At 38.2% G+C, this 144179-nt stretch overlaps 1 protein-coding gene across 1 annotated transcript; it reads left to right on the forward strand.

The window, feature by feature from the left end:
- The first annotated feature begins 18499 nt into the window (after window positions 1–18499).
- Window positions 18500–99872, forward strand: LOC149153383 (PHD finger family protein). Its single transcript, XM_089442503.1, has 12 exons — window positions 18500–18817; window positions 18986–19346; window positions 20200–20440; window positions 20628–20677; window positions 22420–22512; window positions 22630–22718; window positions 46386–46464; window positions 46907–46989; window positions 90590–90668; window positions 90762–91587; window positions 98248–98953; window positions 99485–99872. The coding sequence occupies exons 1-12, from the start codon at window positions 18786–18788 to the stop codon at window positions 99624–99626; spliced, it is 2781 nt and encodes a 926-aa protein (XP_089298629.1). The 5' UTR covers window positions 18500–18785; the 3' UTR covers window positions 99627–99872.
- The last annotated feature ends 44307 nt before the right edge of the window (window positions 99873–144179 follow it).

Consider the following 144179-nt stretch of genomic DNA (forward strand, 5'->3'; position numbering starts at 1 on the left):
GTACGCAGGTTTACCATTGCGGATCCGCGGACCCCGACTTTTTCTCCATTGGGAAAAGGCTCGGGGTCCGCAGCGTCCGTGTAGACAAAGTGCGTACCCACGCACTGTGTCTAACTCGGAGGGTGCGTACCCCGCCGCAAGGGTTTTGAACCCAAAATTTCTCAAAAATGGACCAATCAAAATGTTTTCTAGCAATTTAATTAATCTTTATACTTGATGCAGAGAGTATATCATGCTAGATTGGCGTGAACAAGAGCATGAGGACGTGGATACCGTCGCATGGAATCATCAGCCTTCACTTGATGCTTTGAGGGCGTGCGGATTGTAAAAATTCTGGACCATTCCTGGCATGAGGGCTCAGGTGGATTTCTTACAGTGGCTGGTTGACAGATGGAGCATACAGGACCAATGTTTTTTCATTGGCGGGCATGGCTCGAAATCGAGCCGGAGGACATTTATTTCTTGACTGGTTTGCCTAAGAGATGCGAAGACTTGACTCTATATGGGACTATGCCAGGTGGCCAGTCTGTCGATAGCCTCCGGCTAGAGTACTGCAACAGCCAGGCTAAAGACAAAGGGATAGACATAAAGACCATATCCCGTCCTGAGCTCATGGTGATTGCGTTTACTGTCACCAGACTTTGCGGAGCTACCGCATTACATGTTGCCACCGGATCCTAGATGTGTATGGTAGTTGATTGCTTTCGAGGCACCATCTTCAACTGGTGCAATGCTGTGCTGGCCAATGTGAAAGGCCAACTGACCAGGGCCAAGAGTGGACGACTAAAGACCTTTGGTTATGGGGCTTTGGTCGTGATTTTTGGCATGGAGAGGGATCCTATGCTGATCCCACAGCATCTTACTGTTGGAGCTGGCTTCCTCGAGAGCCCAAACCGATGCGATGGGTCGCAGTCATGGCCCGTCACCCGGACGAGAGGACAGAAGTTGCTCGGTTCAAACCTGAGTATTTCCAATGGTTGGAAAACCAGGTCTTTTCCATTCAGGATTTCCCTTACGCTGGGATAGATTTCCGTGGTGACCCAGACATGGCCCTTCCACCAGGAGAGCAGTGGGACGAGTCAGGTAAAATCCTTTTCAACTTTTCCCATTAATTTTTTTTTTCTTCGTCTCAAAACTGATAGTAAAAATTTCAAATGCAGATGTGGGTCCACAGCGACCAGCCGCTCTCCGGCCTTTCGAGAGGAGGCAACCAGTTGCACCCGCGCCAGCCCCACAGGACGAATCAGCAGAGGTTTTGGCCGAGTTGGAGGGTCATCTTGAGCGCTTGACAGGGGATATTCCTGAGACCACTATAGACGACATTCCTCGTCGACTTCAACGCTATGTGATTGGAGTCCCGGGACCTTTTAGGAGGTTCCTTTGCAAGGTGGCCCGGGCAGTGGTTTCTTATAGAGATCATCACCAGTGATAGGATGATCGCCTTTTGTGGGCACATATGATATTTTTGTTTTTTGTACTTATCATTTTTGCCGATCATAAGGTGTTTTTCAACCTATGATCGAAGACGATGTATTTTTTGACACACTCCTATATATATATATATCACTATTACCGGCTTATCTTGTAAATCATGTTATGGAATGGTTTTAAATTTACATGTATGATTATTGCAAATGTCTATTTAACATTCGAGAAGCAATTGCATCTGCTAATGTATTTAAAGACCTTGGAATATGCTGATATTCAATATAATCAAACTCACGTTCCAAGAGACACACTCTCAAAAATAATCTTAATAACACTGGATTTCTAATGGCATACACTCTATTAAGTTGTAACACAACGAGTTCAGAATCTAACCTCACTATCAAACTCTGAATCCCAAATGAAATAGATTCAGACAATAACTCAATCACTACAATGTTGTTTGTTGTTTGATCGAGGCTTACCCCATGCATAGAAACTAACTCGTCAGAGGGCGAATAGATAACCCAAGCTGCGGAAGAGATGTTCTGTGTATTACGACAAGCACCATCAGCAAATCCAATGTATGTTTGGAGAGGCATCGACATCTGCAATATCAAGAGTAAAACCAAGATAAGCAGGAATAATGACGAAAAAAACACTCTCTAAGCTAAGCACACTTTGTAAACTAAAACACACCAGTTAGAAAGAAAAACTATCCTAACTAAAAATCTCCATACCCATTCTTTTAAGCATAGTACCTCTTCAAGTAAAGGCCATTTCTGGGTTTACCCAAAGAGTCCCCATCAAAGTCTACCAATTCATAGGCCCCTTTTGCTAGCTTTCGCTTAACAATATAGGGACCATGCCACATAGGAACGAATTTCCCAGCGCCTAATTTATCATTAGTTTGATCATACAATAACATTAGGTCTCCTTCCGAAAAATTTCGAGGGGTCACATTCTGATCATACTGAGCTTTCATACGTTTTGCGTGAGTCTCGGTCGCCAATGCAGCATCACGTCGATTCTCATCTAATTGAGCTAAGTATAACAAACGCTTTTCCTCTTCGGAAGTAGCTGGGAGTAACTCGATGGCCATTTGCAGTGACGGGATTTTGCACTCAATGGGTAACACAACTTCCAAACCATAGACTAGTTGAAAAGGAGTGAACCCTGTTGATGTTTTTACTGAAGTTCGGTACGCCCAAAGCGCTGAAAATAGCATGTTGTGCCAATTCGACCGATGAATCCCAATGATTCGTCGGATCATGATAACTAAAACTTTGTTGATGGATTCAACCAGACCATTCGCTTGTGGATAATAAGGGGTTGAACTATCGTGCCGTAAACCAAGCTGGCCTGTAAGTTCGGTCATCATAACGTTTCGAAAATGATGCCCATGATCAGTGATTATTGCTTGTGGGACACCAAACCTAGAAATTATATGATTGAACACGAAAATTGCAGTTGTCTTGCCGTCTGCCTCGAATGTAGGCATCGCCTCGGCCCACTTAGTAAAATAATCTACCGCAAGGATGATATACGCATGCCCCCCGACCGAGTGAGGGTTACATGTAATAAAATCGATGCCCCATTTGGCAAAAGGACCAACGGCAATTATAGGGTGGAGAGGAGCAGGTGGAGCGCGTATCTTACTGTTGGCCGCTCTAATTGTTTTCACAATTCGAGCTCCACATGAATTGTCAACCCGAGAAGGTCTTTTTATTTCAAAGATAATAACGCACTGGATATGCTCAATTTCAAAAGCGGAATCGATGTTGTAGTAAAAGAAAGATGCACACTTGTTAAATTCATCAATCTACTAGTTCACACTCTACTTAATCAAAGCTGAAGTCAATTAAATTATAGCAGAAACGATTTCTCTGTTACAGCAAAGGAAACTCAATCTACAAGGAAAGAAATCATTCAACCATAGCAGGAACAAGACCCTATTCCTTGGTGAGGAACTTCAGCACCTGCTGCCTGGCACTTAACCACACTGTAAGAAAAGTAACTTCAAGAGATCAAGACCCTATTCCCAGGAACAGGAACCTTTAGCACTTGTCCTCTTGTTTCTAATCACACTACAGGCAAAGGAAAGCAATCAATGGGAGCAAGACCCTATTCCTTTATGCAGGAATCTTCAGCACATGCTCCCAACATCATTCATTCATGCATTCAATACGTGTAGCGCTAAAGAAACAGAGTATTGCAAAGCTGTGTAACTAGTGTCCAACAACAGAATCAAGGGAAGTGCAAACACATAAAGAAATAAGCAAACTACAGGAACCAAAAGGGTGAATCTTGTGAGGAAGGCGGGCCCTTTCCTTCTCACAAGATTCCCCAGGAGAAAGAATTAAATTGAAACGCTCAAAAGAAGATTTTATTCATCTGTCAAAGTAACTGATACATTACAGAAGGAGACTAGCTCCAGTTCTCACACAATACTCTCCTGTAACTTACAATTCAACCCCCCTCTAATGATGATGTCTCCTCTTTTTAAAGAGGAGACATCTTTTACAATTTACATGAGAGCGAATCTTCATTATCTCGATTCTGTTTTCTTTTCCAAAACAGGACTATTCTGTTCTTTCAAAAAGAGATGCTGTTACAACCGAGACAATAAAAGTGCTATCTTCAGGATGATCCAGGTAACCGTATCTTCGTGCTGCTGCTACTATTCCACAAAAAGTTCTTCCAGAATCGCAAATTACGCATAACGGGATTTGCGTGCTTGACGGCTGTTTCAGCAACGGAGTCAGCTGTCTCAGCAACGGAGTCAGCTGTTTCAGCAAGGCATATAACTTATCTGCGATCTTTGACTTGTGTTAGCAACAATGCACTTCAATTAATGATAAAATATAAGAGTATTGCGGAATTAAATGTAAGACAGATTAAACATATAATAAAGAAGAGGTTTCTATATACCTTGGGATAAAGTAGATGAAAAAGACAATGAAGTTCATGGTTTAAGAGTAGAGTGGTGTCAAAATATATAGCAAAAATGATACATAGTGGAGTCCTAACACTTACGATCAAAAATCTGGCAGTTGTGGCATTTTCGGACCGCCGTAATACAATCTTTAAACAAGGACGGCCAGAAATAGCCAGCGCGCAATATCTCTTGGGCTGTGGCATACCCAGACATATGACCGCCACATGCTCCAGAGTGACAGTCATTTAGAACCCTTTCAGCTTCTTCGTGAGTTAAGCAACGTCGAAAAATAGAGTCCGCCCCTCGGCGATAAAGAGTATCTCCAATAATTTTGAATTGTTGGGACTGGAAGCGAATTTTCCGACGTTCCGACTTTGAAATTTCTGGCCGAAAGGATTGGGTCTAGAGATAGACGATGATATCCCCATAACACGGATCTAAAGTGCTGATTAGAAACAAAGATTCGTCCGCAATGGGCTCTTCTGCCACAGTTTCTGTGTCAGCACGCGGGAAGTCACACATTAACTCTGCAAAAACTAAAGATTTCTTAGACTTAGATTTCTCAAACTCCAAGTCGAACTCCTGCAGGATAACGATCCATTTAGAGTACTTGCCCCCTAGCAATTGTTTGGTCAAAATGTAAATCATAGGGTTGCAATCCGAAATTACCGTAGTTTTACATAGTAAAATGTAGTGACGAAAACATTGGACAGCTTGAACGGCTGCCAATGCCAATTTCTCCACATGTGAGTATTTTAGTTGGATTTAATGTTCGACTAAGGTAATATATCACATGTTCCGTTCCGAATTCATCTTCCTGAACTAAGACCATTCCAATAGTGGAATGGAAGGCGGCGAGATACAGAAGTAATCCTGGTTGTAGTTGGGAGGATGCAACAACAGTGCATGGGTCAACGCGTGTTTGAGTGCATCGAAAGATTTCTGAGCTATCTCATCCCAAGAGAATTGAGTGTTATGTTTCAACAACCGTGTAAAACCCTTTGTAACCTCGGCGTAGTTAGGAATGAATCATCGTAAAAAGTTTGCATTCCCCTGCAAACTTTGGAGTTGGCGAAGACTCGAAGGAGGAGGCAAATTGATGATAGCTTTGACCTTTGAGGGATCAACGCGAATGCCGGCTTTCGAAACTACAAATCCCAGCAATCGACCCGTTTCTATACAGAAGACACATTTGTGTGGGTTCAACCGAATACGATAATGCCTACACCTCATAAAGATTGCTCGTAAATGGACGAGGTGATCAGCTCGATGTAATGAATGAGCAGGCAAGTCATCGAGATAGGGTTGCACAATGTGCTTGATGTCATGAAACGCATAAGACATCGCCCTCTGAAAAGTTGCTCCGGCATTCTTAAGCTCAAAAGGTAATTTGCAATAAGCAAATGTCCCCCATGGACAAATGAAAGTCGTTTTTGGTTGATCGGCAGGTAGAATGTTGATTTGATTGTATCCGGAAAAACTGTCCATAAAGGAAAATATTTCGCTGCCGGCACAATCATCAATGATTTGATCGATATAGGGAGTTGGGTAATTGTCCTTTGGACAGGCTCGATTGATGTCCCTATGATCGATGCATATTCTTATTGTCCCCTATTTTTTGTTAACCAGAACAATATTCGATACCCTATCCGTTAACGGGATCGGATAAATGAAACCTGCTTTCAACAGTTTTTCAACTTCTGCTTTAATTGCAGCAGTTTTTTGTGGGTGAATCTGACGCAAACGTTGCCGGACGGGTTTAGCGTCCGGGTAAGTCTTGATCTCATGAACAACAATCGCGGGATCAATTCCTGGCATTTCCTCATAGGACCAGGCAAACACGTCGCGGAATTCTTGAAATAGGGCCTTATAATTGAATTTCGTCATCTGTACACGAGGCACCTATATGAATGTTCTCAACAATTCCGGGCTTAACCGAAATGTCAATGGGAATAGTTCGAGAGATGTTTCCCAAATTTAACTCTGAATCAGGATGTTTCATTAGATTCTGAGGTTCCTTGACATATTCAGTCGTAAAGATTGATGAGAAATCATTTTCAAAACGATCATCCCCAGGTAAAAACGAAGATCTGTGATGGAGATCTTCCGATGGTAAATCATCTACACATAGGATTTCACAAATTTGCTCATCAGAGTGAACAAGTTCAGAAAACGTAGGTAAATTCGAGGTTGATGTGAAAAGTGATTCCTCACGGACCACATTCATTAAGTCATTTTTGGTTGAACACGGGTCAGCAAAAGACTGCACAGCTTCATAGGCAATTTCATAGGGACTCAAAGGCATGGAATTACCAAATGAGTCTATTTCAGATTCAGAAGGAACGATCCAATGATCGTCATATAGAATAGTATCTGATGTAATCATATGAATGGTTGCAAATGAAGATGATGCGTTGATTGGAGGAAAAGGAAAAGTTCCCAGTAAACCGGCATCTTTAACTAATCCTACTCCAACATCCTTATATGGGATAGTCGTTTTACCGACATGCTGAATACTCTCCGAAGAGGCTGGGTCGGATGAAAAGTAAGCCAGTTGGTCTATTGTTACGATCTTTCCATTATGTGGAAACTTTATGACTCTAAAGACCGATGAAACGACCGCTGTCATAGCGTAAGACCAACTTCGACCCAAGAGAAGGTTGTAGTCTAGAGGGGCATCAACCACCTCCACATCTAGACTAACGGTTTTTCCTTCAACCCCTATAGGCAAATCCTGTAGAATGCCAAAAGGATGAAACCCACGGCCATCAAAGGCCTTAAGAATTGTCGGGGATTGATTTAGTGAAGGAGAACCAAGCGATCTCCAACACTGTATCGACATAATACACGTTGAGGCTCCCTCATCAATTACAGTCCGATGAATAGGCCTGTTTTTGACTATCACTGGAATCTGGAAAGCCATTTGATGAGGTAACCGTGGTGTACTATTTTCTAGATCGAAAATTATTAGGTTCGGGTCCTGAACATCAACAGCTCCTATAGCCGACAAAAGTAATTTACGTTGTGCTGGGCATGATTGCAGCACTTCCAAAGCCGACATTGCCGAGGGTGAAACAGCTAAATCCTCAACAATGTTATAATTCTGGGCCGCTCTCGCATGTGGATTGAAAGCTGACTTTCGAAGTATACCCTTGGCGGGCGGTTTGATTACTAAGTCTGGATTAGGTTTCTCGATCTGTAGTGGATCGGAACCGGGAGCTGAGGTTGATGGATTAGAATGAGAAGATTCGGCTTCTTTACCATCAACAGAACTTTTACTACCATAATCTTGCGATCGAGTCGCAATCATCAATATGGGTTCTTCATTGGCACTCGAGGAAGAACCTATCATCTTACTGTCTTGACTTGGAAATGGATCCTTCAAGACAACAGGAGTTTGGGAACCTTTGACAATCTTCGCAACCTCTGCTCGATGAGGGCAGTCTCTTGTAAAATGTTCTTTGTCACAAATGAGACATGGATAACGAGGTTTGCGCTTTTCGTCATTGGATTCCGCCTTTTCAGGTTTCTCCTTTGAACTTTTGTCCGTTTTATTCTTCTTCTTTCCTTTCTTCTTCCCACCGGATTTTGATTTGGCTGTAGATGACTCTACAACGTGAATATCGGCGGAAACCTCTGCAGAAGAATCTCCTGTCGGGGAATCAGGCAAGGTTATGATAGGAGAAGAATTCTTGGAAGACTTCTTCTTACTTTTAGTGTTAACCGTACCAATCATACGTCAGCGGCATGAGATCCTGAAGGAGCTGCAGTGATTTGATTTGACTTGGGAAGATCACGGATCTTTTCGTGTAACGTACCTGACTGAGTATAGACCAAGTCAAGGTACTGTGCTTGAGCAATCACTTGCTCCTCAATAACAACTCTGGCTTTAGCAACATCTTCAGTGATCCTTGGCAACAAAGATTTTACAAACTACTCAGCCAAGATTTGATCCGGAATAAATACCTTCACTAAACGTCGTCGACGTCTCCACTCATGAATATGATCTGAAATATACGTGGATGTCGATTGTTTTAGCGAAGTTAACAATTTCGTGCCATTGTCATATCGGACTGGCAACTGGAAATGAGTTAAAAACGAGGTAGCTAACTGACTAAAATTATAAAAAGTGCCTCGCGGTAACTCAATGTACCACTTGGCCGCGAGACCAATTAGAGTGCGTTGGAAAAGTCTAAGACGGATCGAATCATCTGTGATGGAGTTAGACGCACACCAGAGGTGGTAAGTCATCACATGGTTCGACAGGTCCTCTCCAGATTTACCTTCGAACTTGGGAATGTCACTGGGCAACTTATTCGGCATTGGCGGCCAAAACGGAAGATAATTAATCGGATCGTTCGTTAGGCGCGACAAGTCTGGTAAGTACAAAGTTGCGATAAACGGTAACTGCCGATTAGGATCCCTAAAACTCTGGGTCATGAGACCAGCCCTAGGAGGAGGATATCCGGGATAACTAGGAATAGGAATCGCGTTCGGGATATTGTATCCTCCCGGAAAACCAGGATTAACCGGACCATACTGGGGTTGTTGAGGTTGTTGATAAGTGTACCCAGGGTACGGTTGATACTGATAGACTGGCTGTTGGACAGCAAGACCGAATTGGTACTGTCCCTGGTACGGTTGATAGGTGAATTATGGTTGACTTGTGACAACCGTACTTAAACCAAGTTGTCCTACATGCATCTGAACCATAGTTTGAATCGTGGATCCAGACGGTGGTAAAGATGTCTGAGGAGTAGATACAGGAACAGTAGAAACCGGAGCTGTCGATACTCCAGAAGTAGGTGGGGTAGATTGAACAGATGTTGCGGCAGTTGTAGCAGTCGTTTGAGATGGAGTACGAGGCGCAGTAGGCCCAGACTGAGAAACTACCGAGGGTACAGAAGTTTGAATGTTAGACTGGACTGGTTGCTGGGGTGAACCAGAAACTAAGGGTTGTCCAGTTTGAGATGACAACTGTACACTTGGCTGCAACACCTGTTGAGTTTGCAATGGATCCCACACTATGTTCATTCCGGGGTACTGACCCATAATAGGTTGAGAATATTGAGGACCATAACCAGGTTGAGGGTAGGATTGATAATTGAAAGGTACATTTCCCGTTCCTTGAACATAAGATTGACCTTGAGGTGGTTGGAAACCTTGGTTCGAGTACTGACCTTGGGGTAGATACCCCTGAGGCACGTACTAATACTAGGGTTGACCTTGAGGTATAAATTGATACTGGGGTTGACCTTGGGGTACATATTGAGTCTGGGGTTGACCTTGAGGAACGTATTGTACCGTAGGTACGTACTGTCCTTGAGGTTGCCCCCCAGATGCAAATTGTGTACCTTGAGGTTGCCCCCCAGGCGTTAATTGAGGCTGCCCCCCAGGCGGTAACTGGCCACCTTGAGGTTGAGAATTGGGAATAGAACCTGACATCATAAGAATGTCTTCTACGCTCAACAGCTTTGCACCAATGCTTCCAGTGAATAACCCTTGTTCAATGGGTTAAGGAGATGCTCCCGAAAAAGTACCAGAAAGTGACTGATACCCAGAGGGAACAGAAGGACCGCCGTACAAAAAAGATTCAGGCGATTGAGTAAACATGGACGACTGACCTGACATATTTACGGGAGTATAAAAACCTCTAGGATGATAAGGAGCACGAGGTGGTGAAAAACTTAACGCTGGATTTTCCAAATAATTAGTCAAAGAAAGATACCAAGTAGTACTTCTAGGTGGACTGTAAAAAATTGATTCACGCTCCCTTAGATCAATAACAGGTTGATTTTCAGGGATAGGGATGCCTACTTCTTCTTCTGGAGCAAGTTCTTCAATAGCTATCAAACCAGAAGGAAGATTTTCGGTGATTACTCTTTCTACCCTAGGTGAATTAGGACCACTAGAAGTTGGAGAGACAAACCCCGATGTTGGAGTAACAGGTTCAGATATCTCAGGTTCTTCACCTATATCACTAGTAGATGAAAAGCTACCAGCAAGTTCGGAAACTGAAATAGATTAAGGATTATAGCCTGTTACTAGAGTTTGGTAATTAGGATGTACAACCAATGAAGACTCTCCTTCCTCAGGTGACCCAACTTTAATACCACTAGGAGTTACAAGGACTTTCAAGCCTTCAAGCTGGCTTGGGACTTCTTCAGGAGGTTGGCCCTGAAGTCTACGGGACTTCCTCAGTGAATCAGCCACGGTTACAACCTCATGAGACTGGCCCCGAAGTCTACGGGACTGTCTTGGTAATTCAGCCACAGTTAAAAACTTTTAACTACTTCACACGCAAACAAAGTAAAATCTCAATGAAAACCACCTAAAGCCTCTAAAGAACCAAACAAATTTGAATCACATGCCTAAAGAATCTAGAGATCAAACACACACAAACAGTAACTTTCCGGACCGAAAACACTAGTTGGTGATGAAATCCAACGTCGCAGAATTCAGTACAGAAATGGCGGTTGGAACAGTTACCCCCGTAACCTGCTTAATGAATAGACTAGACCAAGTTCCTCCACTTAACCGTCTCGAGTGAAGTGAACCCCCCCAGAAAATCCAAGTGAGTCTAACCGACGTCTGCTCCAGGTACAGTGGGATCTTCCCACCACTGTCACCTTAGGAAGAATCCTAAAGAATATGGTCACTAAGGCTACCAACTGAGACAAATACACCTGGGGGAACAGTCTACGATCTGATACGCACACAAGGGCAGAGTAGCAAGCTCAATCCCCTTGAAGGCTCCTTGACATAATCCAAGGTTTACCAACAAGTGACCCCAGGCTCCTCGACAATGGTTAATCCGAGGTTTACCATTTTTAATACGTGAATATCTGGCGTCGTTCCCAATGAGGAAGGATTGATTCCCACATTGGTTCGGACACGATCTCATGCTTCTCCTTTAAGAGGAGCTTTCCCAGAGCATAAATGCAACAATTGGATTTCTTCCTATCACAAGATACAACTACTTGTTTGTTTTTACTGTCTTGGAGAGTTAATTACTCTCCTACTCCAAGACACTAGCCTAAGCTAAGTTGGTGTATCAGAGCCCTAGAAATAAAATGTTACTAGGTGAATTTTACTTTAAGCGTTAATTTTAGTGGTTGTTGTTTAAGTCAAGAGGTGGCGGGGATGAAACTCGTGGTGTAAAGACTCGACTTGAAATCACTAAAAAGATGCACCTAAGATGATTTAAACAATCTTTTCCCTTCGATGAACTTCTAAACTAAGAAAGAGTTTGAGAATGCGAATATTTTGTAAACACAAATCTTTCTCAATTAAACAAATTAAAAGAAGAGCTTTTCCTTTCCAAAGCACTCAAAAACGAGACAACTAGCTATTTCACACAAATTTCCCTTTTCTTTTCAAAGCACTCAATCACTACAAAAAAAAAAGAAGCTTTTCCAAAAGAGATTTTTTTTTAATTTATTAATTTATTTATTTTGTAAATAAAACACTCAAAACTAATGAAAATGACTAACTTTGAGAGCTACAAACTATATAAAAAGCTACTTGAAGTCAAAGCCTACTGAAAGTCTTTTTGAGGATGTTTTACTTAGCTAAATGTGAGCTAAGGACTAATTTATGCAGAATCACAATTAGTCAAAAAACAACCAATCTTTCGTTTTCTTTTTAAAAAAAATGAAAATTCCAAACTTTCAACTACAAGCTTTTCGAAATTTTGAAATGAGAAAACTCAAAGCGGATTCCTCAACAAGGGGAGATTTCATAAATGGTCAGACTCATAAGAAGACTGGTAGACACCAAGGTAATCTGAGGTCCCTACGGCTTCTAAGCTCAGAGCCACTACACAACCAAAAACGAAAAACAAACCCAACAAGCAAAATTCCTAGGAATTCCACCTAAAACCCTAATGCTAATGAAATTAAACCAAGGAAATTTTTTGAAAGGGAACAAGCAAGTCTGGGCAATGGCTAAAACCTATAAACAAATTCTAAACTGATAAAAAAGAGAAAAATATAAAAATTTTCAAATTTTTGACAGGGTACGCAGGCAACCTGTTTACACAGGTGCGTCCCCGCTCTGTGCACAAAGCAAAAGTGCGTACAGGTACGCACTGTGCCTAACTCAGAGGGTGCGTACCTCTCCCAAAACTATGAAAAATGAAAACTAACTCAAAATTAACTAAATTCACCCAATCCCACAATCATCAAGTCAAAAACAGAAACAGAAAATACAGTTTCTCAAGTCAAAGTATAGACAAAGAAAACAATCAAGTCCCCAGCGGAGTCGCCATTTTGTCGCACGGAATGGGTCGATCTTGCGGACAAGATAGACCTTCCTAGAATCTAAAGAAGACCTAACGACAAGCAAACCAACCAGACACTATCTTTCTCTAAATATGCTTCAATAAACAATAGCAAACAAGTGTTTTTAGGGCCTACCTTTGGTCCAACGCAAGCTTGTGGATGCCCTCACTCCTTTGATCCAAATGAGCTCCTTTTCGCGAATCTGCAAACACAAATAAGGCAAATAAATTAAATAGCACCTGAAAAACCAATTGCATAAAACATATTTAACATGAAAGTCAGGGAGTCCATGAAACAAATAACATAAGATACTTGTTGAGAAAAATGAGTTTGATTGTATTAATTCAAAAGAAGAAGAACCTTACAACCTTTGCCTTGACGATGTACAAGCTCCTCCTAGGGTCCAACAAGATGTCTTCTCTACTTTGACAAGTTTCACTCACTCTCCAATAGAACCAAGAGGTATGTGATCTCTCCTCTCAAGCTCAACCAAAGAGTCTTAATTTCACCAGCATTTACCCTCAAAATGTTCAGCTTCTAACCTCTCTAGTCCTCACCCCAATGCCTGTATTTATAGTGCAATGGAGGGAAGTTACTAGGTCCTCCTTCAAAGGGATAAAGCCCTCCTTCAAAGGGATAGCTCCTTTAGTCAAGGGATTAGCTCCTTCTCTTTTGGGATGCATGAACCACCTCAGAGCGAACAATCCACGTCAAAATTCCTTCTAGAAAACTCTAGAATTAACCCAAAGTGAGTTTTTTAAGATAAAACTTGCGCCTTTTGACTTTCACAGGGGTCCGCACCTACACCGTTAGGAACAAAGCAGGTAGGTACGCAGCTTTTGTACACAGAAGGTGCGGGACCGCAGGTGACCATGAGAGAAAGTGTGGAACCAGAGTTACATTGATTTTTAATGTCTTTCTCCCACTTCTAAAGCTTGCTTTGAAGAGCTGAGGTCTTAGACTTGCTTAGGAGGATAGTACAAGTGATGATAGACCCATACTGACTGCAAATAATCATGGTGACGATATTTTTGTGTAACACCATGTAAACTATCCGGACAGCTCCACCTGAAGGGATCACTTCCTGCCAGCTCACTAGCAAAGCCTAACCCCAAGAGCATCGAGGAGAATTAACCCCGGAACCTCCCATTAGCAAGGTGCTTTAATGACGAGAACTTGACCAATTAAGGTAACCCTTGGGGCTTAATCTATGTTGGTAGTTACAGAAGAATGATGAATGATTTCATTTTTGATCCCACAAAAAAATACAAATTTTTATCTTATTTTTTTAAAATCACATGACTTGTATTATTATAAGAGATTAGATGTTCATCTTGATAATGGTGATGACGACTGTGTAATGATTAATTAAAATCAATATTGATTTATCATATTTTAATAAAGAGAAGTTAATTATCCTATTAAATTATTTTGTATTTAATATTAAATAGTTTGCAAATGTGTTCATTGGGTTTATCTGGAGTTGTTGGGAGGAATGATTGTTGAGCTCATATTGAGTATACTGTTATAATGACTTCGAGCCTTGTTGTTGAATGGTTCTTAACTCCAAATAATATCTTAACTTTGCTTATGAGTGAGAGGGTGGGATGCTTGGTTATATGGAAAAAAAAAAAACTTGCAAACAACACAATGGAGTTCATTATAATTTTCATGGTTAACACATTATAATTATCAATAATATTTTTTTTGTAAGTCGGTACAAAATTTCCATTAATACAAATATTTTACATTGAGTACATGGTAATAAAAAAGGACTAATCTGGGAGTGACAAAAACTCTAACCAAATATATATGTAAGTAGCATCAAAGCTTCAGAAAACCATAAAAACTACCTTGGCCATCCTTTAGCAACGTTTTGCAAAACATTAAAGAGGCATTGCAACGATGTGTCCAAACAATAAGTGATAAGCTTGTGAGTACTAAAACAAAAGAACAAAAGAAAGGCCCTTCAGTGCATTAAGACGAGAGCCCAATGAAGGCCAACCATGAGTTTTCCGAGTTGATGCCATTATTCACCGAAGCCGCTAGTATGCGGAGGACGCTGAGGAGAGATGCCAAAACCAAAAACTTTGCAGCCAAGACAATACCTTTAGTTGGAGATGATCACCGGAGAAAGAGGAGCTCCATTAGTTGGTGGAACATTTTGAGGAGGTGAAGCTATGTTGACCGGTTGAACATCGATCACTACAAGAATGTCAGTGAGGTTCTCAGAGTGAGAATCAGAATCTGATGCAACATACTTTTCCACTCTTTGCAGGTGTATAAGTATGTCATTCAGGCAATAACGACTAGTCCTTGGGAGGCGTTTTAGATCCTCTTGACATGTAAACACTTTATAGTTATCCACTTGTTTATCTTTGAGCACCAGGCATAATAAGGTGTCCAATTGCTGATAACTTGCAACAAAGTGTAAGAAATGTAATCTTCTTCTTCTAAATTTCCTAGGGTCAGGAATCCATTTGAAATCGTGATTACCCACCTTTGAATCATAGAAGTAGGCCTTGTCACCAAGCTCATGAGATTCAAGGTGTCGAATCTCCTTTATAATCTTTGAAGGAATTGAGTCAAACAAGGTTTCCATTGAGTTCCATCCAGATAGACGTCTGGGATGAGAACTAGAACTACTACTAACGCCCCCCCCTATGACTTGCCATTCTCTGTCAAGGTGGCATAGTCATTCGAGGGTACGCAAGACTCACACTGGGTTGAATGACCCTAAGACTAGACTGAAGATTTAAAGATAGACTCATAAAGGAAATAGTAAGGGGTCTCCCAAACAGAACTATGTCATCTCCAAAACCCACAAAGCCTCATGCTGGACAATACCCAAACAAACTGAACCCTTGCAATACTCAAACCCAAATGGGATTAAATCTTCCACCATGTGTCAATATTTTATGACTTATTTTGTAGTGAACCTTGATAGATGTCAATTACTTGTGACATGAAAGCAATGTGGGAACTAACAATGAATTTTATAGTGTATAATCTTAAGAACTTTTGGAACCAGTATGTGTTAAACCCATAAATACATTTTAAGACAAGAAGAGTCAGTACACCATCGAAGAACTGAGTATCCTTACCTACAGATCCATTTTTGTAACTATATTGAATTGAAAGAGAGTTGTGGCGACCATTTGACAAAAAATGAGAGCCCACATGATACCAAGGCATAGAATTATCTATTGCGGGCCAGACTTCACTATCAGACATTAAAATTAAACAATGTGACCCAAAATAAACACAGTAAGCCACACAATTCCCCATCGTAACACCAAAAAGCCATGGGTTATAATGCTATTAAAACCAGATCGAAAAGTTCGATGGGGTACCAAACCCCATATACCAAAACTGGGTAGTTGAAAGAGATACCTAGAAATTCCAAGCCTTGGAATGTTGATGAAGGAAGCACGACCACCAATTCGAAGACAGACCCTGAGGCTAGGCTATGGAGGAAAAGGATAAAAAAAATTGGCTTCGAAAGCCTTTGAAACAGAAGGACCATAAAACCCCAATTGCCTCCTTTAAGTAAGGATATCTCAGTGTATCGAGAGATGGTTTTGTCAACACCCAACACATAGTGTTGAACATGACATGATAAACTAAAACACAAGGACCATAAAAACTTGTAACATCTCCATAGAGTACAACGTATGCTTGCTAACCTGTTAAAGATCTGACCCATTTATAACGACCAAAGGGAGAGGAACACCATGAGATGAAGATACTGTTACTCTGATAATGAAGGGAAAAGAGAAGCCACATGTTGATTGTGGCATGCTTGTTAAGGAAGAGATTCCTTCTGTGCTGTAGCGAGCCATAAATGAGCTTAGAGCGTGCATCCTGCTCTCCCATGGTTGAGTGCAATAGAGCCATTATGGCTACCCCACCTAAACTTGTATGAACCACACTAGAGGCGATGGGCAAAACAAACAAGTTGTGATATCCCTTTCCCATTACCCTTGCATATTGATGAGGGAAATCCGCCAAAGATTGATGTCATAGTCTCATAATACCACGTTTCCATGTATGGGGTGCATGTGAACACTTGTCCATACTAACACACATTCAAAGACAAATTAATTATATCCCTGTTCCCACCCCCATCGGGGATATAAATATCAATAATATTACAAATTATTTGAAAATAAGATCTAATCTCTATGTCAGTTGTGAGCTCCAAGAGAAAATTTTATTATTATAGTGAGATAGAGATTTAAATAAGAAGAATAATGCAACAAGACACTTTGTGATGATAGCGAGACACCTCATGATAATAACAATGACAACGAATGATGATATGCTAATGTTTTTGTCATATAGATTTTACCAGAATTATCATTTAGATTTTACCAGAATTATCATTTAGATTTTTATTAAGTTTTGTTATTTTAAATGTTTACGTATTATTTCATATAATAATAATGATAATAATAATAATTTAATTTTAAGATTATAATAAAGTCAACCCACGGGGCATAGGGCAAATGGTTGCAGGTGGTTGTGTTAAGGCACTCCATGGTGTAAAGGTAACTGGTTCGAAACTCCATGGGCAAAAATCTAGCCATGCTAAGAGCTGGTGTGGCCCAGGTTGGGTGTGATCCTTGGGTGATTGTGACGGCTTAGATGCCCCTCAGTTAGGCGTGGCAGTCATCTTAGGATTCACATAACCTAATTAACAAAAAAAAGATTACAATAAAGTCAGACATCAAATTGATGTATGAGATAAAAAACCATGTAATAATTTGATTCTTAAAGCTTATGAAAGTAAAGCATACATACCCTATTTTTTGAATTTAAACTCATTGTGTCAAGAGGCACTCTCTAGTCAAGTATGGTAGAGATGTAATGTAAGGTTTCTAACTCGGTTAAATTAAATAAAAATAAAAATAAAAATAAACTAATTAAATCAATAATTATAATTATCAATAAAACGTTTTGACTCGATCAAACTATATAAAACTAAAAATAAAATAAAATAAACTAAAAACACAAATTAATAATTATAATTATAATTAATAATTAAACTAGCCCACTAAAAATAAAATAAACTAAAAAACATAAAATTATTAATCATCCTAGATTCATCTCAGTCTCTACCAAGGGCAAAGAGGGATCAAGTCTCTTGAGATAACTTGATCCCTCTTGATACTTGGTAGATCTCGAGTTAAGATGGATCTAGGATGATAAAACAACACTATATATTTATTATGATAAAACAACACTATATATTTATTATTATTATTTAATATTATTGATATATGATTTTTTTTTTTCTACTTAGTTTACAAATGGGAGATATGGGAGATTTGTGACCGCTACATCTATAGAATATTTGTATTAGACATATCCATTCGAAGAGATTACTTTTTACAAGCTCAACCACATAGTCTAATGTCGAAGATGTCAAGCAAATTGAACTTATAACCCTTAATAACAAAAATATTTTAATAATAAAAACTCGACCAATTAAACTAATTCTCAAAATTATATAATATTCTATTTATTTGATAAAAATAATTAACTAATACCCCATATTAAAAGAATTATAGATATATTTTTATATTTAAGTATTCAATTAGCCGTACCTTGTGTTTTAATGGATGTGAACTTGAAAAGAGACTTATATTTGGAATTTAACTAAACTAGTTGAATAAAATGGAATTTGAGATAAAGCAAATTCGATGGAAAATGTAGCTCTAAAAACATTAACTATGTCTAGGTGTAGCTGAATTTAATTTATATTTTGATGTCTTGTTAAGGGATCCTAAATCTAAACGCCTCTAACTCATGAAATCTATAAGTCTTCAAATCCAAAGGAACCGAAGCCCTATTTCGTCTGGCGACGGCGAACCCATGGAGATCAGGTGTTCAAATCCCGACAGTGTCACATAAAAAGTAAACGTACCGGGTGCCGGGTGTTTATCCTCATATCACCACTAGCAGCAGCAAGCGAGGCTTAAAATCTTAACTAAACATTTAATGCCCTAAAAATAAAAGAACGCAGGAGCCTGGCTCCGCTTGGGTCGGTTTTTATTTACAAAGAAGAAGAAGATTTGATTTCAGCACCACAAAAGGCATAAAAGGGCTCCTTTTAAAATCGACTTCAAAGCAAAGCCATGGCATTTCACATGGCATGCCCGATCACATGGTCTCTCTCACTCAATCTTTCATGGATTCCTCATATTACTTATATTCCCCACAATAAATTAAATTATTATTACACTATTGTTTGTTGCCTCGCTTCACTTCATTTGGCGTTTGAAAGTCCCTCGATCTGATTTGATCTGATCCATTAATTATGTTGTTTGTGGTGCAGCCAGAAAATCTGTTACTGCACCCTGGGGTTTCCGGGGCCATTGCAGAGTTATCAAGGCAAGCGGGCATTCTTGGAGGAGGTTGACCGGTTGGAGGTGCTTCTCAGTAATCCGGAGCTCCTGGCTGCCGGTGGACGGGAAACCGTGGAGGTTCTGGTGCCCAAGGTTTCCATTTCCAGGAGGGATTATACGACGAGCTCGAAGAAAAGTCATGGAGGGGTTGGTGACGCCGACGATGACCGAGACGATCGGTTGTCCACGCAGACGAAGCAGATGGCTATGCGGAGGAGAGCAGCAACCCTTGCGTCCTTGGCCGCGGACGACTATTCTCGCAAGCTGGAGCAGGGGGATTTTACTGGCGCGGTATGCAAAGACATCTTTTCTTTTTTACTTTTGATTGCTTCTTTACTGGAATTGGATGGTTATCTACTCTCCAATTTGGCAAGGGTTTGTAATTTTCTTCAATTTGTACTGGCCGGATTATTGTTCTCTAATTCCATGATGATTTTTCAATTCTTTCCATGTTTGGAGGTTGATCATTATCCAATTGGGCAGGATGTTCAATTTACTTCTTCAATTTGGTAGAGAATCGTTCATTTCATTAAAGACTTGCTGCAGTTTCTTGTTATCATTGAGAATGAGATCCTTGCAATGTAAATGACATTGTGGAAGGGAACAGCGTTGGCCAAACTCGAGGACATTCCTCAAGCAGTTTTTTGGGGGGAGCATCTGTCCTTGGTGTGTCACAGTCTTGTAATGCAATGTTTATTATTGTTCTGTCTGATGAATTAGGGACTACGTCCATATGATCATGGAGCTGACTGCATCAAGGATTGTTCTTACTTTTGCTGCTAATAGAATACGCAAAACCAAAGAAAGCAAACATTACGTATGCAGCATATACAATGCCCTCCCCTAGTTTGCATACTAATAGTGGCTGAAATACTGCTCATAATTTTACTGGAAAGTACCCGTTCTGCTAGTTAAAATACATTTCAGTAGGGCTACTGCATTTAATTTGTAAATACAAGGTAACTTCCAAAATAATCAGAATTCCCGAATTTTAAGCTGGATTTAATCAGTGGCCTGATTGTGACTCCAAAGCAGGCAGTTGGTAGACATGCCAGGAGATGGGAATTCAGGCCTCTCACAAAATTGGCGTGATACGTCTTTTTATTATCGTTGTCTCATTATACTTTTTGTTCTTCACTTGCAGTATCCTGAAGGCGACCTAATGCGACTGGGAAAACACAAGGGAACCCATATAGCTTTCGAGGAAGCTATTAAGAGGAATGCCCTTCAAGAAGAGACAGGTTCATTATTGCCGAAGACTTTATGTCGGATATGCTTATATGGAGAGGATGAGGGCACCAAAAAATATGCAAGAATGCTCTCATGTAAGAGCTGCAATAAGAAGTATCACAGGAGCTGCTTAAAACATTGGGCAGAAAACAGAGGTGAGTGATTAAACCAAACTCTTCCAATTGCAATTTCCAATATCATATCTGACATGGAATGTTTCTAGTAGCCCATTCCAAACTATAGATTCAAAGGCAACCGGTGAACATGTTAAAATTCTTTTCAACTGGATAGAATATTAAGCAGGATACAAATAAACTAACTTCTGTTGCTAAATTCTGTCAGATATATTTAATTGGGCTTCATGGATTTGTCCATCCTGTGTGAGCTGTGAGGTTAGTGGATTTTTAACTTTTGATATATGTTATCTTTGATTTCTTTCTGTTCCCATCATAGGTATTGTCATATTTAATATACATGTCTTGTTTGTAATAGAAAGTTGGAAACTGATCTCGTTGATCATCAATGGATATTTTCTCCGAATAATTTATTTTTATTGCTGTTTTTCCTTTATTTGTGGCTGCTGTTGTCAAATATAAGTGAAGGCCTATTGTCCAATATCAGTGAAGGCAATTTCTTGGTATTGATTATGAAGTTCATTGCATATAAGTTTCAGTAACTTGAAGACATCTCAATGAAAAGCTTATTGCTATCAAATGTATCTTCACTTTATCATTTCATTTTGTACCTCTTTGAAGCATTGATTATATGGAAGTATTTCATTGGTCCATGGCCGCTTTGCCCATTAATCAGTGGAGAGCCATTCCATGTTTTATGGATCTTGTAACTTCTCATCTTTACATGACATTTTAATTAAGTGCTCATTATTAATCTATCTTTAAGTCATAGAGAATTTTGTATTGAAGGGCCTTGCCCAAACTTTCCCCGAAGGGTTACATCAACATTGATTTAAATGCTTGCATTCTCTTTCTTCTAATATCTACACTTCATTTTCCTTATTTTTTCTGTCATTAAGTACTTCGTATATCATTTTTACATTGACATTATTGCAAACTTCCTCTGTTGCATTGTGTATCTGCTTTGCTACCCTGCAGTTGATATTTCATTTGAGTATCCTTTATCTTATTTAATATTATCATTCTTACTGTTAATATTTCAATGCATTCATTGTTTCTCCTTTATTTACGAACATCCAGAAGTCTCAAATATTGATCAGAGCTGCTCAATGATGACTCTGTTGTTTGGTGTGGACCTCCCTTGAAAATATTTCCTCTTCCTCCCCCACATCTCTCCTCTTATTGTCTCTCTTTCCCTTCATGTCCTAAAAAATTATCGCAAAAATATTATTCATTGAATGCCTTAATCCAATGCTATTTTGCATTTTCAAAATTCAAACAAAATGCTCTTTATCTCCTTCAAGCTGTTTTCAGTCGAGTAATTTATATGTGGCTTTTTTGCCAATAACAACAATTCTGTTAAAGCATGTTAAATTCTTTTCTATATTTCACGAAACTTCTAAGAACCTGACGTTTTGAGCCGTACCTGAAACACCAAAACTTGGCTGAAACTTGGCCAAAACTTGGTGATCATGTAGTCATCTATGAGAGTTAATATAGACTTGGTTTTTCTTCTAAATTGTCATCTATGGTTCTTATTCCCCTTTTTCTTGTAAGATAATGTGTTATTCACTTATTTATATTTTTTTTTCTTTATATATACATTTATGACATTTCAGCCGACATTCCATTTTTGGGAGGTGACGTTTCTAAATGTACCTGTTTTGGAAACTCTGAAACGTTTCGACGTTTCATGCAACTTAAATTCTCTTCCATGTTTTAAAAGAAACTTATTTTGTGTTGCATTAGCTTTCCTTTTTATTAACCATGCCTTGTGGAGTTGTGATAATCATTGTATGTAACAATTAGTGAAATAGGTGATTGCTTATTAATTGGTTAAGTTTGCTATAATTGTTCCCTTGAAAATGTGTCTTAAATAATCAGTAAAAAGTATCTCTTGTCTATATTGGGAACTTTGGAACATGGATATTTCTTTGGTGGCACGTGTTTTTTTTTTTTTTTTGCAATTCATCCAGATATTTGAGGTAATTAAACTTCAGGTATGCAAGCGATATGGAGATCCAAACAAGTTAATGTTCTGTAAAAGGTGTGATGTGGCATGCCATTCTTATTGTCAGCATCCTCCTCACAAGGCAAGCATTCCAAGAGACTTGCTTTTCATTTTTTGCTTCCTATGCATATCTCTTATGCTTGATATATTTGAGCTATACTATTCAATGAATTGAATGTTATTATTTGCTTGCCAACAGAATGTGACACCTGGACCATACTTGTGTCCAAAGCACACTTGGTGTCATAGTTGTGGATCCACAGTCCCTGGAAGTGGCTTAAGTACCAGGTAATTTAAATGATACTCATATTTCTATGCAGGCGATTAAGACTTAGCATCTAGTAAAGATTATTATTACTTTTCTTCTTATTTACTCTTTACTGATCTTCATGGCTGTACAATGATTATATCATTGACTGTATAAGCATGTTTGCAAGAGAATATTTGGAATTTGAAAATGGCTGTACAATGATTATATAATTGACTGGATAAGCATGTTTGCAAGAGAATATTTGGAATTTGAAAAATGACGCGAAGCAGTTATATTTCCATGAAAAATATGGTGTGGTGAAGAAGACATTTCCAAGTAGTTATATCACTATGATGTTTAGAATAAACTAATATATAAAAAACTAAATATTACGATAAATGATGTGAAGTAGGGCATGCAGTGTACCTATCATGAGATGACTAAGTTTCCAGTGCATCATCACCTACTGAACTTGAATGAAATAATCAATACGGTAGTGTAAAGAAGCGTTGTAATTTGTGTGTGATAGGTGCTTCATTTGACTGGTTTGGTAGCTTCTGAAGGTCAAATTGTGGAATGCCTTAGTTGAATTTATGTCAAATGTAGACGGAGAGGAATCTCAATAGGACTTTTGGACTTGTTGAAGGGCAGCACTGATTGCTTCAATGTTAAGGGTGGTTTCCTCCCTGAGTATAATTGGATATCAACTGAATTGGTTGGTCTGAATTTCTTTTAACCATAACTGAAAACTTTTGTATTAAAAATCTGCATAAGGCATGCAGTAATACCTTATCTGTACATCAAAGAGCATAATGAGCCATAGAGAAAGAGAGTTTGGGTCTGAAACAGACCATAATAGCCAAAATTGGGAATGTTCTTCTCTACACAATTCAAAACTATCTACTGGTCTATAAGTATAAATTTTCCAGTAACTTACAAAAAACAAAATCTACATTTCACTGGGTACCAGTCTATTTTTTGGATTCTGCCATTTTAAGTCCTCCTTGTCCCCTTAGCCATTCTCCTCCTTTGATGGCATGTTGAGGTCTTGGAGCTCAGAGGAACCTTGATGTAGCCAACCAATTACATTTGTTTTCATATTTCGAAAGGCCCCATGTGTTTTTGGGCATGATGATATTCCAGTTCTTTAAGGAATCAAGCATTTATTTTTATTGTTGTTAACCACCAAGTCCCCTTTTGCTAATTTGGCTCCATGATTTGCCAACAAGTCAGCCTCTGTGTTGTTATGTCTTAGAATATGAAAGGCTTCATATTGTTCAAATTTATGAAGCAAACCTCTTATTCTTGCAAGGAGAGTCTTGAATTTCAAATTATCAGGGGAGGAGTCTTTTTGTAAATAAGAGATAAGGAGAGAAGAGTCTCCTATTACAGTTAACTTGGTGGCTTTTAGTGATAGTGCTTGGAGTTAGTGTCTTAAAAACCGATCGGTTTGAACCGGAAACTGGTCAAACCAGCTGGTTCATTAGCCAACCGGCAAAAAAACCCAGTTCGATCCCTCACTTTGCCTAGAAAACACAAAAACTGGTGCTAACCGGTCGGTTTAGGACAAAATCGACTGATTTATGGTCAAACCAGCCGATTAGTTGCCAAGGCCATAGAGGACCCACGCAGCACAATTTAGGAAGCTTCTAGGGTGTTTTGGAGAGAAAATAAGTGTTGTCTCCAAGCCTTTAAAAGGAGCTCACCTCCCTCATTTGCCTCACACATCTCATTTGGAGTTTTTGTGAGTTTGATTGGGAGCTTGGAGAGTGTTGAGTTTTTGCTGGAGTAGTGGAACAACAAAGAGTTTGAGCTAAGTAGTAGTCATCATGCTTCCAAAAGCCAAGGATATTGCATGGGCTCATTGTGATATGATTGATGGCAAAATGATCCGCAAATATTGCCAAAAATCTATTGAAGGAGGGGGTATTAACAGGTTCAAGCAACACTTGGATGGGATAGGAGGTAAAGCCATTTGGTGCACCAAATGAAATAATAAGGCATATTAGGGCAAAATATCTTCAAAAGTTTGAAACTCAAGTCATTGAACCAATAGAGAAGTTTGTGACACAAGCATTTGCAAAGTTTGGGAGTCAAGACTCAACCAACTCAGTTTGATCATGATGACTCATGAGAAGTTTCAAGTGATAATGCTGATCACTATTATCATATATGTAGACTTGTAGTAGGCTAATGGCCTCATAGCTTGTAGCATTGTTTTTGGACTTTATAGGCCATTTAGAGCCTCATTGCTTATGTATTTTGTCGATGATATGTATTGCACTCGGTGCCATTTTGATATATTCACCTTTACATGGTATATAAATGAGCAAACTTTGCATATTTTGTCTTTATTGGCTTGGAATCATGGTTTTAAATCTTAAAAATATTTTTTTTTTCATTAAAAAATAATTATTTAATGTATTTTTTTAAAAATTGATTCATGTAGACTTGATCATTCCCAGTTTGAGACTCGATTTATTAGGTGGATTGGTCCGGTCACCGGTTCTGGTTTTTAAAACTATGCATGGAGTAGGCCTTGAAAAACTCTATGGGCTCCTGTTTGACTGTTTGAGGCTAAACGTAGACCCCAAGAATATGAAAATTTTCTTTTTCCTTCGGGTGATATAATATCTCCCCTCGCTCTTGCCACCCCTGGATTGGATTTTGAGGCCATGTCAAACAGTAGAACTGGATGAGTTTGTTCCTCCTTTGAAAGTCTAAGCTTTCCTGTATTTTGTTCTTTTTTGACTCTCATTTTGATTTCTTTCTATAGCCTTGAATCCATGTTTCGTCCATCTTATCCACTTCTTGGGAAGAAGACGAGAAGGGCCTATGAGAATTCAATGCTTCAATTAGAAGGGAGGAAGCTCTGATCGCAACGTTTGAAGGGGATGAGCGTTTCTAGCCAACCATATTTTCTAGCATATAAACATAGGAAGAGTCCACCAGGTCCTTTTTAAAAGTAGTTTGCCTTGCATTGTGCAAGGAACCTACACAATTCTTACCCCATGAATCAAAGAAATGGATGATATTTGATGGCCATACAATTCGTTGGGCAATATTTTTTAAGACACATTCCTATTCCTCAAAAAACTTGCAATCTAGGAATAAGTGGGCTATGGTTTCCTCTTCTTTGCACAAAGCACATATTGAAGGCCCTACTGTTCCTCTTTTTTACAGATTTTTGCTGTCAAAGTTATTCTGCGGGCTAACATCCAACATATTATTAATTTTGGGAAGTCAATCCGAGTTCCATAAGCTAGACCACGTTGCTTATTTGGGTGGAATATCATCTAGAAAGGGGAGTGCGCTATACCTAGACTTTATTGTGTCTAAGGAATGACCCTAGCCTTTATGATCATTTTCAAATAGGGAGATGGGAGCATAGCTAGACAACTCAAGTTCCAGATACTGTACTAGAGGAGACAAAGGAAGAGGGACCGTTCCCTAATGCCAACCATTTCATCTTCCACTCTCTGACCATGTTGATATATCAAATAGTGTGAATTTTGTTGTTTTGAAATTCAGTTTTTGAGAGGATTAAGCCAATTGTAAGATTTGTTGAAAATAATACCAAGGAGAGGTGTTACTAGGCATTTATCCCTTTTAGCGTAGTAGACACATTAATGACTTTTATCTTGGTGACATTTATGAGCTATATTAATGTCATGGATGGAAGAGATACTTAAAAGTGGTGTACCATGTACTTTTCTAATATTAAAGTCACTTGCACTTTATAAAGTGACTTTATGTGTAAAGTACTAAGTTCACTTTTTCTAATATTAAAGTGAGTTGAGAAAATCACTTTATGAGAAAATAGAAAAAGGCACACAACTTGAAAAGGTACTAGGAGGCTTTTAAGTAATGGGGCTAATGTGCGAGGGGGGTCAATTGGGAAAATTAATCTCAACCACACATCTTGAGATTTGGAGATCAAATCTCATGCATTGAATTCTAGGTTTAGGGATTCAATCTTTTTTAAGAGATAAAAGGAAAAGGGAGAGCTCATTCTTATTATTCACTCATGAGATTATTGAGAGAGCAAGAGGAGAGGGGAAAAGGAGATCTTCAAGGAGGGTTTATAGCTAGAGAAAAGATGAACGAATTTCTAGGAGGCAACAACCAATGAGAAGCACAATTTTCAAGGAGGCAAGTACAAAAATCGAGGGCATAGGCACGAGTTTCGAGGTTGCTGTGCACATAATTCAAGGGCTATTCCTCCTTGTTTGGGCCTGAATTTCGAGGTAGAAATCTCGGGTTTACTGCTATAGGCAACACAAATTTCGAGGTGTTTTCCAGTTACAAAAATCGAGGGACAATAGTCACCTCTAGCGCAGTAATCAATGCATCTTCAGGCATGAATTTTGAGGCATCTACATCAACGATTTCAAGGTTGAGTTTGCACAGAAAACGAGGCAGATTTGGCACTAATATCAAGGCAACATTTTTGGGTATGAAATTTTGTAAATCTGGAAATTATTTTCAGTGGGCACAAATTTCCAGAAACTGAATTAAATGCTTCCATTGAAGGAGAAAAGTATTGTGGTTAATTTTTTGTACTTAGACTAATTTTCTCAAGCAATAAAATCATCCTTTGAAGACCGGTTTTCGCTAAAAGGCTGTGGGGTTTTTCCGAGGTCACCTTGACCAAAAATAAGTGTCTGTCATGCTTGAATGCTTACATAAATTTAGCATTAATTACAGAATAGGAAATGTGTTAAATAGTAGAAGTACTCTTTGAATGTTTACAAATAATTCATTCTGAAATTTATATTAGCATGACGGAACATGTGGGTTGGGTCAAATGAACACATGCAAAATTGTAAATTGGGGTTAGGGTGCAAATCATTAATTTTCTACAAGATTCAAGGGTAGAATTCCCTAGAATGGAGGCAATGCAGATTTTACTATCATGCCCATTTCCAGGAGTCCAAGTGAGCTTCAATTTGGTTAATGGGATATCAATAGAGATCAGTCTCCAAATATTGGAACCTCCCTTGATGTGATTTGGAGTTTCCAAGAAAGTTCTTCTTTTGATGGGGAAATTTTATGCACCAAGATTTGCTTCCATGATCCAGGTGGATATTGGTGGCCACCCTCCTATCCCACTTGGACCCCCAACACTGTCTCTTTCAGTTTTTCAGTTTCCTTAATTGTAGCACAATTTACTATTTGTGGCAGTTTTTCGGGTCTTGAACTTTCGTAGCTGTTTTGAGGCCTTAAACGATGTTTTTAGGAAAAACAGAGAGATCGAAAAAGTCTCAAACAAGTTTGCTTGTTTGTTTTCGGCCTCCTCTTTGAGATCTTCGAAACGAGGTATTATGATAGCTAAACAAAAATCGTATGCCAAAGTTATGACCTCGGGAAATTAATGTACCAATTTACCCAAACAGGGCCCACAATTTTGGTGCTTCATTTCCTAAGGTTAGGTTTTTGGATGTTTAGGGTTTTCCATTGTTTCTCAATAATAAATAGGGCTTGGAGCATCATTGTAACAGAGTTTAGAGACATGTAGCCGCCGCATCTCTTCTCAGAGATAAGCTACCATCACCTGAGCTAGTTTATTTCCATTTTGGTTGTAAGTATATTTTAGTATTCTGATATTAATGAAATGAAGTATTATTTCTATTGCATCTCTGTATTTATGGTTATATCTGTAATTTGTTGCATTCTTGTTTAAGTTCGGATCAGTGGTATCAGAGCAGTTTGCTCTTTCTCGGTTTTTCTTTGCATGTCCTCGACAAGGTCAGGGTATAAGGAGTTAGGGCTCGATCTAGTTGAACCTTTGCAAGACCAACCTCACAAACCTTGACAGCCTCCCATGGCAGAAGAAAAGAAAGACGAGGGGGCAGGAGATCCTATCAAAATATTGCTTGAGGAAGCCCTCGAGCGACAGAGGAATGTGTGATGGATAACTTTGCTTAGATCCTCCGATGGCTACCCACAGACTACGCGCCACTCCTTTTAAGGTACAAGTTAACTTTGATATTCCCATATTTGAGGGCCAGATAGATGCAGATGCTGTAGATAAATGGTTGAATTTGTTGGAAGGATATTTTTCAGTTCATGACTTTTCTAATCGGGAAAAGATTACTTTTTCACTTCTCAAAGCCACCCACACGTCAAGGACTGGTGGGAAACCTACTGTGAACAAAAGGATGAGAGGGAATCCTCACTGTTTTCAGCCGCACCCACTTGGGATTCTTTCTGAGACGCCATCAAGGAACAATATTACCCTGTCGGGAGCTATGAAGATAAATACATAAAGTGGACCACGCTACAACAGGGAAGGGACCAAGATGTGCTAGAGTTCACAAATGTTTTTTATACCCTCCACACAAAGTTGGGTATCAAGGATTCTGAGTGGCATTTGGTACTTAAGTACCGCGACTGTCTACACAAGTACATCTAGGACGAGATGGAGTTTCTGGACATCTCCTTGCTCGACACAACATACCGATATGTTGTTAAGATTGAGCAAAAGTTTAAACAGAAGAAACGAGACTTTGGATCTACGAATCCGAAGCAAGGAAAAGGCGCCCCCAAACCACAGAGCAAAGGCCAAAGCCAAGGCAGAGCGACCCCAGACAACCTGTCGAAGCCGCAAGCTAAGAACAACACCACAAAGACAAAGAAGGACACGTGAAAATGGTGTGAGTTCCATAAGAGCTCCACTCACAACACAAGTGAGTGTCGGGCCAAGTAGTCACTGGTGGCCGAGCCGAAGTCTTCCGATTCAGACGCATGTTTCGACTCTGAGTTAGGACCCGACAAGGGGAATGACTTAGAGTTGGAACATGCGTCTGAATGCGTCATGGGAATGTTCCAGAGGAGGGGGAACGCCTCTTCCACTCATAGATGTGGATGAAGGGTTCTCCTCTGCAGTTCATTGTCGATAGCGGGAGCCAAAAGAACCTCATTTCAGCAGAAGTTGTGAAGCGGCTGGGCCTACTGATGACAGCACATTCGTAGCCGTACACCATCAGATGGCTTCACGAAGGACGAGATCTCCGTGTCAGCCTTCCCTACAGCATCAAGCCCTTCACAAATGAGGTACTATGTGATGTTTCTTCTCTTGAAGTTTGTGATGTATTATTAGGACAACCATAATTGTGGAAGCAACATGTTGCATATGAGTCTAGACCTCGCTCCGTGATTATTACTTTGGGCAATAAGTTGTACAGGATACCAGAGGTAGCTTCGCCTACTGTCATCTCTTTGATCATTGCAATATTGTAGTAAGATCATTTCCCAGATTAGGAAATTTGTTTTCCTTATGATTCGCCCTCAGGGCAAGAAGAAGGTTGTGGCCACAACTTCTAGACATGGTTCCTCTGCACAACAGTAGCAAATGGACAAGGTCGTGGAGGAGTTCCGGGACAATTTTCCCTCACTTACAAGGGTACCTCTGCATTGTTAGGTCAAGCACTCCATTGCTCTGACACCATGCGCACCGCTACCCAATGGACCGATCTATCGACGCTCTGTTTTGGAGAATGACGAGATCAAAAGACAGATTCAAGAGTTGTTGCAGAAAGGGCACATTAGGCCAAGCTCATCACCCTGTGGGAGCCCGATTGTATTGGTACAAAAGAAGGACGGGACCTGGAGACTCTATATTGACTATTGGGCGCTGAACAAGATCACTGTCTGGAATAGGTATCCAATCCCATAGATTGAGGACCTTTTGGACCAGCTCAAGGGGGCCAAATATGTCAGCAAGATTGACTTGAAGTTCGGTTATCACCAGGTGCTTATCGAACCCTCCGATGTGTGGGAGATTGCCTTCAAATCCAAGGAGAGCCTTTTCGAATACTGCCTTCAAATCCAAGCCTTTTTGAATGGTTGGTCATGTCTTTCGGGTTGACGAATGCCCCCGCAACCTTCATGAGATTGATTGACGACATCTTGTGACCCTTCACCAATGCATTCGTGGTGGTGTATTTAGATGACATCTTGATCTCCAGCCAGAGTTGGGAAGAGCACCTCCGAGATATTCGACAAGTCCTTCAAATCCTGCAACAACACAAGTGGTGTGCCAGTTTGGAGAAATGCACTTTTGGCATGACCCAGGTTCAATATCTGGGGTACGTCATTGATGAGAAGGGTGTGCATGTGGACCCAACCAAGATACAGGTCATTCGGGATTGGCCAGCCTCAACCACTCTGACAGAGCTCTGTTGCTTTTTGGGTCTTGCCAATTTCTACTGCAAGTTTGTGTTGGGTTTCTCTCATATCACTTGGCCTTTAAGTCAAGTCACCAAGGGTGGAGCGAAAGAAAAGTTTTTTTGGTCTGAAACCCAACAAAAAGCAATTGCCGAGTTGGAGCATCGCCTCTGTTCTACACCAGTACTCACATTACCAAACCTGCAACAACCATTTGAGATTGAGATAGACGCTTCTGATTATGCTATTGGTGCAGTTTTTACTCATCAGGGGCATCTAATGGCTTACCATAGTGAGACACTTTCAGACACTTACGACAAAGAAATCTATTCCATTGTGTAGGCCTGCTGTCAATGGAAGCATTACATTTTGGGGAAGGAAACGATCATCCACACAGACCATCGACCCCTGTAGTTCATACAGACACAAGGGAAGCTGCAGAATGATTGCCATCAGAAATGGTCCACCTACGTGCAACAGTTCCATTTGAACATTAAGTACAAGAAGGGCAACAACAATAATGTTGTAGATTGCCTTAGCCGACCACCAGTCATGGCGCTGATCACTATGCTCGACTCCTGTGGGCACGAGACTTCGGGGTGGCTGCATCTTTACCAGAGCGATCAATAGGACATACCAAAAACGCTTGGAAGGGAAGCAAGTTCCAAAATTTCACCTTCAAGAGGCACTCTTATGTCATCGGGGACACATTTGTGTTCCTTCGAGCGAGTGTGCCAAGATGATTTGGGAGGCGCACTACAGTCGGGTCGCTGGGCATTTCAGAGTAGAGAAAATAGTGGCGGTATTGCTGAAGTATTTTTATTGGCCGAAACTTCATCAGGATGTTGGGAAGCACATTAGATCCTGCACCGCCTGCGCCATTACCAAACCAACCATCAAGAAGCAAGGCCTATATACTCCTCTACTTACTCCTAGTCGACCTTGGGAACCTATCTCCATGGATTACATGTCAGGCCTTCCTTCTACTAAGCACGACAACGACTGTGTTTTTGTGGGCGTCGACAAATTTTTAAGATGGCCATCATGGCAGCCTGCAAGAAGAGTGTCACAGTAGAGGCCACTATTAAGCTCTTCTTTGAGCGAGTTTGGGTACACTTTGGGATTCCACAATCCATTATCTCAGATCGGGACAACAAATTCCTAAGTGCATTTTGGTCGAGTCTTTGGTCGATGTTGGATACCAAACATGCTAAGTCCACGATGTTCCACCCCCAAATTGATGGCCAAACAGAGGTCATCAACAAGATGATTGTACACATTCTGCGCATGTACAACTCAAAGCATCCACGCACATGGGATGAAAGCCTCCCATATGTCTAACACAACTACAACAGAGCTCTCCATAGCTCAATGGGCCATAGCCCCTTTTAGGTAGGGATGAGATTTCAGCCATTATGTCCCATTGATGTGGCCATACCATTTATAGCTACTTAGGCAGATTCGGTTCATGTCCAGTCTGAAGCCGACAGGGCTAACAACTTCATTGAGCGCATTCAACACATCTGCCAGCAGGTCCATGATATATTGGACAAAGCCAATGCTAAGTACAAGCAGCGCCATGATCAACATCGAGTGCCACACAAGTTCCAGGTGGGCGACAAAGTTTGGCTACATTTGCAAAAGGAGTGCCTCGCTGGACCCCATCGCAAGCTTCACCCGCTCCGATATGGGCCATACACCATCACCAAGGTTGTAGGGGACAATGCCTTTGAGCTCAACATTCCACTGTTCCTTGGTCTGCACCCAGTGTTCAATGTAGACCGTCTTCAACCATACTTTCCACCATTGTTGGACACATTCGACATTGTAGAACAACTCACACCAACAGAGCTAAACCCAAACTGCATGGAACATGCCACAATTGATTGGATCTATGTTACTTGGGAGCAAAAGCGGGGAGCGGGAGCGAAAACAGGAGCGACATTTTTAGAAGCTCCCGGTTTGGGAGCGAATCCCGGAGCGATTTTTTAAAATATATATATATATATATATATATATATATATATATATATTTTATATTTTTCAATTTTTGATACATATATGTCAACAAAAACATGTAGAATGATGAATTAGACATAAAAAACATAAAAAAAAACATAAATTGATCATTGAACCATATCACATCAATCATCTAGAAGTTATAATCTTCATGAACCATGTCCACAAGTTAGTAAAATATATATTACAACTACAACATGTTGAGTCTCGTGAATCATGATTCATCAAATTCAATCTTAAAGTTTCAACTTCAAGCTTTCAAATTTGAAAATTCAATATATAACATTTATCATCATTGATCATCAAAGTTGTACTTGTAAGCTAAGTTTAACCATTACAAGAAATAATATCTTAGATATTTCTAAGTCCTAACTTCTAATTGTTAACATGAAATGAAATGTTATAAAATGAAACATGAATAATGAAATGAAATGAAACAACTTTAGTCTTTCACGAAGCATCATATTCATAATTCACAATCATTACCAATGAGTTATAATTGCCAACTTCAAACTTCAAATTTTCATTGTCACAGTCATATATTGTTTGCAAAAAATATCATTATGATATGAAAGAGTCAAGAGTCAAGAGTCAAAGACTCGAGACTCAACAGTTATGAAAACTAATAGAAACTAGAAAAGACAAGTAAACTGTAAATCTACATGTGGCCCTTGCCACGAGAGTCTTCAGGAGTATAAGCAGGTCGTGGTGGTCTTCTAGGAGTCTCCTGCACAGACCGATGACCAGAACTAGAAGGCACATGCCCTCCATGTGAGGGTGTAGATGGAGGTGGCAACAACAGCAAAGGAACAAGACTCGGACCTCGAGCACTGCTATTGGATGGTGGAGGTGGAGGTGGCATGGCTGCTGCAACTACAACTGCTTCATCTTCATCCCTTATAAGTTCCTCTTCCAGTTCTTCAAGATGCACTATACCATCCTCCAAATTGTCATCCTCTAGGTGATTGTCCCAAATTCTATATGTGGGATCCTCATAAGCCCGATCACGGTAATGACTCAACAACCTCAAGTTGTAGTGCACATAAACCAAGCTTTTTGCTCGGTTTTCATTGAGTCTGTTTCTTTTCACATTGTGTATGAAGCTGTAGGTGCTCCAACACCTCTCTGCAGAAGAAGTATTCACAACCCGTGATAGAACTTTTTTTGCCAATTTTGGCAAAAGTCCATGGCCGCCATATGTTTCCCACCATGTGAGAGCATCAAATCTGTCTCTGTCTTCCATTGCATGGAAGGTACCAAACAAACCAGTGCCACTGAAGTATTTGCCTATTTCAAGGCGCACAGCTGCACATTCCTCCCTGTCAGGTATCAACTTTTCTAATGCTTGCAAATATCCACTAGTTACCTCTGCATCTAAATGGGGTTTGGTCCTAATCCCACCCCCTAGTGCAGGTTGGCCCAACCAAGATGTAGAGTAGTATTTTGGCGTAAGGATATACGCCAAGCAATGTAGTGGAAGATTAAGTCTATTCCACCGTTCACACACACAATCATGAATCAGTTTGTACAAGTTGGGATCTCTGTTATGAACAATATCTTTTATTTGCCCCAACATGGTATCCATCTGCTCATACACCTCGCCAATCACTTGTTTGTCTGTATCTGCAAACCAAATCATGTGATAAATGGGCGTGGTGAAATCCAATACTTGCCTCACACTTGTCCAAAACTGACCATCAAGAGCGGCCTCCTCCACCAGTTCAAAACCTCGCATGTCAGCTGCATTTGTAGCCCTTTCCTTTAATACCTGCCAATGTGGACTTGATACCATGCTAGCCAATGACTCTCTTACCTTCAAAAGGCGCTTGAAGGTGAGGTAGTAGCTACCAAATTTGGTCTTCGCAATCTTCAACAACTCCAATCTCGAGTGACTGCGGAAAAGGCCATGGGTATTGCTATGATTTGTAATAAATTTTATCATTTGTTTGCCTTTCTTGTACAAATCACCAATCCATTTGTATTGTGCATTTTTGTTCTTGACAACATCATGCATCAGAAGGTTCAATGTGTGAACCAAACACCCAGACCAAAATATGTTGGGGTATTTATCCTCAATAATTGCTCCCGTTGCCTTACAATTAGGAGCATTATCACAGTATCAGTGATGACTTGGATGACATTGTATGGCCCTATACGGTCAATTGTTTCAAGTAATGCTTCTGCAATGTTGATGGCGGTCCTGAACTTGTCTGAGTAATCATGTGCAGTTAGAAAGATGGCACCACTAACAGACACAACAAGAACACTTATCAATGGCTTGCCTTTTACATTTGTCCATCCATCAGATACAATGGACACCCCATGGTCAGTCCAAGGACTTGTCATTCTATTCAAAGAATGTGATATTTTTACTTTTTCATGATCAAGTCCAACGGTTCTTGCCTTGTCATACCCAGGGCTCTTGTATCCTTTAGGGGCACCATTTATGGCAGAAACCATTTTGTGCCAATAAGGTGAGCGAAGAACATTGAATGGTATCCCACATGCATAGAGAAACCTGTAAACCTTTGAATCCACATTATTCCTACACCCCTCATCAAGGAAATCTGATATGGTTCTACACCTTAAAGCTAATGACCCGGTGCCTCCATATCCACTGCCTTGGGAGGATGCTGAAGGAGTTCTTTATTTGGCTCTATTCGTTGCTGACACCGCTGGACAAGTTTTGATTCCTATTTGTTTGTCTCCATCCCATGGCCTTTTCCCGTAAAGGTGTTTTCTGGCACGGGTGTATGAACTTGTGTAATCATTGTTGCAATGGGGGCAATGAAATTTAGTGGTTCGACCCCCTCTCCCTGCTTCAGGCCTGTTAACATATTTCCACAATGGGGTTTGGTCTTGTTTAGTTTTTTGAGAGTCATGTTCACCCTCCTCCAGCTCCTCCTCACCGGGGTTTTCATCAAATCCACTTTCTCCAGCTTCTTCATCCCCCTCTTCATTTTGGCCCCTCCGTTTCCTACTCTCCAGCACCATAATAACCATAAAAGGGACCAAGAAGAGGAAAATGCCAAGAAATATAGCCAGGTCCATGATGTTTGATATTTGTAGGCTTTTGAATCTGCAAATTAATTTAATTTATTTAGATTAATTAATTTAATTTAGATTTATGATTTTTTTACTAAATATAGTTAATAAACTAAATAAAACTAACTAAATTACTACCTAACTAAATTAAACTAATTAAACTAACTAAATTACTAAGTTACTTACCTCTTTGCATGCTTTCTCCTTGCTCCTCGGCGCTTGCTCCTTGCTCCTTTGCTCTTGCTCCTGTTGCTCCCGTCGTTGGCCGAATCGCTCCCGAAGTGAAAATTTAAAGCTCGGGAGCGATCGGGAGTGATCGCTCCTTGATCGCTCTCAAGCTGTAATTTTCACTCCGGGAGCGACGCTCTCGATTTTGGCAGTGAGCGGAATTTTTTTTATCGGGAGCGCGCTCCCAAATCGCTCCCGAGCCGCTCTCGCCCAGAGCGCGGATTGGGAGCGGGAGCGGGAGCGGGGTGGGGGAGCGCTCCCCCGCAACTCTGGATTGGATCATGGACACACATATCAAGAGCACTTGCCAGCAGAAGATCCAACTATATTGGGTTGTTAAAGCTGACCAACTCATGCACCAAGGCAAGTGGCTCACCAAGGACCAAGTTCAGCAGAAGTTTCCCCATCTCATGGAGGCATTCAACGCAATGGGGACGATTGATTCTTAAGGGGGGAGGACTGATCCAGGTGGATATTAGTGGCCACCTTCCTATTCCACTTGGACCCCCAACATTGTCTCTTTCAGTTTTTCAATGTCCTTAATTGTAGCACAGTTTACTATTTTTGGTAGTTTTTTGGGTCGTGAACTTTTGGAGCTGTTTTGAGGCCCTAAACGATATTTTTAGGGAAAACAGAGAGACTGAAAAAGTCTCAAAGAGGTTTGCCTGTTTGTTTTCGGCCTCCTCTTCGAGATCTTCGAAATGAGGTATTATGATAGCCAAACGGAGATCATATGCCAAAGTTACGATCCCGGGAAATTGATGTACCAATTTACCCAAATGGGGCCCACAGTTTTGGCGCTTCATCTCCTAGGGTTAGGTTTTTGTATGTTTAGGGTTTTCCATTGTTTCTCAATAATAAATAGGCCTTGGAGCCTCATTGTAATAGAGTCAGAGGCATGTAGCCGCCACATCTCTTCTCAGAGATAAGCTACCATCGCTCGAGCTAGTTTATTTTCATTCTGTTTGTAAGCATATTTAATATTCTGATACTAATGAGATAAAGTGTTATTTTTGTTGCATCTCTGTATTTATGGTTATATCTGTAATTTGTTGCGTTCCTGTTTAAGTTTGAATCATTCCACCAATCATTTTTTCTTGAAATAAGCCGCCAAGCCAACTTGCCACCCATTGCTAAATTGATAAGGTGGATGTCTTTGATGCTTAGGGCCTCGTGGGTTTTTGGAGCATGTACCCACTTAATTAAATGAGATCTTTTGGAGTTTGATTTCCTACCTTTCCAAAGGAATTTCCTTATTTATATGAGAAGGGAATATCTAACTCCTTTAGGAGTCGGTAGAGCAGTGAATTGATAAAAAGGAAGAGCGGAAAGGATAGATTGGTTTATGATAACTCTTCCAACTACATTCAGCCATTGCGCTCCACATTGAGAAAACTTTGATTTAAATTTGTGAAGTAATGGAGCTTGGGAAGGATGAGGGAAGGGCTTTAGAGAAATGGGGATCCCCAGGTACGAGAACGAGGACTAGGACTCTAGAACCATAAATCCCATTAAGTAATTTAGGAGTCTTTGTACATTAGGACTAATATTCCATGTGTAGATAAAGCTTTTAGTTCCATTAATTTGCCCTTTCGAGGCTGCAACAAAGCTGTCTAGTACCAAGCTGAAACAATTTGCTATGGCCACTGAGGCTCCCCCCAATAGTAAAGTGTCATGAGATAATTGAGAGTGACTTAAATTTTTTACCCCTCTTGCTAATCTGATCCCTGGTAAGGTCCCCAATATCCTTTCTTTTTCTAGCTTTCTGCTCAAAGAATTCACCATAATAATATACAACGAAGGAGATAAGGGGCATACCGCCTTATCCCACATGCGGCCTTGAAGAAGCTCACTGATTTACCATTGACTAATGTGGATATCCAAGGGCCCTCGATGCAGTTTGTTATCCATCTAATAAATTTATTGTCAAAGCCAAATTTCTTTAGAACAACAAATAGGAAGGAGTATTTTATTTTGTCAAAGGCATTAGCCATGTCTATCTTGATGACCTGCTTTTACTTTAGTGAAGAGCTTCTTGCACCATAACAATGTTATCCACTATTTGTCTTTACTTACAAAACTTCCCCGATTTTCTAAATTTAGCTTAGGCAATAACATCCTAAGGTTAGATGCAATAATTTTTTTGACACAATTTTATAAGAAACATTACAAAGAGAAATAGGCTGAAACCTAGAAAAGGAAGAGGGCTTGACCTCTTTTGGCACAAGGCAAGAAAGATGGAGTTAATCTCTCCTCCCACCTTGGAGTGGGGAAACATGTAAGTAATCATCCTACATGAATTGACTATGATAATTTGCCGGTAGTGTTAGTAGAAGTGAGCTGAAAATCCATCTGGATTTGGAGCTTTATATGGGCTGAAAGATTTTGGAATTCCAGATTTCGTCTTTTGTAATTGGCTTCAGTAATAACTCATTATCATTTTGAGTAGTCTAAAAGAGGGATATTTTCCAGCATTTCTCCCTTAACCTGAGGAAGAAGGGGACTTTGTTCAAAATACAGGTTTTTGTAGTGCTGGTAACCTTCCTCCTTGATACTATTAAAGGAGGAGATTTCTCTCTTCCACTAAAATTGATTTAATGACATTTTTCCATAGCCTCATTTTTGCTTGCTTATGGAATTTTTTTGTATTTCTGTCACTTTCGTTGAGCCATAGACCCCTAGATTTAAGCCTCCACATTTCTTCCTTTGCTTTCAAAGCATAATGGTTACATTCAAATATCTTTTTTTCCTCCATTGAGATCTCTACAAAGAGAGGGCTTTGCTCCATTTTTTGATGAATTGCTTCAAGATTTGATTTGAGAGATATTGTCTCCTTTTCTCTAGCTTTATACTTTTTCTTTTGCCCAAGCTTTTAGGGCTACTTTAGCCGCTTTAATTTTCTATTCCCAGACATAGAGGGGACCTGTTGACCCAAATGCTCCAGGGCTTGGAGATAATATTAGAGAGGCATGTTACCACTCAAACCAACAGGGGACCTAAAGGGGTTCCTAAGAGGGCAACTGCTAGGTTAAGGGCAACTGTGGAGGCTTAGCCCACTGTCACCACAGCTAAGTCTCCTTGCTCTTTACGGACTTTCACCGATGGGAGGAGTCCCGGTAGTGTAGGGATTCACTTGTAAAGTATATGTCAATGGATAGGTGAGAAGTGACCTTGAAAACCCTTTCCCAAGGATGGAGTGAAGAATGGAGCTTGCTTGCTCTTTAAGCAAGGGACTTGGTCCACCAGGGATAAGGGGTGAGGATTGGAGGGTTGAGGGAGAAAGGATAGGCTTATGAACAAGTTTCTCAATCCCTATAATCCTTGGGAAACTTGGATTCCCAAATGGTCCTTGACAAATAGTTTTTATTGAGAAGTGGGACCACACGGGGCCAAGTGGACCCAAGCTAGGTTTGGGGATGGAATGTAGCAACCAATGATGTTCCTATCCTGGACAAGGTGAAGGGAAAGGACCAAACAAGAATACTTTCTTCAAAAGGTTGAATTGATCCTATTGAGGTCTAGCCTTGGGGATGCCTAGGCACAATTTGATCCTAGAGGTAGGACTTGAGATTCCTGGAGATTCCACTATTAGAATTGCTTCAAATTTGGAGGAGAGGGAGGGGAACTACCAACGCAGTAGCCTATAGGAGATCGAAATTTTTCCTTGGGTCAATTCCCGGGAAATTGCTGCCCTAGGTGACCTAATGAGGCTAGACTTGGGGAGAAAGGGGAAAATGGTTAAAGTTGAAATGATCACCCTTTTTGAAGGATAAGTGCCTAGTTCACTTGGGGATATGGAGTCAAGGATAATGATGAGTAAGAACTTGGTTTCTTGATCAAGGAGGCCCAGAAAGTCAACTTCGTCCAATGTTGAGAGAGAAAAGAAAAGTGACCTTCAAGCATTTATACTTCAAAGCAAATGATGCAAGCTTTTCGAGATAAATAAATCTCTTGGACATTTCATTCATATAACATTGGCCCATACATTAAATTAGCTAAAACATGCTCAATTCCACATTTCGATAATGAAACAACTAGCCCTAATTTTAGTAGTATGTAGCAACAGGAATAATAGCATCAAAATTTACTTACTACGTTATAGAGTATATCCAACCAACATTTCGTTTGCTCAATAAAGCTCAAAGACGAGAAATAGCCCAAATCCATACATCGAAATTCATCCATCTCCAAAAATATCCACCAAAGAAAATGAGCTAGAATTCTCTATGATTAGAGAGATCCCAAGTCAAGTGATGATACAAATGAATGTATCTAACATCAATATATAGCCTCCTAATGAGTTCGAATTAGCCTATGGGCCCCTAAAGATAAAATAATGTGCAAATAATAACTCCTAATGGTGACAAGGCCATTATACTAGCTCATAATGTAAAAACAAGCCTGATAAGGGGCCAAATAATGATGTATGCATGTCGTAGGGCCCTCTAAAGGTTCAATAACATCATGAAGTGCCATATTGAGGAATAAATTCCTCGAAATATGATGGATAAGGGGGTGGCCCCTTGTTCTCCAAGTAGTAGACTTGTGGTGCTCTCAGTGGGTCTAAGGGCACCTCAGTGACCCCATGAGTCTCCATATGGATCGAAGATGCTTGTAGATCCTCTACTATGGTCCAAGTGGTGGAATGAATGCTGCCATGACATCGTACAAGTGCTAGGGCATCTGCCAAGAGTGTGGGGCTCCTGTGGGGGCCTGCTGGGCATAATGTACCAATCATGTCACCATCGTCCCAAAAGTGGATCGCTAGTACTCTGTGAACATCCATGGAGTGCTGTCTGCTACTGTGGAGGCCCATGTCTCTCTATGCACAACCTACATGTGTCAATGTGGACCTCTGGTGGTCAGGATCCCATATAGGGAAGCCAAACCCAAATGAAAACCACCTACAATCCTGCATAAGATCCAATGCATCCCCAAGGCTTCTAGTACAATCAATCATTAGAATAATCGGGTAAAGGAGCTTACAAACCATGGATAACAAAGTGGGCACTTCATAATAGCATGTCCTTTCGTAGTGGGCTTTGGCATGTGCTAGTGCCTTGAAACTCCAAAGGGGGTTAGCCAAGTACCTTATTAGGTGGTTTCAGTCCTTAGAGGGGATAGTATGTCCAAGGTACACCCTTCTAATGGGGTGGCAAGTGACAAATAGTTGAGATGGAATAGGGAATGAGAGGGGCAACCCTGGGCCACATAATGGGGCATAGGGGTAGCTAGATAAGGGGAAGCCCACACTTGGGTATATAATGTATAGGAGGGAGCAGTCGTGGTACATGAGGTGCCCTGACCTTGATTTTTCCACCCTTCTTTATATGCCTTTTGCCTTTTATGGATTTCCTTTAATTCACTGCTCAGGGCTCAAAGGACAAGAGCATGATGTGTATAATATAGCAGTGATTACCTCTTTTGAGGTAGGGTGGTTCATTGCCCTCCAGGGGTTGGGACAATCATGGGTTCTTGAATGATAGAGGAGGCTCATCTAGGGCCTATGGAACCAGGGTGATGGCCATGGATGGGGTAGAGATCATGTGTTGGCTTTTGCCCACGTGCTAATTATTTTTGTCCCGGCCATCTTTTGCATTTTGTGGTACAATTTCTTGTTAAATGTGGCCAATTATGCTTTTCTTCTTTTTTTAGTTGCCTCAATCTCCGGGGCATCATTTTAGGCCTGATCCAAGGTGGGGGGCAAAGGGGATAAGGAGGCTGGCCCTATGTGGACGAAGAATGGGAATGTGGACCCAGGTGCGAGAAATGATGAATGGGGGTATAAAGAGTGGAAAGGGAGTAGTATGTGCGGGTAAAGGAGCGAGACCACACACTCAAAGTTAGGGTTTCCCAAATAGTACCACCCTAGAACCAAATGGTCAATAAAGGAGATCCCACGAGACTAAGATCCAAGGGTAACAACCAAAAGGGGTCAAGGGGATAGGAGCACAAACTAAGCCCACTCTTTCCGCCAAATCCCCCCACCAATCCATACCCAGAAGTATCCATGATAAGTAAACCCAATACTCAATTACCAAATGACAAGACATACCTTTAGATTTGGGAGGCCCACCTTCAAACATACGATTAGTATAGGTGGGTGAGGGACCACATGGCTGGCTCAGGTGGCAGAGAAATGGCACAACGAGCTAGTAGGAGGCATCAAGGGGCTGCTGGCTGCCGACTGCTGACTGAGGGTCATAATGGAGATAAAATTCTCATGGGGATATCACCCACAAAGTGGTGGGTAACAAGGCCTTCTGAAGGGATCCAAAGAAGATTGAACCGAAATGGAAGAGGGCCTTAATTTTTTAGTTCATGAAGTTCTAAAACAATGGGCTTATGGTTTGAGCTTCCCCAAGCCAATGCTTTGGAGGATAGAGAGAAATGTTGAACTAGAAATTCACTACTTACTAGAAACCCATCCAATGTTTGCCATCATGTTCCTTGGTCCAACCCTCTGGTTATTCCACATGAATTTGCTTTTGTTAGTTTGATATCTAGCAAGTCCAAATGCATTATTAGATCTTCCATATGCTCTCTAGATGGATCTCTAACTTGTGATCCACATCTTTTCACCCATGGATGCAAAATGGTATTAAAATCACCCCCAAAATTGAGACTGGATGATTGAGTTAGATCATCCATACTACGAAGAGAATTCCATCAAATAAATTTGTCTTGATAAGAAACTGGCATATAGGCATTAATAATAGAACACACCTTTTGTGAAGGCAAATGGAGAAGGATGAGGGCTACACTAAAGTGCCCCAAAGAGTGTAGACCCCGCCTAAAGCACCTTTTGAGCTTGTTGCTGAGGCTTTCACTACCTCTCCATACGCTCTTACCTTCAATCAAAATTTCCTCCTCTCTCATTTTAATCTTCTTCTCTAATCAGATTGTTAATTTTTGTTTTTTTTGTTTTTCATTCCCAAGTCCTCAACAGTTCTAGGAGACCACCTTCATCACTTACTTGTGGATCTTGTACATCCCCCTTGGGGAGGAACCATGCATATCTGTTTCGTTGCACTTCTAGTGATTTTAATCAATGCTTCATTGATTGATTTTTGAGTTCCCAACTCTAAATCCTTATCAGCTTGCTCAGAGTGAAGATCTTTATTTGATTTTCTTCCTGCTTATCTATGTGGCCTTTCCATAGGAATATCATGAGCAATGCGTTTCTAGGGAGCTCATCTGGTGGAGCATAGCTGGGAGGGTTGATGGAGGTCTTTGTGGAGAGAAAGGCTTCTCCTTCTTTTGATTCTTCTTCCTCCATAACTTGCATAGGGAGTGGGACATCTTCAAGTGGAGGCATACCTTCTTCCTCTTGCTCTCCTAGGGAAGATTCCTTCTCATGAAGATCTTCAAAATTTTTGCAGCATCCTCTATATTCCCCAGTTCATTTTGTACTTTAAACTGATTGTTGAGAGAGATTTTACAACCAACTTGCAGAGTCGTTGAAGAGTGATACCTTGAAGGATACTGTGGGGGAGCGATACCTTAGGGCCAATTTGATTCTCAGGAGCCTGAGGGGGAATTTGTGGCTTTGAGGGACCTCTTCTTCTCTTGGTAGTCTACCAATTATCTCCTTCTTCCATCTGGGAGGAAGCATCTGAAGATTTTGAACAATTTCTGGCAAAATGAAAATATTGATGACAAACCTTGCATTTGAAGGGAAGTTGGTCATAGTCAACTTCTTGGAGGGAGGTCTAGTTATCTAAAAAGATAGTTGTATTGCTTTTGGGAGGCCTTTTCGCAATCGACTTCAACACAAATGTGGGCACAAGCAAACGCCTTATCCTTGGGTTCTGCTCTATCTATATACTTTCCTAGGGCATTGCTAATATTTTTTAAAGTTTCATCATTCCAACAGCGGAGGGGAAAGTAGGGGAGTTTTCCCTAGACAGGAATTGCAAACCAAACATCATTTTCAAGGTTGAAATCTGGACTCCATCTGTCTAGATATAAGCCTTAAGCTCCCATAAAATAAGGACCACTTATGAGTATTAAGTCTCTATTAGATTTATCTTGAAAATAAAAGGTAAAAAAACCCCTTCCACAGAAGGAGGTTGAGACTTTTCTTTTAACTAGAGGCCTTCAATTCTTATCTAGCCAAACATTTAGTGATTTAGGGATTTAGGGGAGGGCAAAATCCCTGTGAATTGGCCCACCATACCTTGATCCACCTACCAAAGTGCCATAGTGCACGATTTTGCAATGTTTAGCACGGCTTTTGGAATTTCTTTAGTCTTCTTCACAAAAGTAGGGCACAACCTTGGGATTTTGGACTGCGCCAATATAATAGTGTTAAATGCATCGATGTCAAGGCCTAAGGGATTGCAGGAGGTCAACTAGGGTTTTGGAAGCTTAGAGCACATAGCCTGTTGTCGGATCTCTAGGTTGGTTGGACTAAATTTTAGGACAAGGCAAGGGTATTGATTTTTAAATCCTCAGTATCTTCAAAGTTTACAATACAATTGTGCAAGCTGAACTCTCTAAGTGTACTATACAATTTCACAAGCCATCTTAACAATAGCAGATTGGAATTCTTGTATTTGGGATTTGTGAATGCTTCCAGAGGAATCGTCTGAAATCCTAAATTCCAGAAACCTATTATAATTACCTGAAGGTAAGACACCTTTTGCGGTATTAATCCAGAGGTATGTGAAGTCACCTAGCCTTGAATTAATGGCCATGGTGGTTCTATCACTTATGGGCCACCCTTGTAAGGGCAAGCTGGCCACTTTTGTGAGATTTGAGTCCCTATGGGAGCTAAGACAATACCTTGCTCTTACCAACCTGGTTAACTTTTCGTGGCTGGAAGTCTGTATTCAACAGAGGTGGTTCGAAGATTTGACTGTAGATCTATATTCACAACCTTGAGCATTTCTTCCATACAATCTAAAGAAAGATTTCCTGAATATATGATTTGATTGTGCTGCATTTGAAAGGCATCATGTAGGAATTGTGGCACAACATGCATTTGGACATCTGAGAAGCAACCATTGTTATGCAGTCTATTAATTCCTCTTCATGTCACTTTGTTCCTGGACTGATTCTGTAATGAGATTCACTTAATTGCATGTGCCATAACATCTTAAAAATCTAGCAAGTGGTAGTGTCTTTTCTATGAGTTACTGGGGCAAAGCTGACGCAATTGGGTAGAGTTCAGTTGGAGGTCCTTGTTCACTACTGACTCACTGAGTAATCCTTATAGTCTATTTTTGCACCCACAATTGGCTGTAACCCAACAAGGAGAGAGAGCGTTAGAAATCAAATTAAATTCAAACCTGTTGAATTAGCGGAGTACCAAAGAAAGTTCTGCTTCAAATTCCATGATAATTGCCTGCTAGCCTGCAAGTCATTATGTGTTGCAAATGAACTTTTCAACTTGATTAGGTTGACTGCTGGTTTATGATTTTGAGGCTGAGGATGAGGAGATTGAAGATGAACTCACTGGTGCTAGTGACAGGTATCCCCTTGCCAATTTCTGCCATCATGGGATTAGTTTGACCTCAAATTATAACAATCTGATGCTGTTATTAGAAAACAGTCATAATAATCTTGATAACTGATTGATTTTGGTAGTGCTCACTGCCTTATTGATGTTGTTGTATTCTTGGATGGTGCTTATGGTAAAGATCATGTTAAAAGTTGGGACATCATGTTGTTTTAGTAATCTTGGTTGGTGAATTTGCAACAGTGAAGATTGGCAATTATGTATATGAGCCTATATCCACAAATAATTTTTGACATCCGTGTATGTTTACAATGCTTGCACATTTTGCATAACAACCAATTATAGTATCCATGATCGCTTGGACCTTCATGGTATCATATGAGGTGGATCAAAGTTCAATGAGGAAGGCCAGAGCCATTTTTTAAAGGCAACAGTCTTGACTAGTGAAGTATTATTTGGGGCTGTCTGAATTTGCCTAAGATGGTCTTTCTTACATACAGATATTTTATGGTATGCGAAAGGAGACAGAGTGAGCTGGCCATGATATGTTATAGCATGATTCCAAGCATTTTTTCATCATTTGTTTAGTTCCTTTTATAATATATGGTGTCTATATGCAAGGCTACTTCATCTTATATATCACCTATTTTGTTATAAATGCATTGTCACATGCAGTGAAAAATTGGTATAATTGTTCTAGTTTGGAGTTTTATTACTTCAAAGTTCCAACTATAGACAATCATCCGGTGACTCTAAACTTGTATCTATTCAACTTTTGCAGGTGGTTTTTGGGATATACTTCATGTGATGCTTGTGGTAGGCTTTTTATAAAAGGAAAATATTGTCCAATTTGTTTAAAGGCAAGTCATTAAATCCCTAAGTTCTCCCTTTTACTTTACATGGAATAGTCAAAGCTTTTTCAATTATGCAGCCTATCAACCAAAAATTGCCATTTGTACTTACATTGTTATCTAATTCCTCCGCATAGCATTTGCCTTTTTTCTTATATTGTTATGTAATTCATCAGCAAGCTTGTAATAGTTGGAGGGGGTAGATGAAGAAGTCTGAAGGAACATCCTCTATGCATGCATATGATCATTATTGATAATATAGTTCTATTTAAAAGTTAACCTATCTTTTTGAGCTTCATTTGATACAATGCTTCTGTAGGTCATCGTTTGCACCAGTCTATGTGGGAATAGCAGCAGTTTATATTTGGTATATTAGTTAAATGTTGCAAGAGTATAATGTACTAGCAAAGGACATGCCTGAAAATTAGATGACTCATATTTTTTTTTGCAGGTATACAGGGACTCTGAGTCAACACCTATGGTGTGCTGTGATGCTTGTGAACGTTGGGTACACTGTGTTTGTGATGGCATCAGGTTTTATTCAACTTCTTTATTTGTTATATATCTACCTTGTTTGTTTTTAGTTGCCTGCACTAATCAGCTCATGCATATTTTTGTTTCTAATCTTTCTTCAAGTTATTTTTTCTGGAGAAATATGGTCAGTCACTTGCCCATGTAGTAAGTGTTCCAAGTGCCAACACGTCTGCCTTGCCAGCCCTCTCTGGATTCCCCCTCTTTTCCCTGGTTTCCTTGATGGAGGACAGCAGTAACCGCTAGCCAAAATACCAAATGTCTCCCAAGGAACTCAATTGGATTTGATCCCAAAGCCCCTGTGAACATTTGCACATGAGCATCTACCAATATAGCTAACCCTTGGGGCTCTTTCTTTAAGCTCCGTGAATAATTGGCATGACCCTTTTACTATGTAGTATGAGCCCATTGCTTTGATAAGTAAGAGAGCTACACATTTATTAAAGGGTTAGGAATTTCGGTAGAAATTAGAATATTGACAATTGCCTTTCGCCAACAGAGAAAATAGGAGCAATTACACCTTTATTTTGAGAGCTATATTGCATGAAATGTCTAGGAACTTGGCGTTTTGTGCCGTACCAGTACCTAAAACACCAAAACTTGGGTGTTGTACTGTCATATATGAGAGTTAATATAGACATGGTTTTCCTTCTAAATTGTCATCTATGGGTCTTATTCTTTTTTTCTTGCAAGATATATATATATCCGGAAGTGGTCCACAAACCTTGAAGATCGGTGACCGCTACATCCATGGAATATTTGTACCACGCAGATCCACTCGAAGTGATCACCTCTTGCTGGCTCAACAATAGAACCTGACCTTGAGAGTGTCGAGAGAATTCAACCCATGACCTCTCAATAGCAAAGGTGCTTTAACGACAGGGACTCGACCAATTGAGCTAACCCTCAAGGTGTTATATATATATGTGATGTTTCAGCTGACATTTCCATTTCTGGGTGGTGATGTTTCTAAAAGTACTTGTTTTGGAAAACTCCAAAACGTTTCGGTGTTTCGTGCAACATGGTTTGAGAGATAAGATTAGACAATTTTATCGATGTCTAAAAAATGGCCACAAATAAGACAGGGACCGCGAAGTACACAAGTATTAATACTCTGTGGGAGTGCAAGGGTGTTAAAATTGACAACTAGGGCCAAATTCCACTTTGGACAACTCATTTGATTGAGATGATGATTGCATTGAATTCCTCTTTTCGAGAGGACCAAAATTGACCTAAAGATCATCAAATTTGGATAAGCAGAAATGTGTTTTTGAATTTATGCCCACACATGTGCAAATTGTCAAGGTTGGCCACATCATCATGTAGGCTCATGAAGCCCAAGTGATATGTCACTTTACCCTCAATGACTTGTATAAATATAAGAGACCTCAAACCTCATTTGGCATCATCTCATCACACAAAATCTTCTCTCCTTCTCTGATTGGTTTGTACAACTTATTGGGCGTATCTTTTCTCTCGCACACGTGGCAAGAAAGACGAATTTCAAGAAAAATTACAGGGCTGAATTTCAGACTTCTGTTGCAGGTTTGACCAATGTTGACCAACAATTTGACTGTGATTTTTGGGTTAAAATTTCGGTTTTGGAGAGTTGCTTGTGTTGGCACAAAAACCGAGGTATTTTGGGCACATTGATAGAGGTTGACCGCAAACTTGAAGTGCAAAATTTGACCAAGTTTGACTAGTGATTTTAGGATTGTTTTGGGTTGACTTTGACCACTTTAGAAGGCCGAGTTTGAATGCCTTTGACTGAGCTCCAAAGAGCACTGTTTGCTGTTGATTCGACCAACGTTGACTTTCTGGTTAGGGTTGTTGACTACTGCAGAAAATCTCAAATTTGGCAGGGTTGTTTTGATTGTGATTTGGCAAGTCTATTTTGACTTTTGTACTTTCTCTCTCTGCCGAGCATTTGATATAATAATAAGAAGAATTGATCAAAGGGTTTTCCCCATCTTGGGGTTTTTTCCCTGGCATTCTCCAAATCTAGCGTCCTCTTGTCTTGGCTTGTCTTCTGCATTTTATTGTTTATAATCTATCTACAATTATTGTCCATGTGATTTATGGTTAATATGATTGCTATTGGAAATTGTCATTGTGCTGCTAAAAAGACATTGAAGTAATTGTGCTAATCATAGAACATACCATTGTTAACTAAAAGTAACATGGTATTAGAGCCCAGGTGAAGACAAAGCCCAAGCAAAAGAGAGAAAAGCAATCACCAAGAGAGATTTATTGGTCAAGTATCAATGGCTTCTACATCTTACTTCAAGACCGAGGACAAGCTCAATGATAAATCTAACTATTATGCATGGAAGATGACTTAGGACCCGATTTTGGAGGAGCACGAAGTATTGGACTATGTGCAGGGAAAAGTGGTGGAGCCTCCTTCAAATGCACCTACTGCTGCTAAAACAAAGTATCGAAAAGGTGCGGTCAAAGCAAAGAAAATTTTGGTTGAGTCTATTCAAAAGCATTTGGTTGGCTATATTTTGGATTTGGGATCTTCTAAGGAGATATATGTAAGGTGGTTGGGATGTTCAAAGTGAACAATGCAAATTAAATCCTCTTTCTTAAAAACAAGCTGAAGGATATCAAAATGGATAAAGGGGAGTCTATTCAATCCTACTTCATGAGAATAACTCAAATCAAGAATGACTTGCTATCTATTGGAGAAGTTATTTCTAACAGAGAGTTCTCTCTCATTGCACTTGGAGGTCTTCCAAGGCCATGGAATTTGTTTGTCACCACCATTCTCAACAATGATAGGATATCTGGTTTTGATGAGTTATTGGCTAGAAGCACTCAAGAGGAGAAAAGGATAATGGAGAGAGGTAAGCCCTCCAATGGAAATGAACCTACTGCCTTCTCTGCTCATGCAAAGAGGAAGAATAATGCTGGTTCAAGGAGATAGGGTCAAGGATTCAAGAAGGGATTCAAAGAAGGAAAAAAGGAAGGTGCTAGAATTGCAATAGGTTTAACCACCATTCTAGAGAGTGACCTCACAAGAAGAATCCTCTAAGGGATGACGACAACAACAACTACAACAATTTCAAAGGCAATGGCAATCAAAGGAACAATAGGTTCAACAACAAAGGAAAGAGAAATGCTCCTGCAGTTCGAAATGGAAATGGTTGACCTCCTAAGAGGACAAGAAATGCCTGGTATGATGAAAGTAATGTTGTAGAAGAAAAAGATGAATTCTATCTTATTTTCGCTCTATCTACTATCTCTCCTCTGAATACGTTGGATCATTGGTTGATTGATAGTGGAGCCTCAAGGCACTTCATTGGGTACAAGGAGGCCGCCCCAAATTTGGTTGAAAAGAAGACTAATTTGAAGATCATACTTGGAGATAATGTTACCTACCCTATGAAAGGGATAGGGACTGTCACTCTTCACTCAAATCAAGGTCAAACCATTCATTTACAAGAAGTGTTGTATGCCCCTGATTTGAAGAAGAACCTGCTGTCTATTTTTGCAATGGAAGATAAAGGTTCAAGGTAGCATTCGTTGATAGAAAGGTATGTATTTGGCAAAGAAACCCTAAAGATGCATTTACTCTTGGATTTAGAGTTGATGGCCTTTTTCAAGTTGGAGGAATCCCTTTGTGAACTTTGGCGAGTGCTACTTCCCTTCAATTCGAGCAATGGCACCGGAGGTTTGTCCACTTGAATTACAAAGCTTTCTGGGGTAAGGAAGATGGTCACAGGTATGGCAGAGTTAAATATGAATCATGAAGGTGTTTGTCAAGGTTGTGTAGTTGGGAAACTTACAAAGGGACCATTCCCTTCTAGTGAAAGCAAGACAATTGATATTCTCCAATTGGTCCATTTTGACCTGTTTGGTATGTTGCTCGTAACATCGTTGGGAGGATGCCTATATTATGCAATCTTTGTGGATGTCTTCTCACGCAAAACATGGATCTATTTCTTGAAGAAGAAGGATGAAGTGTTCAAATGGTTTTGTTCTTTCAAAACATTGGTGGAAATTCGAACAGGGAAGAAGATCAAGATATTGAAGATCGACAATGGAACTGAATATGAATCAAATGAATTCAATGACTTTTGCAGAGAGGCTGACATTAAGAGGGAGACAATTGTTCCATACACTCCTGAGCAAAACGACGTTGTTGAAAGGAAGAATCGAACAATCACAGAAGCCACCCGTGTCAGGCTCCATGATCAATGTCTACCAAAGTTCTTATGGGAAGAAGCTACCAACACTGTTGTATATGTTCAAAATAGGAGCCCGCATCAAGCATTGTATTTCAAGACACCCAAGGAGGTCTTCGCTAGTAAGAAACCTGATGTTTCTCATTTTAAAATATATGGGTGTCTTGTGTATTTTCAAGTGCCTAAGGAGAAAAGGAATAAGTTGGAAGCTTTTGGGAAGAAAGGAATGTTCGTCGGCTACAGTGAAAATTCAAAGGCATATAAAATCTATGTACCTGGTCAAAGAGATGTGGAAGTAAGTTGTGATGACACATTTGATAAAGACACTGCCCTTGGGAAAGCCAAAGATCTCCCTATCCCAAGGAAGGACAATGATGATGTTGCCGAAAAACAGGATGAAGCTCCAACAAATGAGCGTATGCGCGATGGATCCTATCGATCCACTTCCTAGTGATACCTCTAACTCAAGGAAACATCCACTGTGGCTCAACGATACTCTCGAAGATGCTAAAAGACATATTACTCCAAGAGGGACATTTCGTAAAAGTAAGAAGCCGAACAAGTTTCAAGGTTATTTGGTTGTTATGAGTACTATTGTTGAAGCTAAACCATGCACGTTCGAGGAAGCCGTAAAACACCAAGTTTGGAAAGATGTGATGGATGAGGAGTATGAGTCGATCATGAAGAATGATGTCTGGGACGTGGTGCCTAGACACAAGGACAAGTCTGTGGTCACTTCTAAATGTCTTTACAAAATTAAACATGGAGCTGATGGGAGTGCTGAAAAATATAAGGCTAGGTTTGTTGCTCGAGGCTTCTCTCAAAAGGAAGGAGTGGACTATGACGAGATATTTGTACCGGTTGCTTGATATACCAATATCCAATCCATTATTGCGTTAGCTGCCAATCAAGGATGGAGCCTATATCAAATGGACGTCAAGACTGCTTTCTTGCATGGCTTGCTTAAGGAGGAAGTCTAATTGGAACAACCTCAAGGGTTCGAAGTACAAGATCGAATGACACATGTATGCAGGTTGAAGAAATCCCTTTATGGGTTGAAGCAAGCCCTTAGGGCTTGGTATGAGAGGATTGACAATTATCTTATGAAGTTGGGATTTATGAGGAGCTATGCTGATCGAAACCTATACTTCAAGGTTGAAAAGGACATGCCTCTCATTTTGGTCCTTTATGTTGATGATCTCTTTCTGACTAGTGCAGACCCTGTCATTTATCAATGCAAGAGGGAGTTGACTTCTGAGTTCGAGATAAAGGACCTAGGACTGATGCATTACTTCCTAGGCTTGGTGGTCTGGCAAAAGCCAGGGGAGATTTTCCTTTCTCAAGGAAAATACATTACGAAGCTTCTAGAGAGATGTGGGATGGTGGATTGCAAATTTGTCTACTCCAATGGAACTCAACTTCAAGAAACTATGTGGAAGTGTTGCTGGGCCCGAATTGGCGAACCCTTCCAAGTATCGACAACTTGTGGGGGCCCTGATGTTTTTGGTAAACTCCCGTCCGGACATATGCTTCGCTGTGAATACTTTGAGTCAATTTATGGTTGAGCCTCATCACATACATTGGATTGCTGCTAAGAATCTCTTGAGATATCTCTGAGGCATAATCAACTATGGGCTGAGATACACTGCCGGGAATTTGAGGCTTCATGGATATTCTGATGTTGACTGGGCAGGCAGTGTGGTGGATAGAAAGAGCACGTCAGGATGTTGCTTCTCATTGGGATCTGCTTCGATTTCTTGGATGAGCAGGAAGCAAAAATCTGTTGCTCTAAGCATCGCCGAGCCCAAATACATTATGAGTATGGCTTGTTGTGAAGCTATATGGTTGAGGAAGCTCTTCAGTGAGCTATTTGATCACGTGCTAGATACCACTGTGATCTATTGCGACAACCACAGTGGGGTTCGCCTTTCAGAGAGTCCTGAGTTCCATGACCGCTCCAAGCACATTGATATTAGGTACCACTTTATGCGGGATATGGTACAACGGGGAGCAATAAGGCTCCAACACATCGGGATTGATAAACAGATTGCTGACATTCTCATGAAGCCCTTGGGGAAGGTCAAATTCTTAGCCTTCCAAGAGAGAGTTGGAGTCGTGGAAGGACCCTCCCATGAGGGTCTTGCTTGAGTTGGACATTGAGCTCTGGGAGCTCCTAGGGGCTTGGGGTACTTGGATCTATGACCATAAGGTGAGTGGTTCACCTTCCCCTATAGGTGCGCTGTGTATAGAGTGAGTGGTTCACCTTCCCCTGTGATACCCCATGATGGTTGACATGTGTGTAGGGTGAGTGGTTCACCTTTCCCTACGATTGATGATATATGTATAGGATGAGTGGTTCACCTTCTCATGCAGATGCCCCAGCATACATCCTACCCATCTAGTCCAGGACTCATGGGAAGTACCTCTCATCTAACCAATGAGTTTGGAAAAGTGGATAGGGACCATAACACTACAAATGGACACATCGTGTACTGCCGTACTCCCTATGTCTACGATGCATGTTGTTCAACAACTTGATCTGGGATTAAGTCTGATTGGGGTTCTACCCCTGGATTGACTTTTGTCAGTGGAGAGTGGCAAGGTCTTGTGACTCACTCTCGATCAATTCTTCTTCATTATCTATATCAATATTTAGTAGGGTTGAGACGAGATGTATAGATGCTACATGATGACATGATAGCATGATGATGGATGGATTGGTAGGTGGAATTCTCCTTGGTTGAGAGGGAGTGTTAAAATTGGCAACTAGGGCCAAATTCCACTTTGGACAACTCATTTGATGGAGATGATTATTGCATTGAATTCCTCTTTTAGAGAGGACCAAAATTGACCTAAAGATCATCAAATTTGGATAAGCAGAAATGTGTTTTTGAATTTATGCCCACAGATGTGCGAATTGTCAAGGTCAGCGACATCATCATGTAGGATCATGAAGAACAAGAGACATGTAACTTCACCATCAACGACTTGTATAAATATAAGAGACCTCAAACCTCATTTGGCATCATCTCATCACACACAATCTTCTCTCTCCTTTGATTGGTTCATACAACTTATTGGGCATATTTTTTCTCTCACACGTGTGGCAAGAAGGACGAATTTCAGGGAAAGTTACAGGGCCGAATTTTAAACTTTTGTTGTAGGTTTGACCAACGTTGACTAGGCACTTTGACCGTGATTTTTAGGTCAAAATTTCGGTTTTGGAGAGCTTCTTTTGCTGGCACAAAAATCGAGGTATTCTGGGCACATTGACTGATGTTGACTGTAGAGTTGACCATAGACTTGAAGTGCAAAATTTGACCAAGTTTGACTGCTAATATCAGGATTGTTTTGGGTTGACTTTGACCACTTTAGAAGGCCGAGTTTGACTGCGTTTGACCGAACTCCAAAGAGGATTGTTTGCTGCTAATTTGACCAACATTGACTTTCTGGTTAGGGCTGTTGACTATTGCAGAAAATCTCAGATTTGACAAGGCTGTTTTGATTGTGATTTGCTAAGTCAATTTTGACTTTTGTACTCTCTCTCTATGCTGAACATTTGATATAATAATAAGAAAAATTGATTAAAGGGTTTTCCCCATCTTGACGTTTTTTCCCTTGCATTCGCCAAATCTGGTGTCATCTTGTCTTGGCTTGTCTTCTGCATTTTATTGTTCATGTTCTATCTACAATCACTGTCAATATGATTTATGGTTAATGTGATTGCTATTGGAAAACTAAATTGGAAATTGTGATTGGGCTACTAAAAAGACATTGAAGTAATTGTGCTTAAGCATAGAACATGCCATTGTTAACTAAAATTAACAAAGGGTCACTCCTGTAAAAGTCTAAAGCATATCTAACTTGAAATTCAAACTTTATAAACTAGGAAAGAAAGTACTGTTGGAAAACAAAACTGGATAGTGTTGGAAAATGTAGCTAGTTTTGGTCTTCATAATTGTCATTGTACTCATGTCATTATCTATATCTTATGTTACAAGCAAAAGAAGAAAGAAAAAAATTATTTTTAAGCATGGGTTTCATGCTTCGTTTGAATGGTCTTCTAGGGCAAGCATGCATTTCATGCTTCTAGGGGTTTTCAAGTCAAGAAAATATTTATCTTGAGTCAAGAGAGTCATTATCATTTGTATAAGACCTATTTGGGTAAGTTGTAACATGTAAAAGAATTTGTTTTCGAGTCTAGAAACTAAAAAATGACCTCCAAGACCAAGTCGACCCTACCAATGAAAAGTCGGCCTAAGAAAGGACTATTCGACCTCATGAGAATCATATATAGAAGGAGCTTCAACCTCATTAGCATATATATCAACAAGTTCGGTTTGCACAAAAAGGAGAAGAAAGGAGCGAAAGGTCAACAAGGAGAGAGAAAGTCAAAGGAAGAAGAAAAAATTGATTTGCTTGGATTCTCTCACACGTGCAAAGCTAGGATTTCTGAAATTGCCGTAGGAGGCCGAGAGTTGTAGGTCTAAACTGCAGGATTGTGATAGAGGACTAAAACTTTGATTTGACTAGAAATTGTGAAGTTTGACTTTCGTTGACTTTAAAAACTTTGACTATCTTAAGGAAGGATTTCTTGGAGGGCTGGCTTGGTGCTTGGAGGAGGTCTTGACTTTGGTATTTGGGTATTGGATTTCTCATTTGAATTGATTCTATAAGAAGAGAAGGAGTTCTTTCTAGATTTTCCCCTTGGAGGGGTTTTGCCCAAGCTCGGAGCCTATATTTTGTGCCCATTGTCTTTTATGATCTTCATGGCTTATGCTCTTGATAATTGTTTGCAGAAAATAATCTATAATAAAGAATAACAAGAGGATAACATAAGTTCACAAGCAATTATTAAGGATAAGGAGAATTGTTTTAATAGTTGCCATACTCGATTCTCCAACATGGTATAAGGGTTGAGGTGAAGAGAAGGCAGTTTGAAGATCATCTTGCTGACATAAGAGAAGGCTTCTTATCAAAAGGAATCATTTGCCAAGTACACAAGGCAGGGCATAAGGAAGAAGACCTCATCATCTTAAGAAGGATCAAGCTCTCATTGAGGAAAGGAAGGCTACTACATCAAGCTTTCATTGAAGGTCTCATCATTTGAAGAAGGGACATCTATCTTTCTCTCTCTTGAAGGCTCTTTGCTATTGAGGGAAATCCTTGAAGTCTCTTGAAGGTTCTTGAAGATAACAAAATAATTGAAGGGATCATCAAGAAGGACACTTGTTTAACAAGTAAGTATCATATTATTCTCCATGTCTCAACCTACAAATCAAATGACTTCATTTTGCAAGGAAAGAAATAAGCTCGTTGGATCAACAAACTTCCTAGCATGGAAGAAAATAATTGATTTGGTGCTTACAGAAAATGAAGTCATGGAATATGTTCTTGGGGAAATCACTCAGCTAGACAAAGGGAATACTCAAGAATTAGTAAGATATAAGAAGGGAGAAGTGAGGGCACAAAGGATTCTTATTGAATCCATAAAGGTTCATCTCATTCCCTTTGTTGTTGATTTGACTACATCTAAAGCAATATATGATAAATTGGTGAAGTTATACTCTATAAGTACATTAGGTCAGAAAATATCCTTGAGGAATCAACTATATAGAACAAGGATGTCAAAGGATGAAGATATGTTGTCATATTTAATGAGGATCTCACAGTTGAGGGACCAGTTGCAAAGGCTTGGGGAAGTCATTTCCGATTTAGAGATGACTACTTGTGTACTAAATGCTTTGCCCCCTGAATGGAGCAGTTTTGTAACTAGTATCTACTCAAGAAAAGATATCACTCCCTTTGATGAACTATTGGCTCAATGTATCTTGGAAGAAACAAGGATAAAGGCAAAGAATGACACTGAATCAAATGAATAGTCTCAAGCATTTGTTGTAAAATACAAGAAGAAGAAAGGGAAGTTTGGAAATTCCAAAGGAAAACGAGATATGTCTAAGATACAATGCTATGGGTACAATGCACATGGACATTTTAAGAAGGATTGTCCAAACAATCCTCAAAACAAGAGAAACAACAAAAGGAAAGAGAGAAGTTGAGCTCACACAACTGAAGAAAAGGAAGAACTTGAGAAGAAGCCTAAAGGTGAAGATCTGAAGGATCTAGACTATTGAAGGAAGCTCCATCTGTATCAGGTTCATTTGCAGTTTGTCTTTCTTTTATTAGAAAGTAGAAGTTAGAGTAAGCATGCATAATTGCATTCTCTAGAAGAAGTCTTGGTTTTTGTGAAGCATGACATCATAGAAGGAATCATATAGAAGATTTAGAAACTACATGATCAAATTACTTTGGAAGAAGTCATCTAACTAGTAAGAATGAAAAGATTTGGACCATCTTGCACATCATAGTTCATCCAAACATTTTCTAATATAATGTTAGAAGTAGTCATCTTGAAAGGATCACCAGGATCCTCCAATGAGAACCATCATTTTGGGAAGGCTCTATAATATTTGAAAGAAGCATTATGACTAGTAAGGATGAATGCATGTGGATGGTCGAGTTGCAATGTGAAAGGCATAAACGCAGTCTTTCCCCTTTTAAAGGAAGCTTATCTTCGGTAAGGATAGAAGTAAAGCTCATTCGAAGGAAGGATGGCTAGATGGTTAAGGTATGCATAACTCTTCTCTAGAAGGTAGAATTCATGTCTACAAGAATCTTACAAAAAGAGTTGGTCATATGAATGTTCTTGGTAACATGAGCACGAAAAGTCTTCCATGTGGTTACTCGAAACTTGGAAGAAGAAGCTTGGTATACTTTGGAATGGTTAAGGATCGAGACTCTTTCACAAGTTTGCATGACTTTAACATGATGATATTAGTCAACGTAAAGTATGGTCTCCTGAAGAAAGAAAGAGAGTTAATAATGACAATTCTAAGGAAGAAGACACTGTAGCTTGATGATTAGTTTGTTCCATGGGAACTTTCATCAAAAGTGAAAGCATGGAGAAGGAATTTTGAACTATATGAAGATAGACCATGCAGAAGGATGTTAATTTTAAAGGAAACAAGTAAAAGCAAAATCTGATATTTTGGTAAGAGGCCATCATGATCAGGTATTTATGATATTGATGTTTTGATATTGGTTATTTGATTGGTATATAATTTTGCTACCTAGTAGAATGTTGCAGAGATGCATAATGGAAGTTAAGGCAAATGTATCTACAACTGTTTGTGTTAAACTCAATTCATCAAATACATGGATTGAGTGGATGGCTTTGATAATCCTTCGAAGATTACGTGGTCAAGATGTCTACATCATCTTGGGATTGAAAGGTAGCAGTACAAAGAGATAACTTGATGTTTCGATGACATTGAAGATCACTTTCATGATTATAGGAAGCTATGATTAGCTCTACTTTGATTGGTGCAATATGATGCCTTTGTTGATGATGACTAGAGGAAAGTAATGTGAAAGGTTTATGGCCCCAACCCTGTCATAGATTTGGCTCTATTACATTCAGAAAGACAATATGATGAGATGCAAAAGGTAGGAGGAGCTATGTAGGTACTTGAAGATCTCCATGAAGAACTGCTATCTAATGAATTGATGAAGACACACTAAAGAACTTGACTTCCAAATTGAAAGGAAGTAAGAAATCTCCTCTATGATTAAGAGGGAGTAGGAAGTCTCCTTAAATGTTGAAGGAGCAATGATCTATTCCCGACAAGAGGGAGCGAGGATCTCTTCTCTGGATGAGAGGGAGTGATGTTAGACATCATATTCTCCATGTGTCATACACTAGACCAAGACTAACAACCGTAAGTCTTAATGAAGGCACTAGGAAGGAGAATGGAGGATTGGATAAACATCTGAGATTGATACTCTTTGATGATAAAAAATCCAAGATAGGAAGTTGACCAACACTCTTTGAGGATTGGACAGGTATCTAAGACAAGAGTGGTCGAAGAGGACTGATATTCTTTGAGGATGGGTATTCCAAGATAAGAACAGTCCTAAAAGGACATACCTAGTGAACATCCAAATGGGGTATGTGCCTTAAGAGGTAGTGTGGTGTCTCACATAAAGCCTCCCAACATTATGCTTTGAAATAAAATGAGCTTGTTAGTTAAAGGCCTTACTATGTTGACAATGCTGGTTATGATGTTGATGCTTAAAGATGACTTATCAATCTGACTCTTCTTATGAGAACTCTTCAGTTTGAGAATATCCTTGTATCGATTGTACAATTATGAATACCTCCCTAGTTAAGAGGGAGTGTTGGAAAATGTAACTAGTTTTGGTCTTCATAATTATCATTGTACTCATGTCATTATGTATATCTTATGTTACAAGCAAAAGAAGAAAGAAAAATATTATTTTCAAGCATGGGTTTCATGCTCCATTTGAATGGTCTTCTAGGTTAAGCATGCATTTCATGCTTTTAGGGTTTGTCAAGTCAAAAAAATATTTATCTTGAGTCAAGAGAGTCATTATCATTTGTATAAGACCCATTTGGGCAAGTTGTAACATGTAAAAGTATTTATTTGAGTCTAGAAAGTAAAAATGACCTCCAAGACCAAGTCAGCCCAACCAGTGAAAAGTCGGCATAAGAAAGGGCTATTCGACCTCATGAGCAACATATATATAGAAGGAGCTTCGACCTCATTAGCGCATATATCAACAAGTTTGGATTGCACAAATAGGAGATGAAAGAAGAGCAAAGGTTAATGAGGAGAGAATGTCAAAGGAAGAAGAAAAATCTGATTTTTGTGCTTGGATTCTCTCACACATGCGAAGCTAGGGTTTTTGAAATTGTTGCAGGAGGTCAAGAGTTGCAAGTTTGAGCTGCAGGACTGTGATAGAGGAGCGAAACTTTGATTTGACTAGAAATTGTGAAGTTTGACTTTCGTTGACTTTGAAGACTTTGTCTTGCTTAAGAAAGGATTTCTTGGAGGGCTTTTTGGTGCTTGGAGGAGGTCTTGACTTTGGTATTTGGGTCTTGGATTTCTCATTTGAATTGATTCTATAAGGGAAGAAGTTCTTTTTGGGTTTTCCCCTTGGAGGGGTTTTGCCCGAGCTTGGAGCACCTTCCCAATTGGGAGAGACTTTGGGATGGCTACATCCAAGAGGACACTTGGGAGTAGTCAAAGATCAACAAGCATGAAAATGAAGAGGAGAACTTGGCCTTGGTTAGTATGGCCAAGAATGGCAAAGGAAATGGTTCTAAAGGTAACAATGAGGGGGAAACCTCTTAGCCAAGGAAAGAAGGAATTGAGTAAGATTAGGTGCTTCCATTGCCACAAGAGTGGGCACTATGCATCATAATGTGTCTAGGGGAAGAAGGGGAAGGGGATGTCACAATAGGTAGTAGCTTAGAGGTTCAACTTGAAGAGTTTGTAGTGAAGTTCAAGGAGGACTTATCATTTGTTTCCTATCTATCTACTAACACCATTAGAAGGAGGACTGGTACTTGGATAATGGTGCATCACACCATATGATTGAGGCATGAGAGCTAATTAGTTGTCTGACAGTGATTGACTCAAATTTCTCTGTGGAGTTTGGTAATGATGCCAAGTATGCAGTGAAGGGGGTTGGAACTTTTAAGTTTCAAGTTCAACTAGAGTTAGGAGGGATGTTGGAAACCAGGGTTGTGCAGTTAATATCAAGATTGAAGAAAAACTTGCTCTTAGTAGTAGCCATGGAGGAGAGTGGATTTAAGGTCATACTCATAAATGGGAAGGTCTTCATTTGTCCAGAGGTGTCTAGCCCAAACACAACAATGGCAATTGAGGTTAGAGAGAGCAACTTATGCAGGGTGATGAATAAACTTGTTCAGATAATGATGGATGCTTAAGAGATTTTGGAGGCTACTAGGAGCACATAGGGAGAGCAAGCCTCTTAAGAAGGACATTGCGCCAAGGCTAGCGGGACAACCAGTTCTAGGTGGCTCTTCAAGGAGTACCTCCCTCGCTAAGAGGTAGTGTTGATGTTTGTAGCTCGAGCAGGTACTTCTGCACAAGCCTAAGTGTCTGGGCGTGCGGAAGTTGCCTAATACACCCTTAGACGTGAGCAATTACTTTAGTAATTAAAGTAATTTCTTTTTATATGACAAAGTGAGTTAATCTAATGAAATGGAAAGGTTTTTGCATTAGTGAATTCAATGTAATCTTGACCATCGATCTTAAGTGATGTTGAGATCTAATCTCAATTGTTAATCACTTTGGAGATTAGAGTTAGGGATTTGATCATAACTCATGCTTATAAAAAAAGGTCTAGGCCAAGGGAGAAGACACATGAGTGAGTGAGCACAGGATTGGAGAGGAGATTTTAGTAATTGAGTCGAGAAGGACTTCCATTCAAGTGTGTCGGGTTCGAGGAAAGTGCAAGGAGTAGCAAGGGAGATCCAAATCAGCCAAGGAGGGTTTGATCAATTGGATTAGATTCAAGTTCTTATTGTATATGTAATTTCCTCAATGGGCCATTTTCCTAGGAATGGAGGTCGAGTAGGTTCTGATATTATTTTTAATGAACTATTGATTGGGAAGAATTTGTCTATCTAATGTATGATTGAGATTGGTTGTGCTTCCATTGAATAGTTTTTTTTATATGTTAAAAACCTAGTGCTTTTATTAAATTTCTATCAACCAAGCTTATGCTTTGAGGTAAATTTTAGAGAATGTAATCTAGATCTAAATTGGAAATGAGATCCAAAATATGACAAATGCTTCAATGAAATTTAACAATTAGAATGAGATGCTTCAAAAGTGAAATATCTTAAATTTTTTCAATAACAAATATCCTTCCACTTATATGATCAAATTGGCAATTAACACTTCGAGGACCAAATTATGATATCAATATGAGATTAATTTTATGCCAATGATCAATGAAGCAAGTCGAAATCTCCCAATGAAGCAAAGCGAATTAGATCAATTACAAATAGAAGCAACTTCAATAGAAATGCCAATTAGATCTTAATAGCTCATGATATTATTCAATGAAAGTAAAAGCAAGTTAAATTAAGACAAGAGGATAAGGTTACTTGCAAAAATAAGACTAGATCTAGATCTAGAGTTACTAATGCAATTAGAGCAAGAAAACTAATCTAAGAAATGCAAAATGAAACAAGTTAGAGACTATATCTAAAAAAAGGACTAAGCTATCAGAAGAAAAGAAACAATCTAGAGACTAACTATCCAAGAGGTTCTCCTACCAAATGAGGAGATAGGGATATCAAGGGGAAGAAATGCTAAGCTCCCTCAAGAATTTTTATTTATTTATTTATTTCTTTTCTTTTATTTTTATTTTTTTATTATATTACAAAATTGAAGACCCTCTTTGAAAGAAGAGAAACCTTGGATCTTAAAGGAGGGTTTACAAAGATGAGCTTTGATGAGCTAATACCCCTTCCTCAAAGAGTTAAATTTTTTTATGAAAATTATTTACAATTTTTTGTGATTAAATTATAATGAAAACCCTCCAAGTGAATTCTATTTCTCTTCAAAAAAATTGAAATTTGTTCAAGCTGCCAAACGTCCAAGGGAAACTCGCACAAGAAGGAAGAGGCCCTCTTTAGGCTTGCAGCCAAGGATAAAATGGCTAAAATTTATACAAGATCTATACAAGAGAAATATATATATATACACACACACACATACACACACACACCAGAGGGTTAGAAAATAAATACACAATTTATAGATCTACTAGCCCAAAGAGTGTGAGTACAACTCCACTCTTGGGTAGCAAAATATAAGCTCTAAAATAGCTGAATTATTTAGTGAAAGCTCATTAGATAAGAGAGATAGATATTGAAATATAGAATGCTTTCAAGGAATGGTAGGGAAACTCCCTTCAAAATAAATCGTTTGATAAAGCCTTTGGAAGAATCAATGTGGGTTCCTCCACTTCTATTCTCTTAAGAGTTGGTTTGTCCAAACAAAAACTTACCCTACGCTTAAGAATGCTTCAGAAATTTCAGATCTCTACACACTTAGAATAGACTTGTTAGACTCACAAGGAATTAGATAATACAATGAAAAAGAAGACTGGGGGTTCAACCGAAAACCCACCAGCGCTTCTAGATCTAGAGTAGTTCTCTAATTCAAATATCGATGCAAGATACCTATACATCAATAGATCCAAAACATGGAAAGTGAACTAACAAAAATTTATTAACACTAATAGAGAATTAAGAACAAATTATGAAAGATATTACCATAGTTGTAGAAGAATAACACCACAAAAATTTGCCTCCAAAGTCTTCCTTATTATTAAGAAAATATTCAGTGCATACTCTGTTGAGAAATGTAACTAGTATCAATCTTCATAATTGTATTTGAGTCATGATGTAATGTATTTGTCAAAAAAAAGAAGGAAAATTTATTGTAAAAAAATATATATTTTTAAGCGTGGGTTTCATGATTTGTTTATTTTGTGTCTAGGTCAAAGCACCCATTGTCTGATTTTGGGTTTGTGTCATGTGTCATTGTCCATGTCATCATGTAATAGACCCTTCTTGGGCTTCTTATCTCAAGAAAGAATTATTATTTTTATGTAATTGGTCATGTAAATACTCCTCAACCAAGTCGGCCTAAAAACGGATGATCCAACCACTATATATAAGAAGGAACTTGACTTCATTTACTCACTCACTCATAAAGTTCGATCTATAGTTGCAAGAGGAAGAAAAGAAGTGCGAAGTACCTAGAAGAAGAAGGATAATCATAGCGAAGAAGGAGACACTTATCTAGCAAAAGGAAGCCAAATTCTATCTTTTTTGTCACATGTGTGAGTTTTCGGGTTACATGAAGGGGTTGAAGTTGCAAGACTGCAGTAAGGCCAAAATTCTAATGTAGTAGGGCTGAATTTTGGTTGATGCAGTGTATATCTTGGAAGGACTATCTTGGGAGGCTGACTTGGTGGACTCGAGGAGGTCTTTGTCTTGGTCAAGGGTCTTGGTCGTCTCATTTGATTTGGTTCTAAAAGAAGAGAAAATGATTTTTGGGTTTCCCCTAGAAGAGGGGTTTCGCCATGGCTGAGAGCCTATATCCCGTGTCCTTGTTGTTTTGATCTTCATGCATTTTTGTTTTTGTAGTTGCTTGATGATAAGAAGATAAAAGAAGACAAAAGAAGTTAATAAGATTGCTAAGAAATCACAAGTAATTATCAAGATAAGAAAAATTTTCCGCCTTTATGATTTTCCAACATGGTATTAGAGCTATAAGGTGAAGTAGAAGAAGAAAAATGCAACTTGAAGATCACTTAGTAAGGGTTCAAGAAAGGATTTAAGGAGAAAGAAGGAGAAAGAAGGAGAAGTTTTGGACTCGTGAAATGTTGAATGAAGAAAGGAAGTCTTGAAAAAAGATCACAAACTTGGGTTAGTAGGATGAAGAAAGTGTAGATGCCAAGAAGTATTCTGTAGACATCATTTGTCATCTTTCAAGGAAATCTGAATAACAAAGATAAAATCAAAGATCTTGTGAAGAATATCTTGAACGCAACACTGAAGGAAGTATAACTTGGGAAGCAGTCACTTTGAAGAAAGGGTAAGTAAGGCTACTACAAGGTACGTATAACATAACATGTTCATTTGTTAAGTTTTTGTTTAAAGGTATATATAAATATGCATTAGGGTTTTGCTATATGTTTTTAAGTCTAGGGTTTGTAGTCTTATATTTGAAGATTTTTTGAATATTTAGGATTATAAACCCTAGATGGATATCAAACTAGAAATCCCTATTAAAAAACCCTAACCCTATTCTATTTTTGTAATATTCCTAATTAGCCATGGCTAATTGTAATATTCGATTTAGTTCAAAACTTTGCCTTCTATAGTTATTTGTAAATAAAAAAGTGAGGAAGGGGGACATAACTCACGAATAAAATGTCACTTCCTAGTAGCACAACGTTGTGACTTAAAGGGGAGCCAAGGGGGCCAAAGGGGGACGTAGAAATGGAGCCCATGCAGACGCATGGAGGGACTGCGCAGGAGGGAAGAAACACGTGGCAAGAGGGGAATCATGCAGGAGGAGGTGAGCCTTGGGATTGAGAGAGGCAAGGGCTATAAAAGAGAGAGGAGCCCCCTCATTTTGATCATTCTATTATGAGCATTTGTGATAGTCATTTCGACTTAGAGCACGCTGGCTGTTTAGCTAGTCTGCAACACTGTTTAGTGCATTGAGTGTCTCCGTTTGGAGATCTCACCCTTAGCCCCGGGGGACTTCAAGTGCCTGCTCAAGCAAGGTATTTCCATTGGCATTCGAGCAGTAGTTTCATTAGCATTTTAGTAGCATTTCATCAGCGTTTTGGAGGACTGTGCAGCACTGAGAGGAGGACGCAGTTCTTTCTGGCAGAAGGCTGGGTTGAGGTTTTGCAGGTGGATTTGTGTTGAGAGGTAGAGCAGGGGATTAGCCCTTGCATATTGGAGAGTTTTGGCAGGGGTTTCAGGCAGGTTTCTGGAGTGTTTCATTTAGTGGCAGCGCAGAGCATTGAGGAACTGCGCAAAACCCCAATGGGGTGATTTTCGAGGGTTGGCCATTTCAGAAAAGCTTTCTGGGCTTTTCTGGGTTTCTTGAGTAGAGTCCAATTCCAGAGTTTCAGCGTTTTCTGAGGAGGGGAGCAGCCCCAAATCCTCATTTGATTTCTAGCAGTAGCAGTAGCACAACAGTTCTCCAGCAGCTGGGACGCAGTTCAGAGAGGGGCCATTCCTTTGCTATTCTGAGTGTATTTCTTCACTTGCCTTGTGCAAGTCGAGGTGCCATCTTCCTGATCACCTCTTGTACTCATTCTATTACTCAGTATAATAAAATGGCTTAGCATTCTCTCTGCATTTCTTGAGTATCTGCTTATGGTTTTATTGTTATACATTGCATCATTGTTATTTGTATCTCTTTGAGCATTCTCAGCTATTATACCACTTGGGTGTTTCTCTTATACTCTTAGACAGAGTCTGGAAAGGGCTAGGTAGCTTCCGGACCTTGTCCTCTTTTCAGAGGCGACATATTTGGTAAATGCCCTCCCAGTCCATCTCTGGTTGGAGTTTTCTTATATTCCTGATAAGGGATATTACAATTTTGTTCCCTCATAGAAACCCTAGCCTTTGGTCTCTAAGGTTTGTAGGTAGTCTAGGGAGAAATAAGCAATCCCTAGTGATTAGAATTGGATTTGATATTCAAACCCTAGAGTTAATGTTTAGAATTTTTTCTCTCTAAAGATTCCATATATTAATGAAATTGTCTTCATGCTTTCGTACTTGTATATTTTGCTTGGTGGTACTTGTTAGGTACCTAATAAGTAAGATATGATGATCCTATAAAGATTATGATGAATAAAGACTTGGTAATCAAGTTAGATCCATGGGCACTTTGACTCATATGGAGATGGATCATGAAAAATGCTATCATTAGATGGGACACTATAAGAACCAATGTCTTGAAAATCTGAAGAGCAAGAAGATAGAAAGAGACCAAGCTACAATTGCAGTTGATTAAGCTCCACTAAAGAAGACCAAAATTGAGGACTTTGAAGTCAAAGACTTATTCTATTTAGTCTTTAGGGATATTCTCCCTTGTATATCCTTTGCTTATTGTTTTTAGGTCTTGTAAAGTTTCTCTTATGTTTAACTCTAGGATCAATCTTTCTTTTTGTTTTCTAGGGTTTATAGTGTTGAGAAATTTAGGGGCAACAAGTTAGGTGCTTTCTCTTACTTTGATAACTTCTTGTGATGTATTTTTACTTAACTTAATTAGCTTCTTCTTTTTCTTGATTATGTTTAGTGGTCTTTTCATCAAACAACTACGAAACCATAAAGAACAATGACACAAGAGGACACAAGATATAAGCAATCAACAAGGGCCAAAACCTTTCTAACTGAGAGGAAAAGCCACAAGAATTCTTCTCTTCTTATAGAACTTCAATTAACGAATTCCAAGACCTATGATCCTTGACCAAGACCCTATCCAAGACCAAGTCAAACCTTTCCTCTTTGATGAGTGTCTCTTCCAGCAACTGCTTTAGCAACTTTGACCCCAAAAGTTTCTTTTGAAACTTCGACCTCAGTAACTTCTTCAACAACTTCGACCCCAACAGTTTCTTCCGGAACTTCGACCCCAACAGTTTCTTCTGGAACTTCGACCCAATAGATTCTTTTAGAACTACGACCTAACAGTTTCTTTTGCAACTTCGACCCAACATATTCTTCTGCAACTTCGACCCCAACAACCATTCAACACTTCGACTTGCGCAACAACTGTAGAAATCCTAACACAAGAGAGAGAGAGAGAGAGAGGTCCAAAAACATCGATCTTGCTCCTTTTTTTTGTTGTCTGTCCTTTTCCAGCGTCTATTTTGAGGAAATTGAATTTGCTTGAGAGTGTGTACAAATGAGGTCGATTTCCTTCTTATTTATAGGCTTTTGAGGGGTACAAATTGCTATCTTTAGGCCAACTTGTCCCTTCATGTAGGTTGACTTGATCTTTGCACCATGACGAGGTCTTGGAGGGTCTTTTGACTTAAATAAATTTTCTTTTACAATATGTAACACGCCAAAATGGGTCTTCAATACATGACAATGACTCAGTTGACTTTTTGACAAACCTAGAAGCACTCAATGGGTGGTTGACCTAAAAATAAATTTCCCTTGAGCATGAAACCCATGCCTCATGAGCAATAATAAATTTATTTTTCTCTTTTACTAAATACATAAAATCATGATTACATATGTCATTATGAGGACCAAACCTAGTTACATATTTCAACACTCCCTCTTAATTAGGGATGTATTCCTAATTGATACAAGGTTCTTGGACATTCTCAATTTGAAGAATTCTCATAAGAAGAGTCAGATTGGTAACCCACCTGTTTAGCATCATACCAACCAACATTGTCACATAGAAAGGCCTTGACTAACAACTCTATCTCTCCACAAGATCAGAGCACAATGCTGGTGAGACCAATGACTGACAGACACCATCATCATTGTCTCTCAAGGTAACCCACCCGGGTGTTCACAAGGTATGTCTTTCCAGGGCTATTCTTGTCTTGGATCCTCAAAGAATATCGCTCCTCATCGACCACTCTTATCTTGGATGCCCTACCACATCCTTAAAGAGTATCATATGCAAGATGCTTACCCAATCCTCCATTCTTTCTTCTCAAAGTGAATACAAGAATGATGTGTCTATCTCTCCCTCTCAACTAGGGAAGATATACCCATTCCTATAAAAGGAATGTACCCAAGTTCTCTCTTAACGAGGGACTTGTCCAAGCTCCGTCTTAACTAGGGACTTGCTTCCAAGCTCCTCTCTTTGATGTCATGAATTTCATCTTCATCATTCTGGAGCCTTCATCTTGTAGGGCATCAACCATCCATCACTTTCCTTCACGAGCCATGTTAGTCTTGTCATCCTTCTTTTCATCGGAAAGTAATCTTCTAGTCCACATCTGGCTTTTCCTCATACAACTACCTCTTTTACATCATGTTGCCTTGAGTATCTTTCATCCCAACACATGAGTGCTAGTTGTACGTGACATCTACAACTTCTTTCTCGTAGCCCTGTACTAACCCATCTAGATGTTGTTCAAAAATAAAAAATGAACGTTAAATCAAAATTACCTGTTTTGATGGCCTTTCATCATGACATTTGCTACTAGAGACATCAACATCTTGCATATTCATAAACACATCTCCAAGACTTACAATTCCAAGGGTCTTCTTCTTTTTCAGACTTTATCTTGGTCTTCACACCTTTTCCATGGAGATGTCATAACAGATTCATCGGATGTTGATTCCTTGTGAGTATAGTTGCAACTTTCACGATCTCTTCTTTCTTTTTTCACATATTGCTCTTCAAGAACATCCATCCGTAGTTCGTTTGTCTTTGTCAACCACCTTATATTCCATACAAGGACATATTATGTTGATTTCATCTTGTCAATATGTGAACCATGCCTTCATGCATCTTTCCAATGAAAGAGATCCCTTTTCTTCGATCATTCTCATGAGGTAGAGCATTCATCCATGCTATCTGCAACTATATGATGACATGACTCAATCTTATCAAATACATGCATACATACCTCATTTCTTCTTTTTGGTCATCTAGACTTCCTTTGACAACTTCCTTGATTGAAAGTACTTCAACCATCTTGACCTGTTGCACTCCTTTGTCATCATACCATCATCCCATATAAGATGGAATTCTCAGCGAAACGCTTGCTTCTTCCAAGAGAGGTGAACCTTCTAATGAAGATTCCAACGAAGGATCTTGCTTATCCTTATCCTGCAAATGCTCCTTCGTAATGATGATACAAGATGAGCTCTTTCAATGCTAGATGACTTTTCTTTTCCCATAAGTACTAATGCTTTCAATGAGGTTACCAAGAGCTATGTCCTTTCTATGATGACTGCCACAATCATGTAGACTTCTACATCAACTGTCTTTTCAAGCTTTTCTAGTGAGCTCTTGTTTTAACGGCATGCTTCTAATATGATGCCATCTTCTACGAAGACACATCTAGTCATAGTGCTTCTCATCTTGACTGCCATGGTAGAGGTCTTTTCACCTCCTACTTCTCCTTACTATGCATTGGAGGAACCCTAATAGTGAAGATCCATCCCTTTTGATTTATTCTCATTAGTTTCTTCCACTTTTTCGGTGATATGAGCTTCATTTCTTTCTTTCCTCTTGTTGTCCTTCTTGAATTTCAGACAATCTTTCTTTTGATGCCCATATTCCTGACAATCATAGCATTGGATCTTCGACATATCCCTCTTCTTCTTTTTCTAAGGACCAAGGTTTCCAAGCCTTCCTTTTCTCTTAGTCATGACAACAAATACTTGAACTTGGTCACCTAGTCCCACATCGCTCTTTGCTTTTAACTTGGTTTCTTCAATTTTACACAATGACTAGATTTTACTAAATGAGGTGGCTTCCTTCTTTCCAAAAATGCTTGATATGAAGTTGCCACATTCATTAGGTAGTGCATTGAGTACTACAATGGTCATTTCTCTATCTACATGGTTTCCCCCAACTCTTTTAGTTGGTCTCGTATTTTTGACACCCTCATGAAGTATAAGGCTATTCCTTCTTCCTTTAATATCTTCATCTTGTAGAGCTTGAGCTTCTTCTTTTGGTGGTTCGACAATTAATCCCTTAACATGACCAATGACTTCATTTTCTATGAGATCAAATCTGTCCTCCTTTTCCATGCAAGATAGTTTGTTGACCCAACCAATTTGTTGCTCTCCTTGCAAAATGAAGTCATTTTGATAGATTTAGACATAGATATAAAGATGCTTACTTGTGAAGATACTCATTGATGACAATATCTTCAACTCGATGCCTTCTTGATTTTTGATGATGATGTTGATAATAGAAGATGTCTTCCTTCAAAAGTGATTCTTGACTCAAAGAGAGGGAGATCACCTTGAATCCTTGATGGTGATGACAATGCCTTCTTCATGCTTCCTTGAATTGGAGACTTCTTTGAGGTCTTCTTTTCTTTGTGATTGAGATTGTAAGCTTCCCAAGAATGCTTCAGTTTAAGAACCCTATCTTTGAGTGAGCTAGGGTTTTGAGGTCTTCTCCTTGTTGCTGCTTTGAGTAGTCCTTCTTAATGATTCTTAGTTTGTTCGACGCTTATGAATCCTTTCTTGATGATTTGATGTCCTTGATGTTGAATGATTTTCTTGTGCTTCGACCCTTGAGTATCCTTCTTTAAGCTGCCTTTCCTTGATGTAGTCACCTTAGCTCTGATACCATGTTGAGAAATTTAGGGGCAACAAGCTAGGTGATTTCTCTTACTTTGATAACTTCTTGTGATGTATTTTTACTTAACTTAATTAGCTTCTTCTTTTTCTTGATTATGTTTAGTGTTCTTTTCATCAAACAACTATGAAACCATAAAGAACAATGACACAAGAGGACACAAGATATTGGCGATCAGCTAGGGCCAAAACCTCTCTAATTGAGAGGAAAACCCAGAAGATTTTTTCTCTTCTTATAGAACTTCAATTGACGAATTCCAAGGCTATGACCCTTGACTAAGACCCCTCCAAGGCCAAGTCAAACCTTTCCTCTTTGATGAGTGTTCTTTCTAGCAACTGCGACCCCAGTAACTTCTTCAGCAACTTCGAACCAACCAGTTTCTTTTAGAACTTCGACCCAACAAATTATTTTGCAATTTCGACCCAACAATTTCTTTTGGAACTTCGACCCCAACAGTTTCTTCTGGAACTTCGACCCAACAAATTCTTCTGGAATTTCGACCCAACAGATCCTTCTAGAACTTTAACCCAACAGTTTCTTTTGGAACTTCGACCCAACAAATTTTTCTACAATGTCGTCCCCAAAAACCATCCAGCGCTTTGACTTGCTCAACAACTGTAGAAACCCTAACACAAGAGAGAGAGAGAGGCCCAACAACTTTGTTCTTTTTTTTTTTTTTTTTTTCGTCCTTTTCCAGCTCCTGTCTTGAGGAAATCGAACTTGCTTGAGAGTGTACAAATGAGGTCGAGTTCCATCTTATTTATAGGCTTTTGAGGGGTACGAATTGCTATCTTTATGCTGACTTGATCTTTGCACCATGATGAGGTCTTGGAAGGTCTTTTGACTCTATTTTGACTTAAATAAATTTTCTTTTACAGTATTTAACATGCCCAAATGGGTCTTCAATACATGACAATATGACAAACCTAGAAGCACTCAATGGGTGGTTGATCTAAAAGTAAATTTCCCTTGAGCATGAAACCCATGCCTCAAGAACAATAATAAATTTATTTCTCTTTTTATTAAATACATATAATCGTGATTACATTGTCATATGAAGACCAAATCTAGTTACATATTTCAACATATAGATCTAATATGATTTGTTAAAAGGTTCTTGAGTTGTTTCGATAAGTTGAAGAAATCCCTCACAAAGCTAGATTGATGCAAGATCAATAGGGAGCTTCCACCTTTTCACAAAAAGATAAGTATTCCTTATTTCTTTCATTATTTTGTTGATTCCCTCTATACATATTTAACTTTATTTTTGATGCTTGATTATAATCCTTTCCTTATGTTTTCTTTGGAAGAAGGATTCCAGATATATTTTAAAGAAGAAAGGATTGTGATTAGATTCAAAAGGAGGCTTCAAAGGAAGATTTGAAAGAAGTTTTGTTGCAGAGAGCCCTTCACGAAGCCCTACAAGGTTTGTGAAAGAAGCAACTCAAGGTATGTTTAAGTCTACAAGAAGCCCTACAAGGTTTGTGAAAGAAGCAACTCAAGGTATGTTTAAGTCTACAAGAAGCCCTACAAGGTTTGTGAAAGAAGCAACTCAAGGTATGTTTAAGACTACAAGACTTGTAGCAAGTCTTCTTTATATAAGAAAGTATGATCTATGGTTTTGCTATAGAATCATGAAAGATTCTCATAGTGTTAGGGTGATTAATCTCTAGATCAACCTTCATCATACTCTCTTTTGCTATTTTGGTAAAACGCTAATCTTTAGGGTTCACTATAGAAACCCTAGCTTTTTAGGGCTTGATGAATTATGGTTTATGACAAAACCCTTGTAATAGTTAATGTAAGATCCTATGAATGAAACCATAGGTGTATATGTTTCCGTATGGTTGAAACCCTAACTTGGTCTAGTTGTTGTATATTTAATGTTTAATATCAAAGTTTTAATGATGTTATCTAGGGTTTGTGACAAAACCCTAGCAAAAGTTATAGTACAAGCCTAAGGGCATGAAAGTGTAACCCTAGTTGATTGCTAACTATGTCTATGATTTGAATATCTAAGTTTTGATAACCCTAGGCACTCTCTGTGATAACATGCTAACCCTACAATGATAAAGTTTATTTCATGCTCTTGCACATATACATTTGTGTGGTTGGCTATACTTGTTGAGATTTGTAGGCACATAGTTTGCAAGAAGTTCTAAAGTTGTAAGCTTGCCTCGTGTTTGATGATGACCTTATAGTGAACATAATGGAAAAAGGGAGCTGTAAGAACCTCAATGACATTGAAGTTTACATTGTTGTCATATGAGGAATGATGTTTTGGAAGATTGAAGTTCTCCAATGAGATACTAATGCAAAAGAAAGAACCTGTGTAGCTGGAATAATAAAGTTATTGGTTTCCCTAAGTTGAGAGGGAGTTTGGATGAACAAAAGTTTAAATCCACCATAGTTAAGAGAGAGAACATGATCTTGATAATGAAAAAAATTGGAGAATAACTGAAGCACTACTGATGGTTATTTGTGTTTTGATGAGGTTGTGAACAAGACTTGGTTATTTTGAGAAGTGTTGAAGATGAGTTTGGTGCTGCCGAAGAAGTTGGAGAAGGAAGATTCTATCAAGATTTGTTTGAATATTATGAAGAACTAAACAACATTAGAATACTTGAGGACCTCAAAGATTGTGCTAGCATATGGATAATAAAAACCAGTGTATTAGAAGTAGTTGGGGTCATGAAGCTACTGAATGTTCTAATGGTTGAACATGTAGCTGATGTGTGGATCTCTCCCTGAGAAGTTTGAAATTTGAATAATTGATAAGCATGCTTGGAATAGTGGATATCTCTGTTTTGGTTGAGAGGGAGAGATGAATACCATAAATTGCCTATAATATGGTACTCAGGAGGACATCTTTGCCTGGTTGGTGTTGAGATCTCAGTTGTTGTCTGGCCTTGATGATGTCTAGATCTTGGTGTGGTAGGGTATCTTGGTCATGTGGAGCTTCTTTTGTGTTGACGTTGTTGAGGTACTTGGATCCCTGAGGGTTGGTGTCAGGGCATGGAGGCCTGGATGGTATCTCTATTGATACAAGGGCTATAACTTGATGGTACCTATAGTGGCATGTTGCCTAGATGACACCTTAGTCCTTGGTAGTGTCTTAGTTGTTTGTATTAGAGTCTTGGAAATGACAGTTGGATCTTTGATGTGTTGGATACCTTGGTAGTTAAGGTATCCCTAACATTGTGTATGTTTTTGTACTCTTCTTGGAACATTTCAAATTTAGGTCAACCTTGTATTGATTGAACAATTATGAATACCTCCCTAGTTAAGAGGGAGTGTTGAGAAATGTAACTTGTATCGGTCTTCATAATTGTATTTGAGTCATGATGTAATGTATTTTGTCAAAAGAAAGAAAAATAAAATATATTGTAAAAAAATAAAAATTTAAGCATGGGTTTCATGCTTTGCTTATTTTGTCTCTAGTTTAAAGCACCCGTTGTGTGCTTCTAGGGTTTATGTCATGTGTCATTGTCCATGTCATCATGTAATAGACCCTTCTTGCACTTCTTATGTGAAGAAAGAAATATTATTTTTATGTAATTGGTCATTTAAACACTCCTCCAAATCGGCCTCAAGTGCAGTAAAGTCGGCCTAAAAGGGGATGATCCAACCACTATATATAAGAAGGAACTCAACCTCATTTACTCACTCACTCATAAAGTTTGATTTGCAGTTGCAAGAGGAAGAAAAGAAGTGCGAAGTACCTAGAAGAAAAAGGATAATCATAGCAAAGAAGTAGACACTTATCTAGCAAAAGGAAGCCAAATTCTTTCTTTCTCTGTCACAAGTGCAAGTTTCTGTGTCACATGAAGGGGCCAAAGTTGACTGCAGTAAGGCCAGAATTCTGATGCAGTAGGGCCTGAATTTTGGTTGATGCAGTGTTGACGCTGATTGGAAGCACTATCTGAGGAGGTTGACTTGGTGGATTGGAGGGTTTGTCTTGGTCAAGGGTCTTGGTTGTCTCATTTGATTTGGTTCTAAGAAAAGAGAATTTTTGGGTTTTCCCCTAGAACGGTTTTGCCCTTTCTGAGAACCTATATCCTATGTCCTTGTTGTTTTGATCTTCATGCATTTAGGTTTTGGTAGTTGCTTGATGATAAGAAGATAAAAGAAGACATAAAAGAAGTTAATAAGATTGCTAAGAAATCACAAGTAATTATCAAGATAAGAAAATCTTTCTTCCTTTATGATTTTCCAACATAGTCCAACAAAGCTTCCAGAGCCAAGAGCTCGATTACATCAATCTTATACAATGAGGAGCTTAGAGCTCCTTAAATAGAGAAATGAGAGAGAGAGACCCCTCTTTAAGTGAAAACAGTTAGATCTCTTGAGCAAACATCCAAGTCAAATAAATCGTGCCCCTTAATGAACTGTGTAGATCTTGAGGAGAGAATTTGTTTGCCTTGAGGAAGGAGTTGGTTTGACCAAAACTTTGATCTCAGAGTGGTTTGGACTCCTAAAATATTTTTCTTCATTTTTCTCCTCGAGAATCTCTCATTCAAAAAACAATCCTGGACCATTCCTTTTAAAATTTTATTTCGCTGGGTCTTTGACTTCTTTTCTGGACCATCGAATTTTTCCTTGGGTCAATTCTTTTTGGCATATGGAAGTCCCTAAAATAATTGTCTTGACTTTGATATTTGGGAATTTCGATCTCGTTTTTTTCATTTTCACTTGGAGAGAATTTTTATTTATCTCTCATTTTTATTTTGGCTAATTATTTGCCAAAAAATAGAAAAATGGGGTTTTGAGGTGTAAAGACATTTTTCCACCCTCAAGGTGTCTAGATAGAAAGTTGAGGTGTAGAGGTTTAATTTTGATTAGTCATACCCTCTACAACTTCTATAGACAACATTTATTGGATTTTACATCAAATATTACATAAAAATCTCGTTTAGCAAGGGGATTTTGACAATTAAAAATTGACCCCCAAGACTCAACCAAATTCTGCGAAATTTTAGAGATGATTTAGTATGGCAATTTACATCAACTCTAGACACTAGGACCCACCTAAGAGTTTACCATCAAGCCCCACTCCAACATTGGGGGATATTTGGGAGAAAAAGTCAACTAATTATTTAGTGTCGAGAAATACAAATAATTAGCAAAGGAAGAAATATTCCCTAGAGTGAAAGTTCTCTAGCAAAATCCTAACATATCTAGTCCTTTTACATGGCTTTATTTTCATCATACTAGAATTGTTTTTTACAATGACCCCACAGGGTTGCAGAATTTGGAATACAAAATGATGACCAAAAGTTGAATGTTGATAATGAATTCTGAAACTTTGGATGTTTAGACAATGCTGAGATGCTTTGAAATGTGCTCTGATCATGGAATGGTTGACAAAACTTCAAATGCAATTTGAGTGGTCAACATGTCCTATTATCTTGTTTTGAAAATGCTTATCCTTTTGGTAGTGTAAATTATCTTCAAATATCCCAAAGGAACAATAGACTTTGGGCTGTGGTATCCAAAAGGAAAGGAATTGACATTGGTAGCTTACATAGATGCAAATTGGGTAGGAAGTATAGATGACATAAAAAGTACAAGTGGAGTGGCCTTGTATTTGGGACGTTGTTTAGTATCTTGGTTGAGCAAGAAGCAATCTTTAATATCCTTGCCTACAATAGAAGCAAAATATATTGCGGTAGCAACATGTTGTACTCAGGTCCTCTGGATGAAGCAAACCTTGTAAGACATACAAGTAAAATATGATAAGCCTATTCCAATACTTTGTGACAACACCAATGCAATAAACATCTCCAAGAATCCAATGATGCATTCCAAGACCAAGCATATTCCTATCAAGTTTCACTTTCTAAGGGGGCAAGTCATAGAAAAGAATATCAAGCTAGAGTGTCGGGGGGAGAGATAGTGTCAGGGGAGTTATCCTCTATTTAATGATGTCGAAGGGGGAGAGAAAGATCAAGAAGCACGAAGATAAGGGGAGCATGATCACAAGGGGAGTATGATGATTGCCATCAATGACAAAGGGGGAGATTATTGAAAGAAGTTGTCATTGATGTCAAAGGTTGTCCAAATGAAAGAGAAAGTTACATATTCAAATAGCATATTTTGAAATATTATTTTTGGATTTTTGATGCCCCATTTGGATACCCTATCTTTGAATGCATTTTTACTCCATTTACGTAGCTCAAATGGAAGCATAACATATATGGTTGGAAAGCTTATTCCAAGACCTTTCCAACAATATATGGCCGCCTAACACCTCACGGTTGAGGAGAACTGATTCTTCGAATATTCACCATACATTCTGCCAGTTGCACAAACCAGTCTAGCTAGTGGACAAGTCGGCCTAGTCTAGACACTGAATGCATTATAAATAGGTGTGAGGAGCATTTCATGTCACTCAAGCAATTTCGGATCTGTTCAAAGTAGTGAAGAAAAGAAGCTCTGAGGTTCATACCTCATGAACCAGAAGTGAAGAAGAGCTGATTTGGATATATTTTCTGGGAAAGGATTTTTGGCACATTTTTGAAGGGTTCTTGGCTTATTTTCAAAAGTTTTATTTTGGCTTATTTTGAAGGATTTTTGGCACACTTTTTGAAGATTTATGTTCCTGGTTAGAAGGCTGATTGCAAACATGTTCTTGAGGGCTGAATTTTGTCCCCTTTGAAGGCCGAATTTCATATCTGTGCAGAGGGCCAGAGTCGAGTGTGGAAGGCTGAGATTTAGGCTTGTTATGAGAGCAGTGACTTGTCCCTGATAAGGCTGAATTTCAGGACCGAATTTTTGGTACGAAGAATGTCAAACTCAATCCTGTTTTGAGGGCCAAATCCTGGTGTGTTTGAAGGCAAGTTTCAATTTTGTTTTTGAATATCTAACACTGTTCTTTGTTGAGGACGCCAAACCTTGTGGAGAAGGCAAAGTCTAGAAGCCGAGTTCTAATCGCTTGAAGGCTGAGTTTAGGTGCATTAATGTTAACTTTAGGTATGTTCTATGCTTAGAGCAATTTATTTTCAATTTTCACAGTTAGCTCCATATCTTTTCCAGATTAGCAATCACATTAGCATTAAAGTAAATTGTAGATAGAACATAAACATAAATCGCAGAAGACAAGCCAAGACAAGAGGACACAAGATGTGGCGCTAGCCAGGGACAAACCCCAATGTGGGGAAACCCTTGATCAATTCTTCTTATATGTTCTTCAATAGTTCAGCAGAGAGAGAGAGAGATAGTACGTTTGCAACAGAAGTCAACACTTTGACTTATTTAGATAAGCACATAGATCATCTCTAAGAAGATGATACATGAGGTCAGTTGAAGACACGCTGCTTCAACTAATTCTCCAAGGTGACTCCTACATTTCGTCATCATGTTGCACCTCACCGCGCTGCACCCATCATCACTATGCTGCATCTCATCACGCTTCATTAATCATGACTGTACCCATCACTGTACTGCATTATGTGCCATTGCTGCACCATGTTGCCATCTTGTCCCTAGCATGCTTGTTGTCCTTAGCATGCTTGTTATTGCATGCTAGTTGTCCCTTGCATGCTAGCTGTAACATTGCATCCTTGTTGTCTTTGTTGCTAAGTACCATACAACTGTCCCAATGTTAGTTAGCTGTCCTTTGCATGCTGCTCTCCTTCAGAGACAGATGCTCCGGCAGTTTCGATAGTTCTTGGCAGTTCTGGCAGTTCCTGGTAGTTCTAGCTGTTCCCGACAGTTCTGGCAGTCTCGGTTGTTTCCGACAGTCCCGACAGTCCTGGAAGTTTCGGCTTTTTCTGTAGTTCCGATTTTTCCTGCATTTCCACCTTTTCTGGCAGTTCCGTCAGTTCCGGCTTTTCCGGCAGTTTCGGCTTTTCTGGCAGTTCCGGCTTTCTGCCCTCTGGACCAGGGAGGATCTCTCCTTCTACTAAAACCCAAAGACAAGTAGAGAGAGGAAGAGATCCCAAGTGTGTTGAAATGACTTGAAGGCCACCTTTATTTATACTAAAATGTTGAGCACATGTGGGGTTTATTTGGTGGCTAGCCGACCTTGACGAATTGTCTTATAACGCAAATAAATTCATAACTCCATGAATACTTATTGGAATCGGATGATCTTTAGATCAATCCTACACCTCTCGATGAGAGGGATCCAAGAAAAATATCAGCTGCCATAAATAAGATGACCCACATGGAGTTTGGCCCTAGTTTCCAATTTTAACACTCCCTCTCAACTAGGGAGAACTCCATCCGTTGATCCATATGTCCGACTGTACTATCTCTGCCATCAGTGCCCTGCACTGCTTTGCTTTGCTCTGATCTGCTAAGCTCTGATCTCTAAGCTCTACTCTGCTGGGCTCTGCTCTGCTCTGCTCAGCTTTGATCTGCTGAGCTCTGCTCTGTTGAACCATGAAGAAGAAGAATTGATCGAGAATGTCTCATACCATTCTCTACTGACTCGAAGTCAGTTTCATCTGAAGAGAGTGTGTCACATCACTCTTACTGACCCGAAGTCAGTTTTATTGATCCCAGATCAATATCACAAGAGCGTGTCTCAAACTACTCATATTGATCCCAGATCAATGTCACAAGAGTGTCTCAAACTACTCATACTGATCCCAGATCAGTTTCATTGATCTTAGATCAATGTCACAAGAGAGTGCCTCAAACCACTCATACTGATCCCAGATCAGTTTCATTGATCCCAGATCAATGTCACAAGAGAGTGTCTCAAACCACTCATACTGATCCCAGATCAGTGTCATTGATCCTAGAGCAATGGAGGTCATCCTAGCATAGGGAGTACGGTAGATACAGTGATGCGTCCATTGATAGTACTACTATGGTCCCTATCCTCATTTCCCTGCTCATTGATCAGATGAGAGGTACTTCCCATGAGTCCCAGACTGCATGGGTAGGATTCCTCGACAGGAGAACTAATCATCCTGTCTACAGGAGAACGAATCATCGTGTGAGTGGATGCCACAGAGAACTAATCATCCTGGCCCACAGGAGAACTAATCATCCTGTTCCACACTGGCCACGGAGAACAAATCATTCTGGCCCACATGAGAACTAATCATCTTGTTCCATAGTCGCCACGGAGAACAAATCATCCTGGCCCACAGGAGAACTAATCATCCTGTGTCACAGTTGCCACGGGAGAACTAATCATCCCGGCCCACAGGAGAACTAATCATCCTGTTCCTTAGTTGCCATGGGAGAGCTAATCATCCCGGCCCACAGAAGAACTAATCATCCTGTTCATAGCGCACCACCAGGGGAGGGTGAGTTGCCCTGTGGTCGTATGTTGCTCCAGTTAGTACCCCAAGCCCCCCTGAGCTCCCAGAGCTTAATGCATGCAACATGCAAGACCCTTATAAGAAGGTCTCTCAACGACTCCAAGTTGTTCGGGAAAGTCATAGATTTGACCTTTCCCTGGGGCTTTGACAAAATGTCTGTGACCTGTACATCAGTCTCAATGCGATAGAGCCTCCTCACTCATCGACTTACCATATCGCAGATAAGGCAGTATCTGATGTCTATCTATTCGAGCAATCATCGAATACGGGATTCCTCAATAATCGAATCCCCCCTTTGGTTGTCACAAAGAATGATAGTGGTATTCATCACGTGTACAAACAACTCACTTAAGAGCTTCTGCAACCATGCAGCTTCACATGAGATCATACTCGTAGCTATGTATTCGGTCTTGGAAGTGCTTATAGCAACTGACTTTTGCTTCCTGCTCATCCATGATTTCGAAGCAGAATCCAAAGATAACTAGCACTGAGAAGTGCTCTAGTGATCCTCCACACTGCCTGCCCAGTCAGCATTCGAATAATCATGCAGTTTCATATTTCCGGCAGTGTATCTCAATCCATGAGATATTGTGCCCCGAAGATATCTCAGAAGATTCTTGGCACCAATCCAGTGAGGCTCAAACAAATATGAGCTCACCATGCTAACTGAAAAACATATGTCCGGATAGAAGTTCACCAAGAACATCGACGCGAATGAGTTTATGAAACTTAAAGGCATTTCCCAAATCTGGTCCGACATCACTACCATATAACTTCTGAAAGTTAAGATCCTCGAGGTAGTCATAGGCTTGCAATTTATCATTCCACATCTGGAATCCAACTCCCTCTTACTTCTGCAAATGAGAGGGTCTGCACTTGTCAGAAATAGGTCTTCCTCATAAGGTACCGGTATGAGAGGTCTATCATCCACAACTTTCGGGTAATGGTTTGGATCGGTTTCACAAGAGTGTCTCAAACCACGATTGTTTCCATCTCTACCAAATTAGAGAGTGCGCCCATCTATCCGATGAAGTGCCTTGAAGCACTACAATCTATAAGCCAGAATCCCAAAGAATCTGAAGGAGAGGGCAATACAAGATAATGCTTCTTTATCTTATCAGAAACAACATTTGATTCTTCATACCTGGGGTTCCTTGCTTTCTATGAAGAGTCGGCCATTTCCTTGATGACCTGCATTACCTGTCATTCCTTTGATCATTGAAGATGTCCCTAGAATGATTGTTATCATCATCAAGTGATGTGTCCCTGCCATTCGGACACTCCCTCGCTTAATGGCTGAACTGGTTATCTGCCTTTCCTACCACCTTGAGATTCGGTCTTCCAATGAAGTGATCTTTAGGTAGGCCATATTCCGTTGCGCCATTCTGATAATATTCTCTGCTTCGACTTCACCCTTGGTGAATTTGAAGAGAGATGAGGAATCCACTAATCCTTTTCTCCTTTCGCAACTATCTTCGGTGATTGCTCTTTCACTATTGCTTGGGCATTGTCTTCACCTCAACTCTGATACCATGTTAATTTTAGGTATGTTTTATGCTTAGAGCAATTTATTTCAATTTTCACAGTTATCTCCATATCTTTTCCAGATTAGCAATCACATTAGCATTAAAATAAACTGCAGATAGAACATAAACATAAATCGCAGAAGACAAGCCAAGATGAGGACAGAAGATGTGGTGCTAGCCAGGGACAACCCCAATGTGGAGAAACCCTTGATTAATTCTTCTTATATGTTCTTCAATAGTTTAGCAGAGAGAGAGAGAGAGTACGTTTACAAAAGAAGTCAACACTTTGACTTATATAGATAAGAGCATAGATCATCTCTAAGAAGATGATACATGAGATCAGATGAAGACATGCTGCTTCAACTAATTCTCCAAGGTGACTCCTTCACCTATCATTGTGTTGCATTTCGTCATCATGTTGCACCTCACCGCGCTGCACCCATCATCACTATGCTGCATCTCATCACGCTTCATTAATCATCACTGTACCCATCACTGTACTGCATTATGTGCCATTGCTGCACCATGTTGCCATCCTGACCTATGTGTTGGCTACACCTTGCTTGCTTGTTGTCCCTAGCATGCTTGTTGTCCGTAGCATGCTGCTTGTTGCATGCTAGTTGTCCCTTGCATGCTAGCTATAACATTGCATGCTTGGTGTATTTGCTACTAAGTACCATACAACTGTCCCAATGTTAGTTAGCTGTCCCTTGCATGCTGCTCTCCTTCGGAGACAGATGCTCGAGCTGTTTCGGCAGTTCCTGGTAGTTCTGGCAGTTCCGGTTGTTCTTGGCAGTTCCAACAGTTCCGGTTGTTCCCGACAGTTCTAGTAGTCCCGACTTTTTTGACAGTTTCGACAGTTCCGGCTTTTCCAGTGTTTTCGGCTTTTTCGGTAGTTCCAGTGGTTCCGTCTTTTCTGGCTTTTTTGGCAGTTTCGTCTTTTCTGGCAATTCCGGCTTTTCCGGCAGTATCGGCTTTTTTGACAGTTTCAGCAATTCTGGTTTTTCCAGCTTTTTTGGCAGTTCCGGTTTTTCCGGTAGTTTCGGCTTTCTGCCCTCTAGATCAGGGCAACGTTATTCCTTAGGATCTCTCCTCCTACTAAAACCCAAAGACAAGTAGAGAGAGGAAGAGATTCCAAGTGTGTTGAAATGACTTGAAGGCAATGTTTTAAAACTCCGACTCCGACTCCGACTCGGCCGAGGGTTGACTCCGACTCCGACTCCGACTCAGTATCGACTCGGCCGACTCGATTTCAGTGACTCGGTCGTTGTAAAAAATACATTAAATATTTATTTTTTATAAAAACACATAATTTTAAAGATTTTCATTCATGTTTCCAAACACACAAAATTAGAATATAGATAGAAGACAACATATGATCAAAGTAGGCTCATGAATATATCCGTTATATCAAAATGGCACCCACTGCACTGTCCAATACATACACGATGATGATATAGAGATCAAAACAAAAACACATAACCAAGGAGGCTAGAAATGGCCTCTACAACAAAAGTTTGTGACCAATACTACTGGCTACTGCTAGAGTTGCCAACATCATTTGGCTTAGTGTTACTTGGGAGCGGGAGCGAAAGCAGGAAGCAAGAGCGAAAACAGGAGCGGGAGCGACATTTTCAGAAGCTCCCGGTTTGGGAGCGAATCACGGAGGAATTCAACAACCAATGTCACTAACATCAAGGTACATAGAGGGATTGGTGCTCTTGATTAAATACGAGTTCCATACCCTAATACATGACAAAATTCAATGGAAACATTGCAATCCCCCAATCCTGAAATCCTGATAAGTCTGCTGGATTTTGAATGAAATCTAAAATTCTACTTTCTCCATATGAAATCCAATGAGACCGGAACCACTCTCAAACATCCTGAGTCATTTCATGGTAATGTTAAAAATTTAAGTAAAAGGATGACTTAATCTTCATTTTCATCCTTTTACTTTAAGAATTTAACATTACCATGAATAGCATATCAATACTAGAGATCAGAGTCAGACAGGGAAACCCATGAGTCAGACAGGGAAGCCCAGGGAGTCCCCAAAAATAAAAATAAAAAATAAAAAAGCCTTTTTTTGGGTTCACTGGCCACTGTACGTAACCTGGCCGGGTTGATAAGGACTCGGCCGAGCCGGTCGGGTTAATACCAAGCCGACCGAGTTGTGTAACAACTTGGCGGGCTCGGTATTAATTCGGCCCGCTGAACCGGTTCAATGGCCGGGTCACAAAATCCAAGGCTGGCTCAGACCAACTCGGCCGAGTCGGTTCCGAGCCGGCCGTTTTTTAAAACACTGCTTGAAGGCCACCTCTATTTATACTAAAACGTTGAGTACATATGGGGTTTATTTGGTTGCTGGCCGACCTTGACGAATTGTCTTATAACACAAATAAATTCATAACTCCATGAATACTTATCGGAATCGGATGATCTTTAGATCAATCCTACACCTCTCGATGAGAGGGATCCAAGAAAAATATCAGCTGCCATAAATAAGATGACCCACATGGAGTTTGGCCCTAGTTTCCAATTTTAACAATTAAAGTCCAAGTTTCAGTCCTGGTTTGGGACCTGTTGGGGTTGAGTTCTGCTGATAAGGAGGTCGAGTTCAAGAATCATTTGTTAAGGAAAGTTCTATTGCTAAGAAGGCCATGTTTGGGAAATCGAGTGCTTGTGTGAAGGACAGAGGAGCAACTGCCAGGAGGGTAGACTTTCTTTGACTAATATTGACTCTTGTACAAGATTTGGTGTTGATAAATTAGGGAGTTGGTGCTGATAAATTTGAACATACTTTTTATATAAATTAAGAAAAACATTATGTGGTTTTCTCTCGCTTTGGGCTTCCACATAAAAATCTATATTTATATTTATGTGCTTTGTTTTATATCTGTGGATGCATTTACTAGTTTTTGAAGTTGAAAATTGTTAATACTGATTCACGCCCCCTCTCAGTATTGCTGAATATTCCAACATTAGGCTTGCCATTTACAAACAGACTCTAAAATGCAAAATTTAACTTTGAAGGCAAATTGCAAAAATGTTGTTTAGCCAAAGCCTGATCTTTGAAACATAATTTTTTTAGATCCTTGCTTCCCTTCTCTCTCGCCTATCAACCATTCACCTACCACAATGGTGTAGTCCTGAAGTTTCCTTCTAAGTCCTCTGGGAATATTCTCCTTGCTGGTATGCTTTTCCTAGCTCGATTGCTGCTTTGTCCTCAACTTCCATCTGTTAAGTCCATAGTTTTAAAAACTGGAATTGGTGACTAGACCGTTGCACCTAATAAACCGGGTTTCAAACCGGAACCAATCAAACTGGGACTGGTAAGATCTCAATGAGCCGGTTTAAAAAGAAATACATTAAATAATTAATTTTATTGAAAAAAACTATTTTTAAGATTTAAAACCATGATTCCAAGCCAATAGAGACAAAACATGCAAAGTTTGTTCATCTATATACCATGTAAAGGTGAATATATCAAAATAGCACCAAGTGCAATACACATCATCGACAAAATACATAAGCAATGAGGCTCTAAATGACCTATAAAGTCCAAAAACACTCTCCCTTCCATTTTGTAGCTTCCTCTGATGACACATAACCTGTTGTTTTGTTATTTCTAGGTTTATGTCTCTGTTTGCTTCTATCGTTCAGTAGTTTAGCTTCTTTTGGTTTATGCCTTCTGTTAGAATGTTTAGCTCAAGTTGCTGTGGCACAGGGACAGACAGTCACCAGTGATTCTACTTTGGAAGTCCTATTTGTTGAGAAATGTAACTAGTTTCGGTCTTCATAATTGTTGTACTCATTTCAATATGTATCCTATGTAACAAACAAGAAAAGAAGAAAGAAAATTATTACTATTGAAGCATGGGCTTCATTCTCATTATTGATGGTCTTCTACGTACAAGCATGTTCTTCGTGCTTCTAGGGTCTGTTAAGTCTTAGGATTTATTGTCACTAGTCAATGGAGTCAACATCATGTTTATAAGACCTTTTTGGGCAATTTGTAATTGTAAAAAGAATTATTTTTGAGTCTAGAAAGTCCTGGAATCTCCAAGAGTAAAAGTTGGCCATGGGATCATCAAGTCGGCCTAAAGGAGGGAATTCGACCCCTTGAGAAGGCTATATAAAGGAGCAGTTCAACTTCATTTGAGACACATACTTACAAGTTCGATCTGTAGCTGGTAAAGGCAGAAAAATGAGAGCGAAGGTCTAGAAGAAGCTGGGAGAACGAAATTTCTTGTTTTTGGGCTCTATCTTTCTCACATGTGTGAATTCTAGGGTTTTTGGGTTGCAGAAACAGGCCGAAGTTTCAGGTCTGAGTAGCAGGAGGACGAAGTGCAGAATCGGGTAGCTGGAAGAGGGAAAACCCTTATCTGGACCTTGTTGACCTTGGAGAGCTGCCACGCTCTAAGTAGGTTTCAAGAGGAGGCTGTATTAGGGTTTCCAAGAAGCTGCAAGGACGAAGTTGCTGGGTTGAAGTTGCAGGTCAAGTAGTAGTGCTGTAGTTGGCAAGTCGAACTTGCAGGGTGTAGCTGTTTGGTGCAGACTAAAGGAAGAACTTGAGAAAGGGTTGACTTGGTACTGGGAGAAGGACTTGGTGTAAGGATTGGGTCTTTGTATCTCATTTCTGGGTTTTCCGTTGGAGGGGTTTTGCCCTGGCTAAGAGCCTATATCTGTGTCCTCTTTTGTTAGTGTTACTGTTCTTGATATTGTTTGATGAAAGATCTAACCAAAGAAGATAATGAAGATAACTGAAGATTCACAAACACTATCAAGGTTAAGAAAAATAAGATATAATAGCTGCCGCTTTACATTTTTCTAACACTATTGGCCTATTTTTTTGGCCAATCTACACCTTCATGGGCAAGATTTTTCTGCTGCACCACAATTTCTTTGCTGCATTTTTCCTGTTGTAACATGTTCTGCAGCAGCATGATTTCATGCTGCGTTTTCTCTTGAGAAACATTACCTCTATCAATTTTATGCCATAACACATTATTCTGTCTTTTCAGTCTCTTAACACGATTTTTCTGCTGTGTTTTTTCTGTCAAAACATGCTTTTTTGCTGTCTTTTCTTCACGTATCACAATTTTCTGCTGTAACAGTCTTCCTGTGTTGCTGTTCCCATGTATCACATTTCCTTTCTCCTATCAATATCTAAATTCTGTCTACTCGTGTAGACATGCATGTTCCTTCCAGGATGCCTCCTAATTTCTAATTCAAAAACTGATACCACATGCACAAATTTGTCCAGATTTTTGCCTTTCATAATGTCCTGGTTATAATGTTCTGCTGTTATATGACTGCCTGAATCCCCGAGTGTGCCCACAATGTCAATTGTGGTCACTGTTCCTCTCCCAGATGTGGAACTGGGTTCTGATACTGGGTAAGTATTGCACAAACACAGCTTTACAGTGTTGTAGATAAAGATAGAGCTTAATTGATTTACTATTCAATATGAGATTTAAACTTGTACATCTCAGGCCCATGAGAGATGGCATACCAAGGGTTTCATAGAATATGAATTACCAAGAGTATTGAATTTTAATCACCAAGTCACTTTTTAATACTTGTGACTTATTATTTGTTACTAACGCTAAAAATATAAAATATGCACAATGATATAACTATTAATCTAACTGATACATTTTTTTTAGTGCAGACCGAGAAACGAAATGAAGTTACTGTAATGTCATGACAAATAACAAAATAAGGATTGCCTTTTGCATATGCAACAGATGTAATAAATTATGGCTAACAACAATGCAAGAAGATAAAAAAGACAAAAAATGGAAAGGTTTAACCAATGAAGGAAGCCGTATACAGTGTATAAAAGAATGGTCAGGAAGAATAGGAACAGATTGAAGAAAGTGGACTGGACTTATTCTGGGTCACTATAAGAGTCTAGAATGTCATCAATGACACAGTAAGGTTTGCGATTATGAACTTTATGATGTCGTCAATAGATTGCCCCCTGGTGAGAGGTGGTGGTTGGATTCACTTGGGGTGGGCGGTTGTAGGGAACCCTTCACACAACAACTCTCCTACCATTCAAGGTCAACATACTTGTTGACAGGAAGAACTTGGGATGACTAGTGTAAAGGGGAGTTGTAGCTCTATGGTGAACTTTGGAACTAAAGAGTCATGTTGATCTGGAGGCTATGTCACAGGGTTTGCCGGACCCAAACCTTGAGGTTCGGAATTTGATGAACCTCAAAAAAATCCATTAAATTCATTTATATTCGGTGTAATAGCATGCACCCCACAACACGCATTGTGATCACAAAATTGCCATCAAAACTAGTTAATATTGTTTGTATGCAGTGTTAGTAGGTTTCATCATCCAGGTCTCCTTAGCAGACCTGTAATTCCGAGGATAATTTCATGTGGAGTTTTGTAAGAGAAAGTCTACGAATTTCACTATTTCCTGCACTAGTGAAAAGTATCAATAACCCTCAGTCAACATGAACACGTTGCACAAAACGATTTGGATTATGACACAAGTCATGGATTTGCATTACAGGTTACAGTTACGGATTTGGGTGATGGGTCCAAATCACATGCAAATTATGGATTTGTGTTATAGGTAACGGTTCTAAAATCTCACATATAAATCTATAATATATATTATAAATTAACAAATCTTATTTGTGTGTGTATATATAAAATAAATTAATCTAACTTATACATACAAAAAATTATAAATTTATTAATTCAATATATAATAATCTTAAATAGATATAAACTACAAATTAATATAAAATATTGATATAATTATAAACATTTTTATATATTTTAAGAATTTGAAATATGTATATGGACGAATTTAATGGCAAACCTTATCTGAACCTCATTGCCAAATTCAAATTCGAATTGAACTTCGTTGTTGTCGAACTCAAACTCGAACCCAAACCATGTGACATTGTCTGGAGGTGGCATGGGTGTGTGGGCAATGACTGATTAGTTTGTAGCTTTATATCCCTATGTTCATAACATCCACTCGGTGTTTGACTCACCACTATCTGAGATGGGCTGGAAGAAAGAGGTAATTAGCTTGGGTGCTTTGGTAGACCCATGGAGGTGGCATGGGTGTGTGGGCAATGACTGATTAGTTTGTAGCTTTATATTCCTATGTTCATAACATCCACTCGGTGTTTGACTCACCACTATCTGAGATGGGCTGGAAGAAAGAGGTAATTAGCTTGGGTGCTTTGGTAGACCCATGAAATCCTGTTGTCAGAATATAGGGATCTCTCCAATAAACAAGGTGAATCATCTTTAGTTTGGGTGATGGTGGAAAGAGGGCAACAACCACCATTGAGCCTATGTAGAATTGACATGCTCAAGAATTACTGTGCTCTGACACCCACTTTGATGGACAGACATCAACTGTTCAGCTGTAATCCTATAATATAGTTAATTGTTTCCATTCACATATGACCTTTTTGGGCCAGTTATGAGTCTGGTAGTTTGATCAATTTTCATGTTTGTGTTATCAGCTGAGATAACATCAGATGAGCTCATCTATGATACAAATTATGTATGCTGAATAAAAGAATTTGGACTTTTGGACCTATAGAATTGGTTTACAAATTGGATGCAAATATGTTTCCAATTTTTCTTGTTAGTTGTTTTGAAGAAAAGTATTCATATTGATAATATCCTTGCATTAATATGTATGAACCGCATTCCTTGGTATACAATTTTAAACCGTTTTGATGCCTCCATTAAATAGTTAGAAAAGCTAGAGTTTAAAAACAAAGGTAGCTGCCTGGTTAGTCTAGATACTAAAACATGCAATTTCCATTGTAAGAGATGGCAAGTTTTCACGATGAGTCATATTTACTATTGAACTTCCACTTTAATGGATGTGCACTATTCTAAAATGCAAATTGTGCAATGCTATGTAAGTAGAGTTGGATTTGTTTTTTAGTTTCAATCAATATGCAGTCATGTTGTTGTCCTATATTACTAGAGCAAAACATTGCCTGGACAATGGCATTCGTGGAATTCGATATAAATTGACAAAGTAACTGAATATGCAAGAGTTATTTTCTGTGGAAAAACTTTGGAGAAAATGGCCATTTTTTAAGAAATGGATCAGAACAATGCATGTGTGCATGTTTATAATGAAAAAAAATGGTACAAGAATCAGTGTGAGGGCTTGTTCAGGACTTGGGAGATGTTTGAAATGTAAATTTTGGGCTTCTCTGCCCTTTTGTGTTACTATGGAAGTTTGTGATTAGGCATGATTAACTTAATCGATGGAAAGGTAAGTGGAATTCCTCAAGTTACAGTTATAAGGATATAGTTTCTTATGTTATAGGGAAGGACTTCATTTCATGAAGGACTTCATTTTCATTGATCTGTGTACCTAGAAATGTGTGTCTGATTTCATAGGAAAAGTCAAATCTTAAAGCTAAGACTGTTGTCAATATCTAGTGATTCAATTGGAGTGAAGTGAGACTTAAGATCATTGATTCAGTAATTTGCATTATATGTTGAAAAGATCGGACTCTGGAATAATTTGGCGAGGGTTGAAAAGATTGGACTCAGGAATAACTTGGTGAGGGTCAAAAAATTAGAAAGTTGGAAAAACTTGGATTGACTCAACAACAAATCAGCAAGCAGGGAGAATAAATCAGGAAAAAATTTATAGTTCCTAATTTCTTAGCAATCTTTTTCATACTGATTTACAAGCTTCTTACCTTATACAAATTTCTCCTTTTTTGTTTGCCCATGGATGCCTATATTATTCATATGTTTAGTTTTTCTTGATCACCTGTGTTGGGATTGTAACATGATTGCTACTATCATAACTCTATAATTCCCTGTATTGATGGTGGTTTTGGATTGCAATGCAGTGAAGAAAAGTATCAGCAATTCCAAGCAGATGGAAATTTGTATTACAGATGTGCTGCATGTCGTGGAGACTGTTACCAGGTTTGCCTGGTCACATGGTTATGTAGATCATTAATTCAAGTGGTTTTCTGATTGCGTTCAATTACTTATCTGTTTCATACTTTTGGAGGACAGGTTAAGGATCTTGATGATGCTGTTCAAGAGCTGTGGAGGAGGAGGGATGAAACAGAGCAGGAGCAGATGACTAAACTCAGGGCTGCTGCTGGACTCCCTTCACAACAAGAAATGATACACCTTTGCCCTTCCTCAGATGATGACGAAGAATTCCCATCCATTCAGCCAAAAGATTCCAAATCCATATCCAAGGGTTTAGCTGAAAAGACATTTAAAAGTGGAAAGGATCAAATGATGAAACCAAAGGAATATGGAAAAAAGGCCTCAAAAAATGTATTGGTAAATAAAAAAGTTGTTAAGAAGAAAGGATTGCAAGTTCAGTCAAATGGTAAAACAGGGGCATTGAATAACAGTTTTCATATATTTCAGTCTGAAATGAAAGTAGAAGAGAATTCAACACCAAGTCAGGACCAAAATAGTTTGGTATATGAAAACAATGAAGAGGAGTGGTCTCAAAAATCAGATGGGAATAAATTATATTCTCCTCCCAAAACAGCAAGTTCAGTTAAAGATGGGATATCAGTGGAGGCAGATGACATGATTTTAAAAAGCAACGTAGTTGAAAGTGGTTTACTTAGTGACAAAAAGAATGCCAAAGGTCATAAAAGTAAAAGCAGTTCCAAGTCATCTCACAGTCAAATGCACGAGAAAGTGGATACACAAACTGAAAAGTTTGCTAGCAAGTCTGAGAGCAGCAAGAGGACAAAAATTGTTATACATCTCCCGGCAAGGGATAAGAACAATAAAGATACAGGGAAATCATGCCACCGTTCAGCATCAGAGGCTCATAGTAGTCAAAGGGAAGAGGGTTCAGCAGGTTCACAAGGTGGGTATCTTAATCAGGTACTCATTTGATAGGACATATTAGTACATGTATATTCTTTAACCGCAGTTGTTTGCTTCAAAAGTTGAGTCTGTTTCAGAAGGAAGAATCTGAATTATGGTTCACCCACAATAGACTTCCAGGGTTCTGAAAGATTGATAGCTATAGGAAAACAGATATCTCTGTGTTGTGGTTATGAGAATCACTGCTGTATTTACATGAATAATTTGCCGTATTAGATTATTGTTCCGATTTTGAATGTTTTTGTTGAAAAATTTACATTGCAAGGAAAACAATCATGATCTCTGTCTGCTGTTGAATGACTTCCTGGTTTGGTTGTGGATTAGAGAAGAGAAAGTTAGGTTCTATAATTATTGAAACTAAATTAGGCTGGAATGAAAAGGTTGCAGGCATTTTTGTGGAGGTTAGTCCATTTGGTATCGACATTTCTGGTAGAACCTGTTCAGCATTATCCTCACCTTTTTACACATTATTTTTTATTAGATGAGAGTTTGGACTATTGGAATTGGAATTCCTCCAGTGTAGGCGAGGAAAGTTTTGAATTATTTTGTTGAAAATTCCACATATATGATATATAATGTGCACATATCAAGGCCATATAGGAAGATGTATGTTCACTTAGATCATTACACCTAGGAGCGAAAAATGGGTCAAACAAGAGCCCCCTGCTGACATGAGCAAGGAAGGGGAAGCCTGTTTGCTTCAATGTTATTAGAACCAGACCTGTGCTCTAAAACTGGAAACTGGTGTCAACTAGAGAAAAAGCTGTATGACCAAAAAATACATAAAATATTCAATTTTTGATTAAAAAATAAATATTCATGTACATCCGTGTGAATCCAAACCATTATACACAAATATGCAAGTCTCTCTCATGTATATAGCTAGTAAGGATGCATATAACCAAAATAGAGCACTAAATACACTCCATATCTGAACCAAAATAGTAAAATACATAAAGAAAGAGGCTTAAAATGGCCTCTAGACTCCTAGATTACCAAAAACACCATGCTACAACAAACAACTACATATCATCGAAATATTGGGATTCTCATCATTAGTATCACCCTCTGACCCCCCTATAGGCTCTTATCCTTTGTCTCTATTTCAAATCTTGATCCTCCAGGGACAGCAATCAATGCCCTCCAATTTTGATTAAACTCCCTAATCCAAGTGTTAAAATAAGGTAGAAAACATTTTAGATGCCTAATTAGTGGTTTTGCTCAATGTTGCACGAAGCGGGAGCGAAGCGGAAGCGGGAAGCGCGGAGCGCGGAAGCGTCATTTTCCAAAAATCTAGGAAGCGAAGCGTCCGCGGAAGCGTCTGCTATATATATATATATATATTTTATTTTTTTGCATTTATACTCAAAACAAACATCCCAAATACCAAATTAATTGTAGAAGACATGAAAACATGCATATTTTTGCATAAATCAAGATAGATATGGCATCCATGATTCCATTGTAGTTACTAGTATGTACAACAATCATCTATATTCTAGCTATTACAAACATACATCAAATATTATAAAACATAAAACATTTAAGCATATTATAAAACATAAAACATAGAGCATATTATGATTTATCTAGCAAGTGAGCAACTGTCAACATTTGTCATGTCCAAAATTCAAATAATAATGTTTACAAAATATGTCACTTGGTCACCGCCAAGCCAAAAAGGTTCAAAATTCAAATTCACAAGTCTACAAGTCTAATGAGTAATCTATGACAAAAAGTAGTAGATTGTGAATATATCTACTAATCTCTCCTCCTTCCACCACGAATAGAACGTGGTGGCGGGCCTCCACGTGGTGGCAATGAAGAAGATGGTGCCTGTGTAAGTCGTGGCACTGAAACTGATGAAGAAGAACCCCCTGCTGTTGGTGTTGAACCATGGAACCTAGGAACCAAGGGACCAGATGGGGGTGGGGGTGGTGGCATATCAACACGGTCATCATCATCCTAGAATCGCTCAAAAAATTCATGCAAAAAAAAAACACTAGTTAACAAAAAAATTAAAAACATGAATTAGAGAAATGCTTTATAAGGGAAAATTGGAAAATTCATACCACAATGGACATACCTGGATAAGAGCATCCTCTAATTGCTCTAGTCGCAACACTCCATCCTCCAAATTGGGCTCCTCTGGATTCTTGTCCCAAATCAACAAGTCTTTATTAGACTTTGCATCTTCACAGTAATGGGACAACAATCGCAAGTTGTAATGAACATAAACCAAGCTCTCTGCCCGGTCTAAACTCAACCTGTTCCTTTTAACACTGTGGATGAAAGAATAAGAGCTCCAACACCTCTCTGCAGAAGAAGTGTTTACCACCTGTGATAGCACCCGCAATGCCAAACTCTGTAGAAGTGGAGTACCCCCTCCATGCATGTTCCACCACTCAAGAGCAGAAAAAGTCTCTTGATCTTTAATTGCATGCATGCTCCCAAATGGACCAGTGTTGAGCGTATAGTTGCTCACCTGTCTCCGTACCAATGCAGCGTCCTCCTCATCAGGGATTAATTTACTCAATGCAGCCATATATTTTTCGTGAACCTCTTTATCTTGGTGTGGTTTTCTCCTGCTTCCCCCCAGGTGCTGGTGTTGAAAGCCATGATGGATGATAGTATTTAGGTGTCAAAACATATGCTAATGCATGCAATGGAATATTTAGCATTTCCCATCGGTTTTGCACCTCTACACGAATATAATTGTACAAGGTGGTATCTCTAGGCTCAACAATGTCTTTAATCTGCCCCAACATGCTATCCATTTGCTCATACACCTCCCCAATTACTGGTCGATCTGAATCTGCAAACTTGATCATGTAATAAATTGGTTTGGTGAATTGCAAAACATATTTAACCTGTGACCAAAAGTAACTGTCAAGAACAGTGTCCTTGACTGCATTAGCACCATCTGTGTCAGTGTTAATTTCATCCCATGTTTCAGCACACACCAGATTAGTTAAAGCTTGTCTCACCCTCACTAGCCGCCTAAAGGTGAGGTAATAACTAGCAAATCTTGTCTTTGCAATTTTAAGCAATTGCAACTTGGAGTAAGTGCCATAGAAGTAGTTTACCCTTGTATGCCCTGTGATGAATTTAATGAGCTGCTTCCCTTTCCTGTAAACCTCAACAATCCACCCACAATCTTTGTGTTTCACAATATCATGCATCAAAAGGTTCAATGTGTGAACCAGGCACCCAGACCAAAAGATGTGTGGATGAGTACGCTCAATAATTTTTCCTGCTGCCTTACAATTTGCTGCATTATCTGTGATCACTTGAACCACATTATTCGGACCAACATCTTTGATTGATTTCAATAGGAGATCTGCAATGTTTTGTGCAGATGCAGTGATGGAGGAGTCATGACATGCAATAAATACTGCACCACTTGAAGAAACACCAAGAACATTTATCAAATGTTGGTTTCTAATATTTGTCCACCCATCTGATACAATGGATACCCCAGAATCTACCCACTCATTTGTAAAACGTGTCAAAGCTCTTTGAACCTTAGCTTTTTCTCTTTCTAATAACACTGTTTTAGCTTTCTCATAGTTGGGGGCCTTGTATCCTTTTGGGGCTTCATTGATGGCCTTTACCATTTCATGCCAATAGGGAGAGTGAAGCACATTGAATGGTACACCGCAAGCACAAAGAAAACGGACTATCTTTCCATCCACATCATCCCTCCCAACAACATTAAGGAAATCCCCTATTGTTCTTCTACCTCCAGAGCTTGCAGAAGTACCATGAGGAGATGAGCAACTACCAAATTTAGAGGTTGCACTTGATTCAGAATGAGTTTTTTGTTTCTTGTTTTTTTGTTGTGCATCCATCTCTATTTGGATGTATTTTCTTCTTTCTTCAGTTGAAATGTTTGGGCAAATTTATACCCCCACAGAACCCTTTTTTTCATCACTGTCCAGCACCCCACAAAGATGCCTCCTCAGACGGGTATATGAACCACAATATGGTTTTCCTCCATGACAACCATGAGGGCACACAAATTTGTAAGATCCACCACCCTTTCCCCCATCAAGTTTGGTCACATAGTTCCACAAGGGTGTTGATGTAGCTTTCCCATCTTGTGTTTCAGTGTCCCCTTCAAGTTCATCCCCTTCCTCCTCATCATACATTGGGTCACTACTATTAGGACCATCACCAATGTCCTCTTCTGTTTCTTCCCTTCTATTCCTCACCCTTGCCATCATTAAAACCAAGAGTGGAATGATACATAGAAGCCAAAAGAACACCATCTTGGAATATGGATATAGGTGGTGGACAACCTGTAAATAAAGGAGCAAGTAGAAACAATGGGAAAGAGTAGGAGAGGGAGGAGAAAAATACAAAAAAATTGTCACAAAAAATAAGGGAGTTTGGGGTTTGAACTTACCTCTTTAGCTCTTGTAGATGAAGTCCTCCAAGCTCTTGCTCCAAGCTCCTCCTCCTTCTCCTTGCTCTTCCTTCTTCACTCCTCCAAGCTCTCCTCTCTTCTCCTCTCTTTTCCTCTCTTCTCTTCTCCTCTCCTCTCTTCTCTTCTCCAACTCTCATAAACTCAAAGTGAGAAAATGAGGAACGAATGGGGGCTTTATTTTTTTCATTCCTCACATTAACCTCACTCTAACCTCACCCTAACCCACCCCCTCAATGCTAACTTAAGTTAACTTTAAAAAGAAATTAAAAAAATGAGGTTTTTTTCCCTTGGGCGCGCGGTTTTGGAGGAAGCGCTCCGAAGCGCTGCGCTTCGGAGGCTCGAAGCGCCATCCGAAGCGCGCTTCGGGGCCGGCGCTTCCTAATTTCCAGGAAGCGCATTAAAAAGGCCGAAGCGCGCTTCGCCATTTTCGGAAGCGCGCTTCCGGGGGCGCTTCCGTACGGGGCGCGCTTCGGGCCTAGGATCCGGGGGGGGGTGCTTCCTGCAACATTGGTTTTGCTTTAGTTAAGGGTACATTTTTACTAGGGTCATGACAAAGGAGTTAAACAATCAGCACCATCAACATCAAAATATATAGAGGGCTTGGTGCCCTTGCTTAACTGCCAGTTCCATACCCTCATACATCATAGAATCCAGTGGAAATGTTGCTATCCTGCCAATCCTGAAACACTGAAAATTGTTTAAGTCCGCTGCAACTCGACTTTTCTGCCAACCTGCAACTGAAAATTGAACTTCTGCCCCAGCAATTCGGCCTGCCTATCAATGAACTGCGCAGCCTCTAGGTATTTTGGCTTGCTGTTCCCATGAATAGCGAAATTCCCTTCTCCGCTTCTTAGCTTCCTGGCTGATCACTCACACTTTGATATTGTGTGAAAATTTTAATCTATCACAACAACTGGAAATTATTTTCCTAATTGTTAATTTATTTAACAATTTATTTGCAGTTTGCTACGACAAACACCAAATAATTCACACTGTGATTTTCACAAATAAATATTGCGGAAGAAAAATAGCGCTGGAATCTGAAAAAATCAAGCATACACATAAAAATTAAGAATATGACACTGTTATTTCTAGACAAATGTCCCTAGAAAAACCCAACTTGAGAAAACCGGTGCAGTAGGTGAGGGTTTTATTATTATTATGCAACAGTGAAATTCTGAATACAATTTATGGATGCACAACTGACAATCCAAACAACAAGAGAATATTGCCAAAATTTTCTAAGGGAATTTCCCTTCCTCCACAAGGAATTCCGGCACAATTCTACCTCAAAAAACTCGTTCTCCTGGACCCTCTGAGTCAGCTTCTGTGCAGTGCTTGCGGGGATCCTTGGACATCTAGCCCGGAACTGCCTCTGATGAAGTCGTTCGGCTTGTCTCTGCCGAGGAAACTGATTCTCCAACCCTGTGGAAGACTTTCCCAGCCTTTGGACGCTGAATCTAATTTTCCTCTAGTCAAATCAAATTGCTCTTCTGAAGCCACTGTGCAGTCCTCTGCGCTGCCTCAATGGGAATAACTCGGCCTCTTGCTGCTGCTTCTCCGGATCTGGAAAACTTCTTCGGGATCACTGTCTTTGCCCCACTGACTCTGCTTCCTCACTGAAACCCGAACTCTCCGGCAATTGAGTGTTGCTACTTCGGAAAATCGAATTCTCCAAGTGCCATCGACTTCTTTTTATAATCCTCTGTTGGAGCACCAACAACCAAGGTTAAAACTTAATCAAAGGCTAGGATCATCTTGAAGTCGATCGGTGTGAGTTTCTAGACTATTCTCACCTTGACTTAATTAATTTTGATTAATTAATCAGTTTTCCTAAGTTTAGACTTAGGAATCATTAAAAAATAGGTTAATAATTTAATTAAGTCATCTCAAGGTGGAGTATTTGAAACAATTTTTGGGTTTTGGAGATCTCATGCATTCTAGCCTCTTCACTAAATTGTGGCTAGGACACATCCGATGCTACAAAAAACTAACTTTCCGAATTTCCCATTACTGTTGAAATGAAATTTATTGTATCCATAGTTTCCAGTCTTAGATATTCTATATTCACCTTCTTTATTTTGTCTCTCATTCCTGAAAGCTAGAATCTAGAAATGCCTCTGTAAAGCTATTTTTTCTCATTTTCTCTAAACATAACATCATTACTGAAATTAAGTCTCTTGACATGTACGCATATCTTTGGTGTGACAGGAATCTTGCCAATCCATTCCAGCGAAATTCATTCTGACAATAAAAGGCAACACCTGTCAAAACATCAAGATACGGACAGTAGTTGGGGAAAGTTCAAAAAGTACTTGAAAGGTCAAAAGGCTGGTTCCAATGAGGGGGGCAAGTTGACTTCATTGGGGATGGGCAAGCAGATGGCAAAAGATGAATACAAATCTAGTGATTTTCTGCAGGAAGCTGAAGTGAACTTACCTAGCAATGCTCCTGTAACGTACAAAGTTCAGAGGAATAAAGTTGGTGGTTTTGAGGGCCTACCTACTAATGTTGGTCAAGATGAAGATTCGTCAGAGTCGACAAGGAAACAGTTGATATTAAGTAATCTAGGTAGCCAAACTGGAAATCATGCAAATGAGACATCTGGTGTTGTGGATAACTTGTCATATAAGCGTTCCTTGAAAGTGAAATTCAAGAAACCTTCATTTGATAAAGCTCCTTGGGTTCAGCGGCGAGATGAGGATGAAGGAAGTTTGATAAAAGGGCAAAGATCAAAGAGAAAGAGACCGCATGCAGTGGAAACGGAAAGACAAGAGAAGGAAGACACACAGTTTGCATATAATGCTAATGAAAATACAGTTAATAAAATCTTAGATGACAACTGGATCTTGATGAAGCTGGGAAAGGATGCTGTAGGCAAAAGAGTGGAAGTATATCAGCCGTTTGATAATACTTGGTAAGTTCCATAATATTTTTGGTTACTCTGGCCTGAATTTCTATTAAATCTGCAAATATTTAACTAGATTACATTACAGTGCTTAACAATTGATGTTTTGAACAAATTTATTCTTTCTTGAATTTAGAAAACCTGAGAAGGAATGAACAGATCTTAGAAACACTTAATATAAACAGATAGTGTGGATCTGGATAGGCATCCACGTTATAGACGTTGTCAAAATAGATGAGTTTCAAATTCATGCTTTTGAATTATGCTTACGATTATTTAAATTGCTGTCTGCCTATATTAAGTTGCAAATTAAGAAATAAATATGAATGATTTTGCTTTGAAGATTACTACCATCTCAAGTTGGAAAATAAGAAATGAACGTTAGTTACTCCACTTTGAGAATTATTATTTATGCATGGGTGCTGAAATACTATGGTTCTCACTTCTTGTTGCACGCACACATGCATGTATATACTTAATTTTTACTTGCCATTTTGAAGATGCTAAGCATGCATTTTGATTATTTCCATTCTTTTGCAGGCACAAAGGATCTGTGATTGGAATGGGAGAGAAGCCATCAGCTTTCATTGTACACTTGGACGATAGCAGAGAGGAAACTATTGAACTTGGCAAACAGAGTGTTCGATTCATTTCTCAAAACAAAAAAAAACCCAGAACGTAAACTTTTCAGTTTCTTGTAGCTCTGTATATTAGATGTATCCTTTAACATTTCCCTATTTAAAATGATTGCCGCCAGAAGATTGCAGCTTATAGAAGCCTTTTTTGGGAGTCAATGAATTATTGCTGCGGATTGTGCCACTTTACTGTCACATTCAATGGCATATGCTTTGAGTGCTGTTTCTACCAGTGGTCCATTGAGATTTTTGGCAGGGTACATATGCTTTCAAAGGTAGCGACTTGTAGCGCAGTTGCAACAAAGCATGTGCCCTTCAGCCAATTTTATTTGTAGATGGCCCCACTTTCGCAAAGAAACAAGCACTGTCATGAAAGAGTCATCAGTATATTTCTTCCAATTGCTGCAATCATGTGGTAGCACATTCTTTTTTTTTAATTGAAAATAGATTTGTTATTATCGTTGGGAAATTAACTTACAGTGTGTTTATACAATTAAAAAAAGTACTGGCAGCTTGCAAACCTCAAACCCTCGGATCATCAGGGTCCTGGACTAGGAAGATAATCACTCTTTACAGGATGACAATGATAAGGGTAACCAAGTGCTCCAACTTGACATTCAAGGCTCAGGGCATGCATTCAACTGGCCAGGCCACATGGCTCATTAAAATTGAACACGAAAGTCCTGAGAAGAGGTTGCAAAGCAAATAACAAGATAACAAAATTTATCATGACATCCCTCTAAACTGCAGGCATACCCTTCACAGACCAGAGTTTGTGAGGCATAAACCTTGGACAAAAACAAACTAAAAATAGAGTGACTGCCATTAGGGACTGGTGCTATAGACTGAATACCTGGGCATATTGTTATGCACGAGGAGACTACAGAAGTCGTTGTTGGTGAGGTGAGTGGAGTCATTGAGATGCCTCAAGTTTGATCATACTCTTTCAATAACTTTGCTTCTGAAAGCAGCAACAGCACCTTGATGGCTGGAATGAGTGAGCAATATGTGCCAAAAAATGCAGGGACAGTACAAGCTATCACGAGCTCTTTACAAACATTTGAGTACAATGATGGCATAATTTTAAGTAGAAAGATGGTTATTACATTCTTTTGATAGTTTTAATTAATAAGAGCATTTGTGGCTTCATCATTTTCCACGAGTTTCAGATTTATTTTTATATCTGCATTTATTATATTATTATCCTATCACTGAGAAGCTTATTGTTATTATTATTATTTGGATATTGCTCTTATTATTATTATTATTTGGATATTGCTCTTATTACTATTATTATTATTTTTTGGATATTACTCTAATTGTTGAGGCCTTCCAATTTAAATGTTACTTCTCACGTTGGTGATCACTATGCAATTGAGCACGAGAAAGCAAAATATCTGATATGATGAAAGTAGGCATTTCCACGTTAGTAGGAGACAGCAATAACGCTATGCATATACATGTATGATGCTAATGATGTTTTCTATTTAGCTTGTTCACGAGGTTCTATATCATATGTATTTGGGAACCTCGTTTTGGGGTAGAGTGCCATGCCAACTAGCATCACTGTGCACAATGAACGTGTAGATAGAGTTGAATTCTTCTGCAGATTCCAGAATGCCATTTTATATTTATTTGTAATATTCAAAGACTTGGTGGTCTTCATGTGGTGGTGTTAAATTGTGCATGATGATAGATACAATGAGAGAATTTTGCTCACAATAAACACGTCTCTGTTAAATTTCAGCGTGAACACGTGTAGATAAAGTTGAATTCTTCTACACTTTCCAGAATGCCATCTTATATTTAATTGTAATATTCAATGACTCGGTGTTCTTCATGTGGTGGTGTCAAATTGTTCATGATGATAGATCCAACGAGAGAATTTTGCTCGCAATAAACACGTATCAGCTAAAATTTTAGCGTGAACACGTGTAGATATAGTTGAATTCTTCTGCCCTTTCAGAATGCCATTTTATATTTACTTGTAATATTCAATGACTTGGTGGTCTTTATGTGGTGGTCGCAAATTGTCCATTATGAGAGAATTTTGCTCACAACAAACACGTGTCAGCTAAAATTTTAGCGGTTCCAATTACCACAATGACACGCAAGAATCACATTTGCTCCCTGATTGACTGTAAATGGTGATTGTGGAATCAGTTTTTGCAGTATGAATATATTAAGGACCTTCATGGTGAGCTGATTTTTATTTGTGGGCTCTTTCCATCTATAACTTCTTCACTTTCTACGTATTTATATCAGCATGCTATAGCTACAAGCTTTGAAATGGTTTGCTGCTTCTTGCTAAATCTTGAATGGTTCTCAATCCATGTCAATTTATTTTCATTGGGTATCTTGGTCACTGCAACAATGATAAAGCGACGTATGCCATTACTGCAAAACGTGCTCCAAACAAAATCTGAACGAGACAAAGGTGCGGCTGTTCAAATTACTAATATCGTCATAGTTGGGAGCATTTAAGAGGCAATTTTAATCCCGCTGTTCCGGGCCATAGCCTGACTAGATTTCATGCACGATAAACGGATTGGCAATCCCTATCCAGCGTGGTTCGTCTGTATGGTCATAAGCCGACTTCTCTACTATGAGAGCGAATTTTCCATCGAGCTGTAAATATCATGTATTTTGGCGTTCAAACCTACTGAGAACTACATGATGGGAGATTTCTCTGAAATCATTAATTTTCCTCGAAGTTGACAGCACATTTGCTGTGAGCTATATGTGAAATTATAGGCGTCTATTACCACTTTAATTAAGTGTTACGGTTGTCACTTGAGCTTTATATGAAGGTTGGTACGGAGGATTCAATTTTGCATTCTCCATTGCTGTTAGGGTACTCGGGCATGAAGAAGGGGTGTGGTATAAAAATATGCTATATGCCAATCTCAAAATGTGTATGGTAGAATATGCTACCTTTTTAATTGTTAATATGCATTGAAGTGTTCTGGTGATGTTTACATAGCTTGTTAATTGATTGCTATACTATGCAGATGAAAGACAGATAAACCAAAAACTATAATATGGATATTGCCAAGTAGGCTACTATACATTTGAGGGGCTTGATTACAATCCCATTGGAATTTGATTGTTATTTAGCTTTTCGTGGGTAGAAAAATATCCCATTTCAAGCTAATCCTTGTTTCAAAAATGGATTTTATCATGTTTGACTATTATTTATGAAGTTTACTAAATAGGTTTTTCATAGGTTTTTCATCAAACTATTTGATTACAATTTTTATCTGAAGGGTTTTTACGCAAGGTTTCTCGAGGTTTCTACACAAGGTTTCTCAAGGTGTAGATGCATGGGTTTGAATCAATTTTGAATAATCACAAAGGATCTTAAAGTGTAAAAACTTGAGAAAATGTCTGTTTTTCTAGGTGCATGCTAGATTCGGAGTTAGGATGGATCTAAGTTGATTAATTATTATTAATATAGCAGAAAAATTAAACTTTCGTTACTAATTTTATTTGTTTAAATTTGTTAGCCAATATTTTCAACAGCAAGGTTACACATTTATTATGTTACACAACCCCTCACCTGGTTGTGGAATGTGCCTATCAGCATAAAGAAATCAAACTAGCTGAGTAGACAACAATATTTGTTGGCTTGGTTTTGATGACAATTAGACACAATTAAACACTTGAAGAAGACATACAATCTTTGATTCACAATAATGCATCATACTTAGTTTGCATGGTTGAGAGGTGGAGCTTGGAATACTATTTCCATAATATATCACATACTTATTATCCATATGTAGCACTGAACATGAAGTTTGTCTTACTATGTAAATACATGAAATACTTGTATTATAGATATATAATTTCAAATTGGTTATCTTCATATCTTAGAAATTAGAAGGTCAATTTTGCAAAATAATTAAATTTTCAAGAGTGCAAACTGTTTATTACAAACTAAAAAAAAGAGGATTCCTTGGAACATCTTGGGAGGGTAAGGTTTTTAATGACAACATTGTACTTACAACATATACAGCGACTTGGAGATCAAATTGTTTAGACTTGGATAAAGCTATCACAAATAGTCAATGATTGTTTACACAAGTTACTACAAACTCTGTATGAATGTGCACATCATATATTAAGTGTCATAATACACCAATCTGATTGTTTACACAAGTTACTACAAACTCTGTATGAATGTGCACATCATATATTAAGTGTCATAATACACCAATCTGATTGTTTACACAAGTTACTACAAACTCTGTATGAATGTGCACATCATATATCAAGTGTCATAATACACCAATCTGAAGTGTATGTTTTGCACATTGGTTAAGTTTTGAAATTTTAAAAGCACATCGGTTAAGTTTTCAAATTTCAGAGGATCAAGACTAAATGATGCCTTTTATCTAACAAAAAATGTGGAGAAATATAATTATGATATTTTTATTACTAAATTTTCATTAGTCTCTCTCTCTCCTCTCTCTCTCTTTCACACACACATACTAACAAACATAATGCTATCTTGATCACTAAATCTTAATTAGCCCCTCACTCTCTCTCTCACATATACACACACATGTACTACCTATTATTAGATAAAGAGAATGATGCCACATGAAATTGTGTAAGAAGCATCTAATTTTGAGCCTTAATAAGAAGAAAAATTTAGCATACAATAATAAAATGGCAAAATACAATACAATAGAAACCATGCCTGTTTCACATTGATGTGGATAAGTAGATAAGAATACTCCATAATCATTTAGGATTGTCCTTTTCTCTTTTATGTAGGGTGCTATATTTTTTGATAAATTTGATAAAACTATGCATGTTTTTGATATAAATCATTGCAATGCTTTGCATGGAAGACTTGCTTAAATACATAGAAACAACATACAATGCATTAAGAACATTTGCATGATACATAAAGATATGTTGTAGTCAATCATTATATGTACTCTCAACTCTTTCCCTTCATTGATACATGTAGTAAAACATGAAATTTAATTAGGTTTGTGTGGATTTTTTTCTTTATTTTTCTAAAAAATCTTCTCAATTTAGATAAATTTTTGAATCTTTCTATAGGGTTTCTCTTTATCATCATCATGTATGAGGTAACAAGTAGCAAAGAAAATGACAAGCCTTTTAATATCTTTAGAGATGCAATAAACAATTATGAAACCATGTAATTTCAAAATAAAGTGGTGGTTTTTTCTTCTTTGATAGAAACTTTTGTTAAGATTTTTTCTATATATTGGCATTGAAATTTTAAGGGCAAGCAAGCTCTAGAACATTTTTTAAAAGATCTAAATTTTAAAGGGGCTCAAGATAAAGGATGAGGCAAATTCTTTTGATCAAATAGAAGCATACCCAACTTATATATATGCATGTGTGTGTGGGGTGGTGGGTGCATATTTTTAAAGGGTTAAACTCAACAATGAGCATGTCCCACTTTTTTCGACTTAAACAATGAATGAGGTTTCAAGTAATTTTCTAGAAGGTTTCAATCAATAATTAGCACAAGGCCCAAAATCAATAGCCACATTTGACAAACCACAAGTGGGGGAGGCGCATGCTTGTGAGGGTTTGAACTGAATGCATTTTTATAACCACCATTTCAAATTGTTGCTAGACAACAACCTACTTAAGTAAAAGGAAAATTATGAAACAACAATCTACTTCATTTTTTCATTAATATATAATAGAGGGTGACTATCTTAATTTACAAAAACAACATTGATAAAACATGACAATTTTACTTTTAATCAAGTGTGTGTGAGACATTCTATTTGATATTTTAACAATTTTCCTTTTTGTCAAGTGTGTGAGACATTCTATTTGATTACAAGCAACATTGTGGAACCACATTTTTTTCAATTTATTATTAATATATAATGGAGTTTGACTCCCATCTTAAAAAAGTTGGTGACAAAATATCACAACTGTCATTTTAATCAAGTGTATGTGTATGTATTGCCTTCTACTTGATTATAATAAGAAGGGGTTACCACATTTCACTTTAATTTATTATTAATATATAATAGAGCATGATTCTTACATTAAGGAAACTCTGTATCTTAATTTAATAAAAATGTTGACTTTTTATTAAATTAAATTAAATATCAAAGAGAACAATCTCACTATTTTATTAAAAAATAGTTAATAGAATTTAGCGTGAGTCATGTTGCCTCTAAAAAATAAAACCAAACTATTTTTTTAAATAAATTTAAAATTAAAAAAAAATTCAATCTTTAAAAAACTATTGGAATGTTTTCTTATTAAAGTTCTGTTAAATAATCTTAAAAGAGAGAGGTCTCTTTCCTTTTCTTATCAATAAATTATAAATGTTTAATTAATCAATTGTTTATTTATTTATTAGTTAAAAAAATGGTGTTGGAGGGGGGCTTGATAGCTAGCCTCAAAATGTTTCCATGCATTCTTTGGTAAGTGATTTATGACATCTAGCTTACTCATGAGATGAAGGTGGGCTATTTATTATAAGACAAATTAACCATGTTTGTAATCAAGTGCTTTTGTTTAATGTTAAAGACATTCTAGTATTGATCACATGCTGAATTGGATGATAGATCACTTTTGGTTGTGTTATTGTTCTCATGCTTCACCTTGGTGGCTATCCCTAGTGCAATGTGACCTTCCTTGAGGCCTTTCTTTCCACGATAAAGGAGGCGCAGAAAGAGGAGGCACCAATTGATGTTGCATGTCCATGATAATTTGTACTTAACACTTTCCAGCTGTCCCTTGTATCCACATCCCATCTTTAGGCTGATAGCTATCTACAATCAATATTGGTTCCTTGTTTTCCTCATTCCTAAATAGGGGCCCAAAATTTTTCCCCTTAGAGGTTGATGCTGTAGAAAGAAAGGAAGAGTGTGAACTAGAATGATAAAAGCCATTTTTTTTGGCTAGGATATAATGAAATATATGGACAAAAGTGTAACATGAGCTCTAGCCCCCTCATTAGCGCTCACCTAGTTCTTGGCTAATGCATGAGCAATTAAAATGTAAGGGACTATGAATATCTCAACCCCAAAGAGTAATAAACAACTTCATCTTTATGGGGTTAATGTTGCATAAATGAAATCTTGTAACCCAACTTATGCAAGAAAAGAAAATCAATGAAGAAAAAGGTGTACAAGAGGGGTGTTAAAAATAGGTCGAGGAAAGGGATAATTCAAGTCTCACAATTGCTTCCTCTTCACAATTTAATGCTCAAGAATGATGTAATTTCATAGTTGGTACAAATATGGTGGCATCCTCAATGAAGTAAACCCCTACCATATCATTAACCACTTGCACCTGCTAATTGATGGGTCGGCCTAGGAGCTATTTCTCCCGTAGGGTTGGAAGGACCTAATAAGGCCTTTGGATAACCCTCCCATATCTAATCATGGTAACTTGTTTACAAACCCTAAGTTATGAGGATATTTGAGGATGATATTTGTTTGAAGTACTTGTGTTTTGCATTATATATGGCCCACTATGATACTCTTATGATGATTTTACCTATGGCGATAATCTCACTTGATTTTGAGGGTATGTTTCAGATTCTTTCTCCCAAGTACAACTGGAATCCCTTGAGGGATTGTTTGAGACTCCTCTAGTAGCCCAAAGACCACATGATGAGCCTAGGTTGGCATCATAACTTCTTGATGGATGTTGCCCTATTTCTGGGCCAGTGTGATGATGATGATGACTTGAGATGCCTCTATGAGGGATAATATACATTTCCAATGATGACATCATGCCAAATCCTTGTGATGTGACTCTCATGTGGTTTTTTTTACTGATGTGGGCTTGGTTGATGATGACATGATTAAGAGGGTTTTTTTTGATGAGTAGACACGTTGTTATTGAGGAGATGGACTTTGAGTGAGGAGCACTCTTTTAACCCATCCATAATACATTGTGATGGATATTTTCACCTTTTGAGTCACCCTTGGAGGACCTTTTGCTCAAACGTGTGGCTAAAAGAGGGATTTTTGTTATGTTTTATTATTGAGATAATTATCTTCTAGGTCAACTTGTGACCTACTTAATTTGTAGTCACTTAATTGATCACTTTTAGGTATTTTACTCAATTATTGGTCTAAATCAACTTAGTTGCCTTCATATAAATAAAGGTAAGCCGATTTAGGTTTGATCTTTGTCAGACACACATTATTTCTAACTAAAGAAAGTGTGCACTAGTTCTTTGTCTCTTGGATGCAACAAAGCTTTGATATAGTGAATTGTCTTAGGGAGAATATTATGCTTGGAGGTATTTTCTCTTGGATTAATGAGGTGATTCTTTGGTGATTCATGCAACTTTATTGTGAGTAATCTTCTTAGAATTAGGGTTTCACTAAATATTTTAACTTTATGTATTGAATCTTTTATAGCTTTGACATCTCCTTTTGTAAAATTTTCACCAAGTATCCATCAAGGAACCTTAGTATAGCTTCTTTCACCTTAAATCTTGAATTGATTGAAAATTACTAGGGTTTTGATGAAGAAATTTTCTCTTTCACTTCAATCAAGTCTTTAGCCATGGACCTCATCCCTTGACTCCATTAGCCCAAGGAATGACAAATGCACTAGTTTACTTAGTGTATCAATCCTTCTAAAAAAATTTAAACATTTTTTAATGTTTTCTAGGGTAAAATATGGATTCGATTACTACAAAAACTACGTTTAATAGCATACCAACATATATCCATATTAACTCTGATCTACTAAGTGTCGAGAGGATCAAATCTCTTAAGATGCAAACCTCTTTCTCAGTGAAAAACTCAAGGAAAGTTATGCACCTTGAGAGATTTGATTCCTCTCAACTATTGGTAGATCTAGAGTTAAGATGGATCTATATTGATTTTGAAGAATATACTAATAAAATGTTTAATTGTAAGGAATTTTTTTATTTTCACTTGTTTTATATAATATGTATGTAGTTGACATTGACATATTTTATTTCTGATTCACATTCCCCACATTAAAATGCTAATACATTCCCCCTCATATTTGTAAATATAAAACATAATCCATATGATATAATCTCTCTCTTTGTATGTGTGGATGTATACATTGAATTATGTTTATTATTAATATTTTTAAAATGTTATATATCAAATACATAGTAAACATTGACAAAATTACAAATCTTCTTCATACTTAACTAAAGAGCACCTATTAATGGATTAAGAATTGTCTCTCTTTCTCTTCTTTTTGTTTTGTTTTGTTTTTTTAATATATGTTTGATGTTAAAATCTTATATTTTGCATGCATAATCAAATATTTGATTTATAACCCATTTCAAATTTTTCTTTATTATTAAATTTTTTTAGATCTTACATGACAACTCTATATTAAGAATGAAATAAATTACACCTCCCTAACAATGCAGAGTGAAAATATAAGAATTTGTTTAATTTAAATTATTTTAATTTTCTCTATATAAAATTGATACAAAATTATGCTATTTAGTATTGGCATTGAAATATGATAGTAAAATAATTTTTGTTATTAATATATTTTTGTTTTAAATATTAGATGTAAGCTGAGCAAGAATGAATTACACATCATGTAATATCCATGTCAACTCCATATAATATAGTGAAGAAATTACATATATCCCTCATACTAAAAAGTAAATTATTTTTATTTACTTTCAATTACTTTATATTTCTAGATAAATTTGAAGCAAAATTAAGGTGGGAATCCAAGTATTTTATTTATGGCCAACACTATTTTTTTTGGTTATTACTATAGTTAATTTGTTAATGTACGTTTTATTTTATTAATATTAAATGTAACATTACAATACAACATCTCCCCCATATTAAGTTGTAGAGCGCCTCTCGATGTAAAAATACATTGGATCTCATAGTCCTAGGGTTAGGCTTTGTATCTTCTAAATTTAAAAATCAAAATATCAACTTTCATGCATTTTTTCAGCCAACCTTTTTAATAATGACATCTAGGGTTTTGTAGTATTTTTATGCATTTTTAGCGATTGAAAAATTGCGACAACTTATTTCCTTATCTACTCATTCAATAGGCTTTGCATATTTATTGTTCATCATCATTTAAAGGTTGTTTTATAATTGTTGTCATATATTTTGCATGTTGTCAGTTGTATTGTTTTAAAAACCTAATTTGTAACAACTGATGATTTAATGGTCGCATGCATTTTCGATCCATTTGAACCTTTCTAGGACGCTTTAAGCCTTCTAGATTTATCCATAGCTCCTTTGCACTCATTATGTTGAATTGTCTCTCACCTTAACCATAACCCTACCTTATTGGATATCATCTCTGGGTGTTTTATTAGTGGAACATGTGGAGGGTATTTAGTCTGGGAGTTCTTGGGTTATCTAATCTCCAAGATGCGTTGGGGAAGCCTCCCTTGTGGGGATAGTATTCATCCATAAAATAATAGGGGAAAAATTACTAAGGTGACAATGGTGGCTAATCCCATTGTTGCCCTTTGTATAGAGTAGTAGTTATGCTTTGCACTAGGGTGCTAGATTTTGTGGCAATAGGGCCTACCCATATAAGGGCATGTTCTTACATTGCAAGAGGGAGACAAACAACCCTAGGAATATCTTCCTAATAGTTTTAAGTTTTCTTACATGATTTGATGATGATGAATGAATGCAAACAAATTACTTGCATTAAAGTTGACAAAAACGATATATACTAAAATTGTTTATGATTACAACATCAGGTCATGTAGGGTGGAGCATGTAGCTAGGGGGATTTTGGTCTTCTTGATGACTTTTGTTCGTTCTAGTTTTCTTTGGAAAGGAGCACTTGATTCTTATGATTCCATTGAGTCAATAAAATATGCCTTAAGGACACATGATGGGGTCACTTTGCCTATTGGATCATCATCCACTAGGGGTTTGGGAAGAGATTGGTCCTCTAGTTCTATTGCATTTGTCTAGTGTCATTGTTCCTTGTATATTTAAGCCTTTCATTGTGCATTGAATTGCTATTGCAATTGCTAGTGCACTGGGGGGATACCAACATCCTCTGATCCTTTGGCGAATTCCTTGTAGAAGGAAGGGAAGGGATCATATTCATAAAGGATCTAAATTAGTTTCTATTCTCTTACTCTACCCTTTTTGTCTCTTGGGAACAAATTTCAAGAACATCTGGGTATTTTAGTGGGTGTAAAGTATCCACTTTGGGTTGTTTCTCCCTGATGGGATTTGGGTTTCTGAGATCTAATTTTTCCTTTGATTTCATCATTGGATAATGTGTTAGGGGGAGAAGAGGAGGGGAGGATGCAAATGTGGTTTTTGTTCCTTGGCGTCTCAAGAAGCTTTCAAAATCTACTTGGATTTGGAAGGGATTGTAGCTTCCTTTGGCTCAAAGAGGGTCTTATTTATTTATTTATCAAAAGGTGGTATTTCATGCTAATTTAGGAGGATCCCTACAACTTATCCAATCAGATGGTCTCAAATCCCACTGAAAATGTCATGTCGAAGAGATCATCAAGACATTTCAAACTCTATTTGAATGGGGTCAATTAGACGCCGTATGAAAAATTTATGGCATATTGAAGTTGAAGATAAATAGGGAAAAAAACTCAGAGTGTTGGTCTCACCTATTGAAATATGGACCAATAATACACTGACACATGTACTAGAGGTTTGTTCTCTCCTATTGACATGTGGACCAACAATATGCTGATACATGTACCAATTAGGATACAACACATGTACTAGAATTTTGGTCTCTCCTATTGACATGTGGACCAACAATATACTGATACATGTACGAATTAGAATACAACACATTACAAGTTTTTGATATTAACATGTGGACCAATCATACACTAACACATCACCCATAATACATGGGGATTATGTAGAGCAATCAAAAGCTATGATATGGGCGAATCATACACTAACTTATAAACCGATAATAAATAAAAATTTTAAAATTCATTTAAATTTGTGCCAACTAAACTCAGTGTACATACCACCATGTCACCATCCCTGAAATCCCACTAATGCAATGCTTCAACCCTACCATAACCATGAGTTATACGTAATCCACTATATATTATATTGTATAAAATATGCTAAGTGGTGAATGTGGAATATATATCCCACGAAAAAAGTGAAAGAGTATTTAAGAAAATAAATCCATTAATATGTGGCAGCATACATGTATAACCATGCAAAAAATTCTCCATTATTACCCTACGTTGACCCCGAAATACTTTGTATATGTTACGAACTAGTATAATATACGATATATTATATTCCATAAAATGGAAACAAGTAGATTTAATGAGATGTGAACCATGCTCTATTCTCTGTAAGTATATCACTGGAACAAGTAATATAGAAGAGTTATAAATTGTATATTTTTTTTCAAAGAAATGGATATAGAATTTTCTATTAAAAGAGGTAAAATTTGGAATATGGGCCAAAACCCTTATAAAATTTATTTAGCTCCAACAAAATTATGGATTTTGAAGTCCAACACATATGTAATCTGAGATTACGACATAGTTTTCTTGTAAATCTAAAGAGATGTATAATATATATCCCAACGAAAGAGCCTAAGAGAAATATATATATATGCATTTCATAGAAGAAAAAATTAACACCATGAAGCTCAACATCAAAATTGATCAACCTGGGTATTTAGAAGATTGGGATGACCTTCCTCGCTTCTTTATTGCCACCTCCTCTAACTTGGGGTCCTCTGGTGAAAGCTGCAACCCAACAATGTACAACTCCTCCATCTCCTCCAACTTACAATGGATTATTGTTAGCTCCATCCTTAATTCACCCTGAAGCTACTCGATCTTAGCCTACATGAGCTCAACTGCGAATTTACAATCATCTGTAAAGAATTACACACCTTCTCATCTGCTTCTTGCCTCGATTTATACCACAATTGCATGCTTTCCATTGCAACAAGGACCTTATCTAGAATTGAATCGACGTCCATCGATTCAGAATCATGAGAAGAAGAACCTCCAATTTCCATGGCATATGTATTTGATGGCCGAACCAGCATATAGAGACAAACTATGGTATGGAAAAAGAGAGAATAACTTGTGCTACATGAAGACCTGAAGGGGGTATTAATACCAATTTTTTTGGACGTGAATATGATAGATCCTTCCACTAACAAACCATATAACCTATGGATATCGTGCCTCCTCCATTGAATGCAAACCTGGGGGATATCAGAAACCACTAGAAAATCTTCACTAAAAAAACCACTTGCTATGACAAGTGTCTGGATGAGACTTTGTTTGAATGCAAATTAATTGATTTGGCCTCGAATTTCTACTTAACCTCTACCCAACACCAAACATAAGATGATCCATGCAGAGTAGGAGTGAGATCACTATCCAAGTGGTGATGGAGAAATGACAGGGGTACACCTCGAGAGATAATCATGGTCTATCCTGAAGTGTTGACCACCAAATCATTCCAAGCCTCAAGTTCAAAGGCCTTAAGTGCTGTCTAATCCCATGTTTCATAATAAATTCAACATTCCTCTTTGTTGATTGTTAACAAATTATAATAATTAATCTTGTTATGTAGATATGAATTCTCATGGAAAAGGAGAACTAATTATTTGCTTATGGTTAACTTCCAATATTCCTTGTGGCATCCTTGATCCTTTATTTGCTAAGACACCTGCTAAGGAATTTAAATTCCTTAACACATGCATAAATTCCACCTTTTCAAATGGTTGAAGTTGGAGGAGGATCCTTGCTTCTATTGAAGGGGAGGGCTCTTTAGAGAGACAATATACCTCCCAAACTCACCGGATGACAATCATTGTGTCGCCGAATATCATGATTTCCTCAATTTTCTAATCAATTGCTAGATTTAAACCTTTCCATAGAGTGAGAAACTTAGCTTGGTTATTAGTTTCTGCTCCCAATACCCATGCGAATTGTATCTATGTTTGTCCGTTGTGACCAAGAATCACCCCTCCCACTCATGCCACCCCTGGGTTTCCTTTTGATTCACCATCGAAAAATAATGAAGATTGATGTTGATTAGAGTGGCACATTTAGAAATCCATCAAATCTTGTCGAATGGACGAGGATTTTCTAGCATTCCAACGAAGATTGAAGCTGTGAGATTGATTTGATGGAGAACCTATCTGTAGCCATTCACATTCGAGAGGGAAAAGAGCTTCAAGGTGAGAAGCTTTGAAACCTTTGGAAGTGATAGTCTATAACATCAAAGAGGATGGTTTAAGGGCCACTTTGGAGGGTTCTTGATTTTTGTTTTTAAAAATTATGGAGTTTCTTGCCAGCCATATCAACCAACATGTGTATTTAGGAAGATAAGACCAACACCTTATAATTAACGAGGAATATTTTCATGACCAGGGATAATTTCTATTCCATTTCATGAACATTTCAACCCAATCATTTGGAATATATTCTATCTAAACTAATTTAAAAAATGCCTCCTTTCAGACAACCAGGGAAAAGGAGAAACTCCTGAACAAACGATGTATATTTTCCTCTACATTCTTGCATAAAGGACAACGAGAGGGCCCTTGAATTTTCCTTTTTTGTAAATTTTCTGCTGTGAGGGTTTTTTAGTGGATGAGACTCCAACAAAATATATTTACTTTTGGAATACCATCCCTATTCTAAATTTCTTTCCATAACCCATCTTGGGGTGGATGCGGCCGTTGGCTTAGAAGATGAACATAACTTTTCTTTGATTGAGTAGAGTTGACTGGGGCTCAACTTCCACGAACAAATATCACACTTTGTTCAAGAAATAAGAGCCATACCTATGAGAAATTAATCAAAATTTCCGACTGATGAAGAAGAATAGGAGGAAGATTTAGACAGAGCTATCTAGACGACATGCCACATGTCTCATTTTGATATATATTTGATTTAATTTAATCCATTTTGAGACATCCATTCATCCATTTCGATTCCATAGAGGCCCAAACTTGTGAAAATTTTCATACCAGAGTTTGATGCAAGCGCTGTTGCCTGTCGTCCAACTTAGATGCTCAATCACAAGAGGGGAAATTTTTTTACATAGTTTCCAAATCATTGAGCTTGATCCTGACCATTCTATTGATTCTACTCTTAATAGACAAGATCTGTGAAAATACTTCTTCAGCAAGGCTTTCTTCCACCACTCTTTGGAATATGAGATTATCCTCCAAACAATTTTTTCCCTAAGGTCCAAAGTCATAAGTTAAGGATCCTTTATTTCCAACCCTCCAAAAGTTTTTGGAAGCCGAATTGTGTTCCATTGAATGAAATGAAATATCTTTTCATTTTTCTTTCCACCTTGCCATAATAATTTGCTGATGAGCACCTCGATTTGATTAATAATTTCTTTTGGATCCAAGAGACACGAGCATAAATAAAATAAATGATAACACAACTTTTATTAATACATTTCTTCCAATTAGATTTAACCATTGAGCTCCCTAAGCCTGCATATCTTTTTTGATCTTTTGGATAAATTCAAGTCAATCATATGTTCACGCCTTCCCTATAGGGAGAGGGATTCCTAAGTACTTGAACTGATCCTGTCCAATATCAGCTTGGAATTCCAACGTTCTTGCTATCTCCTAAAGAGTAGCATCAGAGTAGTTCCACCCGAACAATTGACTCTTCTTTTTGTTTATTAGACTGCCCAATAATTCCAGATAGGAGTCTAGAATTGATTGAAAGTGACGCGCTATGATCTTGGAAGCCCCCAAGAGGAGGGTGACATTAGAAAATTGGGAGTGATTTATCTCCTTGACATTCTTGGTTATGTCGAGGTTCATTATTCGCCCCTTTGTTCTTTCCATCTCCAAGTTTATAGTTAGGATTTCTACTACCACTATATATAATAATGGAGAGAGAGGGCATCCTTGTCTAAGGCCTCTAGACACCGTTTTTTTTAGACAGTCTTCCATTTACCAAGGGGGATGTCCACGATGCACCAATGCATGCTCGAACCCATTTAATGAATTCTTTGTTGAACCCAAACTTTTCCATAACCAAAAACAAGAAATAATGCCTTACCTGGTCGAACACATTCACCATGTCCAACTTGATGATGATGCCCGTTTCTCTGCTTTCTTTACTATTATGGATGACTTCTTGGACCAAGATGACGTTGTCCATGATCTGTCGGTGCTGCATGAAACTACCATGATTACTAGAAATGATAGATGACAAGAATTTTCTTAGCATGTTAGGTATCACCTTAGTGATAATTTTGTAAGCCGAGTTACATAGAGAAATTGGCTGAAACTTGGAAAAGGAGGATGAATTTTTTTCCTTAGGAATTAGAGCAAGAAACGAAGAGTTCATGCCCCCACATTTTTTTTCTTTCCCCCTAGAGGAGTTGATCATTGATATGAAGTCCCTCTTAATGAGGTTCCACAGGGAACGAAAGAAGCTAATAGAGAAACCATCTACTCCAAGGGATTTATCTAGGTCGAGAGACCATATGGCCTCTGTTACCTCATCTTCATTGAATTATCCCATTAACACTTGGTTCTCAAGAGGAGATGGAGATATGAAAAGTAATATAATCGACAAAAAATCTCTACCCTTATCCAAATCCAAAGTTGAGTCTTCTGAATATAACTTATGAAAGTGGGAAAAGGCTTCTTGTTTTATTTCTACAAAAGAAGTCAGTTTTGGTCAACCTTTTGGGATGATCTATTTTACCTGATTGCAGATTTCCCTCACCTTGGATTTGTTACCGTTCAAACTAGCGGGGGACCAAAAGGGGATATCTAAAGGGAAAATGCTAGACCAAGGGAAACAAATGGAGACTTAGCCCATTGTCACCTCAGCTAAGGCTCCCTACTATTTATAGAATTTCACCAATGGGAGGAGACCCAATATATTTTGGAGTCACCAATGAAGGATAAATCAACGAGTGGATGTGGAGTGACTCAAATGATCCCTTTCCAAAAGAGATTGAAGGATAAAGCTTGCTCTCTTTCTAAGAAAGGTACAATGTCTTCTAGGAGAGGAATGAGAGGATTTGAGGGTTAGTTTTAGGGGATATGATTCATGAAAGAGTTTTCCAATCCCTAAAATCCTTATTGAAATTGGTATCCCAGATGGTTCTTGAAGAATTGCCTTTTCAAAGGAACGAGACCACATGGGACCAAGTGGATCCAATCTAGGATAGGAGGAAATAATATGGAAACCAATGATATTCTTACCCTAGACAAGGTGGGGGTAAGGATCAAAGAAATAATTTTCACTTAAAGGTGTTGAATTGATCCTATGAGGCACTAGCCTTGGGGATGCTAGGGAAAATTTGATCTCAGAGCTAGGGCTTGGATTTTATCACAAATACAATGTCGGAATGGCCTCAAATTTGGGGGAGGTATTGCAGAGACACCAGCGTAGGAGAGGCTAGGAGATCAAACCTATTGGAGGGATAGTTTTCTGGGAAAATGATGCCCTAGGTGACCCAATTTAGCTAGACCTAGGAAAAGTTGAAAAGGGTGTGATTTTAGGTGACCACCTCTTGGTAGATAAGTGCCTTAGTCTTGGGAGAATGGAATCTATGATGAAAATGAGTGAGTAACTTTGGTTCCCTGTCAAGGAGGTCTCAAGACTACTTCACTATCCCTTTAGGTAAAAGAGAATCAATCTTACAACTTTTATACTTCGATGTGAAAAAGGTGATGGATTATCAAGATAAATTCGTTGAGATAATTATCCATAGGATATTTAATTCATATTACATGGCCCATACATTGAGAGATTCTTTATAGAGACAAAATTCCACAATTCAAGCAGTAAATGCATGCAACAATTAGCCCTAAGAGTAACGAAAATCCCAGTAAAATGTATATCAAAAAGTAAAACAAGAATAACATTAAAAACATGTAATTAAATGTAATAGAGTATATTAAACCATAAAAAAAGTGACAACAGAGAAGCTCCAAGACAAGATAGACCAAATCCACACATCAAAATTCATCCATAAATCTCCAATTCATCCACTAAAAAAAAATGCGAAATTATCAAGAGAGAGAAGAGATCCAATCCAAAGTGATGATGAGAAAATTAACACATCTCACTTGTATTTATACACTAATTAGGAGTTTGAATTAGTCTCTTTGGCCTACATAAGTCCCAAAAATAAAATAATGTGTTAGTAATCTAACTTTTGGTGACAAGCCCACCAAACTAGCTCACAAATGAAAGAATAAGCCTCTTAAGAGGTCAGATGATGAATAATACATGTTGTAGGGACCTTCAAGAGGCATGATGAGGTGCATGGTTGCCATAATGAAGAGTAGGATCCTCGAAAGTGACGGATAAGGGGTCGGCCCCTTATTCTCCAAACAATAAACCTGTGGTGCTCCCACTGGGTGTGGGTGCACAATAATAACCACATGGGTCTCCAAATGAGTCGAAGATGCCTGTATATTGGTTGCAAGGGATCTTATTATGGTGTAAGGGATTCCACATCATCTTACAAGTCCTGGGTCATGGTACATCTATGGGGCCGGATGGGCAAAGATGAACCAAGTGCATCTTCCTCGTCCAATAAGAGCATCTTGAGCATCTCAGACCATTATCGGGGATCCATGGAATGTTTTCTACTGCTGTAGAGGCCCATGGATATCGACACACACCCTACATGTGCCAATTTAGCTCACTAGAGGATTAGGACCCCGTATAAGGAGACCAAACCCAAGATGAAGACCATCTGTAATCCTGCATAAGACCCAAAGCGTTCCCTAGCCTTCTAGTACAACAAGTCATTAGAGAAATCGAGTAAACGAGCTTACCAATCTTGGAACACAAGTGGGGAATTCATAATCGCCTGCCCTTCCATAATGGGCTTTCAGATGTGCCAATGTCTCCTAAACTCCAAATGGGGTTAACCAAGTATCATATTAGGTGGTTTCTACTTCTAAAGGGGATAATATATTCAAGGTACATCCTTCAAAAGGTGGTGGCATGTGACAGATATGTGAATGAAGTAGGGGATGAGAAGGGGCAACCCTGGGCCACATGATGGAATACAAGGGTAGCTAATAAAATGGAAGCCCACACTTGGGTTTATAATGTATAAGAGGGAGAAATCGTGGTACATGAGGTTCTCCAACCTTTATTTTTCCACCCTTTTTTATACGCCTTTTGCCTTTTTATGATTTTATTTGATTAACTGCTCGGGTCTCAAGGGGTAAGAGCATGATGTATAAGATATAAGAGTGAATACCCCTCTTTAATGGTAAGGCGATTCATTTCCCACCAGGGGTTGGGAAAATCATGGGTTCCTATATGATGAGGGAGGTTCACAGAACTTGTAGGAACTAGACTGATGGCCATGATGATGGGGTAGAGCTCATGTATTGGATTTTTACCATGTGATAAACGTGTTTGTTCCGACCATATTTTGAATTTTGTGGTACATTTTCCTGTTGAATGTGGCCAAATATGATTTTATCTTTGTTTTTAGTTGCATCAACCTCCGGGGCATCATTCTAGGCCTTACCCAAGTTGAGGGCAAGGGGAAGGGGTGAGCTAACCCTATGTGGAACCAGTGGAGGAATGTGGAAACGGGTGGGAGAAATGATGAATGGGGTGATAATGAGTGGAAAGGGGGTAATATAAGAGGATAAGGAAGCAAGTCCATGCAACCAAAATCAGGGTTTCCCTTGAAATAACATCCCTAAAGCCGAATGGTTAGTAAAACAGATCCCACAGGACTAGAATATGAGGTTAATATTCAAAAGGGGTCTAAGGGATATAAGCACAGACCTAGCCCATTCTTTCCACTGAATCCCCCCATTAATCCATACCTAGAAGTGTCCATGATAAAAAAACTATAATACTCAATTACCTAATGACAAGGCATACCTTTAGGTTCGGGAGACCCACCTTCAAACATAAGATCACGTCAGATGGGCGAGGGACCACATGGTTGGCTCAGGTGGCAGAGAAATGGCACAATGAGCTAGCTGGTGGCTACAAGGGGCTGCTGGCTATTGACTGAGGACCATCTTGGATAATTTTTTTTTCTCCCAGGGATATCACCCACAAAATGGTGGGTAACACGCTTGTTTATGGAAAAAGTATGTGTTTTTATCTCCAACTTTCATCCATGTGTTCCTCAACTTTAAGCGCTAATACTCCTCTTCTTTCTTACTAGCTCTTTGAATTATTTTGGTTACTTCTTTTTCTCTCTATATGATGCTCCTCAACTCTTTCTTCTTCTCGAAGATCATAGTGTTGTTCCAATTAATTATATGGTTCTTTATTTTGAAGGCCTGGGAGCTTATAATGCTCTTTGAACCACGATCAAAGTGATCCTTTTGCCGATCTGAGCTTAGATTCCCAAATGAAGGCAAGCGAACCAACTAAAGGAGAAATCCATGCTTGCTTTATCACATCAACTTAGTACGCCTTCCTCCGGGATCCAAAATGGCTTATATATGAATGGGATAGGGACTAAATCTTCCATGGGATCAATTTCAATTGAGATGGGATGATGATCTGACTCATTTTGCACAAACATAGACAATATACATTCTATCCCTCTGGTTAGCCAATTGTTGTGCAATAGGAAGCGATCCAATTGAGCGCAAACATGTTTCTTCCTTGTTCTTCTATTTGTCCAAGTATACCTCCATTTATTAGGAAAAATATCAATCAAGTCCCAAAGATCGATCAGATCTTCCATCGCTTCCTCCACGCTTCTTAGAAGAGTACATCGTTTTGTTAGAGTATCCTCCAATGATGCTATCCTTTTTCTAGTTCTCTACCTTGAGAGAGATTATGGAGTCCCATAATTCTGATTTGTCTCCAAAAATTATTGGCGTGTAAGCATTAATTATTGAAAACTTCTCCTTGGAGTCCAACTATTCCAGATGCACAACTATCTAAAATTTGGAATTTTTGTTGGCCTTGAGAATGAAGTGTGCATCTGACCAGAAGTTCGCGATGCCACCTGAGGAACCTCCAGAGCTATGATAAATCCCATTATAGACTCACCAAAAATAGTTTGAGTGGTTCATCATCTCACCTTCTTCTAATTTAGTCTCCTAAAGAAACAAGATCTAAGAATTTTCCTTTGCTACTAATTCTTTTATAACTTGGGACTTGGTGGGGTGTCCCAGTCCCCTTGTATTCCAAGATACTATCTTCATTATATTCTAGGGGGGTTTGTTCTCTTACCTTCTCCCACTTTACTGCTTCCTTGTTCCTGATTTATTGCTGACTTTAACACGTAAGATATTTGAGGCTAATTCCCCAATTTTTTTATTTAATGCAACCTCTTTTTCTTTGACTTATTTATTAGAGTATCACCCTCTTTTATTTCCTTTTGATTCCAGACTAGTGTTTTCATCTCCTTCACTCATATTTTTCTTGCTATTTCTTATTATAACCATTGATCCGGAGGCTGATCCTTTATATGACTTTGGGGTTCCTTTTGGATCATCTTGAGGAGTGCCTTTAGAGGGCGAAGAGCTAAGTGGAGGAGACAAAGGTTTTTAAACCAACTGAATCTGAATGACACATTTATCTTTTATGAGAGTGGGTTCATTTTCCATAGCAGTCACATGATTCTCAAGGGAAAATTCCAAAATTTCTCCTTCTTAGAATCCTTTAAGATCCTTAGTTCCCTCAAGGGTTTCTTGCAGAAGGGCTTCTGGATCTTGATCTTTGAGATCTTGGAAAGCTCTGTAAGAGTTTCTAGAGGATGAGGCTACATCTCTATTTTAGCCTTGAGGGTTTTTATAGGGCCACGATCTCCCTTTGTTTCTCCCTTTTTTGTGTTTGCCACTATTCCTCTTGACCTACTTTTGTCACCTCTCCCTTTTCAGGCTGGGCCTTTTACATTCCCTAACAAAGTGGCCATATTCATGGTAGAATCTGCACTTGATAGTGATTTTCTCATTATCGAGAACCTGATAATGACTTGAATCGGCTTCAGTCAAGTTGATTTATGAGGGAAGCCCTTTTTCCAGATCCACCTCCACACATATTTTTGCGCAAGAAAACTGATGACCTTTCAACTTAGCTCAATCTATATATTTTCCTACTCCATTGCTAATTGGTATCAAGCAATCATCGCTCCAACATGACAGAGGAAACCGACAATTTAACCCAAATTGGAACTGCATTGGGGATATCTTCATCTAGATCAAAATTGAGAGACCATGTATTAAGATACATACCTCTAGATCCAAAAAAATATGGACCATTATGAAAGGTAATGTCCCGTCCTCTTTGAATTTGAAGAGGAAGGCGGAAAAACCGTTTTTGACTGTGAAGAGACCACTGCTGCCTTTAATATTCAGTTTCCAATTCTTCTCGATCCATTGCTCCATCAAATTTGGCGAGGGATGCATGCCCGTGAACTTGCCAATAAAATCCTGATCCGTGAAGGACAAGGTAGTAATACAAAATGCTTTTGGTAGCGTGGCTGACGAGATGTTTTCCGCTTGCTTAAAAATTTTTGACTTTTGACCTTTGGAATGAGATTTCTTCCAAAGACCAGCCACTACTGCTTGGAAAGCTACCATTTCCTCATTGCGAGGGGGAGGAGCCCCCTATGAACCTACCACCATGAGTATTTAATTGAGATCTCGCCGCCATATGCAGGCTTAGGGTTAGGGTTTATGCAAAATTGCCAATCTATAAAATGTATATTATTATTATTATTTTTATTTAATAAAGTATTTATTTTCTAGTTTGTAGGCAAGGGTGATATATTTTTTAGGGCTCAAAGCTATACAACAAATAAGGCTCAAAAGTCATGAACTAAACATGTCACTTGTGGGAATTGAATCTAGGCGGAGCAGATAACAATCCTTCCACCCAACTACTCAAGATAAACCCAATTGTCAAAATGGATAGTATAATTTATGGTTGAAGGGACAACATTTTTATTTTTTTTAATGGAGAAAATATGAAAGCGAGAGTTTATTATTGTGGGAAGAAGCCATTGCAAGTTGTGAAACCAATTCTATGGTATTTCTAAAAGAACTTTAATGTATCGTTTGTGGATTGGAGGTCATTATTTGATGTAAAGAAGATGTATTGATGTATTTTACATCAGGAATATTGACTTCTTTTTCCAAGCAAATTTGAAGGCATGACCCATGGCGATGAACTCCATTATCAATTTTTTGAGTATGGTCTATGCTTATTGTTGTTATATTCTCAATTTCTGTTATTTAAAGTTATTAAGTCAAATTTTAATGAAATTGTGGGAATATTGAGAAGTTATGAAGATAATTCCAACTAGTGCAATGAAGCAATTTAGCACTAATTTTGGATCAATAGTCCCACTCACTAGGCGTTTTTTCACTTTCTTCATTTCCTAGAGCTTTCACATACTTTAAGGAAGTTCACTACTACATTTCCCATGTCAAAGCATGGTTTGCACCAAAATAACAATTGTTCATAGTCTAGAGGTAGGGTCCATATGTAGTCTTTGTCCACTAAATTTATCTCTTCCCAAAACTTAGAAGAGAAATCCATTTCCACAAAAAATTGAGCATATATACTGATAAGCATTTTCTATGCTTCTTTGCCTCTAAAGTGAAATGAGCCAAGGGAATTTTTGATTACTTTTAAAGACTTATTAGATTTGTTTTTGAATTGACATTTTAGATCAAGCTAATTTGATTCAACATCAAGGTTAATAATGAAGAGAAAATGATTTAATCATATTATATTAATATGATTTGCAAATTGGAAAATTTAATAATGACTTAAGTAGGATAACTTGTATCAAAATAATCTCAATTAAATTAACCTAAGTTACACACATGCACACATTTTTTACTAGGAAAAAACATAATTTCATCAATAAAATGGAAACCACACATCCATGAATCTAAAATGCTCGAAAATGTATCTGTTTTCATCATAAAGTGACTATTGATCATTTCCAAAATATACTTCCCTTATACATACTATATAAACTCATATGAGAGGCATCAAAATTCAAGTTCCCAACCTTTTAAAAAACAAGTTTTTTCCAGAAATAGTTCTCAATTATACATAATAATAAGTATTAAGTTTCCCTTTTTTACCAACATTGGATTGTGGTAAATTCAAAAAGAAATATATAATAATTGGAACCAATTCCTCTAGTATGCTTTTCAAACTCACCCAAGTGCTCTTGATATTTTTTTAAGGAAGGTGAGCTTACCATGGTTGTCTCGATCATTGTGTTGGCTTCTATAGTGGTGATGGATGGTTGCTTTGCTTCTTTGGTCTCTTGTGAAATTTCTTGTAACTTGGACAATGCTTCCTCCATATCTACCAATTTTTGATGCAATTAAGTCATGATTTGAGCGAACCTCTCCTCTTGCCACCTATCTAATTGGATTCCTTCTTTCCCAACTACACAAGCTGAGCTCTCTTCTTGTCCTAATCGTTCATAAAAATGCTGAGAGCGCCTTGACATCCAATGAAGTGATTATTTAGAAATGGAAACAATTTTGTGGAATTATCAAGGTATTTTTCCAACTATGCTATCCTTTGGTCAAAGATTTATACATGTTCCTTCAAGTGTCAATTCTCCTTTTGGAGTCACACATAGTGTTTAAGTCTTCTAGCCTTTTTCTTTTATGCGCTTTGACCATATTGAGTCTACTTCTCTTCAAAGTATTGGAAATTGTATTATAGTTTAGGATTCAACTACTATGATACCAATATGATTTGTAAACATGGGACTTATTTCCCACACATCTCACCAACATAGTTTCTCTACAAAGTTGTTATTTATTTTCTATTCTCTATCTTATGCAAATTCTCAATCTTTAGAATAACTTACAAGGATTTTATGTTAAATGAAAATTTGAAAACAAACTTCTCTTGCTATTATTATCTAGTGGGCATGCAGGATGGTTGTGTTTTGAAGCCAATCACTTTACATTCACCATCTACTATAAAGTGTAACCAAAACAAATCTACTTGGCATCAACTCATCCCAACCACTTTATTAACTAATGCAACAACACTTTCATCAATGGAGTGAATAGCTTATTTATTGGAACACAAGGCAAGATATATATGCATACACCGGCTCATCCATTTTAATACTATAAATACAATCTTTAGTGGTCTCTTAACTGGAAAACAAAACAATGGAGATATGGATTATTACCAACATTATCTAATTTTTTTTTTTTTTAATAGAACACCTAATATCCATAAATACACCAACAACTAAGGATTATTACGCAGTTTAAAAAGCAGAAGTCATTCCAATAAAAGCACGAGAGAAACACTTTTTTTTAGCTTGGAGACAAACCAATAACAATTAAATGAATTCTCTAGCATTGACAAGAATGTAAATGATTTTCAAAAGACATAGTTAGCTTAGCATGGACAAAAAAATATAACTACAAATTTTGGTGAGCAATTAAAGTAAGCCACTCTTCCATTTTACAAAAGAGGAGGATTACCCTAATGTTAGAAAGAGGGCTAATGTTTTAATTAATATTAAGTTATATTTTAGTTAGGACTAAATTAAATAGAAATAATTTCTATATATATAGAAAAAGAAAAGAAATATAGAAAATGTTAATAATTATAGAAAATCAAAACATGGAAAAACATAATATATATATACTGTTAGGAAAAAAGAGTCATAAGTTTATTTATATCAAATAAATTAAAGTTACATTACTTAAATGCTCTTCAATAAATCATGTATTATTTTTATAAAGATACCTCACAAAACTTCTGAATATTTCAAAACTTTACCTCTTCGATTTGAGCCATAATTTCCAAGTAGTGGATCTATCTTTCCTTGTCTTATTATGTTTCTCCATATATAGGCCCATGATTAGCCAGAAGAGGGGCCTACATTCCTCCATTATTATTTTTTAAACCACTTATGTATGAATATACTTACAAGAATAGGTTTCCAAAAAGTATGAAACAATATAGTCTTCCTCATCATGTGTCTATCCATGAGGCTCCTTAACATAAAAGTAAATCAAATTTCATCCGTCGCCTCTTTACATATCTACTTCATTGGCTCCAACAATAATCTTGCTTTTAGACAAATTTTTGGCTTCAACATTCCTTTTCCTATATACATGACCAAAAAATAGTCACGTGAATATACCTTTAAATCTTTGAACCATTTCTAGGATAGGTTTTAGCATAAATTTCTTCAATACCCTTTCATATTTAATCCATTTAATATCCATTTTGTCACGTCGTTTTCAACAAGAAACATGAGAGATAACTTGAAGGCCATTAATTCTACAACGTTATTTGTACCCTTGCCTAATGTTGCTTTGAAATTTATATAGTGAGTTTCATTCAAATATAAAACCCCTCCTCCAACACTCACTTTAGCTAATTTCTAAGATGCTCCATTGAAATAAGACTAACAACTAGATTTGTTTAGTACTTTTACTCTCACTTCTTTCAGTGGATTTTCACATTTTGTTTGTTTAAAATTATTTAAGATGCATTAACCTTGAGTAGCATATTATAGTGCTAACGCTAGTTTACCCTCAATAAAGCCAAGTTCCTTTCCAACCACACACCACATGTTATTATAAGAGGTAAATATATTATATTATTAAAATCCTTATTACTACACCACCATTTAAGGATCTCTTCAATTGATGGACCAACCTTCAATATTAATACTGTGAGAGCCTTCACTTCTTGCCAGACTTGTTATATGTAAGGACTTGATAGCAATGCGTGGTCTTCTCCCTGCCACAACACAAAGAAAACCTATCTAGCACTTGTTTACCCCTTCACTGACCCATATCCCAAGTTAAAATTCTATTGTTTAGGGCCAACCACATAAATGTATTGGATTTCAAAGGACACAATTTCCAAATAGTTTTCCACCACCATATGGTGTTTTCCTCTTAATGTTCTTCACACAATGCCTTATACCTTGTTCTAAATGTATATCTCCCCACAACAAGTTCTTCAACAAAACACGTTCATCCTCTCCATATTTTGTTTTAACACGACTAGAGAAAAGAATAGTAACATATCTATTAGCTTATTCATTCCATTGCTTCAACACCCATTAGGCCTAAATTTATAACACTCTTCCATTCCCACTTCCACACTATTGTGAAGTCATTATTTACCGCATGATAAATCTTGTACACTTTTTTTCCCTTTAGAGTTTGTAAAACATTCTATTAAAGCCTATAATATATGAAACTTATAATACATGGATTTGTTCTCAACCCTAATGCATGGATCTATTGCCAACCTTAGAACATGGATTTGTGCCTAGCCCGACTTTGCTCCATCTTCCTACCTTCCTAACTAACATTCTACCTATCGTGGGGAAGGCTAAGACGACAAATTTTTAAGATGTAGATGCAATGTGATGGATTTTTGTAGGTATTCTAATCCATTCCTCCATAGATTCTATAGAATTTCCCACTGTAGATCACCTGATAATGCAATATACTAAAGAAAAATACTTGATCTACTTCTACAAACAAACTTGCGGAAGCTTAATCGATTTTGAGCAAGATCAAATAGAACACGTATAACAGAGAATGAGAAATCAATCACACATGAACATAGAATAATACTCTGGGGAAAGTCTCAGCTAAAAACCCCGATCTCTGTATTATCATACAAGTGGAAATATCTTCGGATTACACAAATCTTTAGCTCACAAGTTATCCAGGTCTCAGTGCAATCCCTCAATGCTACTCATAGACTGAATAGACACAACATATGCCTTCCTCCAATCCTCCAAGCCTCCTATTTCCTTGTGTAGTTTCTCCTAGGTCCTTTGGCTGCCACCCGTGTGAATTTACCTCTCACATAACTTACCAAACTCAGAAGTAACTGCGCAATATCCAAGGAATGAATTCCTTCTGCATGCAAGAGATATCCTTAATGGAATATTCCTGCAACTGATAGTACACTGTCCCACCATCTGATCTCAACTAGGTCTCTGACTGAACTGACATGCATGAGTTATTTATGAGAGAATATTCAGTTATCTGAAGTACACTAGTTACATGCATGCATGCATTAGATAACTGAACTCACAATCAGTTCCACAAAATGTTGGAACTAATCTAATTGGACTTAACTCAGTTAACTGAGCTAACTAATTACAACTCAAAGTACAACTAATCCTGATCTCCTTAATTAAGGGATAACTTCCTCAATCAAAGGGAAAACTGTTGCATGTCTTCAAATAGACTTCATGTTTGATTTTCTCCAACTAATTAACTCAGGATGAATTAATTAATTATTTTTCAAACAACTGCTAAGATCAAATTCGAATTTTAATTCTCAATTTTAGTTCAGGGACTAACTAAAATTGGAATGTATCCCGAAATGCTATTTTTAGCACTTCTATATTTATCATTTCGTGTTGCTATTTTCAACACTCCTTTCAACAAGAAAGGGATTATCTGTCACCCCAATCTTGTCTCTGTGGAACTCGAATTTGCATTTTGACAATGCCTTAGTCAAAATATCTGCATCCCGTTCCTCGGTCGAAACATATAGCAACAACATGATCCTCTTCACCACACAGTCTCGAATATGATGATACCGAATATCGATGTGCTTGGACCTGTCATGAAATACTGGATTCTCAGAGAGTTTGATACAACTCTGATTATCTCAATAGATCACAGTTGGATCCATCCTCTGACCAAACAATCCAACTAGAATTTTCCGCATCCAAATGGCCTCACGTGCTGCCTGACTGGCAGCCATGTATTCAACCTCTGCTGAGATAAGTGCAACTGAACTCTGTTTCCTGCTGTACCAAGAAACCGCAGTTGAACCAAGGTTGAAAATTCCTCTTGAAGTGCTCTTTCGGTTTGATGGACTCCCTGCCCAATCTGCATCTGTGAAGCCCTGAAGCTTCACTCCCTCTGTCTGTCTGTACCATAATCCATACTGAGATGTGCCTCTGAGGTATCTCAGCACATGGTTCGCTGCCTTCCAAAACATATTGGTAGGTTGAACCATAGCTTGACTCAGTTGGTTCACTGCAAAGCACAAATCTGGCCATGTGTTCACTAAATACATCAATGAACCCACAAGCTACTGATAAATAGTAGCAACTACTACCTTACCTGAAGTAGCGTCCTCCTTCCTCCAGTTACCTGATAGAAGAGTTTGCATGGGCTTGCACTTCTCCATGTGGAATCTCCTGAGTATCTCATTGGCATACTTGCCTTGAGACACAAACTTCCCCATCCTTCTGCCACACTTCCATGCCTAGAAAGTAGTGCATAAGACCCATGTCTTTCATCTCAAACTCTCGTGCAAGGTCCTCCTTGCAAGACTTGATCAAATGATCATCACCTGTCTATATCAGATCGTCAACATAAAGAATAATGATCAATGGCTTACCTTCTACCATGATGTGGTAAAGGTTCGCATCTGCTTCACTCTTTGTGAAGCCCAACCCGGTGAAATAGTTATCGATCCTGGTGTACTAAGCACGAGGTGCTGGCTTCACCCTGTACAAAGCTCTCTTGAGTCGGCACACATGCAACTCTTGATTGAAGGTCTCAAATCCTTTCGGTTGCTCAATGTACACCTCTTCCTCAATCTTGCCATTGAGGAACACAGTCTTCACATCCATTTGATGGATCTTCCAACCCATCTGTGTTGATAGTGCCAACATCAATCTGATAGACAAGTACCTTTCTACAGGAGAAAAAGCCTCATCATAATTGATCCCCTTAACTTGTGAGAAACCACAGGCAACAAACCTTGCCTTATGTTTCTCCACACTGCCATCAGCTACTTGCTTTACGTTGTAAAGCCATTGTGAACTCACCACTGACTTGTCCTCCGGTATTGGGACAACATCCCAAACACTGTTTTGAACGATGGAGTCGTACTCCTCCACCATAGCATCAACCCAGACTGGTTGCTGCACTGCTTCCTCGAAGGAAGATGGTTCGGTCTCTACACACTCCCCAACCAGGGCCATGTAACTAGTGTACCACTCGGGTGATCTCCTCTGTCTGCGCTGAGAGGATGGCTATCCCACATTCTCTCTCACATCCATCACCAATCTGTCAGCTTCCCTTGAGTGTTTCCGCCCATCTCTGGAAGACTCTGCATGAGTGGATGTCTCCACTCCTGGATCCTCTGCATGCGGCTGCTCCGCATCAGTCTGAGGCTCCTCCTCCTTTGGAACTAAAAGTTCCTCCTTTGCATGCAACTTGAGCTCCCTCTCAAGGGAAACTCGCATAGCTTTCTGCTCGTTGAACTTTAGATCACTGCGTACCACTATCCTTTGACTGGTAGGCAAGAACACCCGATAGTTGTGGGGTGCATCAATGTACCCCACAAGTATCCCCAACTCAGCTGTTGGCTCTAGCTTCTTTCAGGCATCTTTGGTCACATGGCAATAAACCAATGATCCAAAGACCCTGAAGTGACTCACATATGGTCTCTTCCCGGAGAAGGCCTCCACTGGTGTCTTCATCCCCAATATATGATGCAGGTTTCTATTATGCAAGTATACTGTTGTATTACATGCCTCAACCCACAAATGAAGTGGTAGGCTTTCGTCATGCAACATCGCTCGAGCTGCTCCCACAATCGGTCTATTCTTCCTTTTGGCCACTCCATTCTGCTGTGGGTTATGGGGTGTCGTCAACTCCCGTTTAATTCCTTCTAATGCACAGAAGTACTTAAACTGTTGGGAGACATACTCTCCACCATTGTCGCTTCGCAAGGCCCTTATTTTCTTTCCAGATTCTTTCTCAACCAAGGCTTTGAACTCACAAAACCTTGAGAAGGTTTTATCCTTCTTCTGCATGAAGTAGATCCAATATCTACGAGAAAAATCATCAATAAAGATAACATAGTACCTTTGTTTAGCGGTGGAGGCTGTAGGGAATTGTCCACACACATCTGTATGAACTCACTCTAGGATTGCTCCAGCTCTACTGTCTCGATCCTGAAAGGAATATTTTTCATACTTACCTAAGGTACAACCTTTGCATGTATCCACTTGCTCTAGTTTTCCCTTGGGAAGTCTGGTAGAAATCTGTTGCATGATCTTCAAGGCCCCATGGTGCAAGTGGCCCAATCTTCTATGCCATAGCTCGCCAATATCTTGGCTTTGCACCAACTCTGCTTTGGAACTCAATAAAGCACAGTCGTCTACCTCCAGCTTGTAGAGATTATTTACTTGAATCCCAATCCTCTTGGTCTGTCCAGTGCCGATATGCCTCAGGAATGCCTTTCCTTTACTAAAGACTATATCATAGCCTTTGTCTTCTAGCATAGTGACGGATACAAGGTTCTTCTTCAGACAAGACACATATTTTACATCAGTCAGGGTGAGAAGAGCTCCATTCTCCCTTTGAAACACAACCATACCATCACCAGAAACACGGTACTTTCCATCATCGCCCATCTCTATGCGCATCTGGAGGTCCTTCTCCTCCAAGGTACTGAATAGACTCTTGTTTCCGGTCATGTGGAATGAGGCTCCATTGTCCAGGTACCAAAAAAAACCCACCATCGATGAAACCATGCATGTAATGAGGGTGAAATCTAATTTGAATTGTGAGGCCAGTGCCTCACCATTTGATCCCTTTGAGGATCCCTTCTTAGATTTCTTCTGTGGACAATGCGTAGCATAATGGCCCACTTCATGACAATGAAAGCATCTCACTTTCGATTTGTCAATCTTCTTCTCACCATGGGAAGAACTCGATGTGGAATGGGAAGCCTTTCCCTTCCCTTTCCTCACCTTACTCACTAAGGCTAGATTTTCTTCATCATCTTGCTTTGATGAACATCCATCTCTTGTGCTTCTTCTTATCTTCTCCTGCATCAGATCTGACCAAAGTCATTCCCAACCTGACTCTCTTCCATTTATCGAGTCTTGGTAGCTATGCCAGCTCTTAGGAATACCGAGGAGAGCAAGACTCACCATGCCATCATCGGCTGTCGTGATTCCTACACTTCCAAGCTCATCCTTGCAGGTGGTGAGCTTGTTCAGATACGTAGAGATCGTGTCGCCCTTTTCACACTTGATTTTCCAAAGCTTGTCTTTCAGCGCCAGCTTCCTCTGATCGCTGTTGTTCTGATATAGATCCTTCAATGTTTTCCACATTGAAAATGGTGTCTCCTTCCCATGGAGACTCGAGACAATGTGGTCTCGAACTCCCTCCAGAAGGATTTCCTCACTCTAGCCACACATTTCTTCCATTCCGCCAATTCTTGGGAATTAGCAGCTACTGGCTTGGGGAATTCTTGATCAATGAATTCCTTCAAACCGTTGTCCTCTAATACTACTTCCATGCGATCCTTCCAAGCTATATAGTTCGAGCTCCCATCAAGGGCATATTCGAGTCTCAAACCGTTGAATGCCATTGGTGAAATTTGAGATGTGATAAGAATTCAAATTCTATAATTAGGAACTTCAAACTTCAAACTTCTCCCTTCTTTGTATACTGTTCTTCACTTTGATCAACTTGGCTATGATACCATGTAGAATTTCCCACTGTAGATCACTTAATAATGCGATATAGTAAAGAAAAATACTTGGTCTACTTCTACAAACAAACTTGCGGAAGATTAGTCGATTTTGAGCAAGATCAAATAGAACACATATAACAGAGAATGAGAAATCAATCACACATGAACACAGAATAATACTCTGGGGAAAGCCTCAAATAAAAACCCCGATCTCTGTATTATCATACAAGTGGAAATATCTCCAGATTACACAAATCTTTAGCTCACAAGCTATCCAACTCTCAGTACAATCCCTCAATGCTGCTCATAGACTGAATAGACACAACATATGCCTTCCTCCAATCCTCCAAGCATCCTATTTCCTTGCGCAGTTTATCCTAGGTCCTATGGTTGCCACCTGTGTGAATTCACCTCTCACACAACTCATCAAACTCAGAAGTAACTGCGCAATCTCCAAGGAATGAATTCCTTCTGCACGAAAGAGATATCCTCAATGGAATATTCCTGCAACTGATAGTACACTGTCCCACCATATGATATTAACTGGGTCTCTGACTGAACTGACATGCATGAGTTATTTATGAGAGAATATTCAGTTATCTGAAGTACACTAGTTACATGCATGCATGCATTAAATAACTGAACTCAATCAATTCCACAAACTATTGGAACTAATCTAACTGGACTTAACTCAGTTAACTGAGCTAACTAATTACAACTCAAAGTACAACTCATCCTGATCTCCTTAATTAAGGGATAACTTCCTCAATCAAAGGGAAAACTGTTGCATGTCTTCACACAGACTTCATGTTTGATTTTCTCCAACTAATTAACTCAAGATGAATTAATTAATTATTTCTCAAACAACTGCTAAGATCAAATTCGAATTTTAATTCTCAATTTTAGTTCAGGGACTAACTAAAATTGGAATGTATCCCAAAATTCTATTTATAGCAATGCTATTTTTAGCACTTCTATATTTAGCATTTCTTGTTGCTATTTTCAATAGATTCTAGCTCTATATTTTTGTGTCTCATCATATGACTCCACAGTCATTATCAAATATTAATCTCTATGTAGAAATTCCTTGTAGATTTAAACAACTTACTGTAATTTACTAAAACAATAGAATTGAATCTACTCTACTCATCAACGAAAACAATTAATCAATGGAGAAATCATGAAGCATAAAAGAGAAATAATTCAATCAACACATTACACAATGATTTCCTGGGGAAAGCCACAACTAAAAACCATTGCTATATGTATATTGCATTAGTCAGAAAATATGAGAAGATTGCAATGCTTTGCTCAAGCCCGAGCAACCTCTGCATTATCTCTATATGTCTCACAGCTTCCTAGACAAGCCTAGGCCAATACTTAACCATTTTTATGGTTTCCAAAGTCCCTATTTTCTTGCACTGTTTCCTTAGGAATTAGTCCCCTATTAATTAGGGAAATTGTTCAATATGAATTGTGCAATCCTCATAGACCTTCCTCTGACTGCATGCACCAACTGTACAATTCAGATGACTATACAACTGATAATTCACTTCCCTTGAACTTCAATATCAACTGGGTAACTCTCAGATCTAACATGCATGAGTTATTTATGAGTGAATAATCAGTGAAATGGTTGAACACATGAAACAACACCCCATTGTCTAACCTCCTACTAGTTCCTCCATTAGTTGGAACTAGTTTAACTGACTTTAATTGAGTTAAATTGAATTAGTTAATTACAACTCAAAATAAACTCAACAAGGGCTCCTATAAAGTAGGAGACACTCTACATGACTCAAGTTAGACCCTCAACTCGAATTAACTGAGCCAACTAAGTCAAATTAACTTAGTTAACTTGTACAAGTTGTTTTGTGATGTGGAATTACAATTTTATTCTTAATTTAATTCAAGGACAAAGCAAATCAATATTTTCTTGTTACATTTTCAACACTCCCTCTCAATAAGAAATGGATTATCAGATTCCCGAATCCAGCCTCTATGGAACTTGAATTTGCCTCTTGATAGTGCTTTAATCAAGATGTCTGCATCCTGTTCCTCTGTAGGAATGTACTCCAGCAACATGATTTTCCTTTGCACAAAATCTCATAGATTGTGATATCGGATGTCGATATGCTTGGACCGATCATGAAAAATTGGATTCTCAGAGAGTTTGATAAAACTCTGATTGTCATAGTAAATCACTGTAGGATCCATCTGCTGACCGAATAACCCAACAGGGATCTTCCTCATCCAGATAGGCTCACAAGCTACTTAACTAGAAACCATGTACTCTGGTTCTACCGGACTGAGTGCAACTGATCTCTGCTTTCTACTGTACCAAGAAACTGTTGCTAACCCAATATTTAACATTTCCCCTAATGTTCTCTTCCTGTCATATGAACTCCCAACCCAATCTACATCTGTTAAGCCTTGCAACTTCACTCCCTCTATCTGTCTGTACGAAAGACCAAACTTAGTGGTGCCTCTGAGGTATCTCAACACATGTTTAGCCGCCTTCCAATAGAGTTTGGTTGGCTTAACCATTGCTTGACTAAGATGGTTAACTGCAAAACATATTTCCAATCATGTGTTCACCAAATACATAAGTGAACCCACAAGATGAATGTAAATAATGTCATCCACTACTTCACCTGAAGTATCATCTTCCTTCCTCCAATTCCCTGCTAGAGGAGTCTCCATGGGTTTGTTGCTCTCCATGTGGAACTTCTTCAGTATCTCATTGGAGAAATCTCCCTGAGAGACAAAAAATTCCTCATCTCCTTGCCATACTTCCACACCAAGGAAATAATGCATGAGCCCCAGGTCCTTCATCTCAATTTCTCTTGCAAGATCCTCTTTGCAATATTTGACCCACTTTTCATCACCTGTTAGAATTAAATCATAGACATATAATACTATAATAAATAATTTACCTTCAACCATAATATGGTAAAGGTTTTCATTTGCTTCAATTTTGGTGAAGCCAAACCTGGTGAAATAACTACCAATCTTGGTGTACCAAGCACGAGGTGCTTGTTTCAATCCATATGATGCTCGCTTGAATATACACGCATGCGACTCTCTGTTGAAGGTCTCAAATCCTTCTAGCTACTCAATGTACACCTCTTCCTCAATCACTCTGTTGAGGAATGTTGTCTTCACATCCATCTGTTGTATCTTCCATCCCATCTGCGCTGAAAGTGCTATAACATATCTGATTAAATAATACCTTGCTACTGGAGAAAAGGTCTACTCATAATCAATTCCCTCCACCAGAGAGAACCATCTAGCCACAAATCTAGCCTTGTGTTTCTCAACACTCCCATCTATTTCTTTCTTTACCTTGTAAAGCCATCTGGAACTCACCACTGACTTGTCTGCTGGTCTTGGGACCACTTTCCAAACACTGTTTCTGATAATGGAGTCATACTCCTCTACCATGGCATCAACCCATACTGGTTGCTGCACTGCTTCCTAAAATGAGGATGGATCAATATCTACACTCTCGCTCATTAGAGACATGTAGCCAGTGTACCGATCTGGTGACCTCCTCCGCCTGCGCTGTGATGTGGCTGCTCCCACATTCTCTCTAGCATCATGCATCAATCTATCAACTTCTCTGGTGTGCTTCCTTCCATCTCTGGAAGTTTCTACATGAGTGGTTGCTTCCATTCTCTGCTCTTATGCATGTGTCTACTCCACATCATCCTGGGGTTCTTCCTTTGTAGCCAAAAGATTCTCATCTACATGTAACTGAAGCTCCCTCTCAAGGGAGCATCTCATGGCCTTCTCTTAATAAAACTTCAAATCTCTACGAACCACTATCATCTTGTGAGATGGAAGGTACACCCGATAGTTATGAGGTGTATCCATGTACCACACAAATATACCAACTCAATTGTTGGCTCTAGCGTTTCCTTGAATCCTTGGTAACATGACAATAAACTGATGAACCAAACATCCTAAAGTGTGCCACATCTTATTTCTTACTTGAAAAAGATTCTTTTGGTGTACTCATCTCAAGAATTCTATGAGGACTCCCGTTCTGCACATATACAACTGTGTTGCATGCTTCAACCCATAAGTGCAATGATAGGCCTTGATCATGTAACACCGCCTGTGTTGCTCCCACAATACTTATGTTCTTCCTTTCAGCCACCCTATTCTATTGTGGGTTATGGAGTGCTATTAAGTCTCGTCAAATGCCTTCTGAAGCACACAAGTTCTTGAATTAATTCGATACATATTCTCCACTATTATCACTCCTGAGAGCCTTCACTTTCCTCCCAGTTTCTTTCTCAACAAGTGCTTTAAATTCACAAAATTTAGAGAATGCATGATATTTCTTCTACATGAAGAAAATCCATCACTTACGTGAGAAATCATCTAAATATATTACATAATACCTGTGCTTGGACGTGGAGGCTGTCAAGAATAGTCCACACACATCTGAGTGAACTCTTTCAAGGATCGCTTGCGCTCGACTTTCCTTATCATGAAAGGTGGATTTGGTGTACTTCCCCAATGTACACCCTTTGTATGTATCTCTCTAATCTAGTGCACCCTTGGTAAGTCCTATATAAATTTGTTGCATTATATTCAAAGATCCATGGTGAAGATGGCCTAATATTCTATGCCATAATTCACCGATATCTCGCCTCTGCATGTTCTCTGCTTTTGTGCTCAAAATAACACAATCTTCTACTTCTATTTTGTAGAGGTTCTTCACCCAAACCCTGGTCCGCTTCACTTGTCATATGGCTATGTGATGAAGGAAAACCTTTCCTTTTCTAAATATCACATCATAGCCACAATCCTCCAACATAACAACTGAAACTAAATTCTTCTTCAGACCCGGAACATACATGCCATATTTTGATGTGAGAGGAGAACCTGAATCCCTATAAAAAGTAATAATACCAATGCTGGTCACGCTATACCTTCCATCATCTCCCATCTTGATGTGCATCTAGAGGTCCTTCTCCTCCAAGTTACTGAAGAATTCTTTGTTGCCGGTCATATGGAATGAGGCTCCACTATCTAGGTACCACACACTACCCATCAACGATGTCACCATGCATGAAATGAGGGTGAAATCCAACTCGAATCTTGAAGCAAGAGCTTCACCTGCCTCCTCCTGAGGGATTCTTGTTGGCCTCATTGTGCGGACACTTCGTGGCATAGTGTCCCAAAATCATGACAGTGAAAACATTTAATATTCGACAAGTCCTTCTTCTTGTCACCCTGAATGGAATCTCCTTTGGATTGGAATGTATTTCCTTTCCCTTTCTTCGCCTTTCCAGCTAAGGCACATTTCTCCTCATCATCATTCTTGGATGAGGTTCCATATCTGGTGCTCCACCTTATCTCTTCTTGCACCAAGTCAGACCACAAATGCTCCCACTTTCATAGATGCTCCCTACCATTTATCGAATCCTGGTAGCTATGCCATGTCTTGGGAAGGCCTAGAAGTGCTAGGCTGACCAGATCATCTTCAACAACTCTAGTACCAATGCTCCCAAGCTCATCTCGACATTGGGTGAACCTGATCAAGTATTGTGGTATTGTGTCACCCTTCTCCATCTTGATATTCCGAAGCTTATCCTTGAGTGCCAACTTCCTATGGTCATTGCTGTTCTGAAACAAGTCGATAAAGGCTTGCCACATTTCATATGGTGTATCCTTCCCTTGGAGGTTCAATACAATATGATCTCGAAATCCTTCTAGTATGATCCTTCTCGTGTTCGTAACACATTTCTTCCACTCTGCCAGATATTAAGCCTCTGTTGTTGGAGGCTTAGGAATATCTTTGTCTATGAATTCCTTTAGCCCGTTGTCTTCCAACACTGCCTCCATCCTATCCTTCCAAGAAATATAATTTGAACTACCCTCAAGGGCATATTCGAGTCTCAATTCATAGAACGTCATCCCGCTGGCTCTAAAGAATGATCCCGCAAATTTGATTTCACTTGCAAAGACAAACTCATATTCTCCTCTTCTAGTGTGATTTCTACTCTGATACCATGTAGAATTTCCTTGTAGATTCAAACTGATAATTGTAATTTACTAAAACAATAGACCTTAATATAATCTACTCATCAACATAAATAATTAATCGATCGAGAAATCATGAAGCATAGAAGAGAAATAATTCAATCAACACATTACACAATGATTTCTTGGGGAAATCCACAACTAAAAACCCCTGCTATATGTATATTGCATTATTCAGAAAATATGAGAAGATTACAATGCTTTGCTCAAGCTCGAGCAACCTTTGCACTATCTCTATCTATCTCACAACTTCCTAGACAATCTTAAGCCAATGCTTAACCAATTTTATACTTTTCCAAGTCCTTATTTCGTTGTGCTGTTTCCTTGGGAATTAGCCCCCTATTAATTAGGGAAAGTCCTTAATATGAACTATGTAATCCTCGTAGGACTTCCTTTCACAACATGCACCACCTGTACAATTAAGATGACTATACAAATGATAGTACACTTCCCTTGAACTCCAATATCAACTAGGTAACTCTCAGATATGACTTGCATGAGTTATTTATGAGTGAATAATCGGTTAATTGGTTGAACACATGAAGAAGCACCCCACTGTTTGACCTCCTACTAGTTCCTCCATCAATTGGAACTAGTTTAACTGACTTTAACTCAGTTAAAATGAATTAATTAATTACAACTCAACCATGGCTACTATAAAGTAAGATACACTCTACATGACTCAATTTAGACCCTCACCTCGAATTAACTGATCCAAATAAGTCAAATTTACTTAGTTAGCTCGCACACGTTGTCTTGTGATGTGGAATTACAATTTTATTCCTAATTTAATTCAAGGAAAAAATTAAAACAAGATTTTCTTGTTGCATTTTCAACACTCTATACCTACTTTTTAGATCTTGCCTTAACAAACAAATGTAAACGATTTATTCCATAACTTCGTAAACATTTTGGCCTAACCTTTTCCATGTTAACAAAGAAATTCCCTGCTTCTCCTTTTCCCTCAATCATAAAAATCCTAAGCTTAACTTCCATGGTTTTATCTATCATGGATTTTGGGATATGTACAAGAGTCATCAAGTAGATGGAGATTGCTTCTATCATACGCTCGATCATTACTACTCTAGAACATCGAGAGAGACACCAATTATACGACACATCTACCCTCTTTTCCACATTTACTATAAGCCAATCCTAACGCTTGATTCCATAATCATTTGGTTTGATAACAAATCCTAAATGTTTAATACCTCTTTTTAAATCAACTAACTAATATGGGAGAAACTATGAGAAATACCTCAAGTTAGACTTTATAAAATTTATCTTCATTCCTATAGTAGTTCAATACAAATGCAAGATGCCCTTTAGCTTTAGTGCATTCCTCCTAGGCCCATCATTAAAGAGAAAAATGTTATCTACAGATAAAAAGTGAGAGATATATAAAGACCTTCCGATCCTTATCCATTTAAAAGAACCAATCCTCTTTTCCTCCATTAGTGGCATATTAATGCTCTACTTATCTCTTCAACCACTATAAGAAATCATGAACGTGAAAGAGGGAAAAGCTACCTAAGACCTTTGCATGGTTTGAAAAAAGGTGAAGCATGTTGACTTATGGGATTAGAGAAATCAACTGATGAAATACAACACATTACCCAATTTACAAATGGAACTTGAAAAACCGAATGAATCAACATCAACCTTAAATATATGCATAAAATAAAATTATATGGGTGAATGTATGAAGATGGGTTACACTTTTGGGCCAAATGTGGCGATGCAATTTCAAGTTTTTCCTCTTTTATCGAATTGTAGCCCTCAAAATTCATATAAGCATTGTGAATTTTGATATAGAGTAAAAGGACAATATGTGGAGAATTATGTTGTTGTCCTAATGATATTTTTTTGCAAAAAATTTTAGTGTCTTATAATCTCTCAATTTTCCATTAAATGTAATACTTGTCCTTGCATTGGGAAATATGATTGAAAACTAGAAACATTTGGAGAATGAAACAATAAAACTAAGATAAAATAAGCATTGAAAGTAAAACCATGTAGTTAAAAAATGAGACGTAACAACTAAAGAAAACCACTTGAAACCATGTAAATTTTTGAAAACCACTTGAAACCATGCAAATTATTGAAAACTGCTTGAAACCATGTTTTATTGGAATTTTTCGAAACCACTTGAATTCATGAAAATAATGAAACACCTTCGAATTGTAATGGTTTAGGATAACCCAAAATAATTGAGGATGTGATTTAACCAAAGAAAATCTTTGGAACATAATTTCCATATATTATTTACATGAATTACAATTCATGGCAATTTATTTACTAGAGGGATTAGAAAAAATGGTTGTCACATAGGTGCTCCAAAACCTATAAACATTAGTTTGATTAATGTTTGATATCAAATTTGTAGGAGTTAAAAGAGAGCAAAATTTGTCAAGACCTAGAAGGAGAAAGAATATCCCTACTTCTAGTGTGCATGAACTGAGAAGACATTCTTTGTCAAACATATATAACAACATTAAATTTTTGTAACATTCATCATCATATATAATATTTAATGGTTCCTTAAATCCTAAATGATGATCCATACCTTTGAAAACCTCGCAAGTTTCTTCTTTCAATTCTCACATGAAGGTTATGATTTTTTTTAAAGAGAACACATTTTTTAAAGATATACAAAGTGTAGTGTAGATTCGTGCTTGCACAAAAAGGAGTGTATTATTGCATATAACTATAATGCTCCATGGAAGGCTCATGTGATTAATCAATATTAAATTCATAAATAATAAATGCAAAAGAAATAAATTAGCATGCATGTATTGATGATATGCTAGAAATGTTTACAATGTTAATCTTCTTAGACTATGACAATCTAATGTCGATTAAATTCATCTAGTTGTTTCTCAACATGTAATCGTGAAATATATTACAAAATATGGTTCAAAAGTAAAAAAGAGGAGTTACTTATTTTAAAATTTGTCAAGATTTGATGAAATAATTGAAAACATCACCATCCAGCTCAAAACATGGGTGTCCTTCAAACCCTCTTTACTAGAGCATGCATGATATAAGATGAGATATACACTCAAGAAGAGATTACTTACTTAAGAAAAATATTTACTAGCTTAGGATACAATAATAAAGACATCTTCAAAGCCATCCGAAAAGCTAGATCCGGAAACAAAAAAGATAAATCTAATAACCCTCAAACTGCTAATGCCTACCTTCCATATATTCGGGGTGTCACTGACAAGCTAGCCAAAGTTCTCATGAAGAAATATATCAAAACTTCATTCAAACCCATGATGACCATTAAACAAAGAATGTAATCAGTCAAAGATAGCCCGGAACACCTCCAGCAGAAAGGTGTGTATATGATCAATTTCTCTTGCGGGGAATGCTATATTGGGAAACAGGCAGGTCGGTTAAGATAAGGCTCAAAGAGCATGGTGCAGACATCCGTAATGAGAGAACTCATTATTCAGCTTTAGTTGCATGTGCAGGTAAGACAAACCACCACATCTGCCTCGAAGACATAAAGGTAATTGCCAACGAGAAACATCATTTTAAGCGTAAAGTTCGAGAGGCACTTGAAATCATCAAACACCCGCATAACCTCAATAGGGACAGAGGCTTGGAAGTTAGCAAAAATTGGATTTCCCTTCTCAACCCCATTGAATAGGAGGCTCCCTCGTTCACATTGACCTTACCATTTTTCGTCATACCCGTCCTCTTCACCCTTAACCTCAGTTTCAATCCCCTCTCCTCTTAAGTTTTCTTTTTCACCTTCTCATACCCCCCACCTTGGAGTTTAATTGAACCTCCCTTCTTTGACCCTATCGTAGGAGAAACATGTTTCCCCTCTCATAACCTTAATAAAATATAATATCAAACATTAAGTAAGGAAATAATTCATTTATAATATAGCAACAATATGAGGTATAATTAAAATTCAATGTAGAACACATTAGCAATAAGCCAAGTGCATAAAAAGCAAGAAGCAATATATTAGTATAATAATATATTAACACTTCTCTACAATCATAACATTAAAATTATAAATTAATTAGTATAAAATAAATTAAAACAAAAAACACAATTTATACTCAAATCTTACTTCAATAAATCAACTCTATTTTAAACAATATTAAGATTCATTTTAATAAATACCTTAGGGACAAGCCAATAACATAAACGGAAATAAATCTAAAACCTATAGGCATTATAGCAATATTTTAACACTTTACCTATAATTGAATAAACCATTGTAATTTAATTAGAATATAATTAAATTTCAATAAATTAACTTTGTATTAAAATTTTTTAAACACTTTACCTAAAATTAAATTAACTATTGAAATTTAATTAGAATATAATTAATTTCAATAAAGTAACTTTATATTTTAACACTTTACATATAATTAAACAAACTAGTGAAATTTAATTAGAATATAAATTTCAATAAATTGACTTTATATTAAACACTTCAATAAATTGACTTTATATAAAACAATATTAGGACTCATTTCAATAAATTACCTTAGAAACTAACCAATAACATAAACGAAAATAAATCTAAAACCTATAGGCATTATAGTAATAATTTAACACTTTGCCCATAATTAAATAAACTATTGTAATTTAATTAGAATATAATAAAAATGAAAATTAAAGAAACTAATCTTACAAAAAAGCATAAAGGTAGGAATATAAATAACATAATTATTATAACCATTATAAATATATTAATATGTTAACAAATCATTATTATAACAAAGTAAATAATAGAGAAATTTATAAAATAATTTATGAAGAAGATAATAATAAATAATTAAAATAAAATAAACAATATTGAACTGGTCGGCTTTACTTTACAACTCCTTGAACATATTTATAACTTGCGTTTCTCTTCTTTGTAAATCAGTCCTGATGATGAGTCTTGTTCTAGACTCGAAACGTAGACAACATAAAATGAAGACTGTGGAATATCCGAATTCTGAACCTCAAAAACCACACCATAGAAATTTGCAAACCATCAACATAAAAGACATTGGATATCCATCTTTGCACGTGCATAAAAAAGGTTCCTTGTAGAAACATATAGTTTTTTATATCCTCTTACCCCTCCTTGTGCCCTACTTGATTGTTGTGCTAAAAATTCCATGTACATTCTCCAAAAAAAAAACACTCAAATCATTTGTGCCCCTCTTCACCACCAATGATAACAATGTACATTCATTTTTGATAAGACCTTGAAGCATCTTCATTGTTCTCTAAATCCACTAAAACCTCTATCTCTTGATTTCTTTTTGTTTCCTTATCAACAATATCACTGTCCTTCTCATCCCACATTTCTTCCACTTTTTATTTGGAATTGTGAAATTCTCTATAGTTATGATAACTTCTTCCTTTAAGAAAGTCCTTACTAATCTTTTATGGTAATTTTAGTTACACGTTTTAAAATGCTAAATTATATGGCTCTTCTAATGAAGAAAAACTTTTCCAACTAATTTGATTTTGTATAGTAGGCTTTCAAATATTAACATACTTAAAAACTAGCTAAATAGGTTCTTTATTGTATCATGGAGTGTGTATTTATGTATTGTATGGTTTTTTGGTCACAATTTATCTTATAGTTGATTAAATTTTTATAAATTTATAGATATAGATTTTGTTTTCTCTCATGAAATAAATTTGGCTTTTCAATTTGGTAGTCACTAGCTTGATTTTTCAATAATCTCTCATTTTGTCAAATTAAAAAGATTTGCCATATCATTAAGTTCTTTAAGTAATAATTCCCTCAGAAATATGTGTTTAGAAGTTTCCTATATAAGAATTTAAACTTAATTTCTATTAGTCTTTAGTTCACCAACCTTGCGATTTATTATACAAATGAGTAAATTTAAATAATTGACAATGGATTTAAATAATTGAAATGTTTGGTAAATGAGATATATGAACAAAAATATAATATCATCCTTGTTACAGCAGGGTTCACTTTTAGTTTGGGATTTATATAGTCTTTTGAAGAAATCAAAATTTGTTCCTAAGAATAAGTAAATTTGAAAAAGGTCTTGAGATGCTTCACTTGGTAAATGTGACTTGTTGTGAAACCAAAAAAAGCTTCAAACCT

Source organism: Pinus tabuliformis, chromosome 9, assembly GCF_031772625.1.
Source record: "Pinus tabuliformis cultivar Carrire ecotype Pingquan chromosome 9, CPIR1, whole genome shotgun sequence".
Lineage (NCBI taxonomy): Eukaryota > Viridiplantae > Streptophyta > Pinopsida > Pinales > Pinaceae > Pinus > Pinus tabuliformis.

What these genes read in the sequence shown, in the direction of transcription:
- LOC149153383 (XM_089442503.1), top strand. Translation starts at nt 18,786, where the DNA reads ATGGCATTTCACATGGCATGCCCGATCACATG. An exon ending in GTCAGCATCCTCCTCACAAG is followed by an intron (nt 22,513 to 22,629) that starts GCAAGCATTCCA and finishes GCTTGCCAACAG; the next exon opens with AATGTGACACCTGGACCATA. An exon ending in CAGCCGTTTGATAATACTTG is followed by an intron (nt 98,954 to 99,484) that starts GTAAGTTCCATA and finishes ATTCTTTTGCAG; the next exon opens with GCACAAAGGATCTGTGATTG.